At 50.6% G+C, this 144,179-nt stretch overlaps 1 protein-coding gene across 1 annotated transcript; it reads right to left on the reverse strand.

The window, feature by feature from the left end:
* Window positions 1-28,568: 28,568 nt before the first annotated feature.
* On the reverse strand, window positions 28,569-116,875 carry LOC119978477 (cytochrome P450 3A21-like). Its single transcript, XM_038820138.1, has 13 exons — window positions 116,702-116,875; window positions 110,747-110,840; window positions 97,485-97,537; window positions 95,855-95,954; window positions 86,476-86,589; window positions 82,113-82,201; window positions 70,646-70,794; window positions 51,718-51,845; window positions 41,163-41,256; window positions 40,364-40,524; window positions 38,323-38,549; window positions 30,658-30,820; window positions 28,569-30,528 (listed from the first exon to the last, which is right to left on the reverse strand). Exons 1-13 carry the CDS (start codon window positions 116,797-116,799, stop codon window positions 30,433-30,435), a joined length of 1,566 nt encoding a protein of 521 aa, XP_038676066.1. The 5' UTR covers window positions 116,800-116,875; the 3' UTR covers window positions 28,569-30,432.
* Between the last annotated feature and the right edge of the window lie 27,304 nt (window positions 116,876-144,179).

Below are 144,179 nucleotides of genomic sequence, written 5' to 3' on the forward strand. Positions count from 1 at the left end.
CCTGGCCACTCGAATAGAGGATTGCGTGCCCGGGGTCATTCATGAGGACCAGACGGGGTTTGTGAAGGGAAGGCAGTTGAATACGAACGTGCGAAGGCTCCTCAATGTCATTATGATGCCGGCCATGGAAGGGGAGGTGGAGATAGTGGTGGCATTGGATGCGAAGAAGGCCTTTGATAGGGTTGAATGGGAGTATTTGTGGGAGGTGTTGGAGAGGTTTGGGTTTGGGGAGGGGTTTATCCGGTGGGTGAGGCTGCTCTACGAGGCCCCGATGGCGAGTGTAGCCACAAACAGGAGGAGGTCGGAGTACTTTCGGCTGTACCGGGGGACGAGACAGGGGTGCCCCCTGTCCCCCTTGCTCTTCGCGTTGGCGATTGAGCCCCTGGCCATGGCATTGAGGGAGTCAGGGGTCTGGTGCGGGGTGGGGAGGAGCACGAGTGTCGCAGTATGCGGACGACCTATTGCTGTCTGTGGCGGACCCGGTGGGGGGGATGCCAGAGGTGATGAGGATTCTTAGTGAATTCGGGGGTTTCTCGGGGTATAAGTTGAACCTGGGCAAGAGTGAGTTGTTTGTGGTGCATCCAGGGGATCAAGAGGAGGGGATTGGTAGGCTCCCATTGAAGCAGGCAGGGAAGAGCTTCAGGTACCTAGGGGTCCAGGGTGCTGGGTGCTGGGAGCTGGGGGGCCCTGCACAAGCTCAACCTCACAAGGTTGGTGGAGCGGATGGAGGAGGAGTTTAAGAGGTGGGATATGTTACCTCTGTCACTGGCGGGGAGGGTGCAGTCCGTTAAGATGACGGTGCTCCCAAGGTTTTTGTTCCTGTTCCAGTGCCTCCCCATCCTTATCCCGAAGGCCTTTCTTAGGAGGGTCAACAGGAGTATCACGGGATTTGTGTGGGCGCATGGGACTCCGAGGGTGAGAAGAGTGTTCCTGGAACGGGGCAGGGATAGGGGGGGGCTGGCGTTGCCCAACCTCTGTGGGTACTATTGGGCTGCCAACGCAGCGATGGTGCGTAAGTGGGTAATGGACGAGGAAGTGGCAGCATGGAAGAGGATGGAGGCGGCGTCATGTGTGGGCACGAGCCTGGAGGCGCTGGTAACGACGCCGTTGCTGCTCCCTCCAACGAGGTATACCACGAGCCCGGTGGTGGCGGCTACCCTCAAAATTTGGGGGCAATGGAGACGGCACAGGAGAAGTGGGGGGCTCGATGGATACCATCGGTTTGTCCCAGGGAGCATTGATGGCGGATTCCTGGGCTGGCACAGGGCAGGGGTTAGGAGGTTGAGGGACCTGTTTGTGGAGGGGAGGTTCGCGAGCTTGGGGGAGTTAGAGGGGAAGTTTGGGTCCCCCCCGGGGAACATGTTCAGGTGAGGGCGTTTGCCAGGTAGCAGGTGGAGGGTTTCCCCTTGCTGCCCCCACGAGGGGTGCGGGATCGTTTGCACTCGGGGGTGTGGGTTGGAGGAGGGAGGATTTCGGACATATACCGGGTGATGCAGGAGGTAGACGAGGCCTCGGTGGAGGAACTGAAGGGTAAATGGGAAGAGGAGCTGGGTGAGGAGATTGAGGAGGGGACGTGGACGGATGCCCTGGAGAGAGTGAATTCCTCCTCTTCCTGTGCGAGGCTTAGCCTCAGACAGTTCAAGGTGCTGCATAGGGCCCACATGACTGGAACGAGGATGAGTAGGTTTTTCGGGGGCGAGGACCGGTTTCTAGATGCTCGGGGAGCCCAGCGAACCACGCCCATATGTTTTGGGCGTGCCCAGCGCTGCGGGAGTTTTGGAAGGGGGTAGCAAGGACGGTGTCGAGGGTGGTGAGAACCACGGTCAAGCCAGGCTGGGGACTCGCAATTTTTGGGGTTGCAGTGGAGCCAGGAGTGCAGGAGGCGAAAGAGGCCGGTGTTCTGGCCTTTGCGTCCCAAGTAGCCCGGCGGAGGATTCTTCTTCAGTGGAAGGATGCGAGGCCCCCAAGCGTGGAGGCCTGGATCAATGATATGGCGGGGTTCAGCAAATTGGAGAAGGTGAAATTTGCCCTGAGGGGTTCAGTACAAGGGTTTTTTAGGCAGTGGCAGCCTTTCCTGGACTTCCTGGCGGAACGGTAATAGGCCGTAGGAAGGGAAGGGAAATAGGAAGGGAAATAGGCCGGCAGCAGCAGCAACCCGGGGGAGGGGTGGGGGGGGGGGGTGCGGAGGAAGAAGGAGGGAGGGAGGGAGGGGGGGGGGGTTTGGATCGGGGGGAGGGAGAACTGTGTACATGGGTCTGTGGGATGTGGCGGGTGTTATCTCTTTCCCTTTTGTTGTTGGGTGTTCTTTTGGTTTTTTTCCTTTTGTTTGTAGTTGCTTTTGAAGTTGGGTGGGAATTGTTCTTGGGGTGTTACAGCGGCTGTTTTGTTAATAGAGTTGAGTTGTTTATATTTTATAAAAATTTCAGTAAAAATTATTTTAAAAAAAAGAAAACCTTGGCTGCCATTCAGATTTTAGATCCTCACGAGTTGATACTGGGGTGGGGGGGTACTGGAACAGTGCTGATGGCGAAGGTGGACAGGTCCAAGCCGTGTTCACTGAATTTGTCGGGGGGTGGGGGGAAACCGCTGGCTGGGTTTATGAGGGAGATTGGGGGTGGTGGTTAGACCCATGAGGTTCTTGCATCGCAGGACAGGGAATACTCATTTTTTTCACCTGTGCACAAGGTGTACTCGAGGATTGACTTTTTTGTAATTGGAAAGGCGTCGTTAGCTGGGTGAGGAAGGCAGAGTTTTCGACAATTTTGAATTCAGACCATGCTCCTGGAGAAGCGGTCAATCCAGATGCCAGCGTGGAGGTTAGATGTGGGACTGTTGGTGGACCCAATTTTTTGAGCTTAGAGGGCTGAATGGGCCGGTCAAGAGGGCTCGCGTCATTGTGCATTTGAGGGGGCTGAAGGCAGACGTGGCAATGCTACAAGAGACACACCTAAAGGTTACAGACCAGACTAGATTGAGAAAGGGGTGGGATAGCCAAGTATTCCACTCAGGGCTGGACTCAAAGACCAGGGGGGGTAGCGATCTTGATCAATAAACGAGTGGCATTCGAGGCAGGGAGAATCGTGTCAGACAAGGGGGGTAGGTACATAATGGTGAGTAGGAAGCTGGAGTGGGTGCGGGTGGTACTCGTGAACATATATGCTCCAATTTGGGACGATGTGGAATTTATGAGGTAGGTTTTAGGTAAGATCCCAGACTTAGCGTCACATAACCTGATGATGGGAGGAGACTTTAACACAGTCACTGATCCGGAATTGGACCAGTCAAAGTCCAGGACAGGGAGGAGGCCGGCTGCGGCAAAGGAATTGAAGGGGTTTATGGAACAGATGGGGGGAGTAGACCCATGGAGGTTTGCACGGCCAAGGGCGAAGGAGTTTTCCTTTTTCTCACATGTCCACAAGGTATACTCTCGCATCGACTATTTCGTTCTGAGCAGGGCGCTAATCCACCGGAGGTGGTGGATACTGAGTACTCGGCAATCACAGTGTTGGATCATGCCCCACATTGGGTGGATCTACGGATTAGTGTGGAGAGAGGGCTACGCCCGCTGTGGAGACTGGATGTGGGGTTACTAGCAGACAAAGCGATCTGTGGGCGGGTTAACAAGTCCATCCAGAACTACCTGGAAACAAATGATACGGAGGAGGTCTCCGCAGCGACGGTTTGGGAAGCTCTGAAGGCGGTGGTCAGAAGGGAATTAATCTTGATACGGGCTCACAGAGAAAAGGCGGAACGGGCTGAGAGGGATAGATTAGTGGAGGAGATACTCCAGGTGGACAGGAGATACTCGGAGGCCCCGGATGCGGGGCTACTGAGGGAGCGGCGGAGGTTACAGGCAGGGTTTGGGCTGATGACCACAGGGAAAGCGGTGGATCAGTTGAGGAAGGCAAGGTTTATGAGTAGGGGGAAAAGGCAAGCAGAATGTTGGTGCACCAGCTCAGGAAAAGGGAGGCGGCCAGAGAGATAAGTAAAGAAAAGAGTAGATGCGGGAATACTGTCCTGGACCCAGTGGGGATGAATGAGGTGCTTAAAGACTTCTATGGTAAATTATATGAGTCGGAGCCCCCGGCTGGGGTGGAGGGGATGAGGCAGTTTTTGGATCAGTTGAGGTTTCCGAGGGTAGATGAGGATCTGGTGGAAGTGCTGGGTGCCCCAATTGAGATTAAGGAAATAATCAAGGGGCTGGAGGGCATGCAGTTGGGCAAGGCCCTGGGGCCTGACGGCTACCCGGTGGAATTCTATAAGAAGTTTTCAGAGATATTGAGCCGACTGCTGGTGAGGACATTTAATGAAACAAGAGAGAAGGGAGTTCTCCCCCCAACAATGTTGCAGGCCTCGATTTCACTGATCCTGAAACGGGAGACGGATCCGGAGCAATGCGGGCCATACAGGTCGATTTCTCTACTGAATGTGGATGCCAAACTACTGGCTACGATACTAGCCACAAGGATAGAGGACTGTGTCCCGGGGGTGGTAGAGGAAGACCAGACAAGATTTGTAAAGGGCAGGCAACTCAAGGCCAATGTTCGAAGGCTTTTGAATGTTATTATGATGCCCTCAGAAGGACGGGAGGTGGAGGTGGTGGTAGCGATGGATGCGGAGAAGGCTTTTGATCGGGTGGAGTGGAATTACTTGTGGGAGGTGCTGGGAAGGTTTGGGTTTGGTGAGGGCTTTATTGACTGGGATGCGGTTGCTCTATCGGGCACCAGTAGCGAGTGTGCGTACGAACCGGCTGAGGTCGGGGTAGTTTAAAATATACCGAGGAACGAGGCACGGGTGCCCCCTCTCCCTGTTACTGTTTGCTCTGACCATAGAGCCATTGGCCATGCTGTTAGAGCCTCTAGGAACTGGAAAGGACTGGTTCGGGGAGGGGTAGAGCAACAGGTCTCGCTTTACGCAGATGACCTTCTCTTGTATATTTCAGACCCATTGGAGGGGATGGGGGAAGTAATGTGAATCCTGGGGGAATTTGGCAATTTTTCGGGGTATAAATTGAACATGGGGGAAAGCGAGATGTTCGCGATCCAGGCAAGAGGACAGGAGAAGAGACTGGGAGAGCTGCCGCTCAGAATGGTAAGGAAGAGCTTTCGGTATCTGGGAATCCAGGTGGTCCGGGAATGGGAGGCACTGCACAAGTTAAACCTATCCCCGCTCGTAGAACAAATGGAAGGGGACTTTAAGAAATGGGACATGCTCCCGCTATCACTGGCAGGGAGGGTACAGGTGAAAATGACGGTCCTCTCCAGATTTCTGTTTGTCTTTCAGTGCCTCCCCATCTTCATCCCAAGGGCCTTTTTCAAGCGGGTGAATCAGGTTATTTTGGGCTTTGTGTGAGCAGGTAAAACCCTGCGAGTGAAGAAAGTGTTGCTGGAGCGCGGTCGGGTGAAGGGTGGGTTGACGCTGCCGAACTTCTGCAATTACTACTGGGCAGCTAATATAGCCATGATTAGGAAGTGGGTAGTGGGGGAGGGGTCGGCATGTGAGCGGATGGAGGCAGCGTCATGCAAAGACACCAGTTTTGGAGCACTGATAACGACACCTCTGCCGTTCTCGCCGGCCCGATACTCCACAAGTCCGGTGGTGGTGGCGGCTCTGAAAATCTGGGGGCAGTGGAGGAGATATAAGAGAGTGGAGGGAGCATCGGTTTGGACCCCGATTTATAATAATCATCGGTTTGTACCGGGTAGGCTAGATGGTGGATTCCGGAGATGGCAAAGGGCAGGAATTAGAAGGATGGGAGATCTATTTATAGATGGGAGCTTTCCCAGATTGAAAGCCTTGGAGGATAAATTTGAATTGCCAGCGGGGAATGGGTTTAGGTATTTGCAGGTGCGAGACTTCCTGAGAAAACAGATGCCAGCCGTTCCGCTGCTGCCGCCACGGGGGATACAGGATAGAGTAGTCTCCAGTACCTGGGTGGGAGAGGGGAAGGTTTCAGATATTTACCAGGAGCTTTCGGAGGCGGAGGAAACTCCGGTGGAGGAGCTTAAGGGTAAGCGGGAGGACGAGCTAGGAGGAGAGATAGAGGCGGGTCTATGGGCGGATGCCCAAAGCATGGTTAATAGCTCCTCATCATGAGCCAGGCTTAGCCTGATACAATTTAAGGTAGTCCACCGGGCACACATGACAGCGGCTGGGATGAGTAAGTTCTTCGGGGTAGAGGATAAGTGTGCAAAGTGTGCGGGAAGCCCAGCAAATCATGTATTGGGCATGCCCGAAGCTTAGAGGGTGAGGGCCGGATTGGTGTCAGATGGTTGGGGTGTGTGAAGATTGGGATTGGCAGTATTGTTTACTATACCATGTTGATATCATTGTTAATGTTATTTTTATTAAAATTTTCAAATACCTTAATAAAAATATTTTTTTTAAAAGGATAAAGATCCGGTGAGTGTGGGTTATATAGGGCCAAATCTCTGTTGAATGTGGATGCCTAGATATTGGCGAAGGTGTTGGCATTGAGTTTGGAGGAGTGCCTTCCTAAGGTGATTGGGGAGGATTAGATAGGGTTCATTAAGGGTAGACAGTTGTTGTTGAATGCGCAGCGACTGCTGACTGTGCTGCTTTCTCTGGCAGAAGGGAGTTGGAGGCGGAGAAGGTGTTTGACCAGGTGGAGTAGAGCTATATGTTTGCAGTGTTGGAGAAGTTTGGGATTGGGCATAATTTTGTGGCATGTGTGAAATTGTTGTATAAGGATCTAATGGCGTGTGTGCGAATGGATGACATGAATTCAGGATACATTCTGCTGCATTGGGGAACAGGCAGGGATGCTCCGTGCACAGGTGATAATGCCCTTGACCCTTGCGTTGTGGTGCTTGGGTTAATGGAAGGGGATAGTTTTGAGGGGGGGGGGGGGGGGGGGAGAGGGGGGAGTGGAGCACTTGGTGTCTCTGTACGCGGGTGATCTGCTGTTACATATTTCGAAACCGAGCAATTCAGTGGGGGACATAATGGGTCTGCTTAAGAAATTTAGGGTGTTGTCGGGATATAAGATGAATTTGGGGAAAAGCAAGTGTTTTGTTGTGTCTTCTCCAGGGGAGAGCGGTTGGGTCCGGCGGGGGGGGGGGGGGGTGCGTTTTGGGTGGCAACAACCCATTTCAGATATTTGGCTCGGGATTGAATGCGGTTTTGTAATCTGAACTTTACGAGTCTGGTTGGGAGGGTGAAAGTGGGTTTATTGACATGGGATAGTCTTCCCCTGTCATTGGCAGGTCGGGTGCAGGCAGTTAAGATGAACATTTTGCCACGGTTTCTATACTTAATTCAGTGCCTGCCAGTTTTTTTTGCCAAAATAGCTTTTTAAGGGGATGGACAGGTTGGTTTCATAATTTGTCTGGGCAGAGAAAGTGGCCAGGATAAGGCGGCACATCACGGGCTGGCAGTTAAGCCTTCCGGGTTCTGAACCTCTTGTATTATTACTCGGCGGCAAACACGGAGAAGATGTGGGGTTGGAGTAGGGAGCCAGAGGATTTATGGGTGAGGGTGGACGCGGGTTTTTGTAGGGGGTCTGGGTTGCGGACGCTGGCGAAAGCACCACTTCTGTTTGCCCCAGTGAAGTATTCAGGAAGTCCTATAGTGGTTGCCACATTGATGATTTGGAGGCAATTTCGGCAGCACTTTAGGTTGGGAGCAGGGTCGAGGCTGATACCAATCTAAGGGAAGCATGGATATGAGCCAGGGAGAATGGATGCAAGGTTTTTGGGATGGGAAGAGAGAGGGGTAAAGAAGATGAAGGATTTGTTTGTGGAGGCGATTTGCAAGCTTGGAGGAGTTGAGGAGGGAGTTTGGAGTCCCACATGAGGAGGGTTTTCGGTATAGGCAGGTGCCAGACTTTGCTAGAAAGGTTTTTCCGACCTTTCTGATAGTGCCTGCCTCCTCGTTGTTGGTGCTGTAGGTAATGGTGTCATCGCTGCGATTTATAGGATTTTGGAGAAGGATAAGGTGACTATGGAGGGGTTTACGGCCAAGTGAGAGCTGTTGTGGATGGCACTGGAGGAGGGACTGTGGTGTGAGGTGCTGCCGGGGATGAATGCCTCAACCTTGTGCGCGAGGCTGGAGTTGATACAATTGAAGGTGGTGCACAGGGAGCATTTGACGAAGTAAAGGATGAGCCGGCTATTGGATGGGGTAGAGGATAATTGCGAACGCTGAGAGGGGGGCCAGGGTAATCTCACACTGTGAGAGGCGCCAGGGTAATCATGTGCACATGTTCTGGTCCTGCTCGAAGTTGGAGAAATTTTGGGGGGAGTTTTTCAGCACCATGTCGGCGATCCTGCATGTGGATTTGACTCCTGGGGGCCATATTTGGGGTGTCGGACCTGCCTGAGCTGCAGATGGGAGCGGGGGAAGATGTTTTAGTCTCCGCCTCGTTGATCACTCGCAAGCGGGTTCTGTAGGGGTGGAGGTCAGCTTCTCCACCCTGTGCCTCAGTGTGGCTGAGGGATCTATTGGAGTCTGATAGCTTGAGACAGTGAAACTTGCCCTCAGGAGGGGCAAATGAGGGATTCTGCAAGACATTGGGTTTGTTTATTTTGCATTTCGAAGAGTTGGTTACTGTCGAGTGTTGGGAGGGAGGGGGCTGGTGCAGGGTTTATTGTATTTAGGGTGTAATGTTTTTGTTTTATTTTGTAAAATGTTAAAATGCTTAAAATTTGAAAATACTTTTTTTTAAAAAAGATGTCAAGAGGAGGTGGTCTGCCTCGCTCGGCTCCAGGTTTTCACACTGCTGAGGGGCACGGGACGTCCGGCATTCTGAAAGCCAGTCGCGGGCGGCATTTTTACAAACCATTCACGGCTGTCGGGCATTTCTTCCCGTAATCGGGAATGCTGTGACCGATGGCCCCGTGACCCTCTCGACACCTGCCCGTGGCCCAGCCACGAGCCGTGACCCTGAGTTTCAAAATTGCTGCACTAATGTCTTATGAACGCTTTCTTTTACCTTGACCAGCTGTCCCACAGTATAGACACCAGTTGTCAGTCAGTTCAGGTGATGGTGGAGTAATGGCTCAAATGGCTTAATTCTCTTTCAGTAGTTGCTCATGGAGGATGGGGGTTGGTCTTGATGCCATTTTTGATAAGATTGTCATCTTCGTCAATTTTTAAAAATTTGTTCATGAGACATGGGCGTCGCAGGCTGTGCCAGCATTTATTGCCCATCTCAACTGCCCCCTTCAAGGGCAATTATTCAACCACAGTGCTGTGGGTCTGGAATCACATGTAGGCCAGACCAGGTAAGGAGGTCAGATTTCTTTCCCAAAAGGATATTAGTGAACCAGATGGGTGTTTGCGACAATCGACAATGGTTGCATAATCATTATTAGACTTTTAATTCCAGATATTTTGTTAAGTTTACATTGCATCACCTGCCATGATGGGATTCGAACCCGGGTCCACAGATCATTATGCTGGGTCTCTGGATTACTGGTCCAGTGGTAATACCACTACACCCCCGAATTGGGCATCTGCTTCCCATTACTGATATTAGAGTAGACCTTCGTGAAGGCTTTGAGATTGTTCTTGGAATTCTTTCCATTTGCTCCCCTGTGAATGGGCCCCCTGGCATAGCTGTGAGTAGAGCATCTGTTTGGCTAGTCTTGAGTGGGGCATTTTGAGAGCCTGAGGAGTCCCTCTCAGCTGATGTGCGATTATCTGGCCTTCATACTTCTTATGTCTGCATCTTGGAGGATGCTCATGTTTGTCTTCCCACATGATTAGCAAGGTCTTTCTAAGACCAGATGAAAAACAACTGGGGTTGTTTTTCATCTGGTTGTAGAATGGGGTTACTGGGTTAGGGGATAGGGTGGAGGCATGGGCTTAAGTGGGGTACACTTTCCAAGGCCCGATGCAGACTTGATAGGCCAAATGGCCTCTCTTCTGTACTGTAAATTCTATTCTATGATAACTCTAGTCATGACAATATCTCTGCAGAAACAGTGAAACATGGAGGAGACATACTGACCCCTTGAATACATGGCCTCTTTCTGAAGTTCTAGTAGAATGAAGAAACTCCAAGTGACCTTACAGACGGCATTTGATCACAATCTTCAAGACGATTTGAACGGTAACAACAATAGGGGAATAGCATTGTTCGCAAACTAGGTTACTTAATCGCCTCTTGCCAATTGCTCAGGGGGTCCTACCAGAGTCCCAATGTGGCTCCTGACCTGTCGAAGGATGATGTGATCTTCACAAGATGTTAACTTCAGGAAACGTGCAGACAGCAGAACATTGTCCCTTTGTTTATTTAATTCCCTCAAAAACTGTCAACGCGGTGAATTGACTCGCCCTGCGGAAGGTGCTAGAATGGTCCCTGAGGCCACTCCGAGCGTCCCCTCACCCCCCCCCCCCCCCCCCCGCGCGCGCGCGCGGCCCCTTCAACCCCCCACCCTTCGCGCGCGGCCCCTTCAACACCCCCCCCCCCCCCTCCCCGCGCGCGGCCCCTTCAACCCCCCACCCTTCGCGCGCGGCCCTTTTCAGCCCACTCGCGTGGTCCCCAAAGACCCCCCCCCCCCTCCCACCCCCCGCGCCGTCCCGAGACCCTCCCCCGTGTGACCCCGAGACCCCACCACACGGCCCCGATTGGCTGGCTGTGTGGGACTATCAGCAGCGGGAAGAAGCAGCCCCTAAATGGAGGAACAGCCGTTACCCAGCGGTAGAGAGGGCTGAGATGGTCATGGCGAAGGGGAGCAGAGTCATGTTGGGGCTGGTGGCCCGAAGAGGGCGAGGAGCACAGGGAGTTTTACGGGCTGGGGAGGGGCAAAGTTTCATAGCTTCTCCACAGTGCAGAAGGAGGCCATTTGGCCCATCGAATCTGTACTGACCCTTGGGAAGAACACTCTACCGAGGCCCAAGCCCCAACCGTATCCCAGTAACTCCACCTAACCCTTTTGGACACTAAGGGACAATTTAGCACGGCCAACCCAGCTAACCTGCACATCTTTGGACTTAACATCTCAACTGTCATGCTGATAACAGGTAGACTTTGATTTCAATTTATTAATTACAGTACAGGCTTGTTGTAGTAAATTAAAGAACACTGCAGCAATTACGCAGTTACTTTTGAAGATGGGCAGGGTCAGGAGGGCATTGATGTATTTGGGACAGGGTTTGACGTAATTGGGTGGGACTTTACATCATGAGGGGTGCTGCTATGTCACAAGGCGACGGCCTCTGATGTAGGGACCCGCAAAGAGGGAGAGCGCAGGGTCCTCATAAGTCCACCTCAGCTCAAAAGCGACAAAAACACTGCCCCCCAATGGAAGACTCAACCACAACAAGGAGGACACTGAGGAAACCACTATATAAGACCACTTGGAGGAGAGAGCCTAATTCCCCTATCAAACCTACCCTCAAACTAGAGAAAGGCTCTAACAACACAGAGGTAAAGCATGCAGACTCACACTTCAACAAATTGAACAAGGATTAACTGACCACATCCAGGCGTGCACCCGATTCATTTCTCCCTGCTCCAATAGCAAGAATGAATGAGAAAGAACCCAGTCTTCTCTGATTCTAGTTTCTCCTACAAGCGGAAATCTCCTCTCCACGTCCACTCTATCCAGGCCTCGCAGGATCCCGTAAGTTTCAATAAGAACCCCCATCATCCTTCTAAACTCCAACGAGTACAGACCCAGAGTCCTCAACCGTCCCTCATATGACAAGTTCTTCATTCCAGGGATCATTCTTGTGAACCGCCTCTGGACCCTTTCCAAGGCCAGCACATCCTTCCTTAAATACGGGGCCCCAAACTGCTCACATTACTCCAAATGGCATCTGACCAGAGCCTTATACAGCCTCAGAAGTACCTCCCAGGTCTTGTATTCTGGCCCTCTTGACATGAATGCTAACATTGCATTTGCCTTCTTAACTGTCGACTGAATCTGCACGTTAACCTAACAGAATTGTGAAAATTGAAATCAACAAGGGTAGCACGGTGGCGCAGTGGTTAGCATTGCTGCCCCACAGTACCACGGTGTGTAGCCACCTGGGGTGGCCACGTCCTGATGCCAAAATGGATACTCGCAAAGAGTGCAGGGAAAAATGGACAGCACTAGAAAAACAAGCAGGTGCAAGGTTTCCTGTGGATTGGAACTTGCAGAACCCAGACAGAACTGAAACTACAAGCCATTAGCATAGTAATGAGCTATCTCCGGGGACAAAAACGAAACATTGAAACAATCGGTACCAGGACAGACTCCCCGGCGCCAGTGGAGGCTAAAACAAAGGCAGGCCAATGGTTACCTAGTGCCCGCCCAATGATCAGGAAATGACCCCATTATTGGAGAATCGATACAAACAATTGGGACATGGTCCAATTAATTGGGACCAAGTCCAGGGTCCGCCCAGAAGGGGTATAAAGCAGAGTCCCCAAGGTCAGTTCGCTCTCTTACTCTTATTTTCTCCATCTTCACCTTCATCTTGGCATTTGGCTCTCAGCGACGAGAGGCCGCCAAGCACCAGCCAAGTAAGTCTAAGGTCAACGCACGCTACAAGATAGGCGCTCCCAGCTACTATTCCATACCAGTTCGAAGCCAGCAGTATCAGAACCGGACAACGGCCATTGTTCCTCTGACTGAGTGGGCCCCCCCGAAGCTAAGTATGGGCCTTAAGTAGTAGTTGTAGTTTAGTGAGTAGAGTACGTGCATGAGTAATAATTGACTGTGTGTGTAAATAAATGTGCATTGATTTCAAACTTACTAACTGGTGTATTGAGTCATTGATCAGTATTTGGTTTGAACCTTGTGGTGGTATCAGAAAGATACCTGGCGACTCTTGAGCAAAGGTAATTAAAACAAGCAAATTAAGGGAAAGCATAACGAGCAACAGGTCCCAGGTTCGATCTCTTCTCTGGGTTACTGTCCGTGTGGAGTTTGCACATTCTCCCTGTGTTTGCGTGGGTTTCGGCCCCACAACCTAAAGATAGGTGGATTGGCCATGCTAAATTACCCCTTAATTGGAAAAAATGAATTGGGTACTCCAAATTTTAAAACAAAACAAAATTCAAAACAACAAAACAAAGGCAAAATGAAAGCCCAATACAATTAGCTCTAACAGGGGGTTATCCTCAATCTAGTGAGGACTTATCCAATCCTACCACCCATCACGACACCAACCATCCACCCATCACCATTGTGGCTCCACTCATTTTCGCTATAAATGAGATAAGGCGTGTCTAAAATGCACTCCCTTCTCATGAATGCAAGGATTACAGCACATAAAACCAGGAGCACGACATTGCACATATCACATTACCTACTCACTATGGGTTTTGCTAAAACTGGATAACAAATGATCCTTGTGCTCAAACATCACACATCCTTGTCAGGAGAAAAGACAGCAACATGAAATCAACTGCATAATCACAAGGGAATAAGTCCAGGATTATTCATGAACTGCAGTTTAATAGCACCATATAAGTCGCTTGGAAAGGCCAAGGCAAGGATCATTGAATAACCCTCCGGATCTCTTGAAAGTTCCATTGAATAAAGCATCTTCACCCCCGCCCAGTCGGCCAGAAATCCAGGCCCCAGCAGGGGAATGTCGCAACATTACCAGCCATTTCCAACCTTCACAACGAGTATCGGGGCGGGATAGCATAGGACCAGTGGTAGGACCACCAACCAACCTCAGACCTCAAAGACTGGATACACTTTTCTCCGTCAAACCTGAAGCACCCACCCTTCAAATCAAGATTACAGAAGCATAGCAACCAATTTTCAAACTAGTCGGGAACACGCCTTCCATTCCTCGCACGAGACCGGGATCACAAACATTCCTTATCCGGCCCCTACTCCCCAAGTTGGTCATGATGTACGACACACATTGTAGGAGGATTTCCAAGGACCAAAAGTGAGCCACCACCAGGGAGAGTGCTTGTCGAATATCAAGATTCTCTTCTGCACATTCACCATTCTCTCAAGGATATTTCACAGTTCATCAAAATGAGCACCAAAAACTTGCACTACGGAGCCTGGACCATCATCCAAAACATCATTCACAATGGCAGCCATCATCCCGATGCAAACAACACTGCCGAGGTGGGCTCATTCACCAGCAACACCACCACTGCAAGCTGGACCCCACTTTGGACCGCTTCAATCAAACAAGGATTCTTTCTGATCTGACCCGGCTCTTCATCACCAAATTCTGACCAGAATCATCCAGGGACATAGTCCAAGATATGTATCCCAAAGAAAGATTATTATGGAATGTGCATTAGGATAAAATAAAGGATTAAAAGAGGTGCAGAGCCAGAGCTCGTGAATACACAGCCACTCCTGGGCTCAAATCACGTGACCCCCGAATATTATAAAGTTATTTCTTACACAACAGCACATGCGCTCTCGGCTACTCTTTTGTAACTTAATTACTTTTGTTGCTCGATTACCATTCTCTTTGACCCTGTATGACTAACTCTGCTGTCATTTAAACTCTCCCGTCTTCCACTATCTTCCAGACCTTATTTTGAACGTGTCCCACCCACCCCTTGCTCAAAGCCTGTTGCATCTCTAACTTTTCCCAGAAAACTTTACCCATGAAAGAAAGGATGGTGAGCTGAAACATTGGGTGGAATTTTCCCATTTTTTCCACAGTGTCAGTTCTGGTAAGAAACCTGGGAGAATCCCTGTGGCGCCAAACATTTTATTACGGCATTTATGGTTTTATAACAATAAAAGATACAAATACAAATGTAAACATAGTTTGGTGTGTAAATATTCAGCCTCTTTAAAAATCTGTTTTCTCCCCCACATGATTCACGCCATGCTTGTGGCGGCTGCCTCTGATGTGCTCACCCCAAGAAAACCTAATCTCCGCAATCAGTGGGACACTCCATTTAAACGAGTCCCCAGCACATGTCCACCAGAGTCCAATCGGAGGGGTGACTGCCAGGAAGATTGCACCACGTTTTACAGAGGGAATCCTCAGCAAACCTCTCGATGGGGTCAAGCAGACGTGGGAAACCCTCGACCCATGATCGGGCAGCCGTCCGGCCAGCAAAATTACCAACCCTACCTGGGAGGCTGTTGTCAGCGCTAACTCACTCCAAAAGAGGACAGGGCTGTAATGTCATAAGAAAATGAATGACCTTTGTGCAGCCGGAGTGAGCCCGACTCCTCATGTCCCCCTAGTAGCACCCTGAAACACAGCCCTCACACCTCCACAATGTTCAAACTTCCACCTACCTTGCAGGGTTACATCATTTGTCATGCGCCGTCACCCACCCCTGCAAAGAAATCCCCCTAGTAGCTCCGGTGCCCCTCAAATGCCCGCTCCCACTCACCTTCCATGCAAGCCACATGTGGTGAATGTAACTCTGTAATTCACACTGATATATATATGAGACCGTACGATTGTAAGCGCAGTTGCGTTGCCCGACCACTCGGGGGAGTAGCTCTGTGAATGCTTAGGAGTTTGTACAGAGCTCCACCCTTGGCTCCGCCCACGGCTCCTCCCCCTGGACTGCTGTATAAATATCGATGCCCAGGGCCAGCTGACCAGTTCATTGAGAGTTCAACGTGTAACAGGCTGGCTCTGTAGTAAGTAGATTAAAACCACTGTTCATATCTCAAAGCACGTGTCTAGTGAATTGATTGTCTCATCAATTTAATCTACTTAAGAAACAGTCAGGATCAATCATGGAATCATCCCTCAAGCCTGAGCGACTGGAACTCGACCCGCAGGATGCAGAGGCAAAATAATTTTTTTCTCATTGGCTCCGGTGTTTTAAAGCCCATCTGGCGGAAGCAAGCACAGCCGAAACAACGGAGGAGCAGAAACAGAGCCTACTGCACGCGAGGGTGAGCCACAGAATCTCTACTCAACTAAACTGTGCCGGTTCATATACTGAAACCTTAGCGCTACTCGACAAAATGTATGTGAGGCCTGTTAATGAAGTCTATGCGCAACACGTGTTCACTACTCGCCGCCAGCGGCCTACGGAATCGTTCGCAGAATTCCTGAGAGAGCTTAAAACTTTATCTAGTGACTGTAATTACCAGGCGGTTACCGCAGCAGAACATAGAGAACTTGCTGTACGCGATGCCTTTGTTGCGAGCCAAATTACGTGCGCCAGCGAGTGCTGGAAAAGGGGGCCCTAAATCTTGAAGCGACTGTTGAACTTGCTACCACTATGGAGGTCTCCTTCCGCAGCCTCACCTCGTTCCCCGCGACCCCGTCATGGGCCACCGACCAGCGACTCCCCCAGGCCTGCGCCGCGCGGCCGCCCAGCCACAATGCTGCCCCAGCCTGCCACTTTTGTGGCCAGAATCAGCACTCGCGGCAGCACTGCCCGGCCCGCAACGCGACCTGCAGCAGCTGCGGGCGAAAAGGACACTATGCCAGAGTGTGTCTGGCGAAGAAAGCCCCAACCTCTAACCCTCCCACGGCTCAAAGCACTAATTCCCTGAATTCACAGGCCCGCAGGCCCCGAAATGCTGCAGCCTGTATGCCGACTCCGCCCCCACCCGACATGTGCGACTCATGGGGCGGCCATCTTGGCAATCCTCCTCCATGCGACCGGCCATGTGCGACTCATGGGGGCAGCCATCTTGGCAGTCCTCCTCCATGCTGCCGACCATGTGCGACTCATGGGGACGGCCACCTTGGGATCCATCCCCTTGAAACTCTGAAACTCATCTCGACAACTACGAACTCAGAGGGCAGTGATCACGGGGCCACTCCAGCACAGCTGATCGAGCCGCCAACTACCTGCAACTCAGTGCAGTCACTCTGGACCAATCGTGCCCGAAGCATCTGCGAAACTCGATGGCGACGGTCCAAATTAACGGGTACAGCACGCCGTGCCTTTTCGACTCCGGGAGCACTGAGAGCTTTGTACACCCAGATCTGGTAAGACGCTGTTCGCTCCCCGTTTTCCCCGCGCGGAAAACTATCTCCCTCGCTTCGGGCTCCCACTCTGTCCAGATCCAAGGGCGTACCGCCGCGACGCTCACAATCCAAGGCGCTAGCTATGCCAAATTCCAGCTCTACGTCCTGCCCGAACTCTGCGCCCCACTCTTATTGGGCTCAGATTTTCAGTGTAACCTCAAGAGTCTCATCCTCAGTTTTGGCGGGCCCCTACCCCCACTCACTATCTGCAGCCTAGCCACGCTGCGAATCTCCCCCCCCCCCCCTCCTCTCTTTGCCAATCTCACCCAGGACTGTAAACCCGTAGCCACTCGCAGCAGGCGGTACAGCCTGCAGGATAGGGCGTTCATCAGATCAGAGGTCAGAAGGCTTCTCAGTGAGGGGATCAAAGGCCAGCAACAGCCCCTGGAGAACTCAGGTGGTGATCGTCAAGACCGGGGAAAAATTCCGCATGGTCGTAGACTATAGTCAGACCATTAATAGGTTTACGCTCCTCGACGCGTACCCCCTCCCCAGGATTGCAGACATGGTAAATCAGATCGGCCAGTATCGGCTCTTTCCACGGTGGATCTGAAGTCTGCATACCACCAGCTCCCAATCTGCCCGGAGGACCGCCACTACACGGCATTCGAGGCCGATGGCCGCCTCTTCCATTTCCTCCGGGTTCCCTTCGGCATCGCTAATGGAGAATGGTGGACCAGTACGGGCTGCAGGCCACGTTCCCGTACTTGGATAACGTTACCATCTGCGGCAGAACCACGACACCAACCTCTACCGTTTTCTCCAGACGGCTCAGAAACTAAACCTCACCTATAACAAGGAGAAATGCATTTTCCGCATGACCAGACTAGCCATCCTCGGCTATGTCGTGGAAAACGGAGTCCTGGGTCACGACCCGGACCGTATGTGCCCCCTCTTAGAACTCCCTCTCGCTCATTGTCCCAAGGCCCTCAAACGGTGCGTGGGATTCTTTTCGTATTACGCCCAGTGGGTCCCCCAATATGCGGACAAAGCCCGCCCACTCTTTTAGGCCACACTATTTCCCCTGTCAGCTGAGGCGTGCCAGGCCTTCAACTGCATATCAAGGAGGACATCGCCAAAGCGGCCATGCGGGCGGTGGGTGAATCCACCCCCTTTCAGGTTGAGGGCGACGCCTCAGAGGTCGCTCTTGCAGCCACACTAAATCAGGCAGGGAGACCTGTCGCATTCTTCTCCCGAACCCTCTCCGCTTCGGAACTTCGACACTCCTCAGTCGAAAAAGAAGCACAAGCCATTGTGGAGGCTATTCGTCACCGGAGGCACTACCTCGCAGGTAGGAGATTCACCCTCGTCACCAACCAAAGATCGGTTGCCTTCATGTTTGACAACTCGCAAAGGGGCAAAATTAAAAACGATAAAATTCTGCGGTGGAGGATCGAACTCTCCACCTATAGCTACGATATTAAGTATCGACCAGGGAAGCTTAACGAGCCCCCAGATGCCCTATCCCACGGGACGTGCGCCAGCGCGCAGAACGACCACCTGAAATTCATCCACAATGACCTCTGTCACTCGGGGGTCACCCGGCTCGCCCACTACATCAAAGCCTGAAATCTGGCTTTCTCCACTGAGGAGGTAAAAGCTGTCACCAGAGACTGCCCGACCTGCGCGGAGTGCAAACCGCATTTCTATAGACCAGACAGGGCCCACATGGTCAAGGCTTCTAGGCCCTTTGAACGCCTCGCGATCGATTTCAAAGGGCCGCTCCCCTCAACTAACAGGAACGTTTACTTCCTAAACGTCATAGATGAGTTCTCCCGCTTCCCCTTTGCTATCCCGTGCCCCGATATGACCTCCCACATTGTCATTAGGGCCCTGCATAGTATCTTCACCCTGTTTGGTTTCCCCAGCTACCTACACAGCGACCGGGGTTTGTCCTTCATGAGCGACGAGCTGCGTCAGTACCTGCTCGACAAGGGCATCGCCTCGAGCAGGACTGCAACCCCAGGGGGAACGGGCAGGTGGAGAGGGAGAATGCGACGGTCTGGAAGACCGTCCTACTGACCCTCCGGTCCAGGAATCTCCCAGTCTCCCATTGGCAGGATGTCCTCCCAGACGCGCTCCACGCTATTAGGTCACTCTTATGCACCGCGACCAACCAGACCCCTCACGAGAGGCTCTTTATCTTTTCCAGGGGCACTACCACGGGGGTCTCACTCCCGGCATGGCTGAAGACACCGGGCCCTGTACTTCTGAGGAAGCACGTCAGGACGCACAAAACTGACCCCCTTGTAGAGAAGGTGTGCCTGCTTCACTCAAACCCCCAGTACGCCTTCGTAGAGTTCCCTGACGGTCGTCAGGACACCGTATCCCTCCGGGACCTAGCACCCGCTGGATCCAGCATCCCCACTATCACTGCAGAGGTACCCCTCACTCTACACCCCACCCAGCCACCGCCTCGCGATCCTGAGCCCACTAGCTCGCTACATTTGTTTCGCGCACCCGCACCGGCTAACCCCCAGTGCCCCCAGTCGAACCAGACGGGTATGGAGCTCGGACGGAATGACCCCCGGAGTCCGCCATCGTACCCCAACCCACAACACCCATCCAGCCACCACAAGAGGCTGCAACCCCGCTGCTCCACAGATTGCAGCGGACGACTCGACCACCGGACAGACTCAATTTATGAACCACCACCCCCGCCGGACTTGATTTTTTTGTAGGGGGTGAATGTGGTGAATGTAACTCTGTAATTCACACTGATATATATATGAGACCGTACGATTGTAAGCGCAGTTGCGTTGCCCGACCACTCGGGGGAGTAGCTCTGGGAATGCTTAGGAGTTTGTACTGGGCTCCACCCTTGGCTCCGCACACGGCTCCCCCCTCTGGACTGCTGTATAAATATCGATGCCCAGAGCCAGCCGAACAGTTCATCGAGAGTTCAATGTGTAACAGGCTGGCTCTGTAGTAAGTAGATTAAAACCACTGTTCATATCTCAAAGCACGTGTCTAGTGAATTGATGGTCTCATCACCACATTTCATCCCCATTTGAGATGGCACGACTCCCGCTTATCCTCTTCTTATCTGTCTTATTGCGATCCAAACTCAAGCACAACAGGTGTGAGTGGGCCTAGCCGGTAGGAATGATGTCAGCAAGTAGCAGGACCGCTCCTCTCCTGAGGGCGAGGTCGGGGCTAAAGACACAAGAACCCTCAACACGTCCAGCCATTGTGAAAGCCTCACATGAGTGAACGTTCTCTTATCAGTGCTCCCCATTCCCACACTAATGCCATCTCCCATTGCAGATCAATCAACAAATCAGCTCAAACCATTCTCACTGCACCTGGACCCCACGGACGGGAGCAGTACTGAGGCAGACATCTCTGAGACCAGCACTGAAGAGGTGTCACACTTGTCACTCGCACCCTCCACCAGTACAGATATAGATATATAGATATAGAGAAATACAGCACAGAACAGGCCCTTCGGCCCACGATGTTGCGCCGAACTTTTGTCCTAGGTTAATCATAGAATTTTGGACAATTTTTCATGGCCAATCCACCCAACCTGCACATCTTTGGACTGTGGGAGGAAACCGGAGTACCCGGAGGAAACCCACGCAGTCACGGGGAGGATGTGCAGACTCCACACAGACAGTGACCCAAGTCGAAATCGAACTTGGGACCCTGGAGCTGTGAAGCAATTGTGCTACTCACAATGCTACCGTGCTGCCCTTAAGAAGTTAACCTACATTCCCTTATTCTACCCTAATCCAAGTACCTATCCAATAGCCGCTTGAAGGTCCATAAATTTTCCGACTCAACTACTACCACAGGCAGTGCATTCCATGCCCCCACTACTCTCTGGGTAAAGAACCTACCTCTGACATCCCCTCTATATCTTCCACCATTTATCTTAAATTTATGTCCCCTTGTAATGGTGTGTTCCACCCGGGGAAAAAGTCTCTGACTGTCTACTCTATCTATTCCCCTGATCATCTTATAAACCTCTATCAAGTCGCCCCTCATCCTTCTCCGTTCTAATGAGAAAAGGCCTAGCACCCTCAACCTTTCCTCGTATGACCTACTCTCCATTCCAGGCAACATCCTGGTAAATCTCCTTTGCACCTTTTCCAAAGCTTCCACATCCTTCCTAAAATGAGGTGACCAGAACTGCACACAGATACTTGCACCTCGGTGAGATTAAGTTGTAGGCAGACCTCTGTGTTGTTCACTGGTGAGTACCTCACACCTGGTAAACCAAGGCAGCAGAGGCATGGATGTCCCAGGAATATGGCACTCTTAGGGATGCCAGAGCCAGGACTCTGTTGAGTCCCAGGCCGACAACGTGCCCCTGGATATAGTCGTCGAGGAGCTGCAAAGACAGAGTTGCGAGCATCAGGAAGGGACAGCAGCATCCCTCCTTGGACTGCAAGGTAAAACAACTTTGAAATTGACTAGTACAATGCTGTGGGCATCACAGAGACGTGGCTGCAAGGGGATCAGAACTGAAATCTAAATATCCAAGGATATGTGTCCTATTGAAAGAACAAGCAGATGGGCAGAGGAACAAGGTCGCATTGTTATTAAGAAATGAACCTGACTTCCGGTGGCGGCATGTAGAGGGGAAATCGCACGTTGGATGGTGTGGTAGGCTATATTAGAGGTATTGCGGTACCTGGGTGGGATGTACCTTATACTTTAGTATGAGTGGTAGAACCTGCCTGCTGGTTCCGCCCAACAGGCGGAGCATAAGACTCTGTGTTTCACCCACAGCAGTCATTCTGTACCGGAGCTGCTGGGGTAACTACTTGTTCATTAAAGCTTTCAATTGGACTACAATCTCGCTTCAGTAGTGATTGATCGTGCATCAGATGGCTCATGCTCGAGGTGTGTTTTTAGGAGTTTTAGGGGCAATTTGTGAATGATTGGGTGTAGGAAGGTATAAAGAAAGCAAAGAATGTCAAAGAGTCAAAGGAAAACAGCCATGAAGAAGGGAGGGAGTGAGGGTTCGCTGTCGAGTGAAAGGGCCAGCCGGGGAGCTGGCAAGATGAGGGAGGCTGCGCTGTTGCATGGGGCCGCACGGCCTTTGGCAGAGAAGGTTACTGAGGTGATGTCCTTGGAGTTGAAGAAGCAGTTTGCAAAGCGTATGGAAGTGCCGAGAAAGGAGATGGCAGTGGCATTGAAGGCGTTGGTGAATAATAATAATAATAATATGATTATTAGGCAATTTCCCCAGTGAGGGTGGCTGCAGCAAAGACATCGGCCAAGGTGAGGGAGCAGGGCGAGAAGATGAAGTGAGTGCAGGAGGCCATGTCGCAGCACAGCCATCAGCTCACCTCGATGGGGGATGCGCTGCGGAGGGTGGTCGAGGCCAACAAGGGGCTGCAAGCAAAGTTGGAGGACTTGGAGAACCGCTCGAGGCGGCAAAATCTGAGGATTGTGAGCCTGCCTGAGCGGTTGGAGGGCTCGAGGCCGACGGAGTACTTCACCAAGCTGTTGGAGGAACTGATGGGGGAGCGAGAGGAACCCTCTCTGTATGAACTGGACCGGGCTCATCGATCGCTGAGGCCTAAGTCAAAGTTGAACAAGCCGCCAAGGGCAGTGATCATCTGCTTCCATAGGTATCACATGAAGGAGAAGGTTTTGAACTGGGCAAAGCAGAAGCGGAGGTTCAGTGGGCTGGTCCTGGTGTTCACATTTACCAGGACCTGACGGTGGAACTGGCAAGGAGGCAAGCAGCCTTCGGCCGAGTGAAGACGCATTGTACAACAGTGGGGTGCGGTTTGGAGTGGTGTATCCAGCAAAGCTGAGGGTGACCTACAACTCCAGAGACTTCTATTTTGAGGCGGCGGAGGCGTTTGTGAAGGCGGAAGGCTTGGGGATGAAGTGAAGAATGGGACTGAAGAGGTGTTGTGGACTGTGGAAGGGGAGTTGGGAGAGGGTATATGTGCAGTTTTGACTTCTGTTTTTACTTCATGCTGTTATAGAGGTTACGTTTTTATTGTTGTTCTTTGTAGTGATGCTTTTTTCTGAGACGTGTATGTTTGATTGTTTTTCCTGGGACTGGGTGGGAGGGGAGAATAAAAAAAAGTCATTTGGTCCAGCTTTCGTAACTGTTCTACCAGTGTCCCCATCCTTAGGCTCTGCTTCGTTTGAATGGTTTTCACTGTGACGTTTTTTCCTTTCTTCCAGTTGATACGGCACCGATAAGAGACGTTAAACGGAAGTGGGAGGAAGAGCTGGGGAGGAAGGTGGAGACTGGGTTATGGGAGGAAGCTCTGAGGAGAGTTAACACATCATCTTTGTATGCTAGGCTTAGCCTTATTCAATTCAAAGTGGTTCATGAGGCACATGTGATGGTGGCCAAAATGAGCAGGTTCTTTGAGGGGGTAGAAGATAGATGTGGACGGGGGGGGAGGCACGTGAGCCATGTCCACATGTTCTGGGCTTGTCCATAGCTGGAGGAATTCTGGCGGGAGTTTTGCTGACATTATGTCTGAGGTACTGAAGGTGAGGGTTGTCCCAAGTCTAGAAGTGCCGATTTTCGGAGTGTCGGAAGACCAGGGAGTCCAGTGGGCGAGAGAGGCCGACGTCTTGGCCTTTGCCCTCCTGGTAGCCTGGAGACGGATTTTGTTGGAATGGAGGGACTCAGGGTCGCTGAAGCCGAGGGTGTGGGTGCGCGACCCTGTGGAATTCCTTAAGCTGGGAAAAATCAAGTTTGCCTCGAGAGGGTCTATGGGCGGGGAGGGGGTGTGGGGTGGTTGCCTGGAGATGGAGCCATTTATTGACTTCTTCAAAGATAATGAAAACGTCAGCAGTCGCATGGGGGTTGTTTATAGAGGTTAAAAACGGGAGAGGCAGGATGGGTGGGGCAGTGTGGTGTTATTTATTTGTTTTGAGACTTCCTATTTGTCCTTTTTTCGGGTTTTGGTTGTTTTTATAAATGCCTTAATAAAAATATGTATTTTAAAAATCTGCTAGATGATGGCACACCTGGTACTACTCCTAGTGGCCGTCAAGGTGACATTTGCCCTGAACCTTTACGCCAGGGGGTCCTTCCAGGCGCCGAGTGGGGATCAGTCCGAGATCTAACAGACCTCGCTGCATAGGTGCATCCGCACAGTCACATAGGCCATGTAGGCCCAGGCGGCGCAATACATCCCCTTCAATGGTGGACCGAGCCGACCAGGGTGCCAGGGCAGCAGGGTTCGCCAACATCGCCAGGGTGCCCCGGGTCCAGGAGGTGATTGATGGGATGCACGTCTCCCAATGGGCACCTGCAGATGATAGGCCGCTCTACACCAACCAAAAGGGGTTCCACTCGATGAATGTGCAGTTGATGTATAACCATCATGCTCCCGATGCCCGGACAGTGTGTGCACGATGCCCTCATCCTGCCACAGTTGATGATTCCTGACATGTTTAAGACACCCCTCCGGCTGGGGGGTTGGCTCTTGGACGATGGGTTAACCACTGCGGTTGTGGGTGATGACGCCCAACCGGAGGCCACTGACCGACGCGAGACCCGCTACAACGACGCCCATGCAGCAACCATAAGTGTGAACAAGCACTGCTTCGGCCTCCTTAAGATGCGTTTCAGGTGCCTGGACTACTCCAGTATGACGCTGGGAGGTGCACACGCATCGTTGTGGCCTGCTGTGTCCTCCACATCGCGCAGCAGTGGGGTGACATGCTGGAGGAGGAGGAGGATGCGGAGGAGGGCGAGAGTGGGCAGGACATGGAGCCCAGGTAGGCACAGGAGGCTGCATAACGTGTGCGCATTGACCAATATGCATGGGACAATCTAATCACCTCCAGGTTCACCGACTGGTAAGGGGTTATTAGCCAGGGGCACGGCCACTGCATCCCTCCCCCACCTGCCCTCACTCCAATCCCCACCTGCATCTCCTTTTGTGATACATACCTGTTGCACTACGGGGTGGGGGCCCTAGGTTGGCAGTAAAAGAGGGTCTGGTTAATGAGATGGAGGATGTTGACAATGGGCTGTGCAATGAGCTCTGGTGCTCCACATCATTTGGCAAAGTCTGACTCCTGCCCATGGTAGCACTTTCCACCGTCCATCTGGGTGATTCCTGCTTGTGAGCTGGCTATTCCATCTCACGGTTCCATTGAATCCCTGGTGGTGGGGATGGGGCTGTGTTGCCCAGGCCATCCACAGGGTCCGCCATTCCCCTCCCCAATGTCTTCCCATTTCCCTCCCCACCCCCTAGCCAGCCTGGACCAGCCCATCCCTCACACCCATCAGCCAGAGCACCAAGGCAGGTTGTAACGGTGGTAACAAGTGTTTAATATGAACGAATATATACAGATTTGTGTCCTAACCCCATTAATAAACTGTGTCCTGCACCCGTGCCAACTTAACTCGTGTCTAAATTCCTGGCCTTTCGCACCCTCACATACTTGCTGGTGAATCCCCAGAAGGTACAGCAGGAGTTGAAGTGGCCTGCTGTGATTCCTACCCTGAGACCTGGGTCCCCGTTGGTGAGCGTCTTCTGGGGTGACCAGGCCTGCGCGGGTGTCCCGGTGGTGTTGTGCTGCCTCATTCTGCCCACTAGATGCACCATGGACAGGAGGGATGGGAGTCTGAGGTACTGCGGTGCGTCAACACCTCCCCTGTGGGAGTCAGCGTCACGAGCCCCATCACTTCCTCCATCCTCGGGGTGCCCGATGGCCCTCGGGCTTCACCATGGGATGGGGGTGCGAGCAGGGCTAACCCATGAGGGTCTGCCGCCACCTGCCGCTGCCAGTCCTGGAGGCCCACTCTGTCTCGACCAGAGTCTGCATGCTCCCGGCCATGGAGCACATGGAGTGGACCATTGCCATCTGTGACTGCACCCCATCACCTCCTGGGGCTGTGCCCCATCAGCCAGTGACTCGCCATCTCCCTCTGGGACTGGGCCACTTCCTTCTGTGCCATGCCAGCCAGCACCTGGGCAATGCCGCCAACGTTCCCAGCCATGGCCTGCTGTGACCACACTAACGAGCGCCGCTACAATTTCCAGGTGGTTTTGGACATAGTTCCTGTAGGGCATTGCGTGGATTTCCTCCGGGTGCTTCGGTTTTCTCCCACAAGTCCCGAAACTCCTGCTTGTTAGGTGAATTGGACATTCTGAATTCTCCCTCAGTGTACCCGAACAGGCGCCGGGGTGTGGCGACTAGTGGTTTTTCAACAGTAACTTCATTGCAGTGTAATGTAAGCCTACTTGTGACACTAATAAAGATTATTATAAAGTTTTATTTTACTAAATCGGTTCAGACTTATTCGTGGTCTACAAAATTTCCATTCTGGGATCTTCCGATCAACTGGGATTGTAAGAGTATCATGTAGTAGAGAAGGAGTTCATTGACCCATCATTCCTGTGCTTTTTGAAAGAGCTATCTAATTAGTCCCACTCCCCTGCTCTATCACCATCGTCCTGCAAACGTTTCATTTTCAGGTGTGTATCCAATTCTTTTAGAAAGTTGCTTTGAATCTGTTCCGCCTTTCAAGCTGTGCATTCCAGATCACAATAATGGACTGCCTCAAAATACACCATCATTTCACCTCGGGCCCTTTTGCCAGTTATCTTTACAATTATCAGAGCATTTAATAGTGATGTTCAAAGGACAATTAAAAATTTGTACAAATGTTTTAATATCAATCGTGCCTATAGGCAGGAGGCTCAGAAAACAAAATAAAAACAGAAGATGCTGGAAAGACGTGGCAGTTCTACTAATTTTCAACCTCATGTCCGGCAAATCCTCCACTGTACCATTACCACCAAACCAGAGGATCAACCTCAATGAAGAATGCAGGAAGGCACGCCAGGAGCAGGACCAGGCATAAGGTATTAACCTGGTGAAGATACAACATAGGACTACTGGGCAGGCAGTGTGACTGGTCCCGAGCATCACGGGGCGGCACAGTGATTAGCACTGCTGCCTCACAGCTGGGTTCAATTCCGGCCTCGGGTGACTGTGTGGTGTTTGCACTTTTTCCCTGTGTCTGCGTGGGTTTCCTCCGGGTGCTCCGGTTGCCTCCCACAGTCCAAAGATGTGTAGGTTAGGTGGATTGGCTATGCTAAATTGTCCTTAGTGACCAAAAGGGTTAGGTGGGGTTACTGGGTTACAGAGATAGAGTGGAGGTGTGGGCTTGGTAGGGTGCTCTTTCCAAGGGCCGGTGCAGTTTCAATGGGCCGAATGGCCTCCTTCTGCACTGTAAATTCTATGATCACAGGTGCCAGTCTTCAGCCAATTCAATTCACGCCACATGAAATCAAGAATCAATTGAAAGCGCTGGATATTACATAGGCAATGGACCCTGACAATATTCTGGCAATCGTACTGAAGACCTGTACTACAGAGCTTGCTGCGCCGCTAGCCAAGCTGTTCCGTTACAGTGACAACACTGACCTCTACCCAGCTATGTCGAAAATGGCCCAATTAGTCCTGTACACAAAATGTGGGACAAATCCAACCCGACCAACCCCATCAGTCTACTCTTGATCATCAGTAAAGTGATAGATCATTAGCAGTGCTAACAAGTGGCACTTTCTCTGCAATAACCTGCTCACGGACATTCAGTTTGTGTGCCGCCAGGGTCACTTAGCTGACCTCATTACAATCGTGGTTCAAACAGGGACAGAAGAGCTGAACTCAAAAAGGTGAAAGTGACTGCCTTTGACATCACCGAGTGTGGCATCAAGGAGCCTGCGTAAAACTGGAGTCAATGGGGATCAAGGGGGAAACTCTCAGCTGATTGGTGTAATACCTTTGTTGTGTTTTGCTTTTTTGTGATATTCTATTTGGATTCCAGAATGGTGATGTAAATTCAACAACAGCCCCTCTATTTTAAGTGTGCTTTCCCAATGTGCCGCAGGACTATTTCATAATGATACTTCAAGAAAAACACTGCAATGTGATTTCAGCACAATGGGCGGAATTCTCTGCCAGGCCCGACGCCGTCGTGAAACCCGGAGAGGTTCATGACGGCGCCGGAGGCCGCTCCTGGCCCCCTATTCACCCCCCGCCGGGGGGGTTAGGAGGGCTGTGCCGTGAATCTCGGCCGCCGGGCCTTGTCGCTGGCGTCAAGGCCCAGCGCACCGAGAATGACGCGGCCGACGCACCTAATGACATCAGCCGCGCATGCGCGGGTTGGCCAGCTCCAACTCGCGCATGCGCGGCTGACGTCATGCCGGATGACGGCTCAAACCCGCACATGCGCGGTTGCCGTCTTCCCCTCCGCTGCCCCGCAAGGCATCGTGGCTTGATCTTGCGGGGCGGCAGAGAGAAAAGAGTGCGTCCCTTTGAGACGCCGGCCCGACGATCGGTGGCCACCGTTTGCGGGCCAGTCCCCTCCCGAGCACGGTCGTGGTGCTCATTCCCCTCTCCGCCCCCCACAAGCCACAAAACAGCTGTTGGCGCCATGTTCACGCCGGCAGCGACCATGTGTGGTTGCCGCTGGCGTGAACTGGTCGGGAACGGAAAGCCGCTCGGCCCATCCGGGTCGGAGAATCGCGGGCCGCCGCGAGAAACGGCGGCCCGTGATTCTTCAAGCGGTGTGTCGCAAAACGCGACACGCCATTTTGGGGGGGGGGGGGGGGGGCGGTGGGAGAATCGCGGGGGGTGCCAGAGCACCTCCCGCAATTCTCCCACCCGGCGTGGGAGCGGAGAATCACGCCCAATGTAACCAAAGCACGATATTGACTCAACAATTTTACATTTATTTGAAGTTTGTTAGACATGTAATGTTTAATAATTGGTAAAAATGTATGTAGTTATTTTATAAAATCCTTTAGATACATTTTCGTGAGAAAACATTTGGTATGTTGGATTGAAAGATCATGAATAGTCAAATAGTTGTACAATCACAAATAATTCACTTCAATATGTAAGGTTAAAAAAAGACATTTTAGCAACACTCTTAATTGGACAGTAATAGTCAGTTGACAGACATGTTCCAACTGAATAATCACAATTAAAGGCTGTTTATCATCGGCTTTTTGCGCGAACTCCGCACTGGTACTTTGTCACACTTAGTCATTTTTTGGGGCTTGGGGAGTTTCTCCCCAGTCTTACCCACACTTTGAATTATTTTCAGCAATGGGGAGCTGGACTCGCTAATGAGACCAGCTCCACAGAGATCAGGCCGCCATCTCTAAATGAGCTTGAGGGCCCTCCACACCTCCCCACGCACATGGGCATTTCCGCACATCCCACCCCAGGTGAGGCGATTCCGCTGAGGGACACCCCGCCTTTTAACGCCACCCCCACCCCTGTTTAGGGGCATCCCTCTTCACCCCCCCATCTTTCTGAGGCTTCTTCATACCTGTCATTCACCTCCCACCTTTCAGTGCCCCCTCATTCCTACTTTCATGGCCCCCCTCTGGCTCTGAGCAGAGCCAGAGGGTGACAGTGCCAAGGTGCCAGCCTGGCACTGCCCAAGTGCCAGAGAGAGTCAGGATGCTGCCATGTCCCTAACCATCCAGGGGTCTGCAATGGCCTGGGAAACCCCCACAGGTGCCTTAATGCCTGGCCCACGTTTGTGTGGACCAGTGCTAAATGGCCGTGGTGAGGTCTCCCAGGCATGGGCATTTGTTCCCGGGCCTTGGGAGAATTAGACGCCGACATATCTAAATGAGCCTAATTTCTCTCGTTCCAAGTGTTGCAAATCTTGCAACAGGCGTCTCGCGAGATTCAACAGCCTGGTCACGTGACCGGGTTGGGCAGGATGAGACTGTGCTATCGTGCCCATAGTATCTCTAGAACTCTGGTGACTCCCTCAATATTGAGACAGCTTTAACAGCTTTGGTGGACCATGGATTCTTATTAGTATATCCTTATTGTTTTCTCTGATCCTGATTTTGTATATTCCCGAGGTGCGGCAGGCTCCCGCTGGCAGCGGGATTCTCCGTCCCGCCAGCCGGCCAATGGGGTTTCCCATTGTGGGCAACCCCAAGCTGTCGGGAAATCCCGGGGCATGGATGCTCTGCCGGCACAACAGAGAATCCCTCATACAGAGAATCCAGCCCATCGCGTTTGGGCAGAATCTTGTTGTGGATGGTGTAGAGGGGTGCATGACGGGAAAGTCCTTGAATGTTTTCTTGCGGGGCCCCTCATTCAAAGGCTTGAATGCCCGTATGAGAGACCCAGCCGAGGGAAGCGATGGGCCCATTGAGAGTCAACTCCCTGCCCTTGCTGCTGACCCCTGCTCCCCTACTCGCCATCACACCTATGCATGGTTCCCTGTCTAAACGTAGCACTGGCAGTCGTCACGTGGTGATGCTGCTGCGAACAAAAGAGCTGCCACTCTCTGAATGGCCAGCGGCTCTTGGTGGAAGGAACTTGATCCTGGGAAAGGCCTGCCACAAGCCTGTAGAAGTGCTTATGTAGCACAAGATGCAGAAGAAAACTGACATTGAGTCATAAGATAAGATTCCGATTCCCACATAAGATTCCGCTGTAAATTTCCATATGCTTTGATGAGTAGTACAAAATTGTAATTACATTTAATTTGGGATATACACACTCCTACATATTTTAATAGCTCCACATTGACTTGGTGCATTATTCCTTTGAATCAGTATTCATTCGTGGCACAAATTTCAGGATTATAGGTTTTTTAGGCTGCATGAATCCATTCACATCCAGTTCCAAAGGGATCTGAAACAGAAAGCAATAGTAAGACAAGGCCAACAGGATGGTTTTAGTACAGCAGTTGATGATTCTGTTCCATCCCATTTTTAATTCCCCTCAATATTCATTCAACAAACAAAACAATTAAATTCTCACTGGTGTCTCCTCGCATGGTGTCAGAGTCAAATGTTGCAAGAGTGAAGCCAGTGCCATCTTTATTGAAAGTTGTGCAAATCTCATCCCGATGCAGTTCCGAGGGCCCATGCCAAATGGCAGAAAGATACAAGGATCCCGAGACTCCCTATTCTCTTTACTGAACCTAGGGATATTAACACAGGAAAAAGGAATAAATCATTGTCAAAATGAAATTTATCAGAGTGGATGGAGAATGCAACAGTTCAAAACTACAACTCTGATATTGTCCCAGCAATTCCTTCACTGACTGATTTTTATTGAGTTGATGTGCCACAGACATTTGGTGCCAGTCTCGATGGGAGTCCAGACGGTGGAATGTTGCCAGATTAATCAACTTTGCTGAACAGCAACATTGTCAAGGTTGATCCTATCCTCACTGGAAATCCAACTCTACATATCTATTCAAAATTCCGACTTTAAAATGAACCAAACACCTAAACAACATTAGGTCCTTCTAACAATGACAACAACTTTGTTGTCACAACAAGGGTACCAAGGGATTAAAATGATGAGTCCAAATTGAGTCCTTTACACCGTTGGAAATTGTACGAGTTTGAGGATGATTGTAAATTTTCAATGAAAATATAGCAGTGTCTCTGGTTCACAGTATCAATTTTCATCCGGCTTAATGAGAAATCCAATGTATGGAAAACGTGGAAAAGAGAATCTCGAAGGAAGGTCGTTGGTAGAATTTCAAATTTGCATTTTGGCGATCAGTGATTTGTTTTAATAACATCAGGGGAGCGATTTAACGGCTTTGTCGCGCCAACTTGGAGACACAAGGCCGTTGAATTCATGATTCACGGCGCTGAATCTCACGAGACTCCGTGATCTGGATCTTGCCGTCACTGGGTGTGATCCAGATTAACATATTTAAATTAAGTATGTCTGCTCCGGATTCTCCCGGGACCTAACTGCTGCGCTTGGGCGATCTCGCCAGGGTGCCGTTTAATACTGGTCCATACAAGCGTGGACCAGTTGTAATGGCACCTGGAGGGCATTCCCCAGGACATTAGAAACCCCCAGTGGCCAGGCCCTGGGCCAGTGGCATCTTGACGCTCCCCTGGGCACCTTGGTGCTACCAGCAGCACCCAGGCATTCTGGCAGTGCTAGACTGGCCGTGCCTTTAAAAATGGTGCCCCGATCTGTCGTCCTGCGGGAAATGCCTGAAGTGCGGCCTCAAAGGGGCGTTCCCCATTGAGGCCAAATAAAAACCCGCTATACACTCCTGAAACAGCACTTTGTTTTTGTCCCATTGAATCATGCCCAGAAAATAGATAGGGATTTAGTGGCCCATTTGGCACATCCCAATTTACTAAGATCTTAAAGTATCTTCCGTTCAAAATCACAAAGGGGAATGGCAGCACAGTAGGCATGTTATTGGACTAGTAGCCTATTACACCAGACTATTGCTCCAAGGTATTAGTTTGAATCCAACCATGGCAGCTGGGGAATTAAAATTCAATTAATTAATAAACTAGGAATAAAGTCAGTCTCAATAATGATGATCTGACTATTTTGTTGTAAAAACGTATCTGGTTCACCAACAGTACGTCAAGGAACGTCAAGGAACAAAATCTGCAGTCCTTACCCAATCCGGCCTATTATTTAAAAATAAATTTAGAGTACCCAATTATTTTTTTCTCCATTTAAGGGGCAATTGAGCGTGGCCAATCCACCTAACCGACACATCTTTGGGTTGTAGGGGTGAAACCCACGCAGCCATGGAGAGAATGTGCAAATTCCACATGGACAGTGGCCCAGGGCTGGGATTCGAACCCGGGTCCTCAGCGCCGCAGTCCCAGTGCTATCCACTGCATCACATGCCGCCCTAAACAATCTGGCCTACTTTTTAAACACATGGATTGCAGCAGTTCAATGAGGTTGCTCCTCACCACCTTCTCAAAGGTAATTGAGAATGGGTAACAAATGCTGACCTTGCCACTAATGCTCAGATCCCATGAAAATGTGACCCCAGACCCACAACAATGCAGTTGACTCTTAACCTCTGAAATGACCGAGCAAGCCACACAGTAACATCAAACCGCAACAGTAAAGTCCAATATGATTGAAACCGGACAGGCCACGCGGCAGTGACCTAGATACTGGAAAAGACAAAGGCACACCCAGTAATATCTTTTTGGATGGTCTTGTGTGCTGCATACTGGAATTCTGCTTGCCAAGTTGCAAAATTTGAATCATCTTTTCTGTCATAAAGTTGTAGTCTTGGCAGTCTGAATTAATGAATATATCAATTCTAGTGGGGGAAAGGAGCTTAAAAGTCCATAGGTGTGGCTAGCGCACTACTTAAAAGTATCAGTCTTTAGTTTTAACAGCCAAGGGCAACCATATTTACTATTGCAGAAGAGTGGATTCGAGGAACTTCACAAAGCTATCTACATTTGACCACATCACCATTTGCACTTCCTCAGTCATAATTTAGAATCACAGCAGCATTGTACTAAAAGCAAACTACTGTTGAAGCTCAAAGTCTGAAATAAAAACAGGCAAATTATTGCTATACGAACAGCAAATGACCAAGTACTGAGCCCTGCATAATTTGATCCCGTGTCTGCCAGTCAGACTATAGAATAAGGACAAAAAATGCTGGATAAACTCAGCAGGTCTGGCAATATCTGTGGAGAGAAACAGAGGGTGTGATCCTCTGGCCATGCTGCGCCCAAAAACCAGCTCACTGTGGCACAGTGTGGCCTTTAAAAGCTGGGAGACCATGCTCCTCCATACCGGGGCCTCTCAAGGCTGCGCACTTAGCCCCTTACTGTACTCCCTGTACACACACTTGGCAACATTTGGTTCCAACTCCATCTACAAGTTTGCTGACGTTACGACCATTGTGGGCCGGATTTCGAATAACGACGAGTCAGAATACAGGAGGGAGATTGAGAACCTAGTGGAGTAATGCAGCAACAACAATCTGGAGCTGGTTTAGCAGAGTGGGCTAAACAGCTGGCTTGTAATGCAGAACAAGGCATGCAGCATGGCTTCAATTCCCGTACCGGCCTCCCTGTACAGGCGCCGGAATGTGGCGACTTGGGGCTTTTCACAGTAACTGCATTGAAGTCTACTTGTGATAATAAGCGATTATTATTATTATCTATCCCTCAATGCCAGCAAAACTAAAGAGCTGGTCATTGATTTCAGGAAGTAAAGTACTGTACACACCCTGTCAGCATCAACAGGGCTGAGGTGGAGATGGTTAGCAGCTTCAAATTTCTAGGGGTACACAACTCCAAAAATCTGTCCTGGTCCACTCAGGTCGACGCTACCACCAAGAAAGCACAACAGCCCCTATACTTCCTCAGGAAACTGAGAAAATTCGGCATGTCCACATTAATTCTTACCACCTTTTACAAATGCACCAAAGAAAGCACCCTATCGGGCTGCATCACAGCCTGGTATGGCAACTGCTCGGCTCAAGGCCACAAGAAACTTCAGAGAGTCGTGAACACCGCCCAGTCCATCACACAAACCTGCCTCCCATCCATTGACTTCATCTATACCTCCTGCTGCCTGGGGAAAGCAGGCAGCATAATCAAAGGCCCCTCCCACCCGGCTTACTCACTCTTCCAACTTCTTCCATCGGGCAGGAGATACAAAAGTCAGAACACGCATGAACAGACTCTAAAGCAGCTTCTTCCCCGCTGTTACCAGACTCCTAACCGACCCTCTTATGGGCTGACCTCATTAACACTAAACCCCTGTATGCTTCATCCGATGTCAGTGTTATGTAGTTACATTGTGTACCTTGTGTTGCCCTATTATGTATTTTCTTTTATTTCCTTTTCTTTTCGTGTACTTAATGATCTGTTGAGCTGCTCGCAAAAAAATACTTTTCACTGTATCTTGGTACAGGTGACAACGAACAAAATCCAATCCAATCCCTGGATCTACCCCGGCTCGCAACGCTTCGCGAGATTCAATGCAATCTCTTGAGACGTTGCAAGGCAAATTCTCCTCCATATTGTGTTTGGGCTGGGGCGGGGCGGGGGGTGGGGGGTATGAAGGGGGAGATCGGGGATCGAGACACCACTTGGGGAGTTCCGGCAAGTGGAAGCCCATTGTAAAAAATGGGGCTATGTGCAACCTCGGCCACGTGTTCCCCATTCAGGCCCCTTATTCAAAGCTCGTCACGTTGAATAACCATGTGTTTCTCTTCACTGTGAGTGCCGGGAAACACACAGCTAAACGTGCTTGCTAGGGTACTTTGTTCCCTTTTCGGAAGATTGCACCAGACCTAATGTTTTGGGTCAAAATTATCCTTCTACTGTGGCTAGCACTGCTGCCTCATGGCGCCGAGGTCCCAGGTTCCATCCCGGCTCTGGGTCACAGTCCGTGTAGAGTTTGCACATTCTCCCAGTGTTTGCATGGGTTTTGCCCCCACAACCCAAAAAGATGTGCAGGCTAGGTGGATTGGCCAAGCTAAATTCCCCTTAATTGGAAAAAGTGAATTGGGTACTCTAAACTTATAGAAAAAACAATGACCCTTCGACAGAACAGTTCTATTTCTCTCCACAGATGCGTCCAAACCTGCTGAGTTTATCCAGCATTTTCTGTTCTTCATAAAAGAGTCCTTCCAGTTTGTTTCCTTTATTCCAATTTATTTTATTATTATGGTCTGTGGACCCATAATCAAAATTTGTCCTTAAGCATAAGAATGCTTGCGAGGATTGTGTGTGTCATCGGCACCGAGTGAATCTTAGGAACTGGTTTTGGAGGAAATCAGTTCAATTGGCTAACTGGTAAGCGGTGAGGTGGTCAGGTACTGTGGGCGAGATTCTCCCATTGGGAGACTAAGTCCTGACGCCGGAATGAAAACCGGAGTGTTTCACTCCAGCGTCGGAGGCCGCTTCTCGCCCCCTATTCTCCCACCCCCGGGGGGTTAGGAGCAGCGCCGCGTCAATTACACACGGCGGGTCTTGGCGCCACGTGAAAGCTGCGCCGCGTAAATTAGACGTCACCCGCGCATGCGGGCGTCCTCCCCGCGGGCACCCCGCAAGAAATCTCGGATTGATCTTGCAGAGGAAAGGAGTGCCTCCTTCAGAGAACCTGGCCCGCCGATTGGTGGGCACCAGTCGCGGGCCAGACCCCATTTGAGCGCCCCCCCCCCCCTCGGTGCTGGAACCCCCCCCCCCCCCCACAGTCTGCCGCTCCCAGCATTCCCGCGCTGTTCCCGCCGACACCGACCAGGTGTGGACGGCGCCGGCTGGAGCCTGTCGTGTTGGGCAGGCCGCTCGGCCCATTCGGGCCGGAGAATCGCCGCTCGCCCGTTACAAACGGCGAGCGGCGATTCTCCGAGCGGCCTGCCGTAAGTCTCACCACGCCGGTTTGGGGGAGGTGAGAGAATCGCGTGTGGGTGCTGGGGCGGCGTGTCGGGACTCGCCCGGTGCCCCAGCGATTCTCCCACCTGGCGTTGGGGGGGGGGGGGGGGGGGGAAGAATTGCGCCCTGTGTTCTGCCTGACAACAGCCATTGGTTTTTTTTATGAGCCTCCAGCCCCTCGAAGGAAGAGGAGCTGTGTTTTCTCCCTCTCTCTGTTGCCAGTTGCCTGTTGTCTGTCAGTCTGCAATGAAGATCATTACAAGCTGAAGGAAAAGAAAGTGCCCAACTGAAGGTCTAACCTTGAGAAAGAAACTAACTGGAAGACATCCATCTGAATCAAGGATTACTTATCTTTTTATTATATTTCTTTACCTCTCAACCACCCTTTTTCCTCTGTGTGTGTGTGTGTACAGCGTGGGCGTGAGTTAGGGCGGGAAGTGGGTAAATGGCAGGTAGCCAGTTGTATTTTTGCCTTTTAATTTTAATTACTGTTAATAATAAAAGATTGCTGATGTTTAAATTTTACAAACCTGATGACTAGTCAATTTAACTCAACCAACGCCACTGGGATTAATATAACTCCTAATTTCACCTGTCTTGCAACTCCGGGTCAAGTGGGGCTGGAATTGACCACGCATGCACGCCAGGGTGACATAACATATTATTTTAAACATTGTAGTCTGCCTGGCTGACACTAACCAGGGAGCACCATCATAAATTTGCCTATCTGCCTACGGTCAGAATTATAGATCATCTGATTTAATAAAAGACCACACAGAAATCTTACACAAATACAGAGGTTAGATTTGGAACCAGGGGCTGGTTTAGCACAGTGGTTAAACAACTGGATTGTTTATGCAGAACAAGGCCAGCAGCGCGGGTTCAATTCCCGTACTGGCCTCCCCAAACAGGTGCCGAAATGTGGCGACTAGGGGCTGTTCACAGTAACTTCATTGAAGCCTACTTGTGACAATAAGCAATTATTATTATTAGTTGAGCTAACTTGTGTATGCAGCTTTGTCATATTCCTCGCTTGGCTTCAAGACATTGAGGAGGCACGCAGCGCAAGCTGTTAGAACGGCCTCAGTGCGTCACCTGAAGGCCCTCCCACTGTGCTTCGCCCCCGATGGGCCTGGTTCCTGACCACATGGTCGACATGTAGTCTCAGCTGTGAGGGAACCCGGCATGGCGACTGCATACTGTATCCAGCGCCTCCACAGTTGGGTGGGAGCCGTGCTACTGCCGGAGGGGGGGGGGGGGGGGGGAGAAATGTGGCCAGGGGGGCACTATCTGGCGTCTGGCCGGCACCATGTTTTACGGCACGATCACTGCAGGTCGTCGCCATGTGCATGAGCGGCCGTGGACCCGGCCTTTCTCCGGCTGTTTAATTTGTGGAGGCCAGGAGTTTTAGTGAGGGGGCGCCGCTGATCTTTTCCACGTAAAACACCACAGTTCCCCCGTACTTAGGCTCAGAAACGGAGAATCTGACCCATGGTGTTTCTTCAGTGCTGGGTGTGGTGATATGATCTGCATACTCGTCTGCCATTGGGCCAGAACGTCGGCTTACCATTGGCCCTGGTCGGTCATATGCCTCTCGACCAATTGGCCGAGAGGCTGAGTTAACCACGCCTCTATTAACGAGGTATAAATGCTCAGACGCCTGACGATCGTCCCTTTCCACTGTAGACGATCGCAGAGCTGTGTTCTAGTCAATTAAAGCCAGACTTTGGTAAATCACTCGCCTCGCGTACAATCGATGGTACATCACTGGGTTAATTGGCCTCCGACAGAGTGGAGATAGCAATGTTTTGCGGCAGTACAGTGGGTAGCACTGTTGCTTCACAGCTCCAGGTCCCCAGGTTCAATTCCCAGCTTGGGTCACTGTCTGCGTGGAGTCGGCATATTCTCCCCATGTCTGCGTGGGTTTCCTCCGGGTGCTCCGGTTTCCTCCCACAAGTCCCGAAAGACATGCTGTTAGGTAATTTGGACATTCTGAATTCCCTCTCTGTGTATCCGAAAAAGCGCTGGAATGTGATGACTAGGGGCTTTTCACAGTAACTTCATTGCAGTGTTAATGTAAGCCTACTTGTGACAAAAGATTATTATTATTATACTGAGCCTCTTTACCTTTTAAGTCAGTGGAATACAATCAAGAACAGCATCATTGGTGTCTGTTCCTAATCACCAGACTAGCTGGAAAGTAGGTGGATATGTTGGGATGTAAAGAGGACGTTGTTCTGCCCAGTGATGATGAACCTTTTACATAAGCACAATCATTCTCACGTACCGTTCAGGTCTGAACTCCTCAGGCTCTGGCCAGTATTCTGGATCACGATGCAGGACGTAGGCAGGAACCATGACCACAGTCCCCTTTGGAACAGTTATCCCATTGAGCTGGACATCTTTCTTGCACACTCTGTCAATACGTGGTGCGGCAGGGAACAGCCGCAAGGTTTCAGATATCACCATTTCCATATACTCCAACTGCATCACCCCGTCATAGGTGGGAGGAGCCTACACACAAAAAAACACTTTTAATAACTGAACAGGTTATTAGTGAGCAATGGGGAAAGGGTGGAGAAGGGGGAAATTTACAGAAAATGGAAATATTTTTCCAAAGAGAAAGATAAATATTTTCTGTTTTGTATTGGTAGAGAAGATGTTGCTATTTGTGGGGGGGGGGGGGGGCTAGAACAATGAAGCCATAAACATAATAGTCACTAATAAGTCTTATAGGGAATTGAGGAGAAACTTCTTTAACCAGAGAAGGGCTCGAATGTGGAACTCTGTGCTACAAAGGGTGGTTGAGATGACTAACTTAGATATGGTGCTGCAAACACTGTCACATGTCATGAGCAATATGAGAACAGAGCTAACACCATTAAGTGCATTTTATTCATAATGGTCAAAAGCATCAGGCAGAGCTTGTCATTGTGAGAACTGGGGAGGTTTAAACTTCAGCAGATCAGCTGCATCTACTTGGGTTAGAAATGTTGATGCCAGCGAGTTAAGCACATCAATTCATTTTAGCAAAAACACCAAGAACTGAGACAAGATGATTAATATGCACTATACATGCTAATTATAATCCAGGTGCCTCCATACTTGCCTCTATCAGTGAAGGAATGCTACCCAAAGTGGTGGATACTCGGGGAAATGTGGATCAGGAAACTGATTCAAATTAAACCAAATTAGGACATAAATTGGAAAGGGTGATGGAAACGGACAGCTTAGGGCACAGGGAGTGAAGGATATGGAAGAAACTATTAGCCTTGCAACAGGAATCACCAATATCTCATCGCTCCTAATAACCTATTTCAGAGAAACACAGAACAGATTATCGCAAACAGACAACATTTAGACCAAGAATGATCGAAAAAGGAGTGCGGAGGGTGTCATGGAGATATTAAAAAATAATTCAATGAAGAGTAGCAAATGGGGGTGGTTTTGAGTTAACACATTGAAGGAAAAAGCAGAATGGAGTGAAGAGGATCCAGGGATATTAGACATCACAGTGCAGCAGGGAATGCAACGTTAATGAGGTCATTCACTGGTGGGACGAAGAATCCCGCCCCAGATCTCTCGGCATCAGCTATGTCTCAGCCGCAAACTCTCCCTTCAGTCAGAAGATTGTGGTTTTTAAGTCCACACTTCAGACTTGAGCACAATGATCCAGATGGACACACCAGTGCAGTACAGAGAGGTCTTTCTGATGAGCCTTTAAGCAAAGTCCACTCTCAGTTGAATATAAAACTTCAAATGGGGGTAATTTTGAACTGCAAGGGAGTTCTCGGGGCAATATTTATCTGGTCATTATCACATTGCTGTGTGCAAATCGGCTGTTATATTTTACACTGCAATGATAAAGGCGGTGGCATAGTGGTTTTGTCACTTAACTAGTAAACCGGAGACCCAGAGTAATGTTATGGGGACCCATGTTATGGGGACCCAGAAATATTAATTCAATAAAAATCTGGAATGCGAAGTCTAATGATGACCATGACAGCATTGTCGTTTGTCATAAAAACCTATCTGGTTCACTAATGTCCTTTGGGGAAGGAAATATGCCGTCCTTATCTTGTCTGGCCTACATGTGAATCCAGACCTACAGCAATGTGATTGACTCTTAACTGCCTCTTCAAGGGCAATTGGGGTTGGGCAATAAATGCGGCACGTCCCATGAACAAATAAAAGAAACAGTGACTCCAACTCAGAAATTAGCTGAAAAGGGCTTTAGGATGTTCCAGGGTAGTGAAAGGTGCAACAGAAATGCAAGTTCTTTCTTGTCCGGATTCTTGTCTTGATTGAGTATAGACTCAAGGACTCACTTTGTTTGGAAAAGCCTCATCTATTTCTTGCTGTAGTTTCTTCTGTACGTCTGGGTGCATCGCCAGATGGTACGCGGCAAATGACAATGTACTGCTACTGGTGTCATATCCGGCCGCGATAAAGGTCAGGGCCTGCGCCAGAATCTCCGAGTCAGTCAGAGCTGCAAGAACCAGATGAATCAGAATATGGATCACAAATTTCACCTGAGAAATGCATAAAGCAAAAATGTTTTCAATGCAAATATTGTTAAAAACATTTATTATTACCAACTGCATAAAGTGCAATGGCGCAGATAACTCAATGTTGCAAATAACTGTGCTTGCAGCATTAAATTAAGCGCTTGTGGCAATATCATTGAATATTTTCCCAGCACCAGAGGTGGAACAGATTATGAGCTCTTGCAGAATAATCAAGATTGACAAGATTAATACTGATCGAAACTCAAGTGCTCAGATACACAAGGGTTGTAAGGACAATTAATGTGTGTCTCGATTTCCCTGCCCAGTTCCCAATCTCAGGCCCATGATTGGGCAGAATCACAGACCAGGCACCAGACAATTCCCACTGAGGTTAAAAAAAACAAATTCCAGCAGGAGTTAGACCTCTTCAGAATGTTTTCACCTACCTCTCACTGGGGTTTGAGGGGCTGGGAGTAGATTCCGTGTCTAAACTATCAGTCAGGTTGGGCATGGGAAGACCAGAGAGTAAGAAACAAAAATAAAGCGAAGAGCGAGCGTTAATTTCAGGAACAGATAGAAACAAGGATGAAGGGAATGAGGAGCTTTCCATTGATGGTACCTTTGTCTGTTGACTTGCTGACATCATTCTGCTTCTGGGGGCTGGTTTCGATCATTTGAGAATCAACCATCAGCTGCAGAAAATCCACCCGATCCTGAGAATTCAACAAGGACAATGTGAGGATTCAGCTACAACAGTACAGGAACAGGTTTCTCAGGAGTAAAGTCCTAGATCCTGAAATTCCAAAGAGCTCCAAAAGAGGAAGTAGCCAACGTTTCTTCCAGAGAGGCTGGAATCAGAACCCACCCGGACTCTAGTTAGAGAAGAACAGTGAAGACTGTCACCCATTCATATCTGCTCAAAGACTGCTCCGGGGGTGTCGGAGGGAGTTCCTGATCTTCTCTGGGTATTCTGCCCATTACATTTTCCCTCGGTCCAATAGAACTCACGTTAGTTCATTATTGGCCAAGTGAAAATCCCTGAGGGGCCCCTGTGAGAAAGATAATCACTCCCAGAGGGATGATCATTCGATCCCTGCAGGGAGAACACAAATCTGCAACAAAAAATCTTTAGCCTTCATGGTTTGCCTGCTTCCCTAACAAGAGCAGCAGAGGTTAGTTCCAATGTGTCTTTAAATTACTCCATTGTGGACAATTGGTTCAGGGTCAATACTGAGGACGATAGGTGGCCAGTGGGAGTCCCCATTACTCCACTCTGCTGGTGATGGAGCAAGAGTCCTGGAACTCCAGGGGCTAAATTCTCCATTCCTTAGACTAAGTGTTGACGCCGGGGCAGGATTTGTGGACTTGCACAAAAGCAAAACTGGCGCCGCACCTGGGCCGATTCAGCAACCGTGGAGGGGGTAGCACTGGCGCAACATGGAACACAATCAATTCCAATGAGAAACAATGCAGGGTTTGGCGGGTCCGTGATTGACACTCGGGAGGCTGACAAGCTGCAGCCGCATATACACATTACATTCCCCACACACACTCATCCCAGACAACAAGATGGCACTGGTTGCACTGGAGAGCGCACATCCTGCTGATGGTCAGCAGGGGCCAGAGGGCACCTAGTGGTGTGCCCTGGGGGGGGGGAACCAAACGACATGTGGCCCCAAGTTCACAGTGGGCAGTCAGTGGCATGCGCAGCTGCTTGGCTGTCTTGCAGGCCACGGCGATGGTGCTCCACCTCAACCCCACAGCCCACCTCCTGGCCACCTGCTGCTACTCCCATGGCGCTAGCAGAAGCCCTCTGACCAGCCGCACAACTGTCAGCAAACGATAGCGATGTTGTACACTTTCCATACACCCATCTCTTCCTCAGCAGCCACAGCGCCTGCTTCATGGTTTTTAAAAGCACAAGTGAACCTCGCCATCGTGAACTCGCCCAATTGGAGACGGAGAATCGCGGAGGCCCCGGAGAATACTGGGTCAGGCCCGCTAATGATCTGTCAATGACTAAATGTATGTGCATTCCGGAACACATTGACGCCGCTGTCGAGACACCGGAGAATTTTGATTCGGCATGAAATCGATTCTCCGCCCAATCGCGTTTCTCAATTCCGCTGTTAGCCGACGGAGAATCCCGCCACTAGGGGCTGGTTTAGCTCACTGGGCTAAATCGCTGGCTTTTAAAGCAGACCAAGCAGGCCAGCAGCACGGTTCGATTCCCGCACCAGCCTCCCCGGACAGGCGCCTGAATGTGGCGACTAGGGGCTTTTCACAGTAACTTCATTGAAGCCTACTCGTGACAATAAGCGATTTTCATTTCATTTTCAGATCTCTAGCCTTTCTATTTGTTAAATATTTTTATTCTCCTTTTTCACATTTTCTCCCAAATTTGCACCCACCAACAATAAACAGTAACGAATGTCAATCCCCATATTAACAACAACAATCCCATCCTCCCACCAACCCCCCAAACAACTGCCCGCATGTTAACATAAACAAAGAACAAAAAGGAATCAGGAATCACTCATAGTCACCATTAATACACAGTCGCCCAACCCCCCCCCCCTCCCTCTAATGTTTGATGTCATCCAATTCTTGAAAGTGCATAATGAATAACGCCCATGAATTGTAGAACCTCTCCATCCTTCCCCTCAGTTCAAACTTAACCTTCTCAAGAGTCAAGAATTCCAACAGTTCCCCATGCCAGGGCACCGGTGGAGAGGTTGCTCTCCATCCTATCAGGATCCACCTTCGGGCGATCAACGAGGTGAAGGCTACAACATCTGCCTCCGCATCCGTTTCCAACCCCGGCTGGTCCGACACCCCAAATATGGCCTCCCAAGGGCCCAGGTCCAGTGTCACGTCCACCACTTTAGAGATTACCCTAAAAACCTCCTTTGAGTAATCCTCCAGCTTTGGACAGGACCAAAACATATGAATGTGATTTGCCCCCCCCCCCCCCCCCCCCCCCCCCCAAACGTTGACACACAACTTCTACCCCCTCAAAGAACCGGCTCAACCTCGCCCTTGTGAGGTGTGCCCTATATATCACCTTCAGCTATATCAGCCCCAACCTCGAGCACGAGATGGAGGCGTTCACTCTCTGGAGCACCTCATACCAGAACCCCTCCTCCATACCCTCTCCCAACTCTTCCTCCTATTTTGCTTCGGTCCCTTCCAGTGGCGCCTTCACCTCTTCCAAAATAGCTCCGTAAAGCGCCGACACTACTCTCCTCCAGTCCCCCTGTCGTCAGTACCTCCTCCAGCAATGTGAAGGTCAGCTCCACCGTGAAGCTCTGTATCTTCTTCCTGGTAAAATCTCAAACCTGCATGTATCTAAACATTCCCCCCTGCTCCAGTCCATACTTCGCTCCCAGCTCCTTCAATCCTGCAAACCGACCTCCAAGAAACAAATCTTGTAATGTCTTAATGCCCTTCTCCTCCCATTTCCAAAAATTTCCATCCCACTTCCCTGGCTCAAATCTGCATTTTCCTTGACCCCGCCCCCAACCCGAAGTGTTAACGGAACTACCTCCAAATTCTCAATGAAGCTATTATTACCGGACTCCCTGAGTATTTCCCCGGGGCCATCGGGAGCGGCGCTGTTGCTAGTGCTTTCAATCTTGACCCCCTGCACAAACTCTTCTCCATTCTGACCCACTGGGAATCAACCCCTCTGACCCATCTCCGCACCTTCTCCACATTCGCCGCCCATCAGGTTCGGAAGACCGAAATCCTCTGCCTAACTCCCCCTCTGTAGCAGCACCTTTCTAACTAAAGTGAGTCCCTGCCCTATGGAATGGCAGCACCGCCCAACCCCCACAAACTGCCGAGACCACAAAATACTCACTCGTCTCAATTTAATTTGTACCCTGAGAAAGACTCAAACACCTGAAGCAACTCCAATAATCTACAGCCTTCCTTAATGCAGAGGAACACTCAACTCAGCACAGATATGTGGCTCTCAAGAGTTAACTTAGTCCCACCTCAATTATCCTTACCAATTTTTAATCGACTTCCTATTTGGAAGCAGTTATGGATTTGGTTTCTGATTCTACCGTCGAGATTCTCCGGGCAGACACGGCCGGAGAATCCCGCCCGAGGTCAATGGATTTCTCCATTGTCGGCGTCTTGCACGTGGCGATCTTGCGGCGGGAGGGGTGGGAGAATCTCGCCCTACATCTTAACAATGCTCTGAATATAAATAATTTTGCTTAATCTCTACTTTTGATAGTTTTAAATGAAGCTCCATCCTCTTCAGCCAACGCAAAGATGTTTTCTTGTTTACCTTAACCAAATTTCGAACCCGATTTCCTTTGAGCTTTCTCTATTCCAGCAAGAAGCCCCTCATGGCTAAATCCATTTATCATGATTTATATCAGTAAGGCTCTCCAAACCTTCGTCAATGACTGTTAAGTAGGTCAAGGAGACAGTTTCCCTATAGATCTATTAAGGGATCAGTTTCAACTCTTCAGGAGGATTCTCTAGGCTGCTATCCAGAGGGAGGAATCGCGATATTCCATTGTATCAGGTGTGAGGCCAAAAAGGGTATTGATGCCCACTGCGAGCCTCCTGGTTCCCACCAGCTTCAACGAGTTTCCTATCCAGAACTGGCGTGAACATGCAGACATCAGATAAAAGCCCACTTAAACATCATAGGGTGCGATTTAACCAAAACATTTCTAAGGGTGGGATTCTCTGACCACGCTCGCCCAGTGACTGGAGAATCGTGCTTTAGGTCAATAGACTTTTCCATTGTCCGCGTCTCGCCTGTGGCAATCTTGCGGTGGGCGGGTCGGATGATTCCAGCCCGAAGTGTCATTTTGGGTGCGTTTGGCAGGGTGTTTCCTGCTGGCCTTTTGGATGAGATCCAGACCGTTATTCACCCACACGTGGTCATTTATGGGCATTGGGGAGTTTCTCCCTAGTCCAGCCCATACCTGGAAATTGTTTCCACAATGGGGAGCCGAACTCGCCGGCAAGACCGGCTCTTCAGAGATTGGGCCGTCATTTTGAAAGGGTGTTCCGATCTATTGGTGAGCTTGAAGGTCCACCACAAAAGCACCCATGGGCAATGCCACCCCACGCAGCCTTGGCCCTTTCCCCCCCCTGCAGATTTGGCCATTCCACTACCCTGACCCCCCCCCCCCCCCCCCCCCTCCAAATGAGGGCACCCTGCTATGGGGTTGCTGAGACCCTCCCCCCCACTTTCCGGCCCATCTTCACACCCCCAACCTTTATGAGGCCCCTGAATTTACCCCCCCCACAACCTTCTTACCGTCCCTCATTCCCTCTAGCATGGGCTTGGCACGCCATATTCCCTGACCCTTGGCAGTGCCAACATTACAACTGGGCACACTATCACTTCTAGTCTGGTACCCGAGAAGTGCCCAACACCCTGGCAGTGCCCTGCCTTGTCCCCGACCACCAAAGGGGCTCCAATGGCCTGAGAAGGACAGACGGCCGGGGTGGTGATGGGATTGGGAGGGGGAGGACATGGGGAGACTGGAGCTGCAGCGTAACCCAGGGCCACCGTGTAGCCTGTTGGACCTGATTGAGCACGGAAGTACTCAGCATGTTAACATGTCTATCCTTTTCTCCCTCCAGAGAATGGATTTCGGAGTATAGCCAGGAATGGCTGCATTCTACCCTTGCGGACACACTGAGGCTGCAGACACAGGTGCTGCTCGGGGAGGCGTGACAGAAGCCTGCCCCAGAGGAGCAGGGGCCAACCGGTGAGGCTGGAGAGCTGGCTGCCCAACAGGGCAAGAGGGAGAGGAGCGAAGGAGACATCGTATCAGGCCATATGTATACTGTCAGTGTCTGTCCTTCGAGATCCTGCTGGACAGAGCGTGTCGCCGAAGATTCAGGCTGACCAGAGAGACGGTGTGACACCTGTGCAGAAGAACCCTTGCTCCAGGTGACGGTCATCCTGAAAGTTTTTGCCACGGGGTCCTTCCAGGCACCAAGTGGGAACCTGTCAGGGATTTCGCAGACCTCCATGCACAGGTGTATCTGCACCATCATGGATGCCCTATATTACAGGGAAGTGGACTATATTAACTTTGATGTGTACCGAGCCCAACAGGTTGCCCGGGCAGCAGGATTCGCCACCATCGCTGGCATGCCCAAGGTCCAGGGAGGTGACAGATGGGACACACATCCCCCTATGGGTATCGCGTATGAAGGGTGCACTTCATCAATAGGAAATGCTTCCACTCCATGAATGTGAAGGGGGTGTGTGACAACCGAGCGCACGTCTTTGCCTGATACCCGGGCACCATACATGATGCATACTTCCTGGCATACTCGACAGTGCCCAATGCCTTCAAGATGCCTTCGTGTGAGAGGTTGACCCCTGGGTGAGCAGGGGTATCCGCTGCGGTCGTGGGTAATGATGCCTGACTGGAGGCCCCAGACTGCCGCTGAGAGTCACTATATTGACACCCATGCAGCAACCAGGAGCATCTTCTCCACGGTGGATCTGAAGTCTGCATACCAACAGCTCCCAATCCGCCCAGAGGACTGCCATTGCACGGCGTTCGAGGCAGACGGCCGCCTTTTCCATTTCCTCCGGGTTCCCTTTGGCGTCACAAATGGGGTTTCGGTGTTCCAACCAGCAATGGACCGAATGGTGGACCAGGACGGGCTGCGGCCACGTTTCCGTACTTGGATAACGTCACCATCTGCGGCCATGACCAGCAGGACCACGACGCCAACCTCCACCGATTTCTCAAACCGCCCAAAAACTCAACCTCACATATAATAAGGAGAAATGCGTTTTCCGCACAACCAGACTAGCCATCCTCGGCTATGTCGTGGAAAACGGGGTCCTAGGACCCGACCCTGACCGTATGCGGTCAACTCCCTCTCCCTCACTGTTCCAGGGCCCTCAAGAGATGCCTCGGATTTTTCTCCTACTATGCCCAGTGGGTCCCCCAGTATGCGGACAAAGCCCGCCCACTATTTAAGACTACACTCTTCCCACTGTCAGCCGAGGCCCGCCAGGCCTTCAACTGCATTAAGGAGAACATCGCCAAAGCCGCCATGCGGGTGGTGGATGAATCAGTTCCATTTCAGGTGGAGAGAGACGCCTCAGAGGTCGCTCTCGCTGCCACTCTGAACTAGGCAGGTAGGCCAGTAGCGTTCTTTTCCCGAACTTCAACACTCCTCAGTCGAAAAGGAAGCCATTGTGGAAGCCATACGGCACTGGAGGCACTACCTCGCTGGTAGGAGGTTTACCCTCATCACCGACCAGAGATCAGTAGCCTTTATGTTCGATAACTCGCAGCGGGGCAAAATTTAAAATGACAAAATCTTGAGGTGGAGGATCGAACTCTCCACCTATAATTATGATATCGTATACTGTCCAGGGAAGCTCAACGAGCCCCCAGGTGCCCTGCGCCAGCGCGCAAGACGACCGACTACAGGCTATCCACAATGACCTCTGCCACCCGGGGGTCACCCAGCTCGCCCACTACATCAAGGCCCGCAATCTGCCTTTCTCCACCGAGGAGGTTAAAGCTGTCACCGCGGAGTGTAAATCTAATTTCTATAGACCAGAAAAGGCCCACCTGGTAAAGGCACCCCGGCCCTTTGAACGACTGAGTATTGATTTCAAAGGGCCCCTCCCCTCGACCAACCGTAACATCTATTTTCTCAATATCATAGATGAATTCTCTCGCTTCCTGTTTGCCATCCCATGCCCCGATATGACCTCCCATACAGTCATCAGAGCCCTGCACAGTGACCTCACCCTGTTCGGTTTCCCCAGCTACGTCCACAGTGACAGGGGTTCGTCCTTCATGAGCGACGAGCTGCGTCAGTACCACCACAAGCAGGACTACCAGCTATAACCCCAGGGGGAACGGGCAGGTGGAGAGGGAGAACGCGACGGTCTGAAAGACCGTCCTACTGACCCTACGATCCAGGAATCTCCCGACCTCCCACTGGCAGGATGTCCTCCCCGACGCGCTCCATGCAATTAGGTCCCTCCTGTGTACGGCCACAAATCGGACTCCTCAAGAGCGATTATTTGTTTTCCCTAGGGGCACTATCACGGGGGCCACTATCACGGGGGCCTCGCTTCCATCCTGGTTGAGGACACCGGGCCCTGTCCTCCTTCGGAAGCACTTCTGGACACATAAAACAGACCCGCTGGTAGAGAGGGTCCTACTCCTGCACTCAAACCTCCACTACGCATTTATCGAGCACCCAGACAGCCGACAGGACACCGTTTCCCTCCGGGACGTGGCACCTGCAGGATCTACCACGACTACTACCACTACCGCCAAAGTACCCCTTACACTACACCCCACCCGACCCCCCACACCCTGCGCCCCCCTTTCACCCGTCACGCCGGTCAGGAACGAAGCTCTGGAAGAACCACCCCCGGAGTCCACCCTAGGATTCGCACCGAACATCTGCCCACAGCCATCCGAAGCAGCTGCAACTCCGGTGCTCCGTCGGTCCCAACGCACGATTCGAGCACCGGACCGACTGGACTTATAGACTGGTCACCCCCGCCGGACTCTATTTTTTAACAGGGGGTGAATGTGGTGAATGTATAATATATAAATCCACACTGTATATCACTGTGTCCCTGTGGGCTCCATCTGTGAGCCTTTGCGCGGCTCTGCCCACAGGGGGAGATGAGGAGCATGTACAGGGCCACAACTGGAAGTATAAAGTGCTGCGGTCTTGCGAACCTGCCTTCAGTTTAGCTAGTCACAGGCAGGCTCAGTTGTAAGTTGATTAAAGCCACAGTTTACTTCAACTTGTGTCTCTGAGTGAATTGATGGTCGCATCATCACCCTGGCTGGCCTGGGGGTTGTCCACCCTCACGCAGCACTGTCTACCCATCCAAGTGGTGGGGGCTGCATGGGGAGAGAAGGTGGTGTGGGTGGGGGATGCTGCCAGGGGTACACAGTGGTGAAGATTCACCCTGGCTGGCCTGGGGTTTGCCCATCCTTGCACAGCACTGCCTACCGTCCGCCTGGTGGGCACTGAATGGGGAGTGAGGGGATGTGGGCCGGGGGTGCTGCCAGGGGCACAGAGGTGCTGACTCACCCGGGCCGCTGTGAGGAGATCGTTCAGCTTCTTGCGGCACTGCTGGCTGATCCTTGCGGTGTGGCCCACAGCGCTCACCACCTGTGCCACATCCGCCCAGGCCCGGTTGACACTGGCGGGTGGCAGCCTCCTACCCATCCTGAGGTAAAGGGTGTCCCGACTCTCCTCCACGGCATCCAGCAACATGTCTACCTTGCATCTGTGAACCACAGTGCTGTGCTTCGTGGAGCCACCTTCTTGGCTGGAATGAGAATGTGTGGGGTGCAGGGTGCTGATATGCAGCTCCTGCTTGTCGAGCTCTTCAGTGCCAATTCTGACGCTGGTTGGAATTGCACTAGTTTCAAGTGGTCAGAATGCTGACCCATTGAATGGCTCCAGGATGGCACCCCCAACGGGACTGGGAAACACTCCTGCTCCTGATTCAGGCCCTGCATCAACACGAGCCTACCAAACGGAGAATCCCACCTAACATCAACTTCGCTCCTAGTGCCAGCGGTAAACAGTCCCGATTCTTTGCTGGGGCAAGCACTTAGGCTGAAAATGGGAGAATTGCACCGTTTATCTTCAATCAGTTGAACCAACTTTACTATGGATGCTAAATATTCAACTTGAGAAAGAAGCTCCTGCTTCTGTCCTGCAGAATTACTGACAAGACACTGAACCAAACTGTTACTGAGCTACAATTTTGCTAAAGGCAGTCCCTCGTGTTGGGCAATACCCTCTTGTCCAATTTACCTGCAAGAATATCTTTGCCCTATAACAGTCAATACTATCAATTAAATAAATTCAGGTTAGTTCTGGACAGATAATTAAGTGAAGTTCGAACAGATAGTGAATAAAGGCACCAAGTGTCAAATAGATTATATAACAGATTATAAAATCATAGAACAAATTTGGAAATGAGATGGAATAGTCATGGGGTGCGATTCAGCAGACTTTAACTCGATTTAGCATTTAGTGGGTGTTTCCTGGCTCTGAAATCTCAATTTCAACAGCGCTTTGCTATTTGTTTTTGGCCTGGGGAAGATTCAGTCCACCGAGGCCATAATTCCTGCTGGCGGGCTTGGAAACACTCAGGGTGCCATTTTGCAAGGCTGCCTCGATCTGTTCCCCACTCCTTTCAGGCTGCCCTGATCTTCAACTCCCCCTCTCCCCCCAACCACAGGAAGGCCCCCGGGTCCGATCCCTGGCAATGCCAACTTAGCATCCTGGAAGTGCTACCCTGGCAGTGCCAGGGTGCCTGTGTGGCACTGCCAGGGTGACAGAGGGACAGCCAGGGTGCCACTCTGCCCTGGTCCCAACCACCCAGCGTTCTCCAATGGCCTGGAAGACTCCCCCTCCTACCCAGGTGCCGCTCCGCCTGATCCATGTTTGTGTGGACCCTGCCCAATGAATGCAAGATCCAGACCATGATATCCAATGAGATTCCGTTGAATCTCGCGAGACATTTCGACTTCGTAAATCTGTCCAGAAAACGGCCTTGTCTCGACCCGAGAGCAACGAGGTCACTGAATCATGCCTGTGGCTTTCACTTAAATAGACAATGCCAAGAATATTTCTAAATGATACAATGAGAAAATATCAGACTGCTTTCAGTCATACCCAAGTTACTGATATAATCATCCCTTGTCCACCCGCTCTTTTATGAGGTCTATTCACAAGAAATGCAAGAATATGTTTACTACTGGATCCCTAATTGTAAAGAAAATGCATAGCATAAAATAACTAAGGGGAGGAATTTCTGCAGATGTTTGCTCTCCGGCTGTAGACCCGGCAGAAGCTTGGAAGCCGCCATCGTCCCCAGCATTTAAACTCGAGTGGGAGATTGCAGACCTCTACAGCAATGCCAGGACTGTGACTATTGAGCTGTTTGCAAACAGACTGAACACACAAACTGCACACCTGCCTTCTAAACTTCAGTAACTGTAAAAGAATATTCCCCAGGTACCCGTCTCTTCTAATTAGAACAATACTTTGCAGCCACTTCCTTTCTAGTTACGAGAATAAATTAGAAAAGGTTAGTGTTGAGGGACGGAGGCAGAACAAGTGTAGGAACCCAAACCATTTCATTTCACGGTTATTTTAACACTCACAGTGTGCACTCCTGTTTGTCTCTTTGCCTTAAAACTCGCCAACATGTTCATGAAAAATGTATTTACATCTTTTGGGAAGAAGCTGAAGCCAAGTTTTTCCAGGATTGGGATAACGGCAGGAAAAAGAACTAGAATAAAAGAAGAAAAATCATACAAATGACCAATTGTCGTACCTCTGCATGTATAAGTTTAGAAAGGAGGATGAGATTGAGAGAGAGGAAGAGAGAGAGACAAAGAGTGGGAGATAAAATGAGAGAAATATTTGTAACATCAACTTTCACACCTTGGTATATCCCAAAGTGCTTGACAGATAAAGTGTTATGGGCCAGGGTTTAGAGAACCCCAACGTGTATCATGGAGTTCACCTGACCCACGACTTTTAATAGATTGTGGTATGGGGAGCACACGGCCCACTCTACAGGTGTGGCACAGCAGAAATGGAAAAGTATTTTTTGAAGCAATACAATGTTTATTCTATGAACTCAAGTTAATCTTTTTAAAACATACAGTGAACATCTTAGCAACCATTAATTCAAATACCACCCCCAAAGAATACAACACTAAGTAATCCTTAAGCTGTCCTTTTAACATCCATAAGACTTAAAAAAGAACTATTAACAGAAGCACATCAGGTTAAAGTCACTACTGAGAGCAGTTATTAATTTTAAATCACCAAAGGATTAATTTACAGTTTTTAGATTACAGAGAGACTAATACCCCTTCTGGCTGTGACTGCAGCTATCCAGCTCCGAAAATGAAACTAAATCACACCCTGCAGCAAACAGCCTAAAACAAAAGTAGCATCACAATCACACCTTGGTGTCTGGTCACTGTGCCTGAACACTGCGGGAGGCAACACCACACACACACACACACACAACAGCCAACATCCGAACACCCAGGGGATGGGACATGTCCACGGCCAGAGGATGGATGCCATGGGGAGCGGGAGATGCCTGAAGGGATGAGCCAAGGGATCGGAGGGCATCTGCATTGTGGAAGAAAGTGACAGAGACATCAATGTTTGTGCACAAGGGTGTGTTTTACAATTTCCCACTCTCCCAATGGTGCCACCACCACCTCACTCCCGGTGCCGTCAGTGATCCTCAACATGCTTGGCTCTACTACTACGATTAGACGTTTCCCCAGGATGCACATCAGAGGTGGAGGCAACCAGCTGCCTACCTCGTCCCGTGGCCTTCGATGCCCCTGGCGGGCGTCCTCTGGGGCCAGGGAGCCACGGCACACTTGTCGATGGCACATGCCACCCTGTACAATGTGCTGACTTTGAGACGTGGCCTCATCAGAGGGGTGGAACTTGGGGGAGCTGGTGGCTACTGTCATCACTCCAAGGGATGGGTCCTGGTTGGCACCCAGCTTTCCCTCCTCTCGGTTGGTGCCCATAGGGCCCTGGGGTTCACCTTGGGATGAAGGGCAGTTGGTTCCTGCCCTGGCAACCGCTGCTCTGGCTCTGCCAGCATTGGCGGTTCCCCATAGTTTGCACCATGGTGCCGACACCCTCGGCGATGCTCTTCAGTGACTGGGACATGCTCTGTAGCGCCTCGGCAAAGCCCACCTGCAACTGGGACAAGCTCCGCAGCACCTCGGCTGTGCCCATCTGAGAGTGGGGTATGTCCTGCAGAACCCCATCAAGGTCAGCCTGGTACTAGATGACATCCCCCAGTGAGTCGGGCATTCTGCCGAGACCCACAGCTGTGGCTGTCACCGAATGCGCGACGCCTTGGACACCTTCACTGATGGTGCCAACGTTGTGCACCAGGCGTCCCACTGCGGTCACCACCCTAGCAGTGTTGGCCTCAGTGCCATGCATTGCCGGGGACTCCTCTAAGTGGCTATGGATCTGCAGGAGTGATGCTGACATCTCCCTCAGAATGTCCCGGCTGCTGGCTATCATCTCCACCAGCTCCGTCATGACCTCATCCACAGGCCCAGAATCAGGCTGGGACCCAGCTGGGTCCTGGGATCCAGCAGACCTCCAACTGCTGACTCGCCTTGGGTTCCTGACTCTACGTGATGTGCATCATCAGCTGTGTGGTGCTCACCAGATTGTGCCCCAAATGCCTGTCCACTAATAAGTCCCACCGAGGTATGTGAATCTGAGCTGGCGGCGGGTGGGGCTGACAGCTCTGGTTCCATCCTCGTAGCTCTCATCAGAGGTGTTCTCGTGGGAGGCAGACGAGGGTGTAGCCCGGGAGAGGCTGGCACTGTCGCCTGGAGGATCTGCGGGAAAATGCACGTGTGATCCGTGGGCAGCATGGATCAGTCAGTAGGGCAATAACAACTCACATTTGACAGGTTCCCCAAGTGGAGCCTGGTGGTTCCTCACCTCTCGGCATCCACCAGTTTCCACGTTGGTGAACGTCCTATCCTCAGCCACCCCGGTCACTTCCAGGGCACGCTTCTCGAAGGAGGTGAGGATTCTTAAGTCCGGCACATCAAAGCCAGACTGGGCCCTCTCCCGAAGATTATGGAAGAGCTTTTCCTTTTTTTTAAAAATAGTTCTTATTGAAATTTTTTTGAAAAATATATATCAACAAAACAATACAATAATAACAATAATAATAATAAACACCCCACGGCACCCGTAACAACGCATATAACAAACCCCCCAACCCCAATAAACAACAGAATAAATTAACAATAAGCAAATTAACTTAAACACTATCCCCCCAAACCCCACCCCCCCCGCCCCCTTCCCCCCCCCCCCTCCCTGCCGGGTTGCTGCTGCTGACCTAGTACCTGATCGTTGAGCCAGAAAGTCGAGGAAAGGCTGCCACCTCCTAAAGAACCCTTGTACCGACCCCCTCAGGGCAAATTTGACCCTCTCCAGCTGAATGAATCTCGCCATGTCATTAATCCAGGTCTCCACACTCGGAGGTCTCACATCTTTCCACTGCAGCAAGATCCTCTGCCGGGCTACTAGGGACACAAAGGCCAAGACATCGGCCTCTTTCGCCTCCTGCACCCCGGCTCCACCCCAACCCCAAATATCGCGAGTCCCCAACCTGGCTTGACCCTGGATCCCACCACCCTCGACACCGTCCCCGCCACCCCCTTCCAGAACTCCTCCAGTGCCGGGCATGCCCAGAACATATGGGTATGGTTCGCTGGACTCCCCAAACACCTGACGCACCTGTCTTCGCCCCCAAAGAACCTACTCATCCTAGATCCGGACATGTGGGCCGGTGCAGCACCTTGAACTGGATGAGACTAAGCCTTGCACATGAAGAGGAGGAGTTCACCCTCTCCAGGGCGTCCGCCCATGTCCCCTCCTCAATCTGCTCCCCCAGCTCCACCTCCCACTTCGCCTTCAGCTCCTCTACCGATGCCTCCCCCACCTCCTGCATTACCTGGTAGATGTCAGACACCTTCCCATCCCCGACCCATACCCCCGAAAGCACCCTATCCCTTACCCCCCGTGGGGGCAACAAAGGGAACCCCTCCACCTGTCGCCTAGCAAACGCCTTGACCTGAAGGTACCTGAACATATTCCCCGGGGGAGCTCAAACTTCTCCTCCAGTTCACCAAGGCTCGCCAACGACAACGGCAGCATGTCCCACCTTTTAAATTCCTCCTCCATCTGCTCCACCAACCTAGTAAGATTGAGCTTGTGCAGAGTCCCCCAGCTCCTAGCCACCTGAACCCCCAGGTACCTAAAACTCCTCACTGCCCTCTTTAGCGGGAGCCTACCAATCCCCTCCTCCTGATCTCCCGGGTGTACGACAAACAGCTCACTCTTGCCCAGGTTCAATTTATATCCCGAGAAACTCCCGAACTCAGCAAGAATCTCCATCACCTCCGGCATTTCCCCCACCGGGTCTGCTACATACAACAGCAAGTCGTCCGCATACAGCGACACTCGGTGCTCCTCCCCACCTCGCATCAAACCCCTCCACCTCCTCGACTCCCTAAGATCCATGGCAAGAGGCTCAATTGCCAGCGTAAAAAGCAAGGGGGACAGGGGGCACCCCTGCCTCGTCCCACGGTGGAGCCTGAAGTACTCGGACCTCCTCCCATTTGTCGCTACACTCGCCATCGGGGCCTCGTACAGCAACCTCACCCATTTAATAAACCCCACCCTAAACCCGAACCTCTCCAACACCTCCCATAAGTACCCCCACTCAACCCTGTCAAAGGTCTTCTCCGCATCCAATGCCACCACAATCTCCGCCTCTCCTTCTGCTGCCGGCATCATTATCACATTTAGCAGCCTTCGCACATTAGTGTTCAGCTGCCTCCCCTTCACAAAACCCGTCTGATCTTCATGTATCACCCCCTGCACAAAGTCCTCTATTCTAGTGGCCAAGATCTTCGCTAGCAACTTGGCGTCTACATTCAGCAGTGAAATCGGCCTGTATGAACCGCACTGCAAGGGGTCCTTATCACGCTTCAGGATCATGGTGATTAGTGCCCGAGACATCGTCGTGGGCAGAACACCCCCCTCCCATGCCTCGTTAAAGGTCCTGACCAACAGGGGGCCCAGCAGGTCCGCATATTTCTTATAAAATTCAACCGGGAACCCATCCGGTCCCGGCGCCTTCCCCGACTGCATGTGGCCAATCCCACTGACCAGCTCCTCCAACTCGATCGGCGCCCCCAGTCCCTCCACCTGCTCCTCCTGCACCCTTGGAAATCGGAGCCTGTCCAGAAAATTCTCCATTCCCCCTCCCACCGCCGGCGGCTCCGACTGGTACAGTTCCCTATAGAAGTCCCTAAAGACCTCATTGACCTCTGTCCCCTGCCGCACCACAGTCCCATCTCTATCCTTCACTCCACCAATCTCTCTAGCCGCGTCCCGCTTACGCAGCTGGTGCGCCAGCATCCTGCTCGCCGTCTCTCCATACTCATAGACCGCTCCCTGCGCCTTCCTCCACTGTGTCTCCGCCTTTCTGGTGGTCAATGAATCAAACTTGGCCTGCAAGCTACACCGTTCCCCCAGCAATCCCTCCTCCGGGGCCTCCGCGTACTTCCTATCCACATTCAACAGCTCCTCCACCAGTCTCTTTCTCTCCCCCCTCTCCCTATGGGCTCGGATGGAGATCAGCTCCCCCCTAATCACTGCCTTCAGAGCCTCCCACACCATTCCCACCAGGACCTCCCCAGTATCATTGACCTCGAGGTACCTCTCAATAGATCCCCGAACCCTCCTACACACCTCCTCATCAGCCAACAACCCCACGTCCAGCCGCCAAAGCGGTCGCTGGTCCCGCGCCTCCCCCATTTCCAGATCCACCCAATGCGGAGCATGGTCCGAAATCGCGATAGCCGAATATTCGGCCTCCTCCACCCTCGGGACCACACACGTGGTTCACAGTGGTTGGAAGGGGGATGTGAAAGGAGAGTTAGGATGGGGGGGTGGTTTGAAGGGTGAGGTGGGTGGAGGGTTGGGGGTCGCATGGTTAGTTGGGGGGGGGGGCGGTTCCCTTGGGGAGGGTTGGTGTCTACTCACTCATGCTATGCACTGTAGGCCATTGACCTTTTCCGGCACTGAAGGCCAGTCCTGGTCACACTTCCCAAACTCACAGCTGCTGCCACCTTATCCCAGGCAGCACTGGCTGCCCTATGGCTGACTCTCCTGGACCCTTGGTGGGACAGGACATTCCTCCTGGCCTCCGCTGTGTCTAGGAGCCTCCCCAGATCTGAGTCCCTGGATCTTGGAGCTGGACTCCTCGGCGCCATTGTTGTGAGTGGCCTGAGCAAGTACTGCTTGACCTGGCAATAATAATAATAATATTTATTGTCACAAGTAGGCTTACATTAGCACTGCATTGAAGTTACTGTGAAAATCCCCTAGTCGCTGTGGTGATTGTATATCTGTGCAGATGCAATACAACTGAGCAAGCACTAGGGGGAGCACGGGAGAGGTATAAAGACATGCGACCAGGAAGTCAGGACACTTCACAGGAATGGCAGCTGGGAGCAGAACAGGCAGGCAGCTCTGATGTAACATTAAGTTAAGCACTGGAGAGAGAGAGAACAAACTCATAATAAAGCATCTACTTCAACTTTAAGACTACGAGCTTATTTAAGACACAAGGAACAACACATGGCACCAGAATTGGCTTCAGAACGCTTACTATAAGATTACACAAGCTGCAGACACAGAAAGACCAAAATGGCAAGAAAGACGTTGGAAGACTTCGCTGATTTACTGCAATTTGGACCACCACCGCAGCTAGGAACAACCGGTAATTTAAGTAATGACTGGAAAAGCTTTAAACAAATGTTCGAGATATATATCGTAGCAAATGATATGAACGCAGTCTCTGACACAACACAAATAGTGCTGCTACTCACAACAGTGGGACAGAAAGCTAGAAAAATCTATAATTGCTTTAAATACTTGAAAGGTGAAGACAGCACCAAATTAGAAGTAATACTGAAAAAATTTGAAGATTGCTGTAACATCAGTAACAATGCTGCTTTAAAACATTCAATGCCCAGAGACCAAATTGCAGAGGGAATGAGTGATGCAAAACTCAAACAATCAAAACCAGAACAGAAAGGGTTAACTCTGAAAATCGCGATTGAAAAGTCCAGATCGAAAGAAAAAAGTAACTTTAATGCTTTACAAAGCAAAAATGCTGAAAAACACTGTAAAATGGCTTCAGAGCACATTTCACAGTCTCCGGGGAACAAAAGACGAAAGTCTGCGCATGCGCAGGAAACCGAAGCCGCACATGTGCAGTGGACAAAAAAGCGCATAGTAAAGGAAGATCGATGTGCGCATGCGCAATCGAGCCCTACGCATGATGTCACGAACATCATGACATCGGAGGACCCGGACCACGCCCAATTAAAAGGGAAAACGCCCGAAAACGAACAAAATGAAATTTAAAGCTGTAAAACCCAATTTTCTGACCTCAAATAATGGAACAATGCCTGAATTAACACCAGCAGTTGAAATTAACTGTCACAACACCCTGGAACAAGCAGTCTGCACCACCCAAAGTGAAGAGAACGAAAACAAATCTGAAACAAAAAAATGATGATTTGTTTTTCGAACAATACTACTCAGACTTGGCTGAGTTATTCGGATATGCTGATCACAGCATCAGCAACACGGTTGCAATGCTCAACACGACTCTACTCATGGTAGATTAATCCAATACCATGATGCCATGGCAGATCGTCGAGACATTGGATGACAGCAACACCCAAGAAGAAGACGAAGCCACACAAAGACTCCGTTGAGAGAGCATAGATTGACTCCACAGAGAGAACACTGCATGACTCCACTGAGAGAGCGATGAAAGAACCACAGAGGGAGCGACGCTAGCCTCCATGGACAGCTCGTTGAAAGACTCCAAAACGCCAAGCATGAACAAGATCTTGAAGGTCAACCCACCATATCTGAGCAACCGCAAGCAGACTATGAAAGTCTACCAAGCTCACATAATCAAGAAGACAATGCAAGTCTACCCACTGCATGCGAAAACAGTGACAATGTGATCACACTCGACATACAGGAGGTGCAGGATCACAGCGAGACTGACAGATCTCAGCTTGTCTGTACAGAAGCACAGAGTAGGGCGACTTATGAGTCCAGAGAGACCACATCAATTGAAACCTTGAATATTTTGACTCCAGAAGAGGAGCACCAGGACCCATAACAAAATGAAATTGTGAAGATTTTGACTCCAGAAAAGGAGCACCAAGACCCACAAGAGAATGAAATTGTGAAGACTTTGACTCCAGAAGAGGAGCACCAAGACCCACGAGAGAATGAAATCTTGAAGATTTTGACCAAGACCAACAAAAAAATGAAACCATGAAGATTTTGACTCATGAAGAGGAGCACCAAGAAAGCAAAGAGGAATTAAATCCACCACAAATGACTGATGTCACCAACATCAATGCAACATCAGATCATTCTCACCATTCTCTAGACGGAACGCTCAATGTAACAGATATCACAAAGGACACTCGCACCAATAACTGTGAAAATTATGCAAATTATCCACACGGAACACTCATTGAGCGCAACAAGAAAAACCACAAGAAGCACTGCAGAAACAAGAATAACAACAGCAACAACAAAAACTACAAGCACAACAACAAAAACTACAAGAACAACAACAAGAAGCATAACAAAGACAACAACAATCACGACAAGAACAATGACGAAAACAACAAAATCCGAAACAACAAGCACAACAAGAAAAACAACAAGAACAACTAAACAACAAAATCAGAAACAACAAGCATAACAAAAACAGCAACAAGAACGACAACGAAAACAACAAAGAAAGAAACGACAGAAACAACAACAATGAAACAACGACCTGTACAAAATGATACAGCTCTGCACATGAAGGACAATGCCACAGCACACTGCAAAACAATGACAAGACTACAAACATGCCATGGCATGACAAAGAATCTCACCAATTCACATATGCTCCAGAATAAGCAAGCACACCAGCTTTCCAGGCAGATGACACAAAAGTGGTTCGACCATGCGAACACCTCGTCATGACATGTTGGTTACTCAATACACAAGAACACCACCAACATTCACAACGGAGTTGCAATATCAATATCACCATGTCAACAACGAAAAATAAAAAACTCAACGAACAAATTCATCAAGTTTGGACTCATGAATGTTTTTATTAAGATTAGACTCATAAATATTAATTGGCTTTGTAAAATATCCAAAATCATCATCACTTGTACAGATACACATATCATAAGTAATCTAACTGTTTTGTACAATTTCCTTTAGCACTGTACAGAAAATATGTAAAGAAAAAAGGAGATGTGGTGATTGTATATCTGTGTAGATGCAATACAACTGAGCAAGCACTAGAGGGAGCACGGGAGAGGTATAAAGACACATGACCAGGAAGTCAGGACACTTCACAGGAATGGCAGCTGGAGCAGAACAGGCAGGCAGCTCAGATGTAACATTACGTGAAGCACTGGCGACAGAACAAACTCACAATAAAGCATCTACTTCAACTTTAAGACTACGAGCTTTATATGAAGGCACAAGGAACAACACAGTCGCCACATTCCGGCACCTACTCGGGTACACTGAGGGAGAATTCAGAATTTCCATTTCACCTAACAAGCACCTGTTTCAGGACATGTGGGAGGAAACTGAAGTACTGGAAATCCACGTAGACACAGGGAAAATGTGCAGACTCCACACAGGCAGTAACCCAAGCCGAGAATCAAACCCAGGTACTGGAAATCAACGTAGACACAGGGAAAATGTGCAGATTCCACACAGGCAGTAACCCAAGCCGAGAATCAAACCCAGGTCCCTGCTGCTGTGAAGCAACAGTGCTAACCACTGTGCTACCATGCTGGCCAATTAGCGGAGGGCTGGCGAACGCGGTCCAGGCGTATCAGCTGGCAAGCCTTCATTTGCGGCTAGACGCCTCTTGAGGCCTCGTTAAGTGGGCCAATTAACGCTGAATTGTATTGCCTGCCTGACTGGGACGAGAAGCTTGCGGCAATTCCCGTTCGCTATCACACTTCGAAATTTTTCCAGAGAATCACGCCCCAAGTGACATGTCGGGCGGATTGCGCGGGGTGTTCCCCCCTAGCTTTGTCGGTGAGATCCCCACTGTTATTTAACCACATTTAGTCATCCTTTTGGAGCTTGGGAGTTTCTTTCAAGGCTAGCCCATTTCGGGCAGGATTTTTTGGCTGCACCCGCCCTATGACCGGAAATTCCCAGCCGAGGTCAACAGACTTTTACATGGTCCCTGTCCTATCCGTGGTGATCGTGCGGCAGGCGCAGCCAAAAAATCCAGCCCACCATCACTGGGGAGCTCAACCCGTCAGCCAGACTGGCTTCTCAGGGATCAGGCTGGCAATCTTTGAAAGGGGGCCCAGATCTATAAGTGAGCTTGAGGGTATCCCATGACATAATACAGACTGTATATAATGGAGTGCAGACAGGCAGTGATTGACACACTGGATGATCAGCAAGCACAGAGCACAGAGCAGCCAATCACCAGACAGGACACTACCACTATAAAGCCAGAGGGCACTAGGGGGGGGCGATTCTCCGCACTCACGACGGTGCGGAGAATAGCTTGGGTCGTAAATTTTTACGGCCACGCTAGTCTGACGCCCTCCCGCTATTCTCCCCCCCCCCCCCCCCCACGCCCGCCTCCCGACACGAATCGCTGCCCGCCGTTTTTTTACGGCGAGCAGCGATTCTCAGCTGGCCGATGGGCCGAAGTCCAAGCCCTTTACGACCGTTTTTAGGAACGTCAAACACACCTGGTCTGACCGTTCGTAAAAACGGCCGTAAAGTTGGGATCTTGGGAACCATGGCACCGATTGGCACGGCAGTACCAAGGCTGTGCCAAGGGTGCCATGGGCCCGCGATCGGTGGGCACCGATCGCAGGCAGCGGGTACTTACCCCGCGCACTCTTTGTCCTTACGCCGCCCCGCTGTATCCATTCGCAGGGCGGCTGAGGGGCATTCCGGCCCGCGCGTTTCGCGCAAATACACGATGACGTCATCCGCGCATGCGCGGGTTGGAGTCTTCCAATCCGCGCATGCGCGGCTGACGTCATGTGACGCGTCAGCCGTCGCAAACTCTGGCAAGCGGGCTTAACGAAATTCGTTAAGCCCGCGATGCCGGAGTTCACGGCCGCGGCATGCTAGCCCCGACCGGGGACCAGAATCGGTTCCCGGTCGGGGGGGGTGGAGGCTGGCGTCAAACCCGCCCGTCTTTGACGCAGCCTCACGATTTCTCCCGGTTTGGGAGAATCTCGCCCTAGGTTTCCCGCGCTCTCTGGACCCAGCCACTGAGACAGTCAGAGTCCATGAGCTAGCCAGTGCAAACACCATGCGGTAGCTAGTAAGTCTGGTCAGGCTAGTACTAGCTCTCCAGTCAATTCAGTATACTGTCAACCCACAGCTGGACATGTATATTAGTTAATACGTTAAATAAAATAGTGTTGGATCTTCTTCAGTGTTAGAGGTCTGTCTTTCGCTCCACTGCATCAAGTGCCCAACCTGCCTAACACATCATGGTACCACGGAGTGATACTGAAATTTGACGGACCTACCTCAAGAGAATCAGCGTTGACCAGCAAGCAGCCATCCGGTGACATGGAAAACGTCCACCCTCCTCCGCAGCTCCGCATCTCTGGCAACCTCGGCGCCAATTGGAAGATCTTCAAACAAAAGTTCCTCTTACACATCGAGGCCACCAACCTCGAGGCCGCATCGGATGCCAGGAAGATTGCACTATTTCTCTCTACAGCGGGGGACCACGCCATCCACATCTACAACTCCCTTACGTTCGCTGAAGGCGAAGATAAGATGAAATTTAAAACAGTCTTGCTGAAGTTTGACAGCCACTGCGACACTGAGGTGAATTGAAAGCTTTGAATGGTACGTTTTCCAGCAGAGGCTTCAGGGTAAGGATGAACCTTTTCAGTCCTTTTTGACCCATCTCCGCATCCTCGCACAGTCATGTAACTATGACTCGACAGCTGATTCCATGATCTGGGATCAGATCGTTTTCAGGGTCCACTCCGATTCCCTTCACCAACAGCTCCTAAAAGTCAAGCAGCTGACCCTCACCATCACTACTGAGACGTGCGTTGTCCACGAACATGCTAACAATCGGTACTCCCACATCAGGGCGGCGGAGACTGCAAAGCTAGCCTCCCACGAGGCGGAACGTGTGCAGGCCATCGCACAAATGCAGGGCCCAAGCTTTGACGAGAGTGGCCGTTTCACGTGCTTTTCCCGGGCCCCTGTGCATGCGCACCATGACCAAGGGGATGACGAGACCGACGACCAGACTGCACAGGTGCATACGTCGATCGACCCACTGCGCATGCGCGATGGTGCAAGGAATGCGCTGACGTTGGCGCATGACGTGTCCGAATTGTGGCTCCGCCCATTTAAAGCGGCAATGTCTGGCAAAAGGACGCTGGTGTCTACAGTGTGGCAAGCTTGGCCATTACGCAGCCCTTTACAGATCTGCTCCACCGCTCAGCAGCCAGCGATCCCAGCCACGGCGCAGAAGTGTCCGTTCAATACAGCAAGGTATGCCAGATTCCGATCCCGCCAGCCCAACAGACCCTGATGCTGGGTGCCTTAAGTCCCCATACTGGGGGAGGCATCATAACGAAGCATGCGCTGCCTTTCACCAAGATAGTGAAGCACCTCTCGATCCTCAGCGTGGATTCCGACGACGAGTGGTGTGCTGTCCTCACAGTTAACAAGGCTCGCATTTGGTTCAAACTGGATACTGGCGCATTGGCGAACCTGATCTCGAAATCCGATCTCGACACTATCCGTGTCAGACCAAGTATTCTTCCACCGGCCTGCCAGCTCCTTGACTACAATGGCAATGCCATAGCTGCCAGTGGCTCGTATCAACTAGGGGTGTCCAATAAGGCGATCAAGGCGACGCTGCAGTTTGAGATCGTCAGACCTGACAGAGCATCCCTGCTCGGTGCTCGTGCCTGCAAGCTCCTGAACCTGGTTCAGCGAGTCCACACCATGTCATCGTCGACGGCGGCGGCCTCACCTGATGAAAACTTCCCAGCTGATATAGTTTACATCATCACGCAGTACCACAGAGTATTCGACGGAATGGACACGCTCCCAGACCGATACAAAATCCTGCTCAAGCCGAACGCCACCCCTGTAATTCATGCACACCGCCGGGTGCCGGCACCCCTCAAGGATCGCCTAAAGCAGCAATTACAGGACCTCCAAGACCAGGGCATCATATCGATGGTCAGAGAGCCCACAGACTGGAAGCCGTCAGGGGAGCTTCGGATCTGCATTGACCCCAAGGATCTAAACCGCAACATCATGCGGGAGCATTACCCGATACCAAAACGTGAAGAGTTGACCAGTGAGATGGCTCATGCCAAATTCTTCACGAAGCTGGACGCCTCCAAGGGTTTTTGGCAAATACAGCTGGACGTGTCCAGTCGCAAGCTGTGCACATTCAATACCCCGTTCGGTCACTACTGCTACAACCGGATGCCTTTTGGCATCATCTCTGCCTCAGAGGTATCTCACTGCATCATGGAACAGTTGATGGAGGGTACCGAGGGGGTGCGAATGTATGTTGACGATGTTATCATCTGGTCCACAACACCCCAGGAACACATCGCTCACCTCAAGAAGGCATTCCAGAGAATCCATGAGCATGGTCTCCAGCTCAACAGGGCCAAGTGCTCATTCGGTCAATCAATCAGACATCAAATTCCTTGGTGACCACATCTCGAGGAGGGTGTGCGGCCAGATGCCGACAAGGTCTCGGTGATCAACGCCATGAAAACCTCGGAGGACAAGAAGGCGGTCCTCCGCTTTCTCGGGATGGTCAACTTCCTCGGGAAATTCATTCCCAATATGGCATCCCACACCACGGCCCTCCGCCATCTCGTCAAGAAGTTGATGGAATTCCAGTGGCTGCCCGCGCATGAAGAGGATTGGTGTGAGCTGAAAGCGAAGCTCACCACAACCCCGGTTCTGGCGTTCTTTGACCCAACCAAGGAAACCAAGATATCCACTGATCCAAGCCAGGATGGCATTGGGGCGGTGCTCCTCCAAGAGATGACTCCTCGTCCTGGGCTCCAGTGGCGTATGCCTCCAGAGCTATGACGCCTACTGAGCAATGGTACCCTCAGGTTGAAAAGGAATGTCTGGGCCTCCGAATGGGAATAGTCAAGTTTCACGACTATGTTTATGGCCTGCCAAAGTTCACGGTAGAGACGGACCACAGGCCTCTAGTCCACATTATCCAGAAGGATTTAAATGACATGACGCCTCGGTTACAACGAATTCTTCTCAAGCAACGCCGCTAAGACTTTGAACTTGTCTACACGCCAGGCAAAGAGCTCATTGTTGCAGATGCCCTATCCAGGTCCATTATCACACCGTGTGAACAAACTGACTTCATCTGCCACATAGAAGCGCAAGTGCAATTGTGTGCCACCAACCTTCCGGCCTCTGACGAGCAGGTGGTCCAAATCCGTGAGGAAACGGCCAAGGATCCTCTGCTACAGCGTATGATGCAGCACCTTACAAATGGCTGGCAGAAGGGACAATGTCCCCAGTTCTACAACATAAAGGATGACCTGACGGTGGTGGAAGGCATCCTCCTGAAGCTCGACAGGATCGTAGTTCCTCAGAGCATGTGAGCAATGGTGCTTGGCCAACTCCACGAAGGTCACCTTGGGGTCGAGAAATGCCGACGCAGAGCTCAGGAGGTGGTCTATTGGCCGGGCATCAGCCAGGACATTGCCAACACAGTCCTCAACTGCCCTACATGTCAGAAATTTCAGCCAGCTCAACCCAAAGAAACGTTGCAGCAACATGAGATAGTGACGTCTCCGTGGTCCAAAGTCGGTGTCGACCTTTTCCACGTCAAGGGGCGTGACTACTTCCTCCTGGTTGACTACTTCTCCAGTTACCCAGAAGTGGTGAAACTGTCTGACCTCACGTCAAAGGCAGTGATCAAAGCCTGCAAAGAAACGTTCGCCAGGCATGGGATACCGCTCACGGTGATGAGTGACAACAGTCCCTGCTTTTACTGCCAGGAATGGTCTGATTTTGCACGGTCCTACAACTTCCGTCACGTAACCTCCAGCCCCGTCTCCCCGCAGTTAAACGGGAAGGCCGAAAAAGGAGTCCATATTGTTAAGCGGTTGCTGTGCAAGGCTGCAGACTCAGGCTCCGACTTCAACCTGGCACTGCTGGCATACAGGGCAACCCCACTGTCCAGCACAGATGCTCATGAATCGCACTCTGAGGACCACAATTCCAGCCATCCATGTCCAGGCCTTGACCACCTCACGGTCGTACAGGAAATGCAGCAGTCTCGGGCCCAACAGAAATCAGCATATGACGCTCATGACATGGATCTCCCCGAGCTGGTCCCAACTGATTGGGGCCTCACGGTAGCATGGTGGTTAGCATCAATGCTTCACAGCTCCAGGGTCCCAGGTTCGATTCCCGGCTGGGTCACTGTCTGTGTGGAGTCTGCACGTCCTCCCCGTGTGTGCGTGGGTTTCCTCCGGGTGCTCCGGTTTCCTCCCACAGTCCAAAGATGTGCGGGTTAGGTGGATTGGCCATGCTAAATTGCCCGTAGTGTAAGGTTAATGGGGGGATTGTTGGGTTACGGGTATACGGGTTACGTGGGTTTAAGTAGGGTGATCATTGCTCGGCACAACATCGAGGGCCGAAGGGCCTGTTCTGTGCTGTACTGTTCTATGTTCTATGATCATGTTTGTGTACAGTTGCCTGAGGGCGGCAGGTCAGCCACTGCTGTGGTGATCAAGCAAGTGGCCCCGCGATCGTTCTTTGTCCACATGGCTGATGGCTCCCTGCTACGGCGCAACAGACGGGCACTGCGAAGAGTTCCATGCCTGCCACCTGACGAAAGTGCCCTGCCGCCCACGATGCTTCCTCCGGACGTACCCTACCACGAGGCCACCGATCTACCAACAATCCTGCCGGCTCCCGCGACCACCGCGATGGCAGCGATCCCGCCTATCCAAGTGCAGGCAGCTCCTGATCCACCCCTATAGTGGTCAACAAGAATTTGTCGCCCACCACAAAGACTAAATCTATAGACTGAACTTTTGTACATTTTGTGACCTCATCGTTTTGACCTCTGCAAATATCATTTCATCTGCCCTGTATCTGCACTATCGACACCTTCCTATGTATATACGTTCATTTTGACACATTTTGTATATAGTCAGGCACATATACATATACATACGCACACGCACCTTAATATTTATTATCTAAAAAAAAGGGGGGGGGGAGAGGTCATAATATACATCTATGTATTTTATGGAGTGCAGACAGGCAGTGATTGACACACGGGATGACCAGTAAGCACACAGCACATAGCAGCCAATCAACAGACAGGACACTACCACTATAAAGCCAGAGGGCACTAGGTTTCCCGTGCTCTCTGGATCCAGCCACTGAGACAGTCAGAGTTCGTGAGCTAGCCAGTGCAAACACCATGCGGTAGCTAGTAAGTCTGGTCAGGTTAGTACTAGGTCTCCAGTCAATTCAGTATAGTGTCAACCCACAGCTGAACATGTATATTAATTAATACGTTAAATAAAATCGTGTTGGATCTTCTCCAGTGTTAGAGGTCTGTCTCTCGCTACACTGCATCAAGTGCAGTCCACGTCAACCCAACCTGCCTAACACATTGCCCCATACCCCCAGCATTGGGCAACGTCAACTCCCACACACATGGACATTACCCCAAACCCCTAAGTGAGCTCACCCCACTATGGGGTCACTGAGGGCCCCCTCCCTTTTCAGGCTTCCCCATGCCCCCTTTTGGCCCCCTCTCTCAAGATCCCAGCCTTTCAGGACCCACCTTTAAGAGGACCCTTCATATCCAACCTTCAGCCCCCACCCTTCGTAAACCCCTCACCCCCTCCTTTTCATGGGAATCGCCGCCCTGAGGCCCCGGCTCTTGGCAGTGCCACCTGAGCACTATGGCACTGCCACCCAGGCATTCTGTCAGTGCCCCTGCCAGCCTCGCGTGCCACCAAGCACCTTGGCAGTGCAAGGGGGACAGTGCCAAGGTGCCAGCCTAGCAGTGCCAAAGTGTCCAGGTGCCAGAGCCAGGGTGCCAACCTGCCCTGTCCCTGATCACCCAAGGGTCTCAAATGGCCTGTGAGACCCACCAGCTGCCGTGACATCTGGTTCATGTTTGTGTGGACCAATACTAATCCGCGCCTGCGTGACGTCACACTGAGGTGCTGGTTAGATCCCCGGAAGCCTCTCCTGCGATCTGCGCCAGGTTCAATGCAACCTTTAAATCATGCCAACAGAAACCAATGTAAACAGCAAGGTCCCACAAAAACGATCGGCATCAAGTGATGCTGTTTGAGGTATAAGTATTGGCAAGAAACTCGGAGAAGTCCTCTGTTCTTCAAATTAAGTCACATGGGAGCTTTTACACCCACCTGACGGGGAAGACATTTTATACTTCATCCAAAAGATGGTATTTCTATAGTGCAGATAGCCTACGCTGCTCTCAGGGTCTACACTGAATTATGAGCCTGAAACATGTGCTCAGGTCTCTGGAGTGGGCCTTGAGCTATACTCTTCTGACTCTGAATGAACATGCTACTCGCAGAGATGGATTCTGAACTTTTTATTTCAAGAGTATTTTAATTCTCCTCCTTTTCTCCCAAATTTATACCCAACAATAAATAATAATCAGTAACGAATGTAAAGTCAATCCCCATATCAATAAAACAATCCTATCCTCCCACCAAACCCCAGACATTAGCCAGCATTTTAACATAAACAAATGACAAAAAGGAATCAGGAATCACCCATAGTCACCATTAACACATACAGTCCCTCTCGCCCCAACCCTTCCAGCTGCCCTTCCCCCTAATATTTGACGTAATCCAATTCTCAAAAGTGCATAATGAATAATGCCCATGAATTGTAGAACTGCTCCATCCTTCCCCTCATTCAAATTTAACCTTTTCAAGCGTCAAATGTTCCAGCAGGTCCCCCCGCCATGCCAGGGCACAGGTTGGAGAGGTTGATCTCCTCCATAACAGGATCCGCCTTCGGGCGATCAACAAGGCGAAGGCTACAATATCTGCCTCCTAGCCCGTTGCCAACCCCGGTTGGTCCCTGAATTTGGCCTTGCCAAGGGTCCGCATCCAGTTTCACGTGCCCTACTTTAGAGATTACCTATATGCTTTGGACAGGACCAAAACATATGAACGTGGTTTGCGGGACTCCCCCTGCAACGTTCACACACTGGCTCACCCTCGCCCTTGTAAGGATTCTGAACTTCTATAGGCCCAAACACTCCCGAGATACAGCTTGAGCAGTGTAGGAGAAAACCCTCTTGGCAGTTTGTGAGATTATTGAGTGATGGATTCAATTATGATCCCAGACAAGACTCCAACAGTAGTTAGAATACTGGGCCAACACCCCAATATATTAATTTATTTGTAAAACTGTGCGGAAAGAATGATTCGCTCCAGTAGAGTTTCAGTGAAAAAGCGGGGCTTTGATATTTCTAAAACAAAAAACTTTATTGTGAATTCAATATTAAACTTTTAACTTCACATAAAAAAAACAGCTTACAATTACCCCTTAACACTACTATTCAATTTCCCATTAAACAACAAGAAACATATAGCTCTCAATCTATCTTAAAATTAGCATGCAATACGGTAATACTTGTTTTATATAACATATTTGGCTCCTGTTAGAACCCCTTTGGACTCTGTCTGAATTCTTTAAAAATCTGATTCACCTGGCATGTTTCAGCTGCTTCCTTGTCCCCAGACAAGGCTGTTCTGCTTTACAGATTATTAACCTTTTATAACTATCCTATTGTAAGAGAATTGTGGACTCAGTTTCAGGCAGATCAGAATCAACCTCTTCTCTCTCCCAAAGCTTCTCCAAAACTAAACTGCCTCTCTGCATTCCTGGGCTTCACCCAGCAATGACATCATCTCCCCAAGTCGAAAGCAAATGATCTCTGCAGGCTGCAAAAGCACATTAACTCCAAGGACTTTCCCAGTCAAGCCACATTCCTCTGGTCAATTTCACCTGCTGTTTCCCAGAAGCAAAACATGACCACTGCAGTCAAACACACTATAACCCTAGCCTTTTATTCCTTAAATTGTCCCAATATTTGGAAGCCAATATTCCTAAAATACTCCATTCGTCACAGTTCACATCAGCAAAACTCATTGGGTCAATTTTAGATGTAGTCAGACAACTTATGGCATGTGCTGATATAAAGACCTGCCTTTCCCATCTTTAGCTCCAAAGGATTTCCCCACAACCTTCCTGAAACATTGCAGCGAGGATCTGAGTGAATGGAGCAAAGAATAGCATGTCGCCTCAACCTCAACTAAAACAAAACAAATATTTTTAATTACTTACATGAAAAGATCAATGTTGGATCAAAGACGTTGAATCTTACTAGTTCCTTGGTGTTTATGATGAGTGGGTCATTGGGGTTGTTCATTGAGTCGACATTCACACTGAATGCGGTGCTGGTAATCACATCCATGCTATATGCTCCAAAGATACTGGCAGAAGATAAATAAATGTCTTTGTTACAACTGCTTACATTTGAACGGAAGAAATACTTTTTTTCTACTGAGGCAGAGTAAGCCATTACATAGAAGGTGAAGCTCAGAAACAGGTCATTCAGCTGAACTGGCTTACGCCGCCATTATTGTTCCACATGAACCCCGTCCCATCATCGTCACCTAACCCATCAACATATTCTTCAATCCTTTCCTCTTCATGTTTTTAATCTAGCTTTCCCTTAAATATACTTTTTCCCGGTTACCTCTGATACTCTTTGTAGGAACAAATTTCCTGTTTACACTGATAATCTCTCAAATTTCCCATTGGAGTTATTGGTGACTATACTGCCTTCTCTCTACCTCCCTTTTTGAATATCAGAGTGACATGAGCTACCCTCTAATCTGCAGGGATAGTTCCAGAGTCTATAGAATCCTGGAAGATGACCACCAATGCATCCACTATTTCCAGAGCCACCGCCTTAAGCACTCCTGGGTGCAGATTCTCAGGCCCTGGGGATTTATCCACCTTCAATCCCATCAATTTTCCCAGCACTATTTCTCTACTAATGTCCATCTCCCTCAGTTCTTCCCTCTCACTGAACCTTTCATTCTCCAACATTTCTGTTGGGGCAGCACAAGTGAATAGCACTGTGGCTTCACAGCGCCAGGGTTCCAGGTTCAATTCTGCACTGGGTCACTGTCTGTGCGGAGTCTGCACGTTCTCGCTGAGTCTGCGTGGGTTTCCTCCGGGTGCTCCGGTTTCCTCCCACAGTCCAAAGACGTGCAGGTTAGGTGGATTGCCCATGATAAATTGCCCTTAGTTACCAAAAAGGTTAGGAGGGGTTATTGGGTTACGGGGATAGGGTGGAAGTGGGCTTAATTTGGGTCAGTGCAGACTCAATGGGCCGAATGGCCTCCTTCTGCACTGTATGTTCTATGTGTTTCAGCTGGCATCCAGCTCTTAAACGCAGTCTTCCCTTCTTAAAGGGAAACCGCACTGACTGAAAGGAGTCTGCTGCTGCCTGTGTTACAATTAGAGAGAAAGGAAATGGAGAACCAGGACAGAGAGGGCTCCCTGGTTTAGGATACAGCACTGGAGACCATGGAGATCAAAGGGAGGGGACAGGCCATGTTTCATGGGGGAATGAGGACCTTCCAAAGGGAGGAGGGACAGGTGTGCTGGGAGGCCCCAAAGGACTGGCAGTAGCCTTGCAAAATTTTTAACAATAAAATAAATATTCAAGATAAAGTACGACTAACCTCTACATCACAGCCTGTCTCACTGCTCAGTGCATCCATCACAGCCCCAGCACAAACCAGTCAGTAGTCCCTGGACCCAAAACACACACCTGAGATCCAGATGCTCCATCTCACCCTGACATACCTTCCCAAACTGTCAGTCTCACAACTTACTCTCAACTGTGGAAGGCACATCACTCAAACCTAGTGCACTACAATCACTGACATTTTTCTCCCTCTCTCTTTTTTTTAAAATAATTTTTATTGAAGAGATTTTTTTACATGAAAATATTTACCCCCCCTAACCATAGACTATTACAAAATATTCCCTCTTACCAAATATCCCCCCCCCGCCCGACCCCCCGCGCGCGCTGTCCCTTCCCCCCTCCCCCCCCCAAAAACAAACAAAGCAACAATTAACATCAAACATGAACTGCGAACAAATTTGTCCGCATTACAACCTTAAATAGCCCACCACACCCGTTGTTGCCACCCCCCCCCCTCCCCCCCCCCCCCCCCCCCCCCCCCCCGGGTTGCTGCTGCTGCGACCTCTGCACCCTATCTTTGAGCCAAAAAGTCGAGGAAAGGCTGCCACCGCCTGAAGAACCCTTGTACCGACCCTCTCAGGGCAAATTTGACCCTTTCCAACTGGATAAAGCTTGCCATGTCATTAATCCAAGTTTCCACGCTTGGAGGCCTCGCGTCCTTCCACTGTATCAGTATCCTTCTTCGCGCAACTAGGGACGCAAAGGCCAGTACTCCGGCCTCTCTCGCCTCCTGTACCCCCGGCTCCACCCCAACCCCAAAAATCGCTAGTCCCCATCCTGGTTTGACCCTGGATCCCACCACCCTCGACACCGTCCTTGCCACCCCCTTCCAGAACTCCTCCAGTGCCGGACATGCCCAAAACATATGGACATGGTTCGCTGGACTTCCCGAACACCTGACACATCTGTCCTCACCCCCAAAGAACCGACTCATCCTTGTCCCCGTCATATGGGCTCTATGTAGCACCTTAAATTGAATAAGGCTAAGCCTCGCACACGAGGAGGAAGAATTAACCCTCTCCAGGGCATCAGCCCATGTCCCATCCTCTATCTGCTCTCCCAGCTCCCCCTCCCACTTGGCTTTCAGCTCCTCTACTGATGCCTCCTCAGCCTCCTGCATTACTTTGTATATGTCCGATATCCTCCCCCCTCCGACCCAGACCCCCGAGAGCACCCTATCGCTCGCCCCCCTGCTGGGGAGCAAGGGGAACCCTTCCACCTGGCGTCTAGCAAATGCCTTCACCTGCAGATGTCGAAACACGTTTCCCGGGGGGAGCCCGAATTTCTCCTCCAGCTCTCTCAGGCTCGCAAACCTCCCATCTACAAACAGATCCTTCAGCTGCCTGATGCCCACCCTGTACCAGCTCTGGAATCCCCCGTCCATGTTCCCCGGGATGAATCTATGGTTCCCTCTTAACGGTGCCTCCATCAGACCTCCCACTTCCCCCCTGTGTCGCCTCCACTGCCCCCAGATCTTGAGGGTGGCCGCCACCACCGGGCTCGTGGTATACCTCGTGGGAGGGAGCGGCCATGGCGCCGTTACTAGGGCCCCCAGGTTTATGTTGCCACAGGACGCCCTCTCCATTCGTTTCCAAGCTGCCCCCTCCCCTTCCATCATCCACTTGCGCACCATCGATACATTAGCCGCCCAGTAATACCCCGAAAGGTTGGGTAATGCCAGCCCTCCACTCTCCCTACTCCGCTCCAAGAAGACCCTCCTCACCCTTGGGGTGCCGTGCGCCCACACGTAGCTCATGATGCTGCTCGTCACCTTTTTGAAGAAGGCCCTAGGGAGGAAGATGGGCAAGCACTGGAATAAAAACAGAAACCTCGGGAGGACCGTCATTTTAACGGACTGCACTCTGCCCGCCAGCGACAGCGGCACCATGTCCCACCTTTTAAATTCCTCCTCCATCTGTTCCACCAGCCTAGTGAAGTTCAACTTGTGGAGAGTCCCCCAGTTCCTTGCCACCTGCACCCCTAAATATCTAAAACTCTTTCCTGCTCTCTTCAACGGGAGTCTCCCGATTCCCTCTTCCTGGTCCCCTGGGTGTATCACAAATACCTCACTCTTACCCAAGTTTAGCTTGTACCCCGAAAAGTCCCCGAATTCTGCTAGCAGTTCCATCACCTCCGGCATTCCCCCTTCTGGGTCTGCCACGTATAGCAGCAGGTCGTCCGCGTATAGCGATACCCGGTGCTCCTCCCCGCCCCTTGTCAGCCCTCTCCACCCACCTGAGCCCCTCAGTGCCATCGCCAACGGTTCAATTGCCAGTGCGAAGAGCAGGGGGGACAAGGGGCACCCCTGTCTGGTCCCCCGGTGGAGCCCAAAATACTCCGATCTCCTACCATTCGTCACTACACTTGCCGTCGGGGCCGAATAAAGCAGCTTCACCCATTTAATAAATCCCTCCCCAAATCCAAACCGTTCCAGCGTCTCCCACAGGTACTTCCACTCCACCCTATCAAATGCTTTCTCCGCGTCCAATGACACCACTATCTCCGCCTCCCCCTCCACTGCCGGCATCATGATGACGTTTAGCAGTCTCCGCACGTTCGTATTAAGCTGCCGCCCTTTCACAAAACCCGTCTGGTCCTCGTGTATCACCCCTGGCACACAATCCTCTATCCTGGTAGCCAGGATCTTTGCCAGCAGCTTGGCGTCCACATTCAGGAGCGAGATAGGCCTATATGACCCACACTGCACGGGGTCCTTGTCCCGCTTCAAGATCAGAGAGATCAGTGCCTGCGACATTGTCGGGGGCAGAGCCCCCCCCTCCCATGCCTCGTTGAAGGCTCGCACCAGCACAGGGCCCACCAGATCCGCATATTTTTTGTAAAATTCCACCGGGAACCCGTCTGGCCCCGGCGCCTTCCCCGACTGCATATGCCCAATCCCCTTGACTAGCTCCTCTAACCCTATCTGCGCCCCCAGCCCCTCTACCAGTTCCTCTTGGACCTTGGGGAACCTCAGTTTGTTCAAGAAGCCCTCCATCCCCCCTCCCCTCGTCGGCGGCTCTGACCGATACAGCTCCTTATAGAAGTCTCTGAAAACCCCATTTACTTCTGGCCCCTTCGCCACTATGTTCCCACCCCTCTCCCTCACTCCCCCAATTTCTCTAGCCGCATCCCGCTTGCGGAGCTGATGCGCCAACATCCTACTCGCCTTCTCCCCATACTCATAAATCGCGCCCTGCGCCCTTCTCCACTGTGTCTCCGCCTTTCTGGTGGTCAACAGGTCAAACTTAGCCTGCAAACTACGCCGTTCCCCCAGCAGCCCCTCCTCTGGTGCCTCCGCATATTTCCTATCTACGTCCAGAAGCTCCCCCACCAGCCTCTCCCTCTCCTGTCTCTCCCTCCTTTCCCTATGTGCCCGTATGGAGATCAGCTCCCCCCGGATCACCGCCTTCAGGGCCTCCCATACCATCCCCACCTCCCCCGTGTCATTAATGTCCAGATATCTTTCAATGCTCTTCCGGACCCTCTTATACACCTCCTCATCCGCCAGCAACCCCACATCCAGGCGCCACAGCGGACGCTGGTCTCGCACCTCCCCCATTTCCAAATCTACCCAGTGTGGCGCGTGGTCTGAGACCGCTATGGCCGAGTACTCTTTCTCCCTCTCTCTTTAACACCACATCTCGAAGAAGCATTGTCACTGGATCTGGCAATTGTAACCACCAGCTCAGATTCTGACAATACACAAAATTTATACATGGGCTTAGAGTGGTGAGTCATCAGGTGCGAGTGAACAGCAGTCAGGCCTGGGATAAAGAACAGCTTTTGGGCCTGCTAACTGTAGGGCGGCAGTTATGTAACTGTGAAACTGATCTTGCATGGGGCCGCGGAAATTGCATTTAGAGTAATAATAATAATCTTCATTGTAACACGTAGGCTTACATTAACACGGCAATGAAGTTACTGTGAAAAGCCCCTAGTCGTCACATTACAGCGCCTGTTCGGGTACCAGCATGAGAATTCAGAATGTTTAAATTACCTAACAGCATGGGCGTGATTCTCCGCACCCGCGAGAAATCGTGAGGCTGGCGTCAAAAACGGGCGGGTTTGACGCCAGCCTCCGACCCCCCGACCGGGAACCGATTCTGCTCCCCGGTCGGGGCTAGCATCCCGCGGCCATGAACTCCGGCATCGCGGGCTTAACGAATTTCATTAAGCCCGCTAGCCAGAGTTAGTGACGGCTGACACGTCAGACGACGTCAGCCGCGCATGCGCGGATTGGACGTCTCCAACCCGCGTATGCACGGATGACACATCACGCATTTGCGTGAAGCCCGCGCATGCACGGGCCGGTATGCCCCTCAGCCGCCCCGCGAATGGATATAGCGGGGCGGCGGAAGGATAAAGAGTGCGCGGAGTAAGTACCCGCTGCCCGCGATCGGTGGGCACCGATCGCGGGCCCATGGCACCGTGGGCCGTGGTACTGCCGTGCCAATCGGGGCCATGGTTCCCCAGATCGGGACTTTACGGCCGTTTTTACGAACGGTCAGACCAGGTGTGATTTACGTTCATAAAAACGGTCGTAAAGGCCTTGGAAATCGGCCCATCGGCCAGGGGTGAATCGCTGCTCGCCGTAAAAAAACGGCGGGCAGCGATTCGTGTCGGGAGGCGGGCGTGGGGGGGGGGGAGAATAGCGGGAGGGCGTCGGACCAGCGTGGCTGTAAAAATTTACGCTGCCCGCTATTCTCCGCCCCGTCCCGTCGTGAGTGCGGAGAATTCCGCCCCATGTCTTTCGGGATTTGTGGGAGGAAACTGGAGCATCCGGAGGAAACCCACGCAGACACGGGGAGAACGTGCAGACACCACACAAACAGTGACCAAAACCAGGAATCGAACCTGGGACATTGGCCCTGTGAAGCAACAGTGCTAACCACTGTTCTACCCTGCGAGTCACAAGCTCTCCCTCCTCCGAGGCAGCAACGGCAACTGTGGGGAAAAGACTCTAGTCGGGCAGCACTAGACCCCCTGGTTCAACGCTACCAAACAGTATAGGGAAGTAAGCGGAGGGCCGGGTACAACCGGACCAAGGCGGTGCTCCACAGAAAAAGTGTGAAGTTTGGCATGTTACAGCCAGCACGTCTGTGGGTCACTTACAAGGACTGCCACTTTTATTTTGAGTCCCCGGAGGAGGCGTGGGCCTTTGTGCGGGCCGAGAAGTTGGACTCTGACTGAGGGTCGGGGGTTTGTAAATAATTGTGTTAACTTTTGGTGGGAAGGGTCTCTGTTTTATGCTGTTTCATGCTGTTTTAAGTTGGTTGTGTGTGTTTCTAGGGCGGGTGGGGTGCTGTCTTTTTTGCGTGGGCGGGGTCGGGCAGAGGGAAAGCGCGGGCTTTTCTTCTCTTTCCCGCGCCGAGGGTGGATGGGGGCGGGGTCGGAGCTGAGAAGCGCGGGCTTTTTTCCCACGCAAGAGCGGGAGGAGGAGGAGGAGGGTCTGCTGATGGGTCTGGAGGAGGAGAAGTAGCCCCACGTTGGGAGGGGCCGGAGGTGTGGTGGGAGCTGCCGGGGTCAGCAGAAGTTAGCTGGCTCACGGGAGTGCTACGGAGGGAGTAACGCAGCTGGGAGGGGTCCTAGCCGGGATGGGGGGGGGGGGGGTACCGGGTTGCTGCTGAAATGGCCAGGAAGAAGCTGGAGTATGCAGGGGGGGCCGAGCTGGCCTGGGGCGGGCAGGGGACGGGCTATGGTTAGCCTGCAGGGGAGGGGGGCAGGGAGCCCTCTGATCCAGCTGATAACTTGGAATGTGAGGGGGCTGAATGGGCCGGTCAAACGGGCCCGGGTGTTTACGCACCTGTAGGGGCTGAAGGCGGACGTGGCTATGCTCCAGGAGACACACCTGAAGGTGGCGGACCAGGTTAGACTGAGGAAGGGCTGGGTAGGCCAGGTGTTTCATTCGGGGCTGGATGCAAATAATCGGGGGGGGGGGGGGGGGGGGGGGGGGGGGGCAGGGCAGGAAAAAGGATGTCGGTTGAGGCACCAAAGGTGGTGGCTGAGAGTAGAGGGAGGTATGTGAAGGTGAGCGGCAAGTTGCAAGGGGAGCGGGTGGTGCTGGTGAATGTCTATGCCCCAAATTGGGACGATTCGGGTTTTATGCGGCGCATGTTGGGCCGCATTGCGGAACAGTACAGGGAAGGATGGTGAACCCAAAATGCCCTTAAAAACATACTGATGGTTACCATTGACTAGAAACTCAACTGGTCCAGCCAAATAAACAACCTGGCTATAAGACCGACAAAGACTAGGAATCCTGTGGAGAGTAACTCACCTCCTGACTCCCCAAACCCTGTCTAAAATGCATAAGTCTGGTGGGTAATAGAATAATCTCCACTTGCCTGAATGAGTGCAGCTCCAACAACACTCAACAAGCTCGACACCATCCTGGGCAAAGCAGTCGCCCTGATTAACACTACATCCACAAACATTCATGCCCTCCACCAGCGCCGGCCCTCGGGTTGCTGGCACCCCGGGCAAGCTGAACTTCGGCGCCCTTCGGGCCGGGGGGGGGGGGGGGGGGGCGCCGGGGGGGGGGGGGGGGGGGGGGGGCAGGGCCAAGGAGGGGGGGGGGAGGGCCGGGGGGGGGGGGGGGGCAGGCCCGGGGGGGGGCAGGGCCGGGGGGGGCAGGGCCGAGGGCAGGGAGGGGGGCCGGGTGGGGAGGGGGGCCCGAGGCCGAGGGGGGCGGGCCGAGGGGGGGTGGGGCTGAGGGGGGCGGGGCCGAGGGGGGCGGGGCCGGGGGGGGCGGATGACGGAGGGGCGGCGGACGGAGGGGGGGGGGTCGGAAGGGGCCGCCCTGGGGGAGGGCGGCCACCGCGCATGCACTGGTTGGCACCGGCCCAACTGCGCATGCGCGGGACCCAAGTCTCTGGCGCTCCCTAGCACATGGCGCCCCGAGCGACTGCCCGAGTTGCCGGTACCTTGGGCCGGTCCTGCCCTCCACCAGCGACGCACAGTGGCATCCGTGTGTACCACTGCACTGCAGGAACCCACCAAGTCTCCTTAAGCTGGCGACCACTACCATCTAGAAGGACAAGAGCAGCAGATGCATAGGAACACCACCACCTGGAGGTTCCCTTTTAAGAAACTCATCACCCTGACTTGGAACTATATGCCTGTTCCTTCATGGTCACTGTGTTAAACATCCTGGAATTCCCTCCTTAACAGCACTGTGGGTATTTTAACACCACATTGACTGCAGCAGTTCAAGAAGGCAGCTCACCATCACCTTCTCAAGGGCAATTTGGAATCTCATGAATCAATGAAAGAAGCCATTTAAGTTTAATGCCACTGGTAGTGCCATCAACAGCCTGATGCAAGTTCCAAGTCACGTTGAAGGGGGTTGTACAGTTCTCTAACCATCTCCTTGGTGAAGCTGTCTCACCTCAGGCATTGCTCCTGGCTAAGAAATACTGTGGTGGGTACAGCCTTCTGTGGAGAGCCCTGTTCCCCCTCTATCTTTGCAGAGCTTCCTTTCTCTGTGGCTCCGTGGATTGTGCTGCAGATTCAGATGCTGTGCAACATTAGCCCGGCAGCCTCATGCAGACAGTAGGTGGCAAAATACCTTCCTTGAATGACCACCCATGCACAAAGCCCAGTATTTCCACAAAGTCCAGCTAAGCAGAAGACAGTCAAAAGCAACTCACCTGTATGTTAGATGGTTGGTCTTTTAAATAGTGCTAGTGAGAATTTCCTCACCTGGCAGTAATACAGGTGTTCTGTTCAGGATACGGCTGATGGTAAATGCCAAATTGTTCAGAAGGGAAACGTGAAACAACTGCCCTCAACTGTATTTTTGCAATTTGGCAGAACGTGAAGAAAGTTTAAAATCCAGAGAATGATGACCCTGACTTTTGCAATGATTTTAAAACAATAAATATTTATTAATAAAATAAACTAAAGTACACTAAAATAAGACAATGGCTAGACAGTATCAATATAAACAATTTAAACAATCTTAACTACCTTTATAGCTAACTCTTCCCAAACTGTTCTACAACACCTTACAGATTTTAAAATCTATAAACATCCAGTAACTGCTGCCACATGGTGCGTTATGTCTCTTTGGGGTTGTTTCTGAAATAAATCTGGCTTTCTTCACAGACATTTCCTGCTGTTGGCTGAGGTCTTAAAACACATCTTCCCGCTCAAGATTCACTATGTCCTTAAATATGTTTCTTTCCCTTTGATCTTTTCCTTATCGAATCTAATTTATTTAGAACTCTTCCTCCAGACACTCCTCCAGACTTAATTACCTTCATCTCTGGATTTAAGCTATTAAGAGTTTAAAAACAAAGTAAATTCATTTTATGCTCCTCTCCTATGATACCTCGTTTTCACACCTTGTATTCCTTCTTTTGAACCCGTAACAACATTATTCAAATTGATTCATTTTCTGTCTCTATTATTACTAACTTGCCTTAAGTAAACATCTATTTACAGTGCTGTTAAACTAATCGACATACCAAATGCATTTATTCCATTTACAGTCAGTCTGTCCCTGTTTTTATTACCTCACATATTCCCACAGTTTTAAAATATAGAACCAAAACATTATCAGCACATGTATTCCAATTTCTTGGATTTCCCTAATATTTTAATGACACCAATATTTACCTGATAGTTCGGTGGACCTGCGTGGTCCAGAATTCAGCTACAATAGTTGACTGACACCACAATCAGAGCTCACTCTCTTCACACACTACCGATGAACACATGGCACTAGTTCCCTGCCCAGCACGGGGTGTGGCCTGGAAGTAGCCTGCAAGGCAGCCCACATTTTTGTATGCCTTCAGGTGTGACAGAACCCAATTGCAGTTTATATACTTTTTAAAACATGCAGATTATTCAGATGAAAACTGGTGTGAAATTGGCAGCCACTGTAAAGGGATTTCTGTGCAGACTGCAATAAGGCTCAAACAGTAGTGCTCAACTAGTGAATCTTGAAGGAGAGGAGATAATCCAACACCTTGTCCTCCAGCTTGTGTGTTTAAACAGATGAAAACTGAAACAGCTCCCCTTAGTCCAAATGACCTTTCAAAATAGATGCTGCCCCAATATGTTGGAACATGGAGCAAAAAGGGGGGGGGTGAAAAAAAAAATCAAAGGAGGTTGTCACAGCAATTGAATCCCACAGATAATTTGAGGTGACATGGGGAAATCTAGAGATCAATTTATTCACTTGAGAAGAAAAGAAGAAACAGGGTGGCACATTGGTTAGCACTGCTGCCTCACAGGAACAGGGACCCGGTTCAATTCTGACCTTGGATGACTGTGCGGTGTTTGTACATTCTCCCTGTGTCTGCGTGGGTTTCCTCCCACAGTCCAAAGATGTGCAGCTTAAGTGGATTGGCCATGCTACATTTCCCCTTCGTGCCTCAAGGATTAGATGGAGTTCCAGGGTTAGGGTAGGAGAATGGGCCTAGGTAGGGTCCTCTTTCGGAGGTTTTGTGCAAACTCAATGGGCCAAATGGCCATCACTGCCATGGGGGTATCTGATACCAGTGTGACCCTGTCTCCAGCAAGATTATTTCAGATAGGCGACCCAACACACACCTTTCTGAAACTCTCTCCACTTTCTCTCCAGAGCCGATAACACGGGGCAGGACGGGGTGGGGAAAAACTAAATTGGCGCAATTATTACAACAGTTCATTCACACAGAAAACAATTTAGTTGACATTGGAAAAATCTAGAGAACAATTTGGTTACCCAGGACAGGGGGAAATAAGGAAGCATTTAAATTCCTCATGAGGGTAGAATACAAACATAAATTTGGTAGTCCAGTATGGAAGCTGTAAGTTCATGAGTTGCAGTAAAAAGTTAGAATGTCCCATCACAACCAGCTGATAAACAGATATAACTGGTTAATACAGGATAATCAGCAAGTTAAATGGAAAAGTAAACGAACATTGCATTGATTTCAGACCAGTGAGAAACAGAAGGACCTTGGAGCAAAGTGAAAATGATTTAATGGGCGAGGAAGGGATGGAAGTGTTCACAGATCTGCAATTAGACAAATTACTCACGTCTTCATGTCAGCAGATTCATTCAGCTTTGTTTTCTTTTCTACGTTTTTCACAAGATTCCTTGTGTAGTGCTGGATTATTGGACACATCTGGAGAGGGGAAAGAAAAGGGTAAACATTGTTCAGGATGTCAAAGCTAGTCTGTATCCAAATATGGTCATACCTATTCCTGGATTACTTTCATCACATGACCTCCTGTCTCCAAATCTTGTGCCCAGACACTGCCAAATTCTGAGCAGTGGGCACTTGCCAATGTCCATTGAATGACCTTCTGACTCAGTTGAAATGTGAATAGACACTTCATTCCCAGACTGAATAATTTTTGACTATCACTGAAACGGTATGGGTGTGATTCTCTGGCCTCCCAGCTGCATTTGTCTCGGCAGCGGGAGGTGGGGAGCAGTTCGCTGGCAGTGGGATTCACTGTTTCCCACATCGCTGGGAAACCTGGAGGAATGCTGTGTTGCCGGCGGGACCAGGGAATTCTGCAAAAGGACAGACAATCGTAGCCCATATTCCTCAGTTTCAACACCTTTATAATAACTTCACTTTTCTCCTGGTTTGTTGACTGCTTCTGGAAAATTATTTCATATTTCTGAAGAGTTGACAAACCAAATAATCTAGAATCTCTCTGAAAATTAGTAAATTCCTTCTCAAAACACTTGCTTGAAGGCGTGCATTTTGATGGAATCTGTGGTTTCAAAGTTTGCATTTTTTTTGAAGCAGACCCAAATTGAAAGGAGATAATCTCACATTTTCCCACATTATACTCCACCTGTCAAATTTTTTTCCACTTACTTAACCTATCTATTTCCTTTTACAGACTCCCCCTCACAACTTGCTTTCCTACCTACCTAATTCTGTATCGGGGGCACATTTCAATGGACTCATTGCGCCCAACTTGGTGTCGAGTTGACGTTGTAAATCTCGCGAGATGTCATGATGTGGATCTCACCCTCATGGGCATGAGTTAGATCAGAATATTTAAATGAGCCATACAGTTCATTTAACTATAGGATTGACGCATTTACCCTCAGCGACCATGGCTGGGAAACCTCGCCAGGCGCTGTTTTATATTGGTCCACACAGCACCTGGGGGGGTCTTTCAAGCCATCGAAGACCCCTGGATGGTCGGGGGCAGGGTGGCAGTCTGGATCTCCCTCTGGCACCCACGCAACCTTGGTACTAACAGCCTGGCATCCTGACAGTACCCCTGGAACCCTTACAGTACCACCTGGGCAGGCAGTGCCAGAGTGCTAGGCTGGCACTGCTTGGTTGGCACTGCCTGGGATCAGGCGCTGCTGGGGTAAGGGGGGGTTCTTTACCAGGTTGGGGAGGGGGCTTCCAGGTTCGGGCCACGTGGGAGGAAACCGGAGCACCCAGTGGAAACCCACGATGACACAGGGAGAACGTGCAGACTACATCTACTGGTTCCCCTTTATCCACCCTGCTCAAAGAACTCTTAATAGATTTGTCAACCGTGATTTTCTTTTCACAAATATGTTGACTTCGCCTGTTTACATTATGATTCTCTAAATGCCCTGCTACTACTTCCTTTATTAGCTTAGACCGGCCAGCGCGGAGGCCCCCGCCCGGCTCCCTTTCCCTCTTGCCCGACCCTGGGAAAGCCCAAAAATCCCCTTTCAGCACACAAACCCCGCATATCCACCTCCACCCAAAGAGCCCTTACTTCGAGTGAAATTCCCATCACTTCCCTTGTCCAAATATATACATCGGCTCCTTTAGCCAATACACCCGCACACAGTGAAACAAACAAACAAAAAAAAAGAAAATACAGTCATGAGGTTACATTGGTACGTGGCCATTTCTCAATTTCTCAGTTCTGCCACAGTCCTTCTGCCTTTGCAAACTCCTCCGCTGCCTCTGCCGTTCCAAAATAAAAGTCCTTGAGCTTGTACGTCACCCTCAGCTTCGCTGGATATACAATGCCGCACTGCACCTTGCTAATGTACAGTGCCCTCTTCACCCGGTTGAAAGTAGCCCGCCTCCTCGCCAGCTCCTTCGTAAAGTCCTGGTATACACGTATACCAGCTCCAGCCCACTGCACCACCCGCTTCTGCTTGGCCCAGCACAGGACCTTCTCCTTCACACTGTACCTACGGAAGCACAGAGTCACTACCCTTGGCGGCTCACTCGCCTTTGGTACAGGCCCCCATGACCGATGAGCCCGATCCAGTTCATATCGGGAGGGATACTCCCCCTCCCCCAATAGTTCCGCCAGCATCGCAGCAAAATACTCAGTCGGTCTCTGTTGCACGTTTTACTTGAGTGTATTACGCGTTTTATTGGAGTGTATTAACACGCCTCCGTTTAAAGGCCGTGTGCTTAACACTACTACAGCTCTGTGTATGTAATTATGCACGGAGTCGCCAGGTGCCGTATTTAGACACCTCACAAGTATATCAAGGTCAGGTTCAAAGTAATAAATCTGTACACCGATTAGTAAGTTCAAACGATTGATATTTATTATAACAAATATAATAAATACACATGCATACGCTAAAGAGACTAAGTTACTTCTAAACTAAACGACTAAAATACTTATCTAAACAGGAACAGGCAAGGTCAGGGAGCGAGGCCTTCGTCCCGTTCTTGGTCTGCAACTCTCAGAGTGTTAAAGGTCGTCAGGGTCTAGCAAGCGCATTCCAGACCGTCACCACCGTCTGGGCAAAATGGTTTTCTTCAAATCTCCCTTAAACCGCCTGCCCCTCGCCTTGAACTTGTATCCCCTCGTGACTGACCCTTCAACTAAGGAGAACATCTGGTCCTTATGAGGGGCATTATCCTTTCAGGATTATGTCTTGTACACCTCAATCAGGTCACCCCTCAGTCTTATCTGCTCCAGCGAAAACAATCCAAGCCAGAGTTCAGAGTGTGGACAGGGGCAAACCCCTAACCCAGCTCCTTGTCTGCTCCAAAAAACAATTCAAATTGGAATCCAATTCATGGTCCTCACAAGAGAGCCATACCAGATCCAGGCATTACACCTGACCTGACCTCACGCTCATCTTAGTTAGAAGGCCAAGAAGCGATTCTCTTCATAACTTAAATGTTCCATTCCAGGTAACATCCTGGTGAATCGCCTCTGCACCCCCTCCAGTGCAATCACATCCTTCCTATAATGTGGCAACCAGAATTGCACACAGTACTCCAGCTGTGGTCTCACCAAAGATCTATAAAACTGCAACATGACCTGCCTGCTTTTGTAATCTCTGCCTCGATTGATAAAGGCAAGTGTCCAATGTGCCTTTTATCACCAACCTATTAACCTGCCCTTTTGCCTTCAGTGATCTATGGTCAAACACTCCAAGATCGCTTTGTTCCTCAGAACTTCCCAGTGTCAGGCCATTCATTGAATACTTCCTTGTCACATTTAAAAAGAAGATAAATTTAGAGTACCCAATTCTTTCTTTTCCCATTAAGGGACAATTTACCGTGGCCAATTCACTTACCCTGCCCATCTTTTTGGGTTGTGGGGGTGAGACCCATGCAGACACGGGGAGAATGTGTAAACTCCACATGGACAGTGACCCGGGGCCAGGATCGAACCCGGGTCCTCGGCGCCGCAGTCCCAGTGCTATCCACTGCGCCATATGCCACCCTTTACTTGACTTACTTAAATCTTCTTCTATGGGTCGACTCTGGCCTTCTGTCTATTCTCACTCCCACCCTCCCTTCACCCACATGTCAAGAGCTTTTAGTCACCTCAGCCCCACAATCTGGAACTTTCTGTCTTTAAATGTTTTCTTGTAGGCCGACTTATATGCCAATATTTCAGGCAAATTTCCCAACAAGGATTAGCTGCTGATTTTCTTTTAGTTTTCCTCTGTAACGTATCGTATACCCACTATATGAAGGTAAGAATTGGTAATGTGGATGTATTTTTCATGTAAACTACAAAAATATTAAGCCTAGATTCTCAGAACGTTCTTGAAGCATTCCGGACATGATGAAGAAGTGGAGGGAAGATGGAGTCTGATCACCGCAGAACCTTGTTGACATTAATAGATAAATATAAATGTGTTGCTTTCTATTTTAACACCTGAAAGACGGGATTTTCCAGTCTCATCCGTCGCGGGACCCGTTGCGAACGAGAATGGAAAGTTTGGTGTTCCAGCCAAAACTCCATTCACTTCCAGCAGAACCAGAAAATCCCAGCCGCGATCGAGGACGGAGAATTTTGCCCGATGTTTCAATGCTTCGGAGTGTATCAGAATCTTTTCTCCCACCATCAGGAGAAGTAAATTGAGTTTTTTTGACTTTGTATCTTACTCACTTGTCAATACACCTTAAGCACAGATAAAGGAGTCAATCTACTGGGGAGTGGGATGGGGGTCCGTTACCTCTTTCAGTCTCCCACTGGTGAAGCTTGGCGAAAGCACACTTCGGATTCTCTTCCAGTGGTCATCTTCGACAACCATAACAGACTCTTCAAATGGCCCATTCAGACCAAAGTTCTACAGAAAAGGTAAGAAGTCTTAATATTATTGTTCATGACATATCAGGTTTAATGACACACTATTTCAGAATCTATTTCTGCTGAAACTGCACAGAGTGTGTTCAGGCTTTATGAGGAGGGTTAGCTTGGGGGAAGATTGAATGGAGCCTTGTAGGACAAGGAGAAAAGTGCAAAATTTTATAAGATCTCTGTGCTCCCACGCAGGGTCGGAGAATTGGCCGGCGGCGGCGTTATTCCCGCTCCCGCCGGGTTTTGAATTTTCCGAGCGGCCAAAAACCGGCGTTGTGCAAATCCCGCCGGCAGCCTCTGAGAACAGCTGGCGCCGGCGGGATGTCATTTAATTTTTAATGTCAACAAATCTCCGGCCCGGATGGGCCGAAGTCTGGTCACGTCGACGAAAATCACAGTAGGTTTATAACGGCGTCAACCATTGATGATGGTTGACGCCGTTCAGTAACCTACATCGAGTGCGGGGGTAGCGGCGTTGGTGAGGGGTGGATTGGGGGGGGGGGTGGATTGGGGGGGGTGGATTGGGCGGGTGGATTGGGGGTGGTTGAGGGGGAAGGGGGGGTTGAGGAGTGGGGTTGAGGGGGCGTTGAGAGGGGGGGTTGAGAGGGGGGGTTGAGGAGGGTTGAGGGGAGGGTTGGGGGGGTTGAGGGGGGAGGGAGGGGGGAGGGAGGGGGGTTGAGGGGTTGAGGGGGCGTTGAGAGGGGGGGTTGAGAGGGGGGGTTGAGGAGGGGTTGAGGGGAGGGTTGGGGGGTTGAGGGGGGAGGGAGGGGGGTTGAGGGGGGGTTGAGATGGGGGGGATTGAGGGGGGGGTTGAGGAGGGAGGGGGTTGAGAGGGGGGGATGAGAGAGGGGGTTGAGGGAGGGGTTGAGGGGTGGTTAGGGAGGTTGCGGCGTTGAGAGGGGGGGGGTACCGGCGTTGAGAGAGATGGGGGGGTACCGGCGTTGAGAGAGAGGGGGGGGTACTGGTGTTGAGAGAGAGGGGGGGTACCGGCGTTGAGAGAGAGGGGGGGTACCGGCGTTGAGAGAGCGGGGGGGGGTTCCGGCATTGAGAGAGAGGGAGGGTACCGGCATTGAGAGAGGGGGGGTGGGGGTACCGGCGTTGAGAGGAGAGGGGGGGGACCGGCGTTGAGAGAGAGGGGGGGGTACCGGCGTTGAGAGAGGGGGGGGGTACCGGCGTTGAGAGAGGGGGGGGTACCGGCATTGAGAGAGGGGGGGGGTACCGGCATTGAGAGAGGGGGGGGAACCGGCGTTGAGAGAGAGGGGGGGAAAGTACCGGCGTTGAGAGAGAGGGGGGGTACCGGCGTTGAGAGAGGGGGGGGCGGCGTTGGAGGGGGGTAGGGCTGGTGGGGAGGGGGTAGGGGCGTTGGAGGGGGGTAGGGGCGTTGGAGGGGGGTAGGAGTGGTTCGGGGGGGGTTGGGGTAGAGGGCAGTGGCGTGCAGAGGGGGGGGGGGCGATAGATGCCCGGGGCCAACGCACCGTCGCCCCCCCCTCTGCATGCCACTGCCCCCTACCCCAACCCCAACCCCCCCTCACCACCCCTACCCCCCTCACCACCCCTACCCCCCTCCAACGCCGCTACCCCCCTCCAACGCCCCTACCCCCCTCACCACCCCTACCCCCCTCCAACGCCCTTACCCCCCTCCAACGCCCCTACCCCCCTCCAACGCCCCTACCCCCCTCACCACCCCTACCCCCCCTCCCCACCACCCCTACCCCCCTCCAACGCCGCCCCCCCCTCTCTATCAACGCCGGTACACCCCCTCTCCTCTCAACGCCGGTACTCCCCCCTCTCCTCTCAACGCCGGTACCGCCCCTCCTCTCAACGCCGGTACGCCCCCCTCCTCTCAATGCCGGTACCCCCACCCCCTCCTCTCCTTTCAACGTCGGTACCTCCCCCCCTCTCCTCACAACGCCGGTACCCCCCCCCCCTCTCCTCTCAACGCCGGTACCCCCCCTCTCAACACCGGTACCCCCCCTCAACGCCGGTACCCCCCCCTCAACGCCGGTACCCCCCCTCTCCTCAACGCCGGTATCCCCCCCCCTCTCCTCTCAACGCCGGTACCCCCCCTCCTCTCAACGCCGGTACCCCCCCCCCTCAACGCCGGTAACCCCCCCCCCCTCAACGCCGGTATCCCCCCCCCCTCTCCTCACAACGCCGGTACACCCCTCTCCTCTCAACGCCGGTACCCCCCCCCCCCCTCTCCTCTCAACGCCGGTACCCCCCCCCTCTCCTCTCAATGCCAGTACCCCCCTCTCCTCTCAATGCCGGTACCCCTCCCTCCTCTCAACGCCGGTACCCCCCCTCTCCTCTCAACACCGGTACCCCCCCCTCTCCTCTCAACGCCGGTACACCCCCCTCTCCTCTCAATGCCGGTACCCCCCCCTCTCCTTTCAATGCCGGTACCCCCCCCCCCTCCTCTCAACGCCGGTACCCCCCCCCTCTCCTCTCAACGCCGGTACTCCCCCCTCTCCTCTCAACGCCGGTACACCCCCCCCCCTCTCCTCTCAACGCCGGTACCCGTCCCCTCTCTCTCTCGCAACGCGCCACTTCCGCAGCGGGTGAAACTGACGCGTATCGCGTCAGTCCGCTGCTGGCCCTTTCGGGAACGGAGATTAACGGCTTAAAAGAAGGCCCCGACGCCGGAGTCATCCGCACCGCTTTTGCCCGCCGGAAATGGGCGTCACGCAGGTCTTCGGAGAATTTTATCCCCTGTTTACCACTCCTGAAATGTTCCAGAAATTCACCCAAAGCCATATTGGGTGTGTCCTCGTGCCTCCCCGGTAGCCCCTAAAATAGGCAGTGTGCGAATTTGAAAGGACTGTGAAGGGGCTGGTTTAGCTCACTCAGCTAAATCGCTGGCTTTTAAAGCAGACTAAGCAGGCCAGCAGCACGGTTCGATTCCCGTACCAGCCTCCCTGGACAGGTGCCGGAATGTGGCGACTAGGGGCTTTTCACAGTAACTTCATTGAAGCCTACTCGTGACAATAAGCGATTTTCATTTTTTTCATTTTTCATTCATCACAGTGCCAGGGCCCTGGGTTCAATTCTGACCTTGGGTGACTGGCTGTATGAAGTTAGCACATTCTCCCCATGTCTGCATGGGTTTCCTCCGGATGCTCCGGTTTCCTCCCACAGTCCGAAGATGTGCAGGTAAGGTGGATTGGTCATGCTAAATTGCCCTTTCGTGTCCAAAAGGTTAGTTGAGGTTACAGGGATAGGGTGGGGGAGTGGGCTTAGATAGGGTGCTCTTTCAGAAGGTTGGTGCAGACTCGATGGGCCGAATGGCCACCTTCCGCACTGTAGGGATTCTATAGATTATAAGACAGATTGATATTTACACAAAGGTACCAATGTATGATGGAGAAAAGCAGATAAACGGAGTTGAGATAAAGATGAGACATGATGTAACTAAATGATGGTATACATGCAAGAACATAAGAAACAGGATTGGGGTGCCCTGGGTGATGTTGAGGTTCTTGTGTTGTTGGAGCTGCACTCATCCAGGCAAATGGAGAGTATTCCATCACACTCCTGATTTGTGCATTGTAGATGGTGAACAGGGACTCAGAAGGTGAGTTACCATCCCCAAAATGCCCAGCCTCTGACCTGCTATTGAAGCTTGGTACGGGAAGAGAATATGATTGGCGAAGACAAGTGTAGGCCCCTTGCAGTTAGAAACAGGGAAATTTATAATGAGGTACAAAGAAATGGCTGAGCAACTAAATGCATATTTTGGCTCTGTCTTCACGAATGAGGACAGAAATAAAATACCAGAGATGTTAGGGAACACAGGGTTTAGTGAGAGGGAGATCAATGTTAGTAGAGAAATGGTGTTTGCAAATTCATGGGATTGAAGGCTGATAAATCCCCAGGACCTGATAATGTATATCCCAGAGTACTTAAGGAAGTGGCTCTAGAAATAGTGGATGCATTGGTGATCATCTTCTAGGATTCTATAGACTCTGGAACAGTTCCTGCGGATTGGAGGGTAACCAATGTAACTCCACTATTTAAAAAGGGAGGTAGGCATAAAAAAAGGGAATTATAGACCAGTACATCTGATGTCGGTAATGGGAAAATTCTAGAATTCATTATCAAAGATTTTATAACAGAGCATTTAGAAAACAGTGGCAGGATTGGTGTAGAGATCTACCATGCGGATTTAGTGGGACTTGCGAACACTAAAACTCAGTAGAAATTTCAGTTAACACTTCTCGGGTGCAAATAATAATTGTTTATTGTCTTCTATTTGATCACAATTGAGAATCACTGAAATCTTATTCTCTACTAAGTCCGGCATGCAAAAGGACTCAAAGAGAAGTAATTCGTACACAATTTAACTTTCAAATGATACAGAAATGATTTTCTTGCTTACGGCAAACAGCTTGCATTTACTTCAAGAGTTAGAGTGGAAAAGTGAAAATATAGAGATAGAGAATAGTTTAGATCAAAGTTTAGAATGATCCAGGAAAAAGATGGCCGTACGGACTATCATGGTTATACTAAATCATGTCAATCTTTAGTCATCTATCTAAACCCCCATGTAATCCTAATTGGTTTGGGTTAAAATCAAGTGAGTTTGATTTGACAGTTAGCTGTCAGTCTTTAATGTGCAACATTAACTTGAAATGTTTCATAAATGAATTCTTGTATGTGTTATGGAATGCGATTCTATGCCGTTATCATAACCGGCCTCAACTGACTTCTTGCTGACTTAGTTGTTATCAACATTGAGAGCAATGGTGCCTTGATATTACCATGTCATTGCTATGCTGTTGCCATGGAGCCTGCCCTGTCCTTGGACACTGTCTTGTCAAAGTGTTGTTTGAATCTATCAGGTTCTTCTGTGTTTCTGTTGAATTATGTGTTTTTATGTTGTAGAATTTGTGCTGTGTCATGCTGTTTTGTAAGCTGTATGTTTTGAGATGACCTGAGGTTATGAGTGAATTTAAAATGGGCATTTAGTAAGACAGGGGCTTAATATTTAGCTATCTTTTACCTATTAGGTGTGTTATAAAACAGTTGGCTTCTATAATCGGACAGAGTCAGCATGGATTTATGATGGGGAAATCATGCTTGACAAATAGAACAGTACAGCACAGAACAGGCCCTTCGGCCCTCGATGTTGTGCCGAGCAATGATCACCCTACTCAAACCCACGTATCCACCCTATACCTGTAACCCAACAACCCCCCCTTAACCTTACTTTTTACGACACTACGGGCAATTTAGCATGGCCAATCCACCTAACCCGCACATCTTTGGACTGTGGGAGGAAACCGGAGCACCCGGAGGAAACCCACGCACACACGGGGAGGACGTGCAGACTCCACACAGACAGTGACCCAGCCGGAAATCGAACCTGGGACCCTGGAGCTGTGAAGCATTTATGCTAACCACCATGCCACCGTGCTGCCCCTAAATCTACTGGAATTCTTTGAAGATGTAACCAGTGGAGTTGATGAGGGGGAGCCAGTGGATGTGTTTTTTTTTGGACTTTCAGAAGACTTTTGACAAAGCTCTGCAAAAGGGATTAGCATGTGTAACATTAAAGTGCATGGGATTAATGATAGTGTATTGAGATGGATAGAAATTTGGTTGGACGTCAGGAAACAAAGAGTAGGAATTAACGGGTCGTTTTCAAATTGGTAGGCAGTGATTAGTGGGGTACCGCAGGGACTGGTGCTGGAATCCCAGCTATACATAATATATATTTATTATTTAGATGAGTGAACAAAGTTGGTTGTGAGGATGAGCTGTAAGGAGGATACAGAGATCCTTAAATGTGATTTGGACAAATTGAGTGAGTGGGCAAAAGAATGGCAGATGCAGTATAGCTTGGATAAATGTGAGGTTAACCACTTCGGTAACAAAAACAAGAAGGCAATCGTTTATCTGAAGAGCCATAAATTAGGAGAGGGGAATGTGCAATGAGACCTGGGTGTCCAGTTGCTGAAGGTAAGCATGCAGGTCCAGCAAGCAGTAAAGAAGGCAAATGTTATGTTGGCCTTCATTGTGAGAGGATTCAAATACAGGAGCAGGGATGGCTTTCTGCAATTATACAGGACCTTGGTGAGGCCACACCTGGAATATTGTGTGCAGTTTTGGTCCCCTTATCTGAGGAAGGATGTTCTTGTTCTAGAGGGAGTGCAGCGAAGGTTTACCAGACTGATTCCTGGAATGGCAGGTTGGACGTCTGAGGAGAGATTAAATTGGTTAGGATTGTATTCATTGGAGTTCAGAAGAATGAGGGGGATTTCCTTAGAAACCTATAAAATTCTAACAGGCCTAGATAGGGTAGATGCAAGAAGGATGTTCCCGATGGTGGGGTGTCCAGAACCAGTGGTCACAGTCTGACAGTACAGGGTAGAGCATTTAGGACAGAGATGGCTGGATTCTCCGCAGCCCCGCGCCAAAATCGCATTTGCGATCGGGCACAGATCGGGCCAGTCCGATGCAAGGGCGCGTGGCCAATCAGGGGGTCCTACAATTCAGAGCTCCCTCCACGGTCCGAGTCTGCCATGGCATTTGGCATGGCCACTGCAGGCCGCGGACTCGAAACCGGAAGTGCGGGGGCCTGTATCTGCAGCTAAAGCTGTGTGAATTACTCCGGGTCCCTGCTAGCCCCCTGAAGGTAAGTGAATCGACTGATTTTTTTTGAGGAAACTCCGGAGTGCAACCCCAGCGTTTTTACGCCGGCGTCGGGACATAGCCCCATTTTGGGAGAATCCACCCAGAGATGGTCAGCCTGTGGAATACATTACCACAGGAAGTGGAAGAGGCCAAAATATATGTTTTCAAGAAGCAGTTAGATTTATCGCTTGGGGCAAAGGGGATCAGAGGATATGGGGGGATGGCGGGATTAGACTACTGAGTTGGATGAGCAACCATGATCATAATGAATGGCAGAGCAGGCTTGAAGGGCTGAATGGTTTCTTTTCCTATTTTCAATGTTTTTATGAATGCCAAGGGGCAATGGTTAGATTTTCGCTCTTTGGAGATAATCATTGCCCGATACTTGTGTGGCACAAATGTTCATCGCCACTTATCAGCCCAAGTCTGAAAGTTGTCCAGGTCTTGAGCATATGGCCACACTACTTCAGTATGTGTGGATTCACAAAAAGTGCTGAACATTATTCACTGATGACTGTACATCCAAACTTTTGACCTTGTGATGGAGGCAAGGTCACTGATGAAGCATTTGATGATGGTTGGGCCTAAGTCACTACCCTGAGGAATTCCTGCTATAATGTCCACAGAATGAGATGTTTGATCTCCAACAACCATATTCCTTTTTGTCAGAAATGACTCCAAACTCCAAACAGTGGAGAATGTTCCCCTGATTCTCATTGACTCCAGTTTTGTTTGGGCTCCTTGATGCCATACTTGGTCAAATGTTTAGCTCTGTCTATTGCATGTTGCTTTTGCTGTTTAGCATTCAAGTAGTCCTGTGTCGTAGCTTCATCAGGTTCACACCTCATTTTTAGTATGCCTGGTGCTGGTCCCAGCACACCCTTCATTGATGCCCTTCATTCTTCATTGATCCAGGGATGAGCCTTTGGTTTGATAGAAACGGGAGAGTGGGGATATGCTGAGCTGTGAGGTTATATATTATAATTATATGCAATTCTGCTGGTGCTGATGACACACAGTGCCTCATGGATGCCCAATTTTGAGTTGCTAGATCTGTTCTAAATCTATCGCATTTAGCAAGGGGGTAGCAGTACACAACATGATAGAGGGTATCCTCAATGTGAAAAAGGAACCTTGTTTTACAATTACAGTGCGGTGGTCACACCTACCAAAACTGTCATGGACAGGTGCTTCTGAGATTGGTGAGCATGAGGTCAAGTACATTTTCCCCTCGTTGGTTCCCATACCACCTGCCGCAGATCCAGTCTGGCAGCTGTGTCCTTTAGGATTTGGCCAGTTTGGTCAGTATTTATAATACTGAGCCACTCTTGGTGATGGACATTGATGGCCCCCACCTAAAATACATTCTGTGCCCTATGACTCAATGCTTTCTCCAAGTGGTGTTCAACATGGAGAAGTACTGATTCATCAGCTGAGGGGAGGGTTGTAGGTGGTAACCAGCAGGAGGTTTTCTTGCCCTAGTTTCACCTGATGCTATGAGATATAAGATAAATTCCACGCTTATAATTGGGATACCACACATAAATCCTGGAATATTTCACCTGGCAGAAATTGTAGACGCTGAACAGCTTGCCTCAAGTACTTTGCATCAGGAGTACAAGAAGGTGGAGGAAAGAGGAGGCAGGAAGAAGAGGAGGAGAGTTAGTACAATGATGAGGAGGAGGCAGTTGTACAACCCACACAGCTACTCAACTCTTGCCTGGACTTGTTTATTGGGTTGCATGTGGTTTGCAAAGAGCAAATGAAATGTGATCTATTCACAAACAAAACTATTCAATTTCAATAGATTATTATCATTATAATGCATTATACAGAGTACGAATATAAATCATATGCCGAGTTGCATACGTCCTTCTAATCTCCACAATAAAAATAAATCAGCTGCAGTGTTCCAAATGCATCAAATTGTGTTTTTTTCATTATTGTTAAAATAAATTATACATTTCAAACCCGACATTCCCATAACTTTAGGGGATCAGAAATTGTAAATGGACATTTCACTCTTGCTTCTCCTCTTGAAAAAGGAACAATCTAACCCAGAACTCCATAAACATATCAGTGATTGGGGTTCTTCACAGATCGTACCGGATGTTGTACCTTTGTTGTTCACAAATTCCTCTCCAAGGCATCACAAGTCAGGATGTGGAAATCCTGTCAATCCATTCGCCAATGTGAGGGGTGCAAGTTCCAGGCAACAAGTCAGATAAAGCTTGGGCAAGGTACACCTTCTATTCTACCTCAACAACATGGGTCAGTCCAAACCTCCAAAGATCAAACTGGAACAGCCAACCAATGGGAATTTGATTGAACCCAGAGAGATAGAGCTAGAGATCAGAGATAAACTTACAGCATCAGTCCATTCGGTCTCCCCTATCAAACATATTCTTCTCAACACCTGCAGTTTTTATTTGGTCTGCCTGACCTTTGGCCTGCACGTTATGAGATTGGAACATCAGATAGAAAAAAATCATGGGAATCGAGTTACATTCTAGCTGAACCACCAAAACAAGTTTAAATGTCCTGATCAAGAAAACAAGGGCTAGGCAGTTAATAAGTTACCAATGAAGAGCAAATAACCATCAGTTAAGGTCAATACTTACACGCCTATTGGTGAACAAAGTGTAAAACTCTTTTATGAAGATAGTTTTAATCAGGTCAATATCCATGATGGAGAGAATGGGCAGTCGCCCATCATAAATCCTGAAGGAAAAGGCAGAAGTGTTAGAAAGTGAATCTAGGCCATAAAGTGAAGAGTCTGACTGGAGGACTTGACTAACTTATTGCAACTTTGGATGCTCTGGACAGCAAGGTCTCCGTCATGATAATGACATCACAGACATGTAAACATTTCCTTCCTACAAGTAATAACCAATCTTAAAATTGCAATATATAATCCAGGCTGCATACAGAATCCAGACAGAGTGACCACAAGGAAGTGGTGTTGGAGGCAAAACAAAAAGGTTTAATTAAACAAAACTATCTAGAACTCACACCCCGACCCACATCTGGGTTGGTGTTTTTTTTATGTCCGCTGGGCTCCCCTTGTTAAGGGGAAGTCCCGCCTTCTCTATTGGGGAAGCTCATATTTGTCAGAGGTCACGGGAAATCTCACAGTCCACACCCCGTGACTCTCAGGAGGGTTATAACACTCTTCCCCCCGAAGTCCGGAACAACGTCCGCCGTGACAGGCCGTCGGGCAGAACCTTGGGTACTACTTGCCTGGAGTTGGCACTCGGGCGTTGTCTATGCAGGTTCTGGTGACGTGGAACGTACGGGAGGTCATCATTTTCGAGTTGAGCACCTAAGCGGTGCCGCTTCCGGCGGATCAGTATCCGTGCCCTGATTTGTGGTAGCAGCAGGTGGCTGCGCCTCCATATTGGAGTCAGAATCGGAAACTTCTGCATCCAGCATCTCAGTGTCCTGGGGGTCTTCTTGGACTTGTGGTGGCGGCACTGGTGCCAATGGAGGTGGAGACGACAACAATGGTGCTGGCTCATCTGGACGAGGGTCTGCCAATGCCGGGGGTGCTGATTAGACTCCACATGCTGATTAGACTCTCGACCCAGTGTCTGTATCAGATATAAGCATGCCACCTGGGACCCACATTACTCCATCATCAAAATCTCTGACATGCACTGTGTCGCCAGACGAAAAATGCCGAAGGGGCGCATGCAGCTGTCCACTGCGGACCTTCCCTCCACTGTCTGGACATATGAGGCTCAGTCGTGTGGCGATGCGCCACCCCATTAGCAGCTCTGATGGCACCGCCTTCATGTTAGCATGTGGCATAGTCCTGAAGCAGAAGAAGAAATGGACTGTGGGAGGAAACCGGAGAACCCGGAGGAAACCCACGCAAACATGGGGAGAACATGTAGACTCCACACAGAAAATGACCTAAGCCAGGAATCGAAATTGGGACCCTGAAGCTGTGAAGCAACAGTGCTAACCACTGTGCTATCGTGGAAAATTTGGAAAAGAAAAGAATTGGATGCTCTACATTTAAAGAAAAACAAAAAAGAAATCCTTAATAATTCCAAGACTGCTCGGAATGATCTGTACCTTTGAACTGTGTTTACCTTTTGTACAGCACATCTTAAACTAAATTTCCCATTACTGGAGTAAAATGCATTTTTGAAGTGGATCCACTCATTCATACCCATTAATTTTTTTTTGGAAATCTTTTTATTGGCATTTATTTATACCCATTACTGGCTGATTAAATGCACTCACCCCCACACCTTTCCATACTTCTTGTAGCATTCTGTATCGAACCCAAACATACCCTGGCCAGGAAGAAAACAAAACCATTAGCAAAAGTATTCACATAATTAGTAAAAGGCAGAACAATTATTACTTATTCTGTAGTGGGAAAACTAGGAACTGAATTTTTAGATCCCGCTGGGAGTGAACATGGACAAGGGCAGAAGTAGAATTTCACGACATCTGGCCAATGTATTGGTGGCTCACGGGCATTACCAAAAAGCATGTGGATTTGATGGAGGAACTAATTGCATAAATGGTAGTCATGATGTGGAGATGCCGGCGTTGGACTGGGGTGGGCACAGTAAAGTCTTACAACACCAGGTTAAAGTCCAACAGATTTGTTTTGAATCACTAGCTTTCGGAGCACAGCTCTTTCATCAGGTGAGTGATGACCTCACATGAAGGAACTGCGCTCCGAAAGCTAGTGATTCCAAACAAACCTGTTAGACTTTAACCTGGTGTTGTAAGACTTCTAACTACACAGAAGCAGCAGATAGCCAATTAAGCCTATTAAAAGGCCTGCTCAGGCCTATTGTCAGAGGCTGACTGGAGTAATCAGGGAACAGTGTAGTTGCTCGGAAGCATCTTCCCAGTAGCACATTGGTGGAACCAGTGCTTCAGGCAGTCTTTGAGGTCCTCCCTGACTGCCTGGCTTCAGCTGAATCTAGAGGCCACACCTTTGATAATAGTGGCCCCTTCTGCTATTCCTATTTTTTAAATTTAGAACTCTGAAAGGTTGAAGAAGGGGCACCTCAGAATGGAGACGTCCTCCCTATTACTTACCTGAAAAGGCTGCCTCTTCGGTGTTGGAGAGCCTCCTATTGGCTCCAGAATGCACCAACTGTTCTTAATTGGATGGTGAGCCTGTCCTCTGGCCATTAATTGCCAATTTAGAGATAATTATTGCGGTGTGACTGCTCCCCACACACTGCGGGCTTCTGATACCCATTTGACCCTGACTTTGCAATCCAGAAACTCACAGGGAATACCCTACTCTAGGAGGAAAAATATATCAGCTTCTATTATTCTGAAGTTAAGGAACATAAATACGGATACAAAAGCAAAATAATGTGGGCACTGGAAATCTGAAATAAAAACGGAAAATGCTGCTAATACTCAGCAGGTAAACCAGCATGTTTGGTGAGAATAACAGATTGACCAGTCATAATTCTATACTTACCCTGTGTGCAGGTTAGCAAACAGGTGGGTTGTAAAATTGGCGTATTGCCATAGGTGCCATTCATGGCACCCACCGAGCCCCATTGCAATTTTACATCTGTTGGGGAAGTTTTCAAGGTGGCCCATTGTGTCCTTTGGCCACTTTGGGCCTCTTCCTGCCCCGCCGCAAGTTTTCTGCTGCGGGCAGAAGCTGGAGTTAACTTTAAAGATCGCTTGGTCTCACTCTCAAACTATTGGCAGGATAGCAGGGTTCCACCTTTGCGGCGCACCTGGGCCCATTGGAGACCATCTCTCCTGGCCTACTTACTCCCGTGCCCACACCCCTCAACCTGTCCCCATCTCGCTCGATAGCTCCTCAACATTAGCCACTGACAGGACTGCATTGAGTCACCACCAATCACAGCGATGTTGTTGGGACCAGAAGGATGCAGACCATTTGATTCTCTGGCAGATCTTGTATTTCCTACATTACAACAGTGATTCCACTTCAGAAATCCTTCAATAGCTGTAAAACGTTTTGCAATGTCCCACGGTTGGAGAAGGCACTGTAATAATCACTCCATTAATTTTGTTCATTATCACCGTAAAACAGACAGACAGAATTCACACAAAGCTGAAAAAAAACACATGAGGATGAAAAGAGTGGCCCAGAGATAGGTAGTAAGGAGGATCTTAAAGTTGATGAGACATAGACCCAGATCTTCTGGTCTCTAAATCATTGGAAACTGGATGCATGATCCAAGATGTGTGTCAGGAGTCCACACAAGTTCCAGCGCGCTGACCTCCGTCGGGATCTTCCCAGGAGATTTCAACTTCTGATGAACAATTCCCCTGCTCCCCGGGACTCTCCAGGAATGCCTCCAACTGAGTTAGAGTCAGAAGGTTTGGACAGTTCCACCCTCTGTGTAAAAAACCTGCCTCGCACATCTCCTCTAAACTTTGCCGCATGTACCTTAAACCTATCCCCTAGTGACTGACCTCTCCACCCTGGGAAAGAGTGCTGCCCATCCACTCTATTTATGCCTCTTATAATCTTGTAGACCTCTATCAGATTGCCCCACAACCTCCGTCGCTCTAATGAAAACAGTTTGTGTCTATTCAGTCTCTCCGCATAGCCAAAACCCTCAAACAAGGCAACATCCTGGTAAATCTCTGCGCCCTCTCTAAAGCCTTCACATCCTTCTGGTAGTGTAGCGACTAGAATTGTGCACAATATTCCAAGTGCAGCCGTACTAAGGTTCTATACAACTGTAGCAAGACTTGCCAGTTTTTATACTCGATGCCCTGTCCAATGAAGGCAAGCATTCCGTATGCTTTTTTGACTACCTTGTCCATTTGTGTTATCACTTTCAAAGATCTGTGGACATGTACGCCCAGATCTCTCTGACTTTCTATATTCCTAAGAGTTTTGTCATTTACTGTATACTTCCCCTCTATGTTAGACCTACCAAAATGCATTACATCACATTTGTCCAGATTAAAGGGCAGCACGGTAGCACAAGTGGATAACACTGTGGCTTCACAGGATCCAAGGTTCGATTCCCTGCTGGGTCACTGTGCGGAGTCTGCACGTTCTCCCCGTGTCTGCGTGGGTTTCCTCCGGGTGCTCCAGTTTCCTCCCACAGTCCAAAGACGTGCAGGTTAGGTGGATTGGCCATGATAAATTGCCCTTAGTGACCAAAAAGATGAGGAGCGGTTACTGGGTTACCGGGATAGGGTGAAAGTGAGGGCTTAAGTGGGTCGGTGCAGACTCGATGGGCCGAATGGCCTCCTTCTGCACTGTATGTTCTATGTTCTAAACTCCATTTGCCATTTCCATGCCCAAGTCTCCAACTTATTTATGTCCTGCTGTATTGTTGTGACAATCCTCAACACTGTCTGCCACTCCATCATCCTTGGTGTCATCCGCAAACTTACTAATCAGACCAGCTACATTTTCCTCCAAATCATTTATGTATGCTACAAACAACAGAGGCCCCAGCACAGGTCCCTGGGAACACTTCTGATTACGACCTTCCATTCAGAAAAACACCCTTCTACTGCTACCTTCTGCCTTCTGTGACCAAGCCAATTCTGTATCCATCTTGCCACCTCACCTCTGATCTTGTGTGACTTCACCATTTGTACCAGTCTGAGGCACCTTGTCAAAAGGTTTTATTGAAGTTCATCCACTGTCCTCCCCTCATCGCTCATCTTTGTCACCTCAAAAAAAGTGAGGTACGACCTCCCCTTCACAAAACCATGCTGTCTTATCAAAAATAAGTCCATTTGTTTCCAAATGGGTATAAATCCTGACCCTGATAATTCTCTCCAATAATTTACCTACAATCAACGTGAGGCTCACCGGCCTATAGTTTCCAGGATTATCCCTGCTACCTTTCTTAAACAGCGGTACCACGTTAGCTATTCTCCAGTCCTCTGGGACCTCACCTGTAGCCAATGAGGATACAAAGATGTCAGTCAAGGCCTTGCAATTTCCTCCCTTGCTTCCCTCAGTATTCTGGGGTCAATCCCATCAGGCCCAGGAGACTTATCCACCTTAATGTCTTTTAAAACACCCTCCTCCTTTTAGATGTCAACATGACCCAGAGTATCCATACACCCTACCCAAGAATCATCTTCCACAAAGTCCTTTTCTTTGGTGAACACTGATGCAAAGTACTCATTTAGTACCTCGCCCATTTCCTCTGACTCAATACAGATTCCCCCCTCTGTCCTTAAGTGGCCCAATCGTTTCCCTGGTCACCCTCTTGCTTTTTACATATTCTCGTTAATCCTACTTGCCAATGACTTTTCATGACCCTTCCTAATTTCCCACTTAAGTACCTCCCTTCTTTCTTTATACTCAAGGGTTTTGACTGGCCCACCCTTCTAGACCATACAAATGCCTCCTTTTTCTTTTTGACAAAGTTCACAATATCTCTCATTACCTAAGGCCCCTTAAACTTCCCATACTTATCCTTCGTTCTCTCAGGAACGTGACTTTCCTGAATCCTAATCAATTGTCCCTTGAAAGGCTCCCACATGTTCAATGTTGATTTACCCTCCCAACAGCTGCTCCCAATCCAGTTTCTTCAATTCCCGCCTAATGTTATCGTAATTTGCCTTTCCCCAGTTTAGCACCTAAACCCGAGGCTTACCCACATCCATGACCAAAAGTACCCTAAAACTTACAGAATTGTGGTCACTGCTCCCAAAATGTTCCCCTACTGAAACCTCAACCACCTGGCCAGGCTCATTCCCCAAAACCAGGTCCAGTATTGCCTCTTCCCTAGTTGGACTATCTATTTATTGCATCAAGAAGCCAAACTCTGCCCCATCCAAGCCCCTAGCACTAAGTGAGTCCCAGTCAATATAGGGGAAGTTAAAATTCGCTAACACAAACAACCTGTCACCTTTGCACCTATCAAAAATCTCTCTACCTATCTGCTCCTCTATCTCTCACTGGCTATTGTGGGGCCTGTAATAAACTCCCAACATTGTGATTGCTCCCTTCCTGTTCCTGAGCTCTACCCAGATTGCCTCATTGTATGAGCCCTCCGAGGTGTCCTCCCTCAGTATGGCTATATTTTCCTTAACCAGTAATGCTACTCCCCCACCGCTTTTACATCCCCCTCTATCTCTCCTGAAGCATCTATATTCTCCAACATTCAGCTGCCAATCCTGCCCTTTCTTTAACCACGTTTCAGTGATAGCCACAACATCACAGTTCCAAGTACTAATCAGTGGTCTGAGTTCATCTGCCTTGTCTGCTATATTTCAGGTGTTGAAACAAATAACACTCTGCATTTGTAGAGACAGGGTGATGTTGCTGTTCTCTTATTTTTGTTCTCTATTTCCCTTCAGTTATTAAACCTTCTAAGCTAATGCTCTAGTTCCCACACCCCTGCCATACTAGTTTAAATCCTGCCGAGCAGCTCTAGCAAACCTCCTAGCCAGAATATTAGTGCCCCTCCAGTTTAGATGCAACCCGTCCTTCTTGTACAGGTCCCAGCTGACCATTTCCCAATGGTCCAGAAATCTGAAACCCTCCCTCCCACATCACCAATTCAGCCATGTATTTAGCTGCACTATCCTCCTATTTCCAGCCTCACTGGTACAGGGAATAATCCTGAGATTACAACCCTGGAGGTCCTGTTTTTTTGCTTTTTGCCGAACCTACTAAACTCCTGCAGGACCTCATCGCTCTTCCTGCCTTTGTTGTTAGGGTCTATGTATACTATGACTTCGGGCTTTTTACCCTCTCCTACCAGAATGCTTTCTGCCCGTTCAGAGACATGCCATAAAACGGTGACATATCCTGGTTGCAACTCTGTTGCAATCTGACGGAGTTCTCCGAGGGACAATACAAATTTCTAGTAACGTTGGACTTGGAAGACACAGCAGGAAATGGGGAGGTGCGGCAAATATCAAGCAGGGCAGCAAACTGGCAATGATTGCTGCTCCTCAGAGCTTGGCCAGTGAGATTAAAGGGAGAATCCAGAGCTTAGAGCCAAGACAGTTGTAGGCAATCGCTCCTCGCAGTGGGGTGAAGTAAGTGGTGAAATGAACAGGAGATCAAGGAACAGAGAAGTTCTCAGAGGTTTGTGAGGAGTTACAAGGGTAAAAAAAAAAGTGAGGCCATTGTTGCCAATCGCCACTGATAATGTTGCCAAATTAACTAGATATGGCAGTTATTAATGATAATATTGCTTTTCAGAGTCATAGAATTTACAGTGCAAAAGGAGGCCATTCGGCCCATCGAGTCTGCTCCAGCTCTTGGAAAGAGCACGCTACCCAAGGTCAACACCTTCACCCTATCCCCATAACCCAGTAACCCCACCCAACGCTAAGGGCAATTTTGGACACTAAGGGCAATTTATCATGGCCAATCCACCTAACCTCCACATCTTTGGACTGTGGGAGGAAATCGGAGCACCCGGAGGAAACCCACGCACACACGGGGAGGATGTGCAGACTCCACACAGACAGTGACCCAAGCCGGAATCAAACCTGGGACCCTGGAGCTGTGAAGCAATTGTGCTATCCACAATGCTACCGTGCTGCCAGGTATCAAATGATACCACCACAAGGCTTTACCGGATATCGATCAAAGACCAAACAACCAGTTAGTCAGTTCAAGTTCAAAGATAGTTTATTTACGCACAAGGATGACTTCGACATGCAACATAAAACACTACAAGTTAAACTACACCTAACAACTACAATAATCTAAACTTAACTTCAGGGCAGCCGGCTCTATGCAGATGAACAAGGCTTTTGTTCGGATCTTGCATGGCTGGGTAGAAGTGGCTTCGTTTCTGCTGGGCTCATCCGTCTGGTAGCGATCGGTGGTCTTGAACTTGTCTTCTGCTCATAATGCTACACCTGGTTTTAGGCGTAGGCCGGGGCCAAGAGAGACCAAACACATGGCTGCGTCTCTTTTTATCCCTCTGGGATTTCGCGCTCTTTGGGGCGGTCCTTAGCTTTGGACCCAATAATTCGACAGGCTTCGATCACTGCCTTCGATTTTGGCCAATAAAGGGAGATGGGCCTTGATGGCTGGGTGTGTCCTGAGCGGTCATTGACCATGGCTGTGTGGGCTTCCTTAGCAAAGGGAGTGGCGCCGGTTAGTCTGCATCTGTATCGGTTACCTGAGTACAGTCCTTTTGTTCTGGGGACATGGGCCATTGGAATGCAAACAAGCAGGGGTTTTGATCGCGTCTAGCTATCTGGGTTGCGAATGCACACACAAGCTCTGAGTGTGTCTGAGTCCTGGGTTGGCTATCATTCCCATGGTCCTTTGCAGGTGGCCAGCATGGAGGGATTTAAACACGAGGATTTGAGTTTCAAATAGCAAAGTGTTTAAGTCCTGGCAGCCATTGAAAATTGGGGGGGAGGGGGGGGGGCACAAAGGGTGATGGGAATCACAGACTTAGCCTGCATTAGGACACAAGTAATAGAGATTTGGATAAATTTTAATTCATGGACAGTAGAAGGTCAAGGCCAGCTGGGATATCATTGGAATAGATTCCAGCATCCGCAGTAATTTGCTTTTCTTCATTGGAATAGACAAGTTTGGAGGTGCTGAAGGCTTGGATGAGGGTTTCAGCAGCATTTGGGATGAGGCAAAGGCAAACATGAGCTCAACCTTCTGTCTCTTTCTCTTCATCCTAGTCTTTCTGAGTGATTCATCAACTGTGCCTAACAAGGTACCGAATCTCAGCTGTCTGCTCGAGGTGCAATAGAACCATTTTTTCCTCCATTCCTTCCGCACTGAAGGCATCTAGCCTGGAGGGTGGCCGAAATAGGGAACCTTCTCAAAATAGCAAAAAAGTAAATCATGAATGTCTTTCTATAGAATCCTACAATGCAGGAAGAGGCTGTTTGGCCCATCGAGTCAGCATCAACCCTCTGATAGAGCATCCTACCTAGACCCACTCCCCCACCCTATCCCCATAGCCCTACCTAACCTGCATACTTTTGGACACTAAGTGGCACTTTTATCATGGCCAATCCATCTAACCTGCAGATCTTTGGACTATGGGAGGAAGCTGGAGCATTTGGAGAAAACCCACACAGACACAGGGAGAATGTGCAAACTTCACACAGTCACCCAAGGCTGGAATTGAATCAAGATCCCTGGCACTGTGAGGCAGCAGTGCTAACCATTGTGCCATCGTACCACAGCATTCGATGAACACAGGAGTTAAAATTAGCTGATATATCTGTCCAAATTCATCCTTTGGTGATGCCACAACGCCAAACACATTGACCCACAAACACCCATATGCCTCCTTCTGTAAGTTTCAAACTTCATTATTACCAAAGTACTTACCAATGTTTTGCTCATTTGGCAAGAAATGTTGACTCAGTTGTTGCCCAGAGGCTTCAAGCAACTAATGACTAAATATTTCAAGCTGGGAATAACCACAGACTTCTCCATCGGTGTGTTCAGTACGGTCCTCTTAAATCAAAATTCACCCTGCCCCTTTGAATTATTAAACATCACTGGGAAGCGTCTCAACTTTGCAACCAATCAGGAAGTTTTCTTAAAACTGCATTGCTGAGATTATAGTTCAATTTTGGCAAAATTTTCTTTGGTTAAAGATATTGGTGTATTGGGGAGTGGTAACCTGGTGCTATTTTATTAATACAGCTGAACATGGAGTTTTGCAATAAAATTAAGCATTTTTAATAAGGCTGAGAGGATCCTGATTTAAAATCACTGAATATTACTTAAAAGTGCTCCCAAATGAATTTGTTGATGTACAGTAATCAGTTTCTAAGTAAATTAAATACTTTTGATATGAAAAGGTTTGAAACATGTCAACTTGTGCCTCCGTACCTAAGATAACGGAACACAATTTAAAAAGCTTTCCCGAACCGAAACCATGCAGAATTTGCAATTCTGACCCAGGTGTGTGACCAATGATTTGGACAGGAGCTGATCTAGCCAAATAGAATCTCATTGGACAGCACGGTGGCACAGTGGTTAGCACTGCTGCCTCATGACGCCGATCCTGGCCCCAGGTCACTGTCTGTGTGGAGTTTACACATTCTCTCCCCCACAACCCAAAGATGTGTAGGGTAGGTGAATTGTCCCTTAATTGGTTAAAAAAAGAATTGGGTACTCTAAATTTAAAAAACAACAAATAGAATCTCGCACCACTGTACAACACATGAACACTGGTGGTTTGGGGTTTAAAATGCACCAATTATTAAAATTCCCTGATATTTTACACTGGTTCAACAGATTTGTCATCCCGCAGTGCCGAATTGTAGGTCATGCCAAAGTTTGCATTCGTCATTTAACAAGCAACATAAAGAATTGCAGCAACACACTATTCCAAGAACATGGAAACATTAGAATGATGTTTATTTTCCCCCATCACCATAGTATTGTTAATCTCAGACTGGCCATTGGGGAATAATTAGAGAGGAAAAAGCAGTGGGTTTTACTCCAACTCATGTTTGGCTTCTCTCATGTACCTCCTGGCAACCAGCATGAGAAATGATCAGAATTTTATAAGTAGGTCACCTGCTCATCCATTTGGGCAGGAGGAGAAAGAAAGTTACAATTTATTCTTGGCTCGATTAGAAAACCCAACCACTTGAAAAACATTGCAGCGAAATTCAGTTCCAGCAGTGCCACAGAATCAAAGTGCTGTTTTCTGGGCATACACAGTACCGCCAGTGGTCTCAGGCACAGTCTGCTGTAAACAATGCCTCACAGAAACCACCAGCATGCAATGGAAGCCTGTGAAGCAATGCTATCCCGTCACAATGCAAAAACGCTAATGTGATGCCAGGATCCGGAATTTGAGCAACACTAGTTCTGGCAACATACTCAGCCGTAACTCCACAATAATCAGGCTTGAGGCTGCAAGATAAGCCCAACTTCTTAAAGAGGCATGACCAAATTACAGGGAAGATCAATTTTGTTCAGTATAATTGTCTGGAAGTACTCTGGGGTGTACCTGGAGGCCTTTGTGTTGAGCCCCTGAATTTGTTAGAGAGTGTTGCTGCAATCTCATTGGACAAGCAGAGCTGGTAAATTCATTATTCAATACTCCGGCCTAGATGGAATCCTGTCATGCCTGGTTAACTCCCCATGCGTTGACCCCAACTCTTTACTAGCCTTCATGTTATGTGTACTGTCAGGCTCAGAGTTGGCCAATTCAAGTCTCAGATGAAGTGATAGAGTTTCTTCATCAATGTTGCGTTGTTCCTTTTTCTTTTCCTCTTTGGGCTGCTGTGGATGGGCATGTGGCAGCTCTTGAGTGCCTGAGAGCAGGAACTCAGAAGGGGGAATGTTAAGGTAAAGCATGGGGACAAGAGGGAATGGGGTATAAAGGAAAAGGTCCATGGTCACACTGTCAGCAGCTGGCCCTGGCAACTAGCAGGATGAGCTGTACTAAGAGTTCAGATAGCAGTTAAGACTGGAACACAAGCTGCAGGATTATCCGTCGGCGGGATCATCCACGTCACCAGCCCGCCAACGCTGGTGTTTCCACGGGTTTCCCAACGGCACGTGGGTGGCCACAATTGGAAACTCCATTGGCTGGCTACGGGAACAGAGAATCCCGCTGCTAGTGGGGGCATACAGCGCTGGAAAACAGGGCTGGCGGGATGGAGTCCCCCCTCCCCCCACCCCCGTCATCCTCAAAATGTGTTCAGCAACGCCAGATGCCATGAGGGTTGCTGTTGGCCCCATGGTGTGGCCAGCGATACATGCATCCTTCTCCCCCACAGGTCCTGCTCTGCTTCCGGCTATTCGGTGTTACCTGGTTGTGAAAGTAGAGAGGGCAGAATATGAATGATAGTGTTGCACTGTATTTGGGTAATATTCTTGCCGTAGCTGGATTTCTGGGGTTATATGGAGGCAGTGAGAGAAGGGTGTGAGGCTAGCAACATTGCTAGGCGGGTGAGGGTGAAATAGAGTATCAGGATATTAAGCATAATCCCAGAGTTCCATGGAGTGCAACTAGGTGAGTGATGGTGGGCAATGTGTATTGAGCAGTGTGATAGGTTACGATGCGAGGGAAATGTCATGTGAAGGTGCACTCACTGAGATCCCCCCAATGAGGTTATTAGAATTTTTGTGACACTTCTGCCAGGTTCTCAGGCCCAGACTCTGGAAGCTGACCTTCTTGACCACCCTGTGCCATTCCATTCTAAGGGTGGTCCATCAGGGCATCCTGTGGAACCATGGGGTCACTCCTTCTGTACCCCCTCCATCATCTACCATCCTAGAACCTAGTCTATGTCCTGTTTTCCAATTAAATATCATTTAAATTGCAACAATATGCTTCAGTGAAGGTTTCTTTCCTGGTGACAGCCTGCCTTTAACAAGAGCAGACTGACTGAATCATATTCTTTCTGAACCATTTGGACCCCTACTGTGCGTGAGGCTGTTGACAGTGTTAAGACAGCAACGTGGTATCCACTCAGCCAAATGCTGCGAACAAACAGTTGAGACAGATGCAACAAATCTGGGCACTGCCCATCTTGATCTGAATGGGCAGAGGCAGGTCATGAGTCATGATCAAAAAAAAAATCGGACCCATTAATTTCTAGCTCTTTGTGTTCTACTTGATAATAAGCAATGATTGTATTTGCCTTTTTTTCCCCTAAAATTTAGAGTACCCAATTCATTTTTTCATGGCCAATCCACCTACCCTGCACATCTTTGGGTTGTGGGGGCGAAACCCACGCAAACACGGGGAGAATTTGCAAACTCCACATGGGCAGTGACCCAGAGCCGGGATCGAACCTGGGACCTTGGCACCGTGAGACTGCAGTGCTACCACTGCGCTACCGTGCTGCCCTGTATTTGCCTTTTTAACTCATATTTTAAAATGTATTAATTAGCCGAACTGTTGAATTAATTCTGTTATATAATTGTCGTGGAAATTATAATAAAGACAAATTCCTCGAGGTTCGATTTAAGGAAATTTATTTACAACAATATATTTGCGGAGAGTGTGTGTTCCGGCTGCTTAGCTAGGGCACCGCACTCTGAGATTCGATTGAAGAAAGTATGGGCAGGATTCTCCCAACGGGAGACTAAGTGCCGTCGCCGGAGTGAAAACCGGGGTGTTTCACTCCGGCGTTGGAAGCCGCTCCTCGCCCCCTATTCTCCCCCCGCAGGAGGCTAGGAGCGGCGTCGCGTCATTTATGCGTGCCGGGCATTGGCGCCGCATAAAAGCGGTACCGCATAAATTACGCTGCCGGCGCCGCATAAATGATGTCACCTGCGCATGCGCAGGTTCGCCGGCGCCAGCCCGCGCATGCGCGGTTGCTGTCCTCCCAGCGGGCACCCCGCAAGAAATGTCAGAGTGATCTTGTGGGGCGATGGAGGAAAGGATGCGTCCTTCAGAGAGGCCGGCCTGCCGATCGGTGGGCACCGATCACGGGCCAGACCCCTTTTGAGCGCCCCCCCCGGTGCTGGATCCCCTCCCCCCCCCCAACAGGCCGCCACCGCAGCGTTCCCACGCTGTTCACACCGGCAGCGATCAGGTGTGGCCGGCGTTGGCGGGAACACATCGTATTGGGCAGGCCGCTCAGCCCATCCGGGCTAGAGAATCGCCGCTCGCCCATTACAAACGGCGAGCGACGATTCTCCGAGCGGCCTGCCGTAAATCTCGCCTCGCCGGTTTGGGGAGCGTTTGGGGTGGGAGAATCTCATGCGGGTGCCGGGGCGGCGTGGCGGGACTCGCCCGGCCCCCCCGTGATTCTCCCACCCGGCGTGGGGGGGGGGGGTGGGGGGGAATTGCGCCCCATATTTTTATAGTCTGAAATAACAGCTTGAAGTAAACAGTCATGTTTATATTAAATAGACCTTGGAAAGTACGTAAGATGAAATACATAGTACGTATGTTCTTGCCCTTGGCTAAAAAAAAACAACTCAAGTACACATTTTGTTATCTTTCGGAGGACAATGTGTTTTCATAATAAGGCCGAGACCAAAATATTAAGCAGTATTTCGTTTATGTTACCTGACCTACTTATTTTCGTTCAAAAGCAGTGTTGAACTGTAGTTAAGCATTTCCCAGCATGCTTCTAAATTGGCAACTCATTAATTTCCCCCACAACAATAATAATAATAATCTCTTTATTGTCACAAGTATGAAGTTACTGTGAAAAGCCCCTAGTCGCCACATTCTGGCATCTGTTTGGGTAAGCTGGTACGGAAATTGAACCTGTGCTGCTGGCCTTGTTGTGCATCACAAACCAGCTGTCAAGCCCACTGAGCTAAACTAGCCCTAATAGTGAGTCAGTTCCATGAACCACTGGCATTACCAATTACCGGGGTATGAATTCAAACTTGGCTCTGGAGGTTGTCCTGCGGAGAGTTTATCCAGTTTCTGGCGTGTTCACTAAATGAAGCATTTGGGAAAAGAGACAGTCAGTCAGCACCTGCCCTGATCTGCCCAGTGTCTCCGGTCACCCAAACACAAGCAGGAGCCTCAGAAACATCTTTCACAGCACTCCATTCCAGGAAGAAACAAGGCTATAGCAGAAGGGTTTAATAACAGGCAAAGTTCTAAAGAGAAAACAAAACAAACCTTTCTGTAATGGAGTATATTTCCGATGAATGGGAGTGGCCTTGGGCCTGGAACTCCAAGCCGTTTAAATAACCCATAGGGTAAAACGCTGTACCTGCAAAATGAATGGAAATGGTTACAATCTTAGAAACAATGAAACATAGCTTGGTTGGTATGAACTGAATCAAATATACCTTCCAGTTAGTAAATACATTCAAGTATTTTGTTATTGAAACATCAATCCTGTGTCAAAAAGATATTGTCACTTGAAAGTGTAAATAATATTGAACATCTTCAAACAAGGTTCAGTATTAAGAGCTTCTGGGCAGGATTGTGGATTGTTTTAAGCACTGGTTCACAGGAAACATTCAGGTCTGGAAGAAAATTATAACAACTCATGGATACATTTGATTGTAGCAGTCTTACAATAAACTCAAACACTTGTGTGCAGTGGAACCACAGACAGTGACTATTACCAAAGCTGATGGTTCCTGGCCTCTTCAAAAGCAGCATTAATTAAAATGCAAGTTGAAAAGAATATATTGTACTGATCTGAAACCCAATCCAACTGTGGGAGGTGCACCCAGGTACTGCCATTCAGCTCTCCTTCCATCCAACACCAAATAAAGACCATTAGAATTAGTCCTCAATCCAACTGATGAGCAGCTGGATTCTTTGACACATGATATTAGGTTGGACAGCGCACTCATTAGGATTCATTGTATAATATAGCTTACACCTTCAATGGATCTGCTGGAATTTTTGGAAAGACAACAGGTACTAGCCAAAGGGACAGATGCAGAGCCCTGTCCACATTAAAAGATGGACAAGTTGCAGATCCAAGTGGATATTCTATACTGTTCACAAGACCAAGTGCCTGGATGTATTATCTTCTCTACTCGGTCACTGACGCACTGAGCACTCAATTTTCCAAGGGGTGAGAGTTTTCTCCCCCCCATCGTTAGCTGTTAGCTACTTGGCGAGATGGAGCTCCAAGAACATCAGTCAATGTCCAGGATTTATTTGTGAACTGAGATGGTGACAGTTGAAAGATCCCCCCCCCCCCCACCCCACCCCCATCATGACAGAGTCTGATTCCGTCCACAGCGAAGGTTGTCAGAGAGTGAACTGAGCAAGAGCCCTGCTGACTGTCCTCAGGAGGTGTTAGGTTCAATGGTAACAATTTCAATCCAAGCTGCATCAACAAAGACCAAGGATCTGCGTGACTCAGCCACTCTTTGAGATGCTCAGTAAATTCACTCAAACACACACTGAGCTTTGCTAAGAAACCTGAAGTGGATGAAAACATTTGCCTAAAAGGCTCTGCTCCGAACGTCAATCACTGGCAAAAAGCTGTTAATTATAGGTTTTATATATTAGGTTACATTTATTATACGCAGGGTGTTACTTCATGTAAGGTTTCACACAAACAAAAAGAAACCATGGAGTGGGGAAAGGCCATTCAGTTCATCGAGATCATTCCCCCAGTACACCATAAATCCCCCCACATGGCCTCTACCGAACTCACTGGAAAAGCCGAAGGGTGACATCTTCCTGTCCGGTTGACGACGCACTCCCGTTTCCTGGCGTCGTGCGGTGGATTCAATGGGAAATCCCACTGACAGCGACAGGACCAGAAGATCCCACCTCCCGCAGCCAAGAAACACACTGCATGAGGTCAGAGAATACTGGCCCGTAATTTCAGCATCTACCATTGGAGAAAACAGGTCTGATAGAATCTAGTTTAATTCATGTAAGGGTTAGTTAAACTCATATAATCAATTAAGCCTTTGTATCCAGTGTAAAGACCTGGGGCGGGATTCGCCTTTTCTGAGACAGTGGGTGGGATTCTCCCCTTGCCGACGCCAAAATCGTATTCGGCGATCGGCCGGAGAATCCTTTTTGACTCCGCCCCTCCCCTCCCAAACAGCATCATCGGTGAGTACGCCGCACGCTGTTGGGACAGTCTCAGGTTGGGCCGACTTCCCGACAGCGTGGGGCATGTGTGCTCTTGAGTTTTCATCAACCTTGCGTGGTGGCTGCTGGCCAAGGGGGCTTTGGCGGGGACTGGGGGGGGGGATACAAGGGGGCACTATCTGGCAGGCCGGGTCCGCGCGCTGCCGGCGCCATGTTGTATGGAGGGGGACCGCCAGACCTGCAGCCCCTCACTGTGGCAGAGCAGAAAGCCCTGGATGTGGTTGGTGACCTGGAGGAGAGGGAGGTCGCCGAGGTGGAGCTCGGCCATGGGCAGGGAAGTGAGACCCTGCTTAATTGCGGTTGCCTGTGACGTGTGTGTCAACCCACCCCCAATACCACCTCCACACCACCCTCACCCTCAGACCATCCTCACCCCCACACCACTATCACGCCAACACCACTCTAACCCACACCCTCAATCTACACCACCCCCACCGACCTGCAGTCTAATCATGCATCAGTGCTGTCCCATCTCCAGCAGGTCCTTCTGGTGCCCCCGCCCCCAGTCAGTGCCAAAGACGGAGCCCCCCGTGAGCCGAGCAGTGATGGGAGCAGCACTGACACCAGCCCTCCTCCCGAGACTCAGGAGACCCCAGAGCTCGGGTCGGAGGATGACACTTATTTTCCATCATAGCTGTATCCAATACCCTTCACCATCCCAGAGACACTTATTTTAGGCATGTTAGTGAAGAAGCTCCTGGGACACTATATGCTGCTCACCACACAGTTGACCGAGTACAGCAGGTGGAGGTAGGAACTCCCAAGGGGGCAGACGGTCGGAGGGCAGGTCAACCCGAGGAACTAGCTGCCGTCCAGACGGGTCTTGTGCTTCTAGAACAGACAGTCCCATTGATTGTGGAGATGAATCGCAGAGCCAGGGACTGCCTGAGTGGTTGTCAGTCAGCATCCAGCACTGCAGGCGTAGCTGGAGGAGTCCAACCAGCAGGATGTGGTGCCGACAATGCTTCCCACCCAGGCCAACTGCACAGGTGGTGACTGGAGGCAATGGGGGTGATGGTTTCGGCTATGGATCAGCTTGTCCGAGGTCTGGGGTATACGTTCAGCTGCTGGCCGAGGCCAAGGACAGGGTTGCCGCCTCACCGGCGACCATGTCCCAAAGCAAAGCTACCTGGAATTTGCAATGGCTCTCCTGAGCATGGCCCAGTCACAGCAGGCCATGGCTGGGAATGTCGGCGGCATTGCCCAGGCTTTGGCCACCATGGCGCAGACACTGAGGGAGGTAGCCCAGTCCCAGAAGGCAATAGTGCAGTCACTGGCCAATGTGACACAAACCCAGAAGGTGGTGGTACAGTCGCAGAATTATGTGGCGCAGTCCCACACGGAGATTGTCCACTCCCTGTGCTGGATGGCCGCAAGCATGGAGAACCTGGCCGAGACCAGAGCGGGCCTCCAGGATTGCCAGCGCCAGGTGTCGGGGGAGCCTCACGGGATAGCCCCGCTCGCATGCCCGCCCCATGGAGTAGCCTGGAGGCCATCAGGCAACCCAAGCGGGGAGGAGGTGATGGGGCCTGTGCCAGTGACTTTCGCTGGGAAGGTGCCGGAAGACCGCCGCACCTCGGAATCCCCCCCCCCCCTCCTTCAGGCACATCTGGTGGGCAGCGAGCAGAACAGGGTGGCACCTCGCCACCTGGGACACCCGAGCAGCAGTCGGGCCTATCCAGGCCCGGTTGCCCCAGAAGACGCCCTTGTCGCAGCGCAGGAATCACAGCAGGTCGCCTCCACTCCTGCTGCACAGTCTGGGGACCCATCTAGACCTAGCGTTAGGGCCGTAAGGCCAGAAAGGTAGACACCAGTTAAGTTGGCACAGGTGAGTAATAGAGACTAGGACACAAACTTGTGCATATTTGTTCATAATAAACACCTGTTACCACTGCTTCAACCTGCCTTGGTGCTCTGTCTGTTGACTGTGAGGGGTGGGCTGGCTGGGAGGGGGTGGGGGGGAAATGGGCGGACGTTAGAGGAGTGGAATGGGCGGACCTGGTGTGTGGCCCTTGCTCGTTCTGCTGTGGCACACACTGCTGTTGCAGCCTCCTCCTCGAGCAACGCCCACTCATACAGCCGTAGGGCATCCGCCAGGACTGCAGCGACCAGCAGGAAGGCCGCCATTGCTGGTTGTATTCCAATATCAATTGTCTGCAGGCGGTGAACGATCAACAAGTTAGCGTAGTGCATACCCACGTGCCCAGTCAGGTCCACTGGACTACTTGGTGGCCCCAGTTGGCACTGTGAGATCTCCCCCCGCCAGTCCCTTCTCCCCTTATCCCAGCACCGTGGGGCCTCTGCCACTCATCCCTATTGCCAGGGGAACCATTGGCTGGCACTGCCCTCGCCAAGGGCTACTGTGGGTGTTACCCTGAACGTTGGGGGGGGTGGCATGTGGGGGTGGGTGGTGCCACACTGTGGAACCAGGGGCCAAGGTGGGTGGTCAGTGGGTGAGCAGCAAGGTAGCCATCGTAATGGCGGTTTGTGCCTGGACACCACCCCGGTACCGTGGCCATGTAGCCTGTTCCCCCGCCTCCCCGGCCCTGGCAAAGCCCCCCCACCCCACCCCTCCTCAGTCAGCACGGCCAGGGTCCTGGCCGACATCCTGCAATTGTTCCTCTCCGGGTCCTACCTCCTCTCGCTCTCCCTCAGCAGCCTCAATGTCAGTTTTTAAAAGCACAAGTGAACTGCGCTGTTAAGAACTCGGCCCATTGGAGGTGGTGAATCGCGGAAGCCCAGAGAATACCGGGTCAGGCTCACTAATGACATGCAAACGGTGTCCACGGTATGTGCGTTCCGGAATGTATTGACGCCATTCTCAAGGTGACGGAGAATCGCGTTTTGCCGTCAAAATCGGCACATGCGCTGATTTTGCCATCGGAACTGATTCTCTCCCAATCGTCTTTCCCGATTTCGGTGTGGGCCAACGGAGAATTCCCACCCCAATGTTCACTCATATAATTTCTTCCAAGGTTTATATAATAATAATCTTTATTATTGTCACAAGTAGGTTTACAGTAACACTGCAATGAAAATCCCCTCGTCGCCACATTCCGGCGCCTGTTTGGATACACTGAGGGAGAATTCAGAATGTCCAATTCACCTAACAGCACGTCTTTCGGGACTTGTGGGAAGAAACCGAAGCACCCGGAGGAAACCCACGCAGATATTGGGAGAACGTGCAGACTCTGCAGACAGTGACCCAAGATGGAATCGAACCTTGTACCCTGGCACTGTGGAGCAACAGTGCTAACCATTGTGCTGGCGTGTGCCATCACAACCTACTAAATGCCTACCAAACACATACCCCATAAACTGACCAATCAAAATATAGACAAAAACTGAGTAATATTATGACAAATCCACAAATAGAAGCATTCCAATCATAGTTATTTCCTGCCTGGACTAAAATCCTATGGTTGTTAATATTCTCCTCCCCTCAAAGTAAAATCCCATAACCTGTGGACGCTGCTGGTTTACATCCCCCTGGTGACAGACTCTCGTTGAAAGTCCCACTTCCAACTCCCTCCCCTGTGTCTGTCCCTGGGGTATCGATGTGAATCTACAGCGCCATTGGAACGAGGTTCTCCCTCCAAATCCCAGTGAAATCAGATTATTTCCCGCACCAACACCCCCCCCCCCCCCAAAAAGAAAATCCCACTGTGATGGACCTCCATCCTGGGAAACCCCTGCATGAACTCAGAGACTCTCCCCCAGCCGGATTTGTTGGGATCCGCGGTCAGGAGGAGGGGGGAAATGTCCCGGAATCAGCAGCGATTCTCCAGCACCGCCCCCGGCTCAGCTCCCAGCTCCACTCTGTGGGGGGGGGGGGGGGGGGGGGCAGAGACTGAGGAGCCCCCAACAGTTACAAACAAACACAAACTGCTGACAAACGCTGGCAACTTTCCTCAGACAAACACTGAACTGAGTTCAGCTTTGGGACTATTTTCTCCCATCACTCGAGGCGGGAAAGACAGAAATCAGTCAGACACTTACCAAGCCAGCAGGAGCAGGAAAGTGAGGAGAAGGATCCAGGTCTGGTCGGACAGAGCGGCCCGGATCCCCCCCAGACTCTCTGGGAAAAGGACAGTCATCCTGGGAGAGTTCAGGGATCGGCTACTGGCAGCCTGAGCTGGACACTGGGTGTATTTATAGGGAGCGTCAGTCACAATAAGGCAGAGCCAGAGGACGGGCTGTGCAAACTATGTAACAGTAGGAAGTTTTACAACACCAGGTTAAAGTCCAACAGGTTTGTTTCAAACACAAGCTTTCAGAGCGCAGCTCCTTCCTCAAGTGCCCGTGTTTGTCTTCTGAGAAGGTCGGTGCGGTTTTTTGCTGTGGCGCGTTGGAACTGTCGATCGATCCAATGCGCCACAGCAAAAAACCGCACCAACCTTCTCAGAAGACAAACACGGGCACCTGAGGAAGGAGCAGTGCTCCGAAAGCTCATGTTTGAAACAAACCTGTTGGACTTTAACCTGGTGTTGTAAGACTTCTTACTGTGCTCACCCCAGTCCAACGCCAGCATCTCCACATCAAAACTATGATAGGCAGTGAGTTACTCTTATCGGGGATTGACAACATGAGTGAGGTATTTAAACATTGTATCCAGAGTCGGTTAGCTCAGTTGGCTGAACACTGGTTTGTGATGTGGAGCCATGTCAACAGCCCGGCTTCAATTCCTACCTGACATTAATCCTTAAGGTCTCACCTTCTCAATCTCGCCTGAGGTTGTGGCGACTCGCAGGTTAAATCAACATCAGTCACTCATCCTTCCCTCTTTCAAAGCAGCAGCCGATAGTGTTACAAAGTCAAACACTGCAGCTGGCTAAATTATCACTTTTAATCCAGTATCTTGAAGGATTTTTGGACTGGCTAAATTATCACTTTTAATCCAGTATCTTGAAGGATTTTTGGACTTCAGTGTCATCAATTTTTTTTAACTCTTTAAAAATACGCAACTAATAAAATAAATTATTATTTAAAACAATTAAGTTTGATTTCTTCGGTATGATGGGGTTCATCCGGGCCGTTCTGTCCGACCGGACCTGGATCCTTCTCCTCACTTTCCTGCTCCTGCTGGCTTGGTAAGTGTCTGATTTTTTCTGCCTTTCCCGCCTCGAACGATGGGAGAAAATAGTCCCAAAGCTGAACTCAGTTCAGTGTTTGTCTGGTGTTATGGGCCAGGGTTTAGAAAACTTCGAAGTAGATCAGGTGAACATGGAGTTCACCTGATCTACAACTGTTTACTGATTCTGGTTACCATGAACACAGGGGCCTGCTTTTCAGGTGTTATTCAACAGAGGTCTTAGGCGCGTTTAATCAAAAAACAAACTTTATTCGACAAATTTAGTTAACACTTTTTAAAAACACACGCAGTAAGCATTTTTATCAACTACAAACATAAATATCCCACGCAGCTACAGTACTCTATGTATAACCCTTAATAATTTCCCCCTTTAACTGTTCCAATTTAATAACCAGATCCCATAAACCAGAAAACCCTTTTCAAAGCTGTGGCCCGGCACACGGCACTCTTACAGTCTTTAAGACTCAGTATTGATACTCTTGTTTCCTTTCCAAAACAGAAGGTTTGAATTCCTTCCAGAAAGCAGTTATCATTTTTAAGTTATCAAGTAATCTGGAAACAGCTTTTAAAATTAAGATAGACTTCTTTTTTCAACCTGTACAGAACAAACCAGTTCAAAACCAAAACAAATTAAAACTCAGAGCCACAGCCAGCTGACCCCCCACACAATGGCATTACTGAAGCCATGTGATAAGACAAAGACATCTCTTAAAGGGAAATCCACATGACACCAAGGAAAATTCCCAGCGTTTGTCAGCAGTTTGTGTTTGTTTGTAACTGTTGGAGGCGCCTCAGTCTCTGCCCCCCCCCCCCCCCCCCCCCCCCCCGCAATCCCTGCAGAGCGGAGCTGGGAGCCGAGCCGGTGACGGTGGTGGGGAATCGCTGCTGATTCCGGGATATTTACCCCTCTAACTGCCACTGACCATGGATCCCAACAAAGCCGGCATTGGGAGAAAGAGAATCTGATTTTAACAGGATTTTGTGGGAGGGACTCTTTCCACCGGCTCTGCTGCTGCATCGATCCCGGGGGGAGGGTCTTATGTTTCAATCAGCCTCCCCCCCCTCCAGGGGGTAACAATGTAAATCTCCACCGCCCCGAGAACCAGTTTCTTCACCTTTATTCTTTTGGGTGGAAGCTGAACCGACTGGGATATTATTTTGTGGAGAGGAAAATATCAATGTTCATGGGATTTAAATCCAAGCAGGAATTGGAAACATTGGATGTGATTCTCTGTAACAATTTCTAAGTGTGGTAGCGAGTAGGAATTGCCGCAAGCTTCCCAGCGCTCAGCCCTGCGAGGCCGGCAATGCAATTCAACATTAATTGGTCCACTTAATGAAAGCTCCATGGGGAGAGTGGGGAATTGTAAAACACATTAAACACCCTTGTGCACAACCAGTATGATGCCTTGTCGCTTTCTTCAGCAATGCAGGCCGTCCTCCGATCCCTTGGCCCATCTCTCCAGGCCTCACCCCGACCCCACCCTCCGGCTGTGAACATGGGTCCCATTCCCTGGGTGTTTGGATGTTGGCTGCTACGTGTGTGGTGTTGCCTCCCACAGTGTTCAAGCACAGTGTCCAGGCATCAAGGTGTGCTTGGGACGTGAAGCAATGACTCCCAAATGCATCATGGCCTGTTCACCCATGGGAATCCACTTAGGATGTGTGAAGTGCTCATTTAACCACAATTGCTAATTCCCTAACAGCAATAGCCTTTGGCCACATGAACGAAGGCCTCGTCAGTCGGTGGGGGTTATGGTGGTCATTGGGGCAGACGGGCAGGGACAAGGGTTGATCCTGGAATGTGTAAAAAATCCAGGGGTTGGCATGGTGGTACTTCTCATGGTGACCCAGCCCTGCAGAGTGGTCCCTACCCCAGCCAAGGGTCCCCCACCCCCCACCAAGCACTGGGGTAGCAAGCCCAGCACCCCCGGGCTCTTTGCCTGCGAGCAAAGATGGCTACTCACCTCCTCGGCTCCCCACAAAAGCCCTTCAGCCAGATTCACGTTTTTCAAAAGGAATACTAATTGGTACCAGCATGAGCACACAGAGGGAGAATTCAGAATTCTCAAGCTGGTATGGGAATCGAGCCTGTGCTGTTGGCCTTGTTCTGCATCATAAACCAGCTGTCTAGCCCACTGAGCTAAACCAATGCAGTGAGAGGGTCGATCGATGGGTTCTATCGTAGATGGTGGACGTTTATTTTGCATTTTATAGAGCTGGTCATGAGCTGTTAGTGGTGGGGGGGGGGGGGGGGGGAATAATTGGTTGTTATTGTTGTTTGAGGTTATATTTCTGCTTTTGGGGTTCATGTTACTGTTGTTGCTTGTAATTTTTGATGCATGTGTTATTATGGTGTTGTGTTGCAAATTTTTAATATAAATGTCAAAACTTTAATAAAAATATTTTCAAAAATGTAAATAAATAAATAGGGTGGAAGGAGGCATGTGCAGAGTAAAAACACAGGCATAGACAAGCTGGGTTAAATTACCTGTTTCTGTGCTGTACATTCTATGTAATAATTTAACTTTAGGCGGAATTTTCCATTCTGGAGAGCCAGTGTGGCGATGGGCAGGATAGTCGACCTGATTCCCGCTGGGCGGTAGGGCAGGTGAGCACAGGTGAACTTGATTTCTCAGCTCATTAATTATGCATCCGCAATAAGCTTGGCAAATTTCATGATGGAGTAAGGGGTAAATGGCCCACCCTGCCATTACCTCAGGGGTCATACATCCTGGTACCATATTTAAACGATACCAGGATAGATATTCACTCATTGCAGGCCTGGAGCTCGTCATTACTCCTCCAGAGTCCTTGCAACTGCAGCGCATACTGGGGAAGCTTGCAGATATGAGGGACCACATCCTAGGACATATGAGGTGTCTATAGCATTGAGTTTTGTTAATTTTTACGTAAGAGCAGCACGGTAACACAGTGGTTAACACTGCTGCCTCGGTGCCAGGGACCCGGGTTCAATTCTGGCCTTGGGTGACTGTGTGGAGTTCGCACTTTCTCCCCGTGCCTGCGTGGGGTCCCATAGTCCAAAAATGTGTAAATTAGGTGGATTGGCCATGCTAAATTATCCCATAATTCCAAAGGTGCATTGGTTAGGTGGGTTTATGGCCTTATGGGGACAGAGTGGGGGAGTGGGCTTAGGTAGCGTGCACCTTCCGAGGATAGTTGCAGACTCAGTGGAACGAATGGCTTCCTTCTGCACTGTAGTGATTCTATGATTGTAAGAGCACTGCAGGTGATAACCAATGGTTGGGCCAATGCTCACCGTTGCAGTAGTCTATGTTCGCCAGCATCTTGACCTGATACAGCTGTGTCTTAGTCCTCAGTTCCTTACTCCGCATGACCCTGTGCCAACCAGCAAAGAACCCATCACCTCCACATTTGGATGAGAACCCTTACCAAAGCAGGGTTGCCTGCATCAACACTTCAGTGGATGTATTGAAATTATATATTAAGTGGCCATGTCTTTTATAGCTTTCCCTCCATCTAAAGACTGCAGGTAAATACTGAGACCTTCACCAGGCCTCCATCTAGACATGGCACCACTCACCACTCTTTCCTTAAAGAATATCCTGGAAGACCATGTGATGAATGTAGAAATCGTTATGTTATGGGCACGATTCACCCATTGGGTGAGTTTGGTGAGGTGTTTTGTGCCGGCTGTAATGGTCTGATCATGACCTGTATTCACTTGCACTTAGTGCAGTAAATGAGCCCCCACGTGGACCTCACCATGCCTGGTTCTCTAGTCGTCTGATTCGTCCGACTCATGTCTCAACAATTCGCTGTTAGCAATGGGGAGTGCTTTTAAGCTCTGCACTCACTCCCAGTCAAGACACGAGGATGACAGCACAGAGACATGCTCCTCACTTTGGGGATGCCGACCGAGCCAGGCTTCTAGATGCTGTGGATGAGATGTGGGACACCCTGTTCCCATGAGAGGGTCGGAGAACTAGCATCAGGGTGAGCAATGCTGACTGGGAGGCAGTGGCAGCTGCAGTGAGTGCAGGCAGCATGACCAGGTGGACCAGCATCCGATGCCGGAAGAAGACAAACGACCTCTAACGAGCTGCAAGGGTAAGTTACCACCTCTCTCCTGGCATCAGTACCACCTTCCACCCGTCAAATTCCCAACCACTCCTCCTCCCTCCCAATCCACAGGCTGATACCTTGCAGTCTTTCAACATCCGATCTCCAAGCTTGTTCCTCAGAACTCCCTTGCACCCACCAGCACAACATAATGTCTGGGCACAATGCCCATATATGACACCTGCTATAGACCCCCCGACCCATCAGAGTGCAGCTCACAATGCCCTCTCTGGCCGCACAGGAGAAGATAGCCCATAATAAATGGGAAAGGATCAAGACTCCGAAGTGGAACGGGTCTTGGAATTCGCGGGGTTGACCGAGGAGAGAGCACTCACGGACAGCGAGGTCGGCCTGCGACAGAGAAGTGAGGATCCACTGCCCCTTCAACCAGGTGACCTGTCTCACGTGAGTTGTTGATGTCACACAAAATTATCCTTCCCTTTCCCTGACCACATGTCCATTGTCTTGCAGGATCACTATCTGATGAGGCCGGGCCATCCGGATTCAAACCCCACGCCCCGTCACCCAAGAGAACACCTTGGAGGAGAGTTTCAAGGAGAACCCCTTTCACCTGCACCTACAACCAGCGCAGAGACACACACATCAGTGGCCAACATGAGGGGACAGGCTTAGGGTGTATTCTCTGGTGAGCACCACACAACTGCTGATGCACATAAGGTGGAGGCAGTTACATCCAAGGGAGACATCAGTCAAACTCAGGACTCAGCTGGGTCCCAGCCAGATGTCGAGCCTTGGGACAAGGTTCTCCCAGAGCTGATGTAGATGATAGGACACAGCCGTGGCACTCAGGAGGGGGTGTCAGTGATATTCCAGTGACTGCAAGGCCAAATGGAGGAGTCCCAAAGCCTTCAGGCACAGAGTATGGTGCCGGCGTTGCTTGGCGCCCAGGCCAACACTGCTAGGGTGGTGACCACAGTGGTAAACCTGGAGCATGCCATCTGCATCTTGAGTGGTGGTGCCCAAGGCATGGCTCCATGTGACGACTATGGCTGAGGCCCTCGACATCATGTCTCAGTCGTTGAGGGACATGTCCCAGATACAGGTAGACATTGCTGAGGTACTCCAGAGCGTTGCCCTTCACCAAGGGCTATTGCTGAGGGTTTTGACACCGTGATGCAGATAATGGGTAGCCTCCAGGACTGGCAATGCCAGATGACTCAGACGCTTTTGAAGATCACTCCAGCTGCCCCTTTATTCCATGAAGTCACTCTGGGATTTATGGGCACTGTCAGGGAGGAGGAAGTGCTGGAGGCCAACCAGGGACCTTCCACCAAGGAGATTATGGCGGTCTCCAATTCCTCTGAATCCCCCCTCCTGACACCAGCGCATCTCAAGGGCAGTGGGAAGTAGAGGGCGGCACGGCAAGGCCTGTGACACCGTAATTTGGCCGGTCCATCTAGCTTCAGGCCCTCCAGAGGATGTCCGTCAAGGGCATCAAAGGCCACAGGGCATGGAAAGCAGAAGGATGCCTCCACCTGTGAAGTGCATCTTGAGGATTCACCTCAACATGGAGGATAAAGAAGTGAGGAGCACTGAGTGGGCACTGATGAAGGCAGTATGAAGCTAGGAGGAATGGAAATCTGTCACATTAAAATGTTCACTATTAAAACGTTTCACACCTGATCCATGTGAAGCCCCTTTCACTTTAGTCTTCACAGTGGGCCTGCCTACATCCCTACCCCTGTTACCACCCCTCCTCCCCCACAATCCAGGATCAAAAGCCACAAAGCAGACTGACTCCGTCATGAGGGTAGGTATGAATACACTGTCAGCTGAAAGAAAGGAGTCAGACTTAATAAGATCCTGAGGAACACCACAGCTTTCCTCACAGTGACTGGTCATCACCCTCCTGCCTTGTACAAGGACCCGCTGATGGTGCCAACAGAGGCCCATCAACCTGGAGTGATGTTACACAGACTCTTGGATGAGGGAATGGGGTGGTCGGGGAGGGGACAGTCTGATGGGTGGGTTGGGAGCTGTGGAATGGGGGAGTGTTGAGCTGTCGGATACAGCCTCATCTCAGGGGAATCTGGAGACAATAAGGGCCTCCTTGGGCCTCCTGGCATATCGGACCATCCTGTCCTCCATCCTCTGGCTCTTCTTTGGGCTCGCCTGCCCTCCTGGTCTTTTTCCTCCTCAAATAAGGCTGAAAGTCCCTCCGCCTCAGACCTTCACAGAAGACCACCACAAAAAGGGAGACCCATTGAAGGCTGTACTATTGAATCCCGCCAGAGCGGTCCAGGCAGCGGAAGTAAATTTTTAGCAGCCCGATGTACCACTTAATGACAGCCCATGCGGCAACATTATATCGGTTCACGGCCTCGGCCTCGGGTCTCCGCACTGGAACCATCAGCGGGTATCTCTTGTCAACCAGAAGCCAATCCATCATCCTGGGGTGGTCCTCGAAGATACTGGGGGTCTCCCATTGCCCCAGGATGTAACTGTCTTGCACCCTCCCACGGTAGCGGGCACGCAATTGCATGATCCTAAGGCGGTGGTCGCACATGATCTGAACATTCAGCGAGTGGAACACCTTCCTGTGCCCCAGTACTCGCGGGGGGAAATGAATGTCATTGATCGCCCTCTGGACCTGGGCATGGTGGCAAATCCTGCAGCCCGGGCATCTTGGTGGGCCTGGTCCAGGTCGAAGGTGACATAGTTGGATGACATACAGAGAATCTGTCACCCCACAGAAGGACCAATGACTCCTGTACACCCTGGCATGTCACTGGCCTCCCTTTCTGGCCCCCTCCTCATCCTGATAGTGCCATAGCTAGCCTGCGATCGTCTTGCTGCTGTGTTCAGCGTCTTCCTGCCTTGGCTGCGACAAGAACAGTGAGGACAGCCTCCACAGGATCAACTCCAGGAAACATTTCTGTATCTGGAAAGAATTCGAGAAGAAGAGTCACTGGCAATCACGTTAGGTCTTCCATCAGGATCCTCAAATCCCCCAAGCCACCATTACCATGTCTGCCTCACCTTCTTTCATAGTGCCATCCAGCAGGCCAGTTGTGCTGGCAAACCTCACTCTGCACACTCACTCCCGTCCAAATCAGGAACGCCAAGACCCCAGACTCTGCCAGCACCATTAGTGAGGTCATGCTCAGTTGTCCTCTGCTTATCCAGACACTCACCCTTTATCTGCGAGATGCTCCTCAGTGGTGAAGTCCTACTCATTAGTGTTTGATTGTCGGCAGCTGCCTCTATAGTGCAGACGCTCCTAGAGTACAGGCACATAGTTCAGGCATCAAATGTTACAGGACATCCAGTCCACTCATCATTCTCTCAGACATGGTACCTGTTCCTTCAAGCAGGCACTTGAGAGTTCAGGAGCATGAAGTGCTATCACAACTAACAAGGCTAATCCCTCATTTGAAACAGCCTTCAGCTTTGAGCTAGCGGTTGCTCACAGTCAAAGCAGGTGAAATTGACTTTCATGACAGAAGCCGCGGCAGAGCTCTGTCCTGGGAGAGTTTGGTGGGGCAGACAGGCTGCAGCTGGGGTTGCCCCTGTTATGGGTCTCCACCATATTTAAAGATGGCTTGAAGGACTCACAGACGCAAAGCCCCCTCACTCCCCTGGCCCACGAGTGACCCCCTGATTGGACCCCTCCAGGCCCCCGAACAACCATAATCCCCCTGAAGCCCCACCCACCCACCAACACCCCCACTGGGACACTATCTGGTGCGCACCACACACATGCTCCGGTACAGCAGGTGTAAGTTGTAACCCCTGAGGGGCAATTGGTCGGAGAGTGCATCGACCCAGGGACTAGCTGCCATCCTGACTGGTTTCGGGCATTTGGTCCCATCGATCAAGGGAATGAAGTCACAAAGCCAGGGACTACGTGACGGGTTGTCGGCGAGCATCCAGCACCTGCTGGTGCAGGTGGAGGAGTCCAACCATGTGCATGAGCAGTCGGTGGGGCTGGCCATGCGTGCCAACCAGGCCAACATCACATAGGTGGCGTGTGCAGTGGAAGCTTTCTGGGCGACGTTGTTAGCTTTGGATGAGCATGTCCAGGGCCTGGGGCATTCTGTGCGGCCTTGGCCGAGACCCAGGACAGGTTGCCACCTCACAGGCAGCCATGTGCCAAATCCACCTGGACAGTGCAGGGGTGCCCCCGAGTGTGTGGCCCAGTCACAGCAGGCCATGGTTGAGATCATCAGTGGCATTGCCCTGGCTCTGGCCGCTGTGGTACAAACCCAGAGGGAGGTGGCCCAGTCCCAGGGGCAGATGACGCAGTCACTGGTTGATGTGGCACAGACCCAGGAGGTAGTGGCATAGTTCCAGTGTGATGTGATGTGGCTCAGTCACAGACGGAGATGGTCCACTCCCTGTGCTCCATGGGTGAGAGCATGCAAACCTTTCCGAGACGAGAACGGGCCTCCAGAACTGGCACCCCAGGTGGTTGGGGGGGGGGGGGGCCTCAGGGGTTATCTCTGCTCACATATCCATCCCATAGAGTAGCCCAGGGGCCATTGGGCACCCCGAGGAAGGAGGAGGTGATGGGGGTGACATCCGCAGGGGAGGTGCCGGAACACCGTAGCACTTCGGACTGCCCCCCTCCCCCCTGGACCTGCCGCATCACATCGAAGGCGGGCAGAACATGGGGCACCACGCCACATGGGACACCTGAGCAGCAGCCGGGACCATCGAGGTCGCCCCAGAAGACAGTTGCCAAAGGGGACCCAAATCCCTGGATGGGAACAACAGCAGGCTGCCTCCACTCCTGATGTACCATCCACCGAAGCGTAGCATTAGGGCCGTAAGTCCAGAAAAGTAGAGACCAGTTAAGTTGGCACGGGTGCAGGGCGCAGTTTATTGATGGGGCTAGGGCACAAATCTGTATTTATGTTTTCACATTAGACACCTATTAGCACTGTTACAACCTGTCTCGGTGCTCTGTCTGATGGGTTTGAGGGGTGAGCTGATCTGGGCTGGTGGCAGAGGGGGCGCAGAGGGAGGTGGGAATGGATGGCTCAGGGACCGCAGTTCAGCCAGAGCTCCAGTGTTCCACCCCCACCCCCTCTCACCATCACCACCTCCGTCACCCCAGGGATCCGATGGGACTGCGTGATGGAACGGCCAGCTCGCATGCCGGGATCACCAGGTGGACGAAAGTGCTACCGTGGGCAGGAATCAGACATTGTCAAATGATGCGGTGCAACAGAGCTCATTGTAGAGCGGGCTGTCATCATCTGCCAACCCATGGACCATACCCATTGCTACTGCCAACTCAGGGCCCCCACCCCATAGTGCGGCAGGTAGGGGTTTCAGTCAGAGGGTGGCCGGGGAGGAGGTGTGTGTGTGTGTGTGTGTGTGATGCAGTGGCTGTGCCTCTTGCCAGTCCCTCCCACCTAGTTGGTGAACAAGGAGGCGATCAGCACGTCCCGTGCACGCCAGCAATGGGGTTGTGCCTGCCTGGGCTCCAGATCCTGCCCATCCTCGCCCTCACCCGCATCCTCCTTGTTGGACGAGGGTTGGCATTCATCCTTGTACTCCAGCATGTTGCCCCTCTGCTGCACGATGTTGTGGAGGATACAGCAGGCCACCATGATACGGACAACCCTCCCAGTTCTATACTGGAGGGCCCCTCCAGAGCGGGCCAGTCACCTGAATCTCATCTTCAGGATGCCGAAGCACCGCCCCTCATCGCTGCATGGACGTCATAGTAGCGGGTTTCCGCATTGGTCTGTGGCCTCTGGAAAAGGCGTCATCAGCCACTACAGCAGCAAATAACCACTGTCTCCCAGGAGCCATCCCCCAGGCTGGGTTGTGCCTCGAAGAGACCAAGAACCGTTGAGTGTGCCAGGAGAAGGCATTGGGATTCAGGCGCAGGCGAGCATGATGCGCATTTCATGGTCATACACCAGCTAAACGCTCATCGAGTGGAACCCCTATCGGCTTGTGAAGAGTAGCCAGTCATCTACAGGTGCTCGTAGGGCGACATGCATCCCGCTGTCCACCCCCTGGACCTGGGGCACCTCGGCGATGGCTGCTAACCCCGCTGCCCAGGCTTCCTGGTGGACTCGGTCCACACTAAAATGGATCTATTGTGCCGACTAGGCATATAGGGCCTCCATAACAGCACAGATGCACCTGTGCACCAAGCTCTGAGGGGTCCTGCACAGGTGCTCACTCGGCTTGGAAAGACCCCGTGGTGTAAATGTTCATTGTATCCGACACCTTGACGGCCACCGGGTGTGGGTGTCCTTCCCCATTCCCCAGTGCTGCCAAGGGCACCATGATCCGGCAGATATGTCACACTGACCCCCTTCTCAGCCGGAGTCTTCGACGGCATGCCCGAACCGGCAGGTCCTCAAATGACAGTACTCACGAGACTCATGCAGCACCTCCTTAGCACCTTCCCCTCGGGCTGTGGGGTGGCCGGCTTTCCATCATCTGCGCCAGGCTCCTGTTCCTCTGGGGCAGGCTCCATGCTGCAGCTTCTTCGAGCAACTCCAGCTCGTACAGCTGGAGTGCATTCCCCAGGGCTGCGACGACTAGGAGGAAGGCCACCATAGCTGGTTGAATTCCAATATCCATTGTTTGCAAGAGCTGAAAGGCCGACATGTTAGCATGGACCATCCCCCCATTCCCAACCAGGTCCAACGTGCTACACAGTGGCCCCGGTTGGCATTGCAGACTCTGTCCCGGCATGTCCCTTTCCTCAATCCCAGTGCCTCACAGTTACGCTTCTGCATGTTCTATCTCCTCTCTCTCTCCCTCACCAGCCAAGGTGCCTGTGTCCCGATTTTTAAAAGCACAAGTGAACCTCGCCGTCGGGAATTCCCCCAGTAGGTGGAGAATCGCGGAGGCCCCAGAGGGTCAGGCCTGCCAATGATATGCAAACGGCGTTTACTGTGTGTGTGGAATAGAACGCATTGATGCTGCTGTCGAGACACTGGAGAATTGCGATTTGGCGTAAACACAGCACCAGTCACGACTTTGGCGTCAAATCCAATTATCCGCCCAATCGCATTTCCTGATTCTCGCCTCGGCTGATGGGGAATCTCGCACTTGTCTATGATTACTTTATCAATCCCTCTGAATATTTTATATACCTTAGGGCAGCACGATGGCATAATGGTTAGCATTGCTGCCTCATGGCGCCGTGGTCCGAGGTTTGATCCCGGCTCTGGGTCACTGTCCGTGTGGAGTTTTCACATTCTCCCCCTGTTTGCGTGGCTTTCATCCCAAAGATGTGCAGGGTAGGTGCATTGACCACACAAACTTGCTCCTTAATTGGAAAAAATGAATTGGGTATTCTAAATTTATATTACAAAAAACAGAAAAAAATATATTTTGTATACCTCGATTAGATTCCCCCTCATCCTTCTAAACTCCAGTAAGTATAAGCCCAAATGGTTCACTCTCTCCTCATACGTCAACCGTTTAATTTCTGGAATTTATCTGGTAAACTTTCTCTGAACTGCCTCCAATGCCACCACATCCTTCCTCCAATAAGGAGGCCAAAACTGGACACAATACTCCGGATGTGGTCTCACCAACACCCTATGCAATTGCCTTTGGTTTGTGAAGGGCACCCCCTCATGCAGCGGTGCTATTGGGGGAAATGTGTCCTGTCGATCACCCCACTGACCTGGGGCAATTTGCCGATGGTGGCGAATCTTGCAACCCGGGCAACCTGGCGAGCTCGGTCCATAACCAGCTGAATGTATTGTGCTGCCCAGCATATAGGGCCTTCGTAAAGGCATGGATGCACCTGTGCACAGAGGTCTTCGAGATCTCGGACAGGTCCCCACTCGGCACCTAGAAGGCAACAAGGCTTACAATTTAACTTTATTCCTTACACACCTTGATAGCCACCAGGACTGGGTGTCCTTCCCCATATCCCCGTGGCTCCAGATGACCCATGATCCGGCACAGGTGTTTCATGGTCTTCTACTCAGCTGCAGTCGGCAGCGGCACACTCAATCCGGCAGGGCCTCATACAATAGATGTTGTCGATACACACAAGGTCTGATGCAACGCCTTCGTCCCACCTCCTCCTCCGCCTGTTGAGTGGCTGGCTCTTCATCGTCACCGGCTAGCTCCTGCTCCTCTGAGCAGTGAGCAGCTCCAGTTATACAGCCTCAGTGCACCCGCTCGGGCTGCGGTGGCGAGGCAGATGCCAACCATTCCTCTCTGGACTCCAAAATCCATTCTCTGCAGGAGGCAAAGGGCAGACATGTTAGTATGGTGAATACTCCCATTCCCAACCAGGTCCAATGGGCCACACAGTTGCTCTGGCCTGCACTGCAGCCCCTACACCCGCATGCCCCCCCCCCCCCGTTCCCACCCCTGGTGGTTCCCCCTGGCACTTTCCCCCCGGAACCGCTCCCCATGGCCCCGGCGGTTCCCCCTGGCACTTTGCTCTCTGCACCGCTGTTGGTGCCTGGCACGGGGGACCTCTGACCCCGTCACTCATCCCTGATGGCTGGGGTACCAGTGGCTGGCGCTACCCATGCCAGCAATATGCTCTACAGCCCTTGTCCTGTGCCCTCCTGTTGGGTCAACTTGCTGGACAGAGTAGAGGAGCTGGAAAATAGAGCCCGTAGACAAATTCTGAGGATCATCGGACTCCCGGAGGGGGCTGAGGGAGCTGCTGCCACAGCGTTTGTGGCGGACCTGTTGATGCAGCTGATGGGGGCCGAAGCCTTTCCGCGACCGCCGGAGCTGGAGGGGGCATACAGAGTGCAGGCGAGGCAGGGGCGGCCGGGCGGACCCCCCCCCGCCCGATGGTGATTAGGTTCCACAGGTTTGTGGAGAAGGAGCGGGTGCTGCAGTGGGCAAAGAGCGCTAAGAGCAGCACGTGGAATAACAGTGTTCTTCGCATTTACCAGGACCTAAGTCAGGAGGTGGCTAGGTGGCGAGCAGCCTTTAAACAAGTTAAGGAGGTGCTGTTCAAGAAGCATGTGAACTTTGGTCTGCTCTTCTCGGCCCGTCTTTGGGTTACGCATCAGGGTCAACACCACTACTTCTCCGAGCCCGAAGAAGCGATGGACTTTGTGAGGGATCAGGGTCTGGTCCCGAAAAAAGGACCCACGGACGCAAGCTAGGGTCCGGGAATTACCGTTTGAAGGGATGCCTACTGTGCCTGGACTGCTGGTCGACTGTTTACTGCTTTAAAGGTACCATGTGGTGTATTTTTGAGGGCTGTTTTTGCCTTGGGGGGGGGATCCCCCCCTCTCTCGTATGGTCTTTATCCTGTTTTGGTTGCTTTTTTCCCTCTTTTTTTTCTGCTGTGGTGGGTACCTTTTGTTGGGCTCTCTGAGTGCGCTGGAGTCGGTATTGTAACAAAAGGGTGGCCGGTCAGCAATGGGGATTAAAGATGTTGGTTGGGGGCTTTCATTTCATTTATGTCTATGGTTTTTATGTTTGTTTCGGTTGGGTGATGTGGCGATGTACGGGTACTGGGTTATTGCGGTGTTATTTTGTTAATGCTCAGAAAGGGATGTGGGTTAACACTTTTCTGTGTACACAGCTGGAAATGTATTGTACCCGGAGCAGCCTCGCGGTGATGTTTGATGTCTCCATCTCGTTTGATCTTTCCCATTTTAGTGAGATTGCTCCAGTGGATTGGAGTGGGGGATGGTGTGCTGGGGAGTGGGGAGATGAGGTTGGGGAAACAATGGGAGTGAGACAAGTGCGCGCTGGAGCGATGAGTCACCGGCTAGCAGATTGGCTAGTCAAGTGAGTCAGGTGAGAGGGGGAGAATACAGCCAGTGGATGGCAGGGGTGGGGTTATCGGGGGATGTTGCTGGGGGGAGGGGGGGAGTTATTCTGCTGACGTGGGGGGGGGGGATCTGAAGTAGATAATGGAAAGGAGGTCGGGGTGGAGGCGAGCCAAGAATGCCGCGGAGCATGGGCCGGGAGCAGGCCCGTGAAAGGTTATGGTGGGGGGGGGGGGGGGAAGGTTGTCCCTCTAACCAGGCTGATCACCTGGAATGTCAGGGGACTAAATGGGCCAGTTAAAAGGGCACGTGTGTTCGCACATTTGCGGGCTCTGAAGGCGGACATAATTATGTTGCAGGAGACACATTTGAAAGTGTCTGACCAGACTAGGCTAAGGAAGGGCTGGATTAGCCAGGTCTACCACTCTGACTTGGATTCTAAGTCCAGTGGGGTAGCAATGATCAATAAGCGGGTTCAATTTGAGGCGGAGGGCGTAATTGCAGACAGCGGGGGCAGATTCCTGATGGCAAGGGGCAAACTGGAGGGGAGAAGAGTGGTGCTGGTGAACATATATGCTCCAAACTGGGACGATGTTGACTTTATCAAAAGAGTGCTGGGGAAGACCCCGGACCTAGACTCACGTAAATTGATAATTGGGGGGGGGGGGGGGGGGGGGGGGGGGGGGCTTTTAATATGGTCCTTGACCCGGGGCTGGACCGGTCATGTCCCGGAACGGGCAGTGCCGGCCCTAGGGTTGCTGGCGCCCCGGGCAAGCTGAACTTCGGCGCCCTTCGGGGGCTGGTTGGCACCGGCCCAACTGCGCATGCGCGGGACCCGAGTCTCTGGCACCCCCTAGCACATGACGCCCCGGGCGACTGCCGGAGTTGCCGGTACCTTGGGCCGGCCCTGAGAATGGGTAGGCTCCCAGCAATGGCAAGGGAGCTGAAAGGGTTCATGGAGCAAATGGGGGCAGTGGACCCATGGAGAGCCGGACAGCTGACGAATTACCAACGCCCACAATGGAGGTTAGACGTAGGATTGTTGTCGGAGGAGGGGATATATGAGAGACTGCAGAAGTGTATGCAAAACTACTTGCAGGTGAACGATACGGGGGAGGTTTCAGTAGCGACCCTGTGGGAGGCGTGAAGGCAGTAGTGAGGGGGGAGCTGATCTTAATTCGGGCTCACAGGGTCAGGCAGACAGAGCAGAAATGGACAGATTGGTTAGGGAAATTTACCGGATAGACGAGGAGCATGCGGGATCCCCGGGGGAGGACCTACTCAGGGAGAGATGGAGATTACAGGCAGAACTGGGGGTGCTATCCATGAGTACGGCTGTGGAACAACTTAGGAAGGCGAGGGGAGTGGTGTATGAGCATGGGGAGAAGGCCAGCAGATTGCTAGCGCAGCAACTCAGGAAGAGGGAAGCAGCCAGGGAAATAAGTAGAGTGGTTGATGGGGAAGGGAGCAGAGTGGCGGACCCGTCAGGACTGAATAAGGTATTTTGGGACTTCTATAGTAAGCTTTACACTTCAGAACCCCCGGAGGAGCCGGAGGAGATGAAACGGTTCCTGGACGGACTAACCTTCCCAAAAGTAGGCGGGAGATTAGTAGACGGGCTGGGGGCCCCGATTAGAGGGGAGGAGGTATTCGGGGACCTAAAGGCCATGCAGTCGGAGAAAGCCCCGGGGCCGGATGGATACCCAGTAGAGTTTTTCAAGAAGTTCTCGGAGATAGTGGACCGGTCTTGACCAGGGTTTTTAATGAGGCAAGGGAGAGAGGGACCCTGCCGCCGCCGATGTCGTAAGCCACCATCTCGCTGATATTGAAGCGGGACAAGGACCTGGAATCCTGCGGGTCATACAGGCAGGTCCCTGCTCAATGTGGATGCCAAGCTCCTGGCAAAGGTCCTGGCGATTAGAATTGAGGATTGCGTACCGGAAGTGATTGGGGACGATCAGACAGGGTTTGTGAAAGGCAAGCAGCTGACAGCTAATTTGAGAATATTGCTTAATGTGATCATGATGCCCTCGATGGGCAAGGAGGTGGAGGTAGTGGAGGCAATGGACGCTGAGAAGGCCTTCGACCGGCTGGAGTGGGGCTATTTGTGGAAGGTGCTTGGACGGTTTGGGTTCGGGGAGGGACTGGTTAATTGGGTCAGACTACTGTACCTGTGGAAGTGGATTACATTTATTGTCTTGTTTTAACCTTGCTGTCTGTATGTAATATTAAGGTTCTGAAATGTATCTGTGAAAAAGATGTTAAAAGGTTGAGGGAATGAAATGAGAGCAGATCTCTGTATTTGTTAGTGCAGAGACAGCAAAGATGAGTGTGTAAAACCTTGTCAACTGAGACAATGGACATTGGAATGTGAAAGAGCTGACTCAGGAGCACGAGAGGGAAGGAGATAAGGAAGTTGGACCTGATGGACGGATAGGATAAGAAAACCATTAGCCGCAGCAGTATTAGTGAACCGTGTAATGATTATGTCATAGTCACCAGCCTACCTCGAGGATAATAATTCCATATAAGTACATGTTCTGGATCCTTGCCAAATCATTGGTGTATCTAGGAATTTAAGGGGACCACTTCTAAGCTGTGATTGTATAAAGGAACAGTCTGTACTCTGGGACTTTGGCACTTCTCGAAGGTGGTTCCCCGACTACTTAGAGATTTGTCCCGGCCGTGAATAAACGAATATTCGTTACTGACGTGTTCGAGTGTTTTACTTCTGGACTGACGGACGGCTATGTGAAAGCGCAATTCACATACCAGGCCCCAAAAGCTAGCGTTAGGATGAACAGGATAATGTCAGATTATTTCAGACTACATCGCGGGACCAGATAGGGCTGCCCACTCTCCCCGTTGCTGTTCACGCTGGCCATAGAGCCGTTGGCGATTGCGTTGAGAGCTGCGAAGGGGTGGAAGGGAATGACTGGGGGGGGTGCGGGTGGAACAGAGTCTCTCTCTATGTGGACGACCTGCTCCTGTACGTGTCGGACCCACTGGCCAGGTTGGAAAATATACTGGAAACATTGAGGAAGTTCGGCCGGTTTTCAGGGTACAAATTAAATATGGCCAAGAGTGAGATGTTTGTGGTGTAGGCAAGGGGCTAGGAGAATAGACTGAAGGAGCTGCCATTTAGGCTGGTTGAGGAAAGTTTCCGGTACTTGGGGATACAGGTGGCACGAGACTGGGGCAGGTTGCACAAGTTAAATTTGACTAGAGTGGTGGAACAAATGAAGAGGGAGTTTCGGAGATGGGATGCACTCCCGCTGTCACTGGCGGGGAGGGTGCAGGCTGTAAAGATGACAATTCTCCCGAGATTCCTGTTCATCGTCCAGTGCCTCCCGATCTTTATCCCACGGTCCTTCTTCAAACGACTGCCAAAAACATCATGAGCTTTGTTTGGGTACGAAAATCCCCGCAGGTGAAGAAGGCGATGCTTGAAAGGAGCTGCAGCGAGGGAGGGCTGGCATTGCCGAGTCTGATCAACTACTACTGGGCGGCTAACATAACCATGATAAGGAAGTGGGTGGTGGGTGCGGGGTCTATCTGGGAGTGGGTGGAGGCGGCTTTGTGCAGGGGCACCAGTTTGGCAGCCCTGGTCACGGCTCCCCTACCGCTGTCGCCGGCCAGGTACTCCACCAGCCCGGTAGTGAGGGCGGCCCTGCGGATTTGGGGCCAGTGGAGGAAGCATGTAGGGGAGGTGGGTGCGTCGGTCTGGGCTCCAATATGTGATAACCATCGATTTGCCCCCGGGAACATGGATGGAGGGTTTCGAACATGGCGGCGGGCGGGGGTGAGGAGGGTGGGCTATATGTTCCTGGAGGGGAACTTTGCAAGTTTGAGGGGCTTGGAGGAGAAATTTGGGCTGGTAAGGGGTAACGACTTTAGGTACTTACAGATGCGGCACTTTGTCCGCAGACAGGTCCCATCCTTCCCACGCCTCCCGCAAATCGGGATCCAAGACAGAATAGTCTCGAAGGGAGAAGGAGGAGAGGGTAGAGTCTCGGATATTTACAAGGTGCTCATGAAGGGGGAAGAGTCCCAGATGGAGGAACTGAAACTCAAATGGGAGGAGGAGCTTGGCGGGGAGATGGAGGACGGTCTGTGGGCAGAAGCCCTGAGCCGGGTAAACGCAACCGCAACACGTGCCAGGCTCGGCCTGATTCAATTTAAGGTCGTTCACAGGGCCCACATGACGGTAACTCGGATGAGCAAATTCTTTGGGGTAGAGGAAAAATGCGCTAGATGCGCGGGAGGACCAGCAAACCACGTTCACATGTTTTGGGCATGTCCTAAGCTTAGGGGGTACTGGGAGGGATTTGCGGGGATCATGTCCTGAGTGCTGAAAACAAGGGTAGTGATGAGTCCAGGGGTGGCAATTTTTGGGGTTTCGGAAGACCCGGGAGTCCGGGGGAGAAAGAGGCCGATGTTCTGGCCTTTGCTTCCCTAATAGCCCGGCGGCGAATACTGCTGGCATGGAGGGACTCAAAACTCCCGAAGACCGAACTATGGCTTTCGGACATGTCAAGTTTTCTGGGTACGGAAAAAATTAAGTTCGCCTTGAGGGGATCTGTACTGGGGTTCGCCTGAAGGTGGCAACCTTTCATCGACTTCTTTGCGGGAGAGTGAACGTCAGCAGGGGGCGGGGGGGGGGGATTAGAGTAGAGTAGGAGGGATAACTAGGCGGGTAGTGTCTATGGGAGAGGAGCGGGCATTGGCAGTATGGTTTGATTGAAGTATTGGTTTTATGTTGACGTTTGCACATTTCTGTTATCTATAACTGTTTACAATGCCAAAATTACCTCAATAAAATTGTTTGTTAAAAGAAAAATAAGGGGTCACCCATTTAAAACAGAGATGAGACAAAATGATTTTTTCAGTGAGAGGTTGGTGAGTCTTTGCGTAGATAGATTCTTGACAAGCAAGGGGGGGGGGGGGGGAGGTTATTGGTGGTAGGCAGGATGCAGTTTTGGGGTTACTATCTGATCAACCATGATTTTATACAATGGTAGAGTAGTCTCAAGGGACTGAATGGCCTACTCCTGCTCCCAGAGAGAGACAGTGAGTTCTATATGTTTAAAAATCAGACTGGGATACTAAGGAGAATCGGAGTGAATTCCTGGGAGCTGTGGCACTTTAGTTTGGTTACAGGAGAACTGAATGACCAATCAGCAAATTGAAATATAAAAACAATTCTTGTCTGGAATTAAAAGTAGAATGGAAATGTACTGTTTGTGACGTTGGTATACTGTATGGGGTTACGAGATATTGGTCACTTGTCCTTGTTTTCTTTTGACGTCAAAGTCAAAGTTTCATTTAAAATGTAGAATGTTGTTTCATGGTCAGTAACTGGAAACATAAATGTCTTTTTTAAAAGTTAATGATCATTACAGAGAGGATGATAATTAGGCGGGATCTTGGGGTCTGGATGCTTGCCGCTATCACCGAACAACTAATTTGAGTGACTTTATGGGCGCAATTCAATGGCCACGCTGCACCCGAAAAGCAGCACAGCATGGCTGATAAAAGCCGGAGACCCCGCTCCCGGGATCTACCTGAGTCGCAACGCCTCGCGAGACATTGCAATGTAAATAATAATAATTTTTTTATTGTCACAAGTAGTCTTACATTAACACCGCAATTAAGTTACTGTGAAAAGCCCCTAGTCGCCACATTCCAACGCCTGGTTGGGTACACAGAGGGAGAATTCAGAATTCTCAGCCAGTACGGGAATTGAACCCACGCTGCTGACCTTGTTTTGCATTACAAACCAGCTTTCTAGCCCACTGAGCTAAACCAGCCCTGTTCCCGCTCATTGTGGGCGGGATCATTTTTGGCACATCTGCATATTAAAGTGAGCCAGCTTGTCTCACTTTAACGTGCAGATTCCAGAGTTACCCAAGGCATGAGATCTATCTCCTTTGCCTCGGAGAGCATGGGTGATTGCCATTCAATACTGATCTCCACAAATGGTGACCAGACGGAATGCACTTGTTGAGGTCCCCCAGGGGATTGGAGGCAGGGTGGCATCCTGGCAATTCTGGTGCTGCCCATGCACCCTGGCAGTGCCCTGTGTAGGTGTTGGGGGGGGGAGTGTCATCCCATTGTGCGTTTGGGCTTGGGGGGGTCGCTTCAGGGGTCTCGGAGATTGGGATGCCATTTACAAATGGTGTACCAATCTCTCTCTACACTGAGGAGTTCTGGCAAGCGGTGCTTCCAAGTGTACAAAACAGGGCTGTGTGAGGCCTGAGCCGCACGTTCCCCTTATCAAACGTGAGTCGTGTTTTATAGCCTTGTGTTTTCCGACGTTGCAAGCATCAGGAAACACATGGGTACATACGTTCATTATGGGACCTTGTTCCCATTTGGTCAAATTGCGCCCCATAAGATTTGCATTAAAACTGATTGTGAATTTCCTGGAATTAAACAAACTCGATGACCACAAATCCAGAAAGGTTTACTGATGCTCTATCCAGTGTGCTAGTTTCACAATGTGATAGTCCCTCACTGGAGATGTTTGGGCTGAGAAATTCTGGTGTTTGCAAGAGAAACCAACAGTGTAATAGTTAAACTGAGATGTTGCAAAACAAACATTCCGTGCATGGCAGCAACACAAAACAAGGCATTGCTTTTGAAAAAAGAAAATCGGTGTTCCCTCATGTGAACTCAGTCTAAACACAATCTTCCGCATAACAAATTAATTCCTGATCCAAAGAGGGAAAACAGGAAATCCTGGAAACAGGGGCTGTGCAAAGCATAATGGGCGGGATTCTCTCAGCCCGACGCCGGGCCGTAGAATCCCCGCGACCGGTGCGAATGGCGCCACGCTGCCCCGACGTCGGCACGCGTTTCTCCGCAGAGTGGAGAATCGGTGTTATTGGCGTTGGCATGGTTGGCTTGGCACCTGTCGGGGGCCGCTCTACGTGGCCGGCCCACGATTCTTGGGCCGAGCAGCCGTCATGAAAACGCCGAGTCCCGCCAATGCCGTCCACATCTGCTCTCAGCCGGCGGGAACTCAGCGTGGAGGGGTCGGGGGGGCGGCCTGTGGTGGAGGGATGGGGGTCCGACCCTGGGGGGGGGCCTCTGATGTGGCCTGACGATCAGCAGGCTGGCCTCGCTGGCTGTGGGCCTCGTTTCTTCCGCGCCGGCACCTGTAGTCCTGCGCCATGTTGCGTCAGGGCCGGCGCGTTGAAGGAAGGCACTGCGCATATGTGCGTTGGTGCCGGTGCCACTGCGAATGCACAGATCCTGCGGCACCCAGTTCACCACGGGATCAGCAGCTGGAGCGGCGCGAACCACTCCAGTGCCGTGCTAGCCCCTTTTGCGGGCCAGAATTAGTCGTCGGGTCGGCCCATTCACGCCGTCGTAAAACGCGACGGCGTTTACGACGGTGTGGACACTCTGCCGCGGGATTAGAGAATCCCGCCCAATGTTTGGTGATTGGTGTCTCAGAACGGGCAGTGACCACCCAGGACGAATGGTCGCTGGGTTCACTGCGTTGCATTATTAGAGTTCTATCAAAATATACCTGCGACCTTCTGATAATTTATTAAAGAAAGTCTTTCTCTCCCTTAGCTACACCTGTCACCTCACAAAACCTAACCCGAAGAACAGTCTAAACTGTTAACTTGTCTGAATGTTTGGACTGCCAGCAAAACAAGTGGCCAGATGGAAATTAACTCTACCTCACATTCTTGTGCCCCAGTTACACCCAGTGTGGGAAGACAGCGCAAAGAGCAACATTCTGCCTGTGATCAAAAGAGTTTATTGCTGCACAGAAATATTCTCAGGAATTTCTGTGGCTGTTGATGAAACCCAACAATTCCCCCTGCAAATGAACCCTGAGAAAACGGATCTGTGATGACCTTTAACCTTTTCAGTTTGCTTTAGTCCTTATCCAGCTTCGAGCCTGTGCCCAACTATATTTAGTGTGAAAATGGCTGAAAGTTCAAGGGTAAATACATTCTTGGCTCCTATTTAGCATTGCAAAATTGTTTGCAGTTTATTGGAGGACCGTTCAGTGGGCCGTCCAGAGTAAAGGCATTTGCACACATGAAGTCCATTTGTCTAACCCATCCCCTGATATTTTGCTATCAGAACCAAAAGCATTCCTTCCAGGAAAGGACATTGATCCTGACAGTTTGCCTGACTGTCTGATCAACTGCAGTAAACACACATTTCTGCTAAACGGAGCTTAGGAAATCAGAGTTTCTCTTAAAAGCACCATCCCTGGGAAGTCTATCCAACAGCTGATCTTTCTCCCATACAAAAGAGTGTCCACTGAGATTGTTGTTCTCTTCAACCAGAAATAAACTCTATTCTTTAGTGAAAGTTCTGGCTGGGTCAGGACATTGGCTGATTAATACGAGTGCATTAGCCAAGTCCTCCCTTTGAGGCCTCACGGTAGCATGGTGGTTAGCATCAATGCTTCACAGCTCCAGGGTCCCAGGTTCGATTCCCGGCTGGGTCACTGTCTGTGTGGAGTCTGCACGTCCTCCCCGTGTGTGCGTGGGTTTCCTCCGGGTGCTCCGGTTTCCTCCCACAGTCCAAAGATGTGCGGGTTAGGTGGATTGGCCATGCTAAATTGCCCCTAGTGTAAGGTTAATGGGGGGATTGTTGGGTTATGGGTATACGGGTTACGTGGGTTTAAGTAGGGTGATCATTGTTCGGCACAACATCGAGGGCCGAAGGGCCTGTTCTGTGCTGTACTGTTCTATGTTCTATGTTCCTCAGAAAGTCTTTGTTGAGCACAAGAACAGGAACAGCAACGAGGTCACGAAAACAAAGTTTTTTTAACAAACAATTTTAATGAGGTATTTTTGGCATTACAAACAGCAACAGTATAAAAACAATGTACAAAGAACAATAAACATAGTGCAAATACCAACTCCCATCTCTCCACGACCCGCTTATTTAATCTCCTATTCTACGCTACTCTAGCACCCCACCCCCCCCCCCCCCCCCCCCCCCTCCCCCTGCTGACAATTAATTCTCCGCGAAGAAGTCAATGAGTGGTTGCCACCTTCGGGCGAACCCTAACAAAGACCCTCTCAAGGCGAACTTAATCTTCTCTAGGCTGAGGACGCTCGCCATGTCGGTTAACCAAATCTCTGACTTCAGGGGCTTTGAGTTCCTCAAAGCTAATTGTATCCGTCTCTGGGCTACCAAGGAGGCAAAGGCGAGAACATCTTCCTCTTTCTCCTCCTGGACTCCCGGATCTTCCAACACTCCAAAAATCTCCTCCACGGGACACATTGCCACCCTTGTTTTTTAAATACTCTGGACATGGCGTCCGCAAACCCCTGCCAATATCCCCTAAGTTTTGGACACGCCCAAACACGAAAACAAAGTTACCGCAAGGGACAGCAAGATACTCCAGGGCCCCTAGAGACACTACTAGAGGAACTAATCAACACGGACAATAAGGACAGAGTCTTGCTGAACAGGGCAAGACTACCACTGGATAAAGCCAGACAGAAATAGGAGGACGAATTGAGGATGGACGTGGATTGGGGATTCCAGAGAGAAGCCCTGAGTAGGGGCAACTCCACCTCTTCCTGAGCTAGGCTAAGCTTCATGCAGTTTAAAGTGGGGCATAGAGCTCACCTACCTATAACCCGACTGAGTAGGTTCTTCCTGGAGTTGGAGGACAAATGTGAACGGTCCCAGGGAGGCCCAGCTAACCACACACACATGTTCTGGGCCTGCCCCAGACTTGTCAGGTTCTGGACAGCCTTCGTTCAGGCGATGTCCAGGGTTGTGAGGGTGGAGCTGTGCCCGAGAGTAGCAGTCTTCGGGGTATTAGACCAGCCTGAACTACATATGAGGAAGAGGGCTGATGCTCACCTTTTGCTTCCTTAATTGCACGCCGGAGAATCCTGCTCGGCTGTCGATCAGCAGCACCACCCACAGCTGGCAGACCTGTGGGAATTTCTCCACCTGGAGAGGATCGAGTACACTATCTGACTGTAGGACGAGGGCTTCCACAAAGGGTGGGGGCCATTCATCAGCCTGTTTCAATACCTGTTCGAAGCCAATAGCAACGAGGAGGAGGGGGGGGGAGGTAAAGAGAGAAAGAAATACAAGGGAAAACACACACAAGGGAAAGGGGCAGAGGGGGGGAGAAGGGAATCCAAGGGAATCACAGAACAAAGCACGGGGAGAAGGGGTGGGGCCACACAACCCCCCCCCCCCCCCCCTCCTCCCCCCAACAATAAAAACTAAGACCCCAACAGAAAGAAGTGGAATGCAGTATGTGACATCCAGGGCAGATGGCAACACTTCGAGGGAAACTAAACTACCAACAAAGAGAGGGGAGGAACCTCATGTAAAAATCATTGTAAATAAGAAACAACTTTATTTATAAATACCAGATACACTTGAACTGTTACTCTGTAAAAACTGGATAATACTAATAAAAATATTTTTAAAAGCTAGTGATGTGATGGATAGATTTAGCCGGGCTAAAAAATCAATTTTACAAAGTCTGAGGCTAAGTCATTGGGTGGGCTTAGAGGGAGACCATCCCACTTTTCTAAATTACCATTTAAGTGGGACCTTCAGGGTTTACTTATCTGGTTACCCCCTCCTTTGAAGATTTGTATGGGGAAAATTTCCCCCCGTTAATTGCATTTATGAGGTGGGACTTACTCCATTGGTCATCCTTGCCAATAGCATGGTTTAGCAGGATAGCGCAGATTAAGGTGAATGTATTGCCTATGTCATTGTATCCTGTACAGATGCTGCCAATCTTCTTGCCTATTAGGCTCCTAAAGGCAATAAATGGGATGTCCGGGTTCATTTATATGAAACGAAGAGAAACCTCGTTTGAAATTGGCTAAACTGCAACTCCCTGTCCCCAAGGGGACGGGCGGAAGGGGGGGGTCACGGTTAGGGGCGCCGAATATTAAAATGCGCGACGCACTATCAATTACGACGAGGCAAGAGTAAAGAGTATTCGAGGCTTTATTAAGCATCCTGCAGCTGCTGCAGCTCGGTGAGCACACATATTTATACTCCGCCTATTGGGCGGAGCCAGCAGGCAGGAATTTATCATGGCCAATCCACCTAATGGTGCGAGTGCTTTGATGACGGTGGCAGACGTCATATCGGGCATGGGACGCGAAGGGGAATCTGGAGTATTCGTCGACCACGTTAAGGAAGTACGTGTTTCGGTCGGTGGAGGGGAGGCATTCAAAGGGGCGGGAGGCCTTCACTAGATGCGCACGGTCTGACTGGTAGAAGTGTGGTTTGCATTCCGCACAGACCTGGCAGCCTCTAGTGATAGCCCTGACCTCCTCGATGGAGTAGGGCAGATTGGGGGCCTTTATGAAGTGAAAGAACCCTGGGTGACAGAGAGCGTCGTCTAGGGTCCGGAGTCGGTCCACTTGTGCGCCGGCACATGTACCTCGGGATAGGGCATCGGGGGGGCTCGTTGAGCTTACCGGGGCGATACAAAATCTCGTAATTGAAGGTGGAGAGCTCGATCCTCCACCTCAAGATTTTATTATTTTTGATCTTGCCCCGCTGTGTGTTATTGAACATGAAGGCAACCAACCGTTAGTCAGTGAGGAGAGTGTATCTCCTGCTGGCCAGGTAATGCCTTCAGCGCCGCACAGCTTCTACGATGGCTTGGGCCTCCTTCTCAACGGAGGAGTGCCAAATTTCAGAGGCATGGAGGGTGCGTGAAAAGAATGCCTCGGGCCTGCCTGCTGGTTGAGGGTGGCGGCCAGAGCGCCGTCTGATGCATCGCTCTCGACTTGGAAGGGGAGCGTCTTGTCAACCGCGCGCATCGCGGCCGTGCGATGTCGGCCTTGATATGGTTGAAGGCCTGGTGAGCCTCGGCCGTCAGTGGGAAAACTGTGGAGTGAATGAGTGGGTGGGCCTTGTCCGCGTAGTTAGAGACCCACCAGGCGTAATATGAAAAGAACCCCAGGCATCGTTTGAGGGCCTTGGGGCAGTGGGGGAGCGGGAGTTCCACGAGGGGACGCATGCGATCGGGGTCGGGCCCTGGAACTCCATTTTGCACCACATAGCCGAGGATGGCTAAGCGGTTGGTGCTGAACACGCACTTCTCCTTGTTGTATGTTAGGTTGAGGAGATTGGTGGTGTGGAGGAATTTGGAAAGGTTAGCGACATGGTCCTGCTGGTCGTGGCCGCAGATGGTGACATGATCCAGGTACGGGAAGGTGGCCCCCAGGCCGTACCGGTCAACCATTTGGTCCATCTCCTGTTGGAAGACCAAGACCCCATTAGTGACGCCGAAGGGAACCCTAAGAAAGTGGCCGTCCGCTTCAAACGCGGTGTATGGGCGGTCCGCCTTGCAAATGGGAAGCTGGTGGGAGGCAGATTTCAGGTCCACTGCTGAGAAGACCCGGTACTGTGCAATCTGTTTGACCATATCAGATATGCGTGGGATGGGGTACGCATTGAGCTGCATGTACCGATTGATGGTCTGACTGTGGTCAATGACCATCCTGTTTTTCTCCCTAGTTTTCACAACTACCACTTGGGGTCTCCAGGGGCTGTTGCTGGCCTCGATGATGCCTTCCCGCAGCAGCCGCTGGACCTC

Source organism: Scyliorhinus canicula, chromosome 15, assembly GCF_902713615.1.
Source record: "Scyliorhinus canicula chromosome 15, sScyCan1.1, whole genome shotgun sequence".
Taxonomy (NCBI): Eukaryota; Metazoa; Chordata; class Chondrichthyes; order Carcharhiniformes; family Scyliorhinidae; genus Scyliorhinus; species Scyliorhinus canicula.

Excerpts from the sequence above, each read along its gene's own strand:
- LOC119978477 (XM_038820138.1), bottom strand. The coding sequence starts at position 116,799 with ATGACTGTCCTTTTCCCAGAGAGTCTGGGGGGGATCCGGGCCGCTCTG. Across the intron at positions 82,202-86,475 it reads CCAGTGGGAGACTGAAAGAG|ATGTGTCCAATAATCCAGCA; the intron begins GTAACGGACCCC and ends TCCCCTCTCCAG. Across the intron at positions 40,525-41,162 it reads CAGCAAGTCAACAGACAAAG|CTCTGACTGACTCGGAGATT; the intron begins GTACCATCAATG and ends TGGTTCTTGCAG.